Source organism: Ceratotherium simum, chromosome 1 (assembly GCF_057802395.1).
Source record: "Ceratotherium simum simum isolate JZ-2026a chromosome 1, ASM5780239v1, whole genome shotgun sequence".
Classification (NCBI taxonomy): domain Eukaryota; kingdom Metazoa; phylum Chordata; class Mammalia; order Perissodactyla; family Rhinocerotidae; genus Ceratotherium; species Ceratotherium simum.
Genome location: NC_141900.1, coordinates 62,765,518 through 62,908,988, shown reverse-complemented (window position 1 = coordinate 62,908,988; position 143,471 = coordinate 62,765,518). Strand labels below are relative to the sequence as shown.

The 143,471-nt window shown below is 50.4% G+C and overlaps 1 protein-coding gene across 3 annotated transcripts; it reads right to left on the bottom strand.

The window, feature by feature from the left end:
* Positions 1 to 34,537: 34,537 nt before the first annotated feature.
* On the bottom strand, positions 34,538 to 93,371 carry ADCYAP1R1 (ADCYAP receptor type I). Of its 3 annotated transcripts, XM_087429300.1 has the most exons (18): positions 93,097 to 93,371; positions 81,513 to 81,652; positions 79,847 to 79,952; positions 65,996 to 66,106; positions 64,546 to 64,566; positions 63,463 to 63,504; positions 60,950 to 61,059; positions 60,221 to 60,318; positions 59,607 to 59,739; positions 58,552 to 58,705; positions 58,078 to 58,138; positions 57,419 to 57,488; positions 53,618 to 53,709; positions 50,597 to 50,680; positions 46,215 to 46,298; positions 42,857 to 42,986; positions 41,499 to 41,540; positions 34,538 to 39,358 (listed from the first exon to the last, which is right to left on the bottom strand). In XM_087429300.1, exons 2-18 carry the CDS (start codon positions 81,561 to 81,563, stop codon positions 39,170 to 39,172), a joined length of 1,578 nt encoding a protein of 525 aa, XP_087285426.1. In that variant the 5' UTR covers positions 81,564 to 81,652; positions 93,097 to 93,371; the 3' UTR covers positions 34,538 to 39,169. The 3 variants fall into 3 exon arrangements, with proteins under 3 accessions (XP_087285426.1, XP_014641453.1, XP_004418915.1); XM_014785967.2 differs by lacking the exon at positions 46,215 to 46,298 and having other exon boundaries at positions 93,097 to 93,370; XM_004418858.3 differs by lacking the exons at positions 46,215 to 46,298; positions 50,597 to 50,680 and having other exon boundaries at positions 93,097 to 93,369.
* Between the last annotated feature and the right edge of the window lie 50,100 nt (positions 93,372 to 143,471).

Below are 143,471 nucleotides of genomic sequence, written 5' to 3'. Positions count from 1 at the left end.
CCTTTCTGTTTTATGTATTTCTGTATTATTTGTATTTTTACAGTAAATAAGCATTATGATAATAATCAGAAAAAAGGAGGGAAAAGGGCCCTACCAAAATACAGGAAGTATGCAAATTAACCCCGGAGATGAAGGGGAGGCCTGTGCCACAGAGAGAGGAATGGAGCTTCAGAAGACAGTCCTTCAACTCAACCAGCACAGACTGGTCCGTGTGAATCATTCAGAGCTTTAGATGTTTTATACATGCCGTGTATTTGAGTTTTCCAAATACTCTGTATCCTGTAGTGGAAAGAGTAGGGCTTGGATTCAGACAGACCTACTTCCAATCCTCTCTATCACGTATTAATGTGTGGTCATCTGTAGTTTATTTCACTATCTGCCTCTCTGTACTTGACCATAGAGGCAGGGGTAATACTACTTGCTTTGCAAACATCTTGTGATAAATAATCTTTCAGTCTGTGAAATGTCCTAACCATATGTCATTGAAATAGTAAATGCTTAATAAAATGTGGCTATTAATACCTGGCTTTCTGGATTATGATTACTTCATAAATCAAGTATATTGAAAATTTGCCCAATCTTTACTTAAATTTGATTGTGTGAATTGAATCAGAGATAGTGGTATGGACAAAATATTGGATGTGGTCTTTTATGGCCCCAGAATAATAACCACTGATTATTAAGAACTGCTGGCCTGACTTCTTTACACCTCTTTATACAGACTTTATTCATATTTCTTTTTTCACAAATGCAGATGATTAAATAGTAGTAGCTCCCAAATAGTTTTTGTACATGGACCACTTTAGCAAAAGTGATGAAATTAGAATGCTCTAATTGCTTCCATCTCTTGTCACCAGAAAATTCACTTCCTTACAAAGGTCATTGTATAGACATAAGCTATCTCCCGTGGGTGAAGATGAAAGAGGAAAAAGGGGTCTTTTCAACTTAACAGAAATCTTTCTATGTGCCCAGCATTATCCAGAATCACAAGAATTACAAGCATAAGCGAGATGTAATTCATGCTTTTGCACACCTTATTATAATGCAGTGGTAGAAGCATATATGCTCACAACTAATAATTTAAGACAAAAATGAGGTCTGATAAGAGTATCTTGGTGGAGCACCACCGTGTTTACTAATAGCACTCAAATTTTTAGGAGTATATTTCCTAGGTTTGTCCATTGAAAGGGTCTAGAAGCAATGACATCTCAATGACAGTGAGTATACCCAATTAGTTACCCAGATCTTGGATTCTAATATCAGGGCTCCTTGAAGAATAGCTTTTCTCACATCTGGGGCAAGGAACGTAGAAAGTGAGAATGGAATAACTTGTGCTATAAGGTAAGGAAAATGCACAAAAAGAGTGGGGACATATCAGCAGGACAGAGGAGCCAGCTTCAAGGGGCTTCCACAGGTCAAAACTGGGACAATTTGAACATCACAAAGGATGATACTGATGACTTATAATGCATTTAATTTTAAAAATAATAATAACTCCAATAAATTCATGATGACACTCAAAAGACAGGGGAAGGTGGAAGAAGAGAAAAGAGAAAGCTTGTCTTTACAAAGGAATTCAAACTATTAAATGTAGAAAGAATGGCAGACTTATAAAACGATTTTGCTTCCATCTTATAATAACTGATTCACATAAGGATCATCAATGGATGAGAAATCCCTTAGGCGAAAGCGTAGTGGGGAACCGGATATTCACGCAGACTCTAAGTATCATCTTTCAGTTTTAATTCACCACAAAGAGGAAAGAAGTAATTTTACAATGAAGAAATCTGCCGAACACCACTCTAGCCGAGTGATCACAGTTAACGTTAGCAATAATGGGCAAACTGACATCGCGTGACTCCTGAGACGATGCACTGAGAAAGTTATCTATGTAACATTCTTGCCAAAAATGTTTAACACTGAATTATATGACGAGAAACAATTTAGCAAATCCAAATCGAGGTGAAAACAAGTGGCCTGGACTCTTTAAAAACGTCGATGTCATGAAAGAAAAGATAAAGTTAGGGAACAGCATCAGTACAGGGTACATCTCATTGGTCTATTGTACCTCCGTGCTTGTCTCCAGGGATGGCTGGAGCAATGGTTCTATGACAGATTCCAAGATAGACCAGGGGACAACCTGTATCAGCTTGGCACCATTGTTTTTAGAAAATGTGAAGAGTACCCGTTTACAACTGGTTTTATTATGTTCTCTTGGCTTCTGCTGTTGGGCCTGGTCATGCAGACTGGTTTTGGCTGTATGATCACAGAGCTATAAAAGACCCCCGTCAGATAGACTGTGGCACATGAGACCAGGTGTCTCGCACGTAACTGGTGATTTATGATTGGAACATGAAGCACGCACTATGACTACGAAGGGGGCCTGGGAGCTATGCCTGCAAGTCTTGCACCCCTTTGATGTTCACCTGTGCTTTCTCTCTCGTGCTGCACTATATCCTCTACTTTATTAAAGTCTTACGAGAGCATACCCTATGGAGTTTTGTAAGTCCTTTCAATGATTCAACCTTGCGTAATTGATGCAGGAACTGTTCTAAAGAAAATTTAAGAAATGCAACAACTAAATGCAATGTGTAATCTTTTGCTGGAACCCAGATTGAAAAAAAAACTATTAAGAACATTATTGGACAATTGAGGAAATTTGAATATGATGACTATGTTAGAATACAGTATTTTATCAATGTGTAGCATAATCATTGTTTTGTGCTAATGTATGAGAAGGTCCTCATTCTTAGGTGATACATGGTGAAATATTCGAGGATGAGATATCACCATATCAGCAACTTGCAAAAGTTTGGGCAAATATAAATAAATAATATATACACACTTATAGACAGAGATACAGAGCAAATGTAGAAACATGTTAACAATTGGTAAATATAGATGAAGTGTACATGCACATTCACGTTAATATTCTTTCAATTTCTCTGGACATTTGAATTGTCTTAAAATAAAAAGTTGGGGAAAACTTTACTGAAACAGTAAATTAAAAAATGTAAAATTCCAGGGGCTGTCCCAGTGGTGTAGTTGTTAAGTTTGCGCACCCCACTTCAGCAGCCTGGGGTTCGAGGGTTCGGATCCCTGGCACGGACCTACACACCACTCATCAAGCCATGCTGTGGCAGAATCCCACATACAAAAAATGGAGGAAGGTTGGCACAGTTGTTAGCTCAGGGCCAATCTTCCTCACTAAAAAAATTTTTTAAAAATTCCATAATGAAAGGACACACTAAATATTGGGAAAATTTATCCAGAATGGCCAACACCAAGACATAGTCTAGTAATTTTACCAAATTTTTAACAAAAATGAATTATCTTTTGGATATCTAGACAAAAAGACTAAGTCACTGGTAGGGGAAAGAAAACCAGTTTGTCATTTTATTTTTGACAGTAATGTGATATGCCAGAAGATAATAGAGAAACAATTTACATACTTCAGAAAATAAAATACGAGCAACAACAAACAAACACATGGAGACAGAGATTAGATTGGTGGTTACCAGAGGGGAAGGAGGGAGCGGGGAGGGTGAAAGGGATAATTAAGCACATGTGTGCAGTGGTGGATTGTAATTAGTATTTGGGTAGTGAGCATGAGAACGTGATGTAATCCATGCAGAAATAGAAGTATAATGATGTACACTTGAAATTTATACAATGTTGTAAACCAATGTGACCACAATAAAAATTAAAAAAGAAAATAATGCAATGTGGGATCCTGGATTCAATCTCAGAATATAGAAAGGACATTTGTAGAAGAACTGGTGAAGTCTGAATAAGGGCTATAGCTTGGTTTATAGTATTGTATCAATGTTAACTTGCTGTTTTGATAATTGCACTGTGGCTGTGGAAAATGAGAACATTAGGGAGACCTGGGTGCCAGATATACAGAAACTCTATTATTTTTTTTGCAAGTGTTATGTAACTGTAAAATTGTTTCCAAACAAAAGTTAAAATTTCTGTGCACTAGAAAGATAACAGCATCACTTCTCCGTATTCTTGCCAAAAATGCATAACCTCAATGTAATCATGAGAAAGCATCAGACTAACCCAAACTAGGAGACTTTGTATGAAACAACTGACCAGTACTTTTCAAGAGTGCCAGAGTCATGGAAAAAAAGAAAAGATTGAGGAATTGTCACAAATTGGGGGACACAAGGGGTACATAACAACTAAAGGCAATGTGGGATCTAGTGGTCTCTACTGGGTTTCTCCACTATGAAGTTATTCTTTTTCCCTTTGTAATTAATAAACATCTTGGGGAAAATACTTTGAAACTAAGCAAATATCCTGTGTTTCCTCGAAGTTTTGTTCACTGATTTTAGCATCCATTGGAGGATCTTGCCTACAACAAATAGTAGTGGAGTGTTTGCCTATTGGTGACTTTGTATTTCCTCATATCTTCTATACTTTTAACTTAATATTCTTCTATAAGCAAGAGCTATCCCTCCTTCTACCTTTTTAATTTGCTCAATGATTTATTTATATATGTATAGGTTCATAGATATTTATTTTTTCCTGTGGGTTATAATCCCAATATTTTCATTATTTATTTTGTTGCTCAAATTGTTTTAGTTGTGGATATTGGGAACACCTTCTGATTGCCTCATGTGTCCTAGAAAAAGACTTCTTAAAAGAGATATAAACATCACTATTAAAGAAAAGATTTAAACACTTACCATTACAATAAGAAACAAAAACCCTGATGGCCTAGCGGTTCAAGCTCGGCACACTCTGCTTCGGCAGCCTGGGTTCAGTTCCCAGGCGCAGAACCACATCACTCCTCTGTCAGTAGCCATGCTGTGGCGGTGACCCACATAGAAGAACTAGAAGGACTTACAACTAGAATATACAACTATGTACTGAGGCTTTAGGGAGGGAAAAAAAAGAAAAAAAATGCTTAATGTTATCAAAAGAAATCATTAAGAGAATGAAAGGTAAGCTACAGAGTAGAATATTTTTGCAATATGTATAATATCCAAAATAAGTAAAGTACTCCTAAGTCAATAAGAAAATGTCAGCTGACCAAGACTAAAAGACTTGAAGAGACATTTCATGAAGGAGGAAATTTCAATGACTAATAAACATATGAAAAGGAGCTCATCCTCATTAGTAATCAGGGCAGGGCAAATTAAAAACACAATGAGATGTCGCTATGCACCTGCTGGATTGCTTTCAAGTGGAGTATAACCATTTTGGAAAACAGGTTGAATTTTTCCAGTATAGTTGAAGATATCTGTAAACTGTTATCTATCGATTTTATTCCTAGGTATTTACCTCATGCAAATGCATGCTTATGCATACCCATATACATATATAATAACATTCATAGAAGCATTATTCATAATAGCCACAATAATTGGAAATAACCCAAATGTTATCCATGTAGAATAGATAAATTATGGTATTTTTATTTAATGGAATATTGCATAGTAATGAAAATGGATAAACTATTACTATACACAACAACACAGGTGAATTTTAAAAACAAAGCATTAAGCAAAAGAAACACAAATAAATATATATCAGTGGTGATAAGTGCTATGAAGAAAAAAATGAGATAAATCACAAAACAAACTTTAGAAAATAATAAAGATGTAGAAAAAATAGATCAGCAGTGAGCCCTGAAATCAGTTAAAATTAAAATGTTTAGTGAATTATACATTATAAATATGGTAGAAAAGAGAATATAAATTCAAATGATGTTCTTAAAAGAGAAGATATATATTGCAAAAAATTAATAATTGTATACTGAGTGTAACATACCCTACAGTAATAACAGACCCAGTAATTCCCATATAAGTGTATTTTACTTACTATGATTTTATATTTTAATAACAAGTTGAGAAAGCCATTCCCCTCTATTTCTCTTTTTTTTTATTTTTTAAATTTTTTTGTGAGGATGATCAGCCCTTAGCTAACATCCGTGCTAATCCTCCTCTTTTTTTGCTGAGGGAGACCCGCTCTGAGCTAACATCTATTGTCAATCCTCCTCCTTTTTTCTCCCCAAAGCCCCAGTAGATAGTTGTATGTCATAGTTGTACATCCTTCTAGTTGCTGTATGTGGGACGCCGCCTCATCGTGGCCAGAGAAGGGGTGTGTCGGTGCGTGCCCCGGATCCGAAGCCGGGCCGCCAGCAGCGGAGTGCACGCACTTCACTGCTAAGCCACGGGGCCGGCCTCCTATTTCTCTTTATCAAAACTTTCTCAGTAATTTCCTTCCATTTATTATTATAAATGACTTTCAGGATCATTTTGTCACATCTAAAAATGGCATACATTTCATAAAGTTTTCCAAATATATTGGCATAAATCTGCTCCTTAAATCTGGTGGCCAATATCCTTTTTCTTATTTGTAATTCTGTGTCTGTGTTTTCTTTTTTTCTTGACAAAATCAGCCAGAGACTCATCTACTTTATTTTCTCTTTCAATGAAAGAATTATTGGGCTTATTTCTTGGTTTTCCTTATTTTCACTAAAAAATACTAGACACACAAATACGTATCACAAGATTTAAGTGATATGAAAAAAGATAATAAAGCTAGGTAATAAAGAAAAGAAATTAACAGTGAGCTCTATTTTATGTGATGATCAGATAAGACTCATTGGCAAGGAGCTCTTTGGACAGAGACCTTACAGCTGTGGCTCTGTGATGGCAAGGTGCCCCAGAGACAGAGAATAGCCACTGCAAAGGCCCTGACATGGAGTATGCTTGATGCCGGAGATCCAGTAAGAAGGCCAGCGTGGCTGGAGTGCAATACACAAAGGTGAAGATTGTTAGGAGAAAATGTTGGAGAGACAGTATTGAACCAGTTATATGGGGCCTTGTAGGCCCTTTTAAGGACTTTGGAGAGTTTTAAGGAGAGAAGTATTACGGACTGAATTGTGTTCCCCCCAAATTCATATGTTGAAGCACTAAATGTGATTGTATTTGGAGATAGGGCCTTTAAAGAGGTAATTACAGTCAAACAAGATCATAAGGGTGGGACCCTAATCCAATATGACTGGTGTCCTTATAAGAAGAGGAAGAGACACCAGAGATGCACACACACAGAGAGAATGCCACGTGAGGATATAGCGAGAAGCAGCCATCTGCAAGCCAAGGAGGTATCAGGAGAAACCAATCCTCCTGGTGCTTTAATCTTGAAATTCCATCCTGTAGAACTCTGAGAAAATAAATTAATTTGAGCCACCCAGTCTGTGGTATTTTGATATGGCAGCCCTAGCAACTAATACAAAGAGCGACATGATCTGCTTTCCATTTTTCCTTCAGGCAGTCCTTTCTTCCCAGCCTCTCTCCTTCAACTTAGGTTGTCTTACTATAACTCTGCCAGAATCTTCATCTCTTGCACCCAAGGATTTTGTGTTCCTTGGAATGGTCCAAATATGGACTGATTCTTTGTTATCTTCTTTCAATCTGGCATTTTAAATCTTGCATAAAATTCCTTCACGTTTCTGGCATGGGGAGGCATCTTCTCTAGTTTCCAGTTCTGTCGTATTTTTGCCCTATTCTATGTTCAAATAGCCATTTCACTGAGAATCCGCAACTATGGTATTATATACACATACTTCTTCAGCTCTCTAGGAAGTCTGGTGAACAGCCTTCTTAAATGAACATTGGCTATAGTAACAGATTCGTTAAAGATTTCTTGATGTAGCAAGGTTATGCATTTAATAGTCTTTCTAGTTTATGAAAATCTTTTAACCGACCTGGTAATGAAGCAGCAGACAAACAACATCTGGGCAGATATTTATCTTGTTAAGTTAAACATGCACCTGGCCCCCTAATTATCAACTGTAATTGACAACTTCATCATTGCAGAGCACTTTTCCGTCCATGCCACAGTGGTGCAAGTAATTAGGTAATAATTAATGATTCTTTAAGTGCGTTATTTCCTATGAGTTCAGTTTTCACTGTATGTATATTTAAAGAGCAACAACTCTGTTTGTTTTACCCATATAGACAAATGTTAGAATGAATGAAAATCACTGTACTTATCATGGGTATCTCAAAGGATCATCTATAATCATTTCTGACCTTTCTTCTACTCCATGCTTATTTTATTTTCATTCAGCCTTACCAAAGAACCATAAAGTTTTAGAGCTAATTATAGAGACCAAATGAATATACATTCACAAAGATACTCATCATCATGTTACACATAATAAGGAGATATATAAATGTATGTGATCAACATTAGGGAAAGGATAAGTAGATTATGGTACATGAACTAAACAAAATATTATGCAAAATCTTAAAATAACTTTGAAGATTATGAAAATATTAAAAAGTTATATTAAGAAAAATAACACAAAATTCTCTGATTATAAGTATATAAAATATGTATATTGATAGACAAATAATAGAAGGAAATAGGTAGTTGAGTAATGCCTACAAATGAAAATTATTTCATTAGCGTACAGTAAAATGTATGTTTTCTTTTTAAAAATATTTCCTTTACATTTTTGAATAGGTAACTCATGCCCACAGTACAACATCCAAAAGAAGGATATGCATTGACAAGTTCATACCATCTTGGACCTGTCTCCCAGCGACCTTGTTCCACTCCCTAGGAATAACTTCTTTAGAAAGTAGTAACTTTCCCTAGTTTTTATACATTATTCCAAAGGCAGTTCGCACATTTATAAAACTATGTATACATAATTTTCTTCCCATAAATGGTAGCAGTAACAGCACACACATTGTTCCACACCTTGTTTTTCTCACTCAATACGTCTTGGAATAGTTCCATGTCATTACATAGAAAGCTACCTAATTATTTTTAATGGTTATGATGTTTTATTATATGAATTTATCATAATTTATTTAACCATCCTGTATTCCTCTACATTTAGGGTCATTCCAACCTTTTGCTCTTTGAAGTAACGTCCCAGACAATAGCCAGAGTGATATATTTAAAATGAAAATGAGATCAGACATCCAATATGAAGACGGCATTATAAAGTTAGAATTTTTCCCTTTATTTCCCTGAAAGTCTTTGTAAGGTAAAAAGAAGAATGGGAAATATAAACACAGAAATGATAAACATTTTCTTTGAAGCAGCAAGGAAGAAGAAAAATTCCACTGGATATGTCTATGCAGTTCATAGAAGAGAAAAAAAGTTAAATGAACTTACATTGGGAATATGTTTTTAAAATATGTATTTGAAGATATTGGAGAACTACAAAGGCAGTGAGAATTTGAGGCAACAAGAGCCTGAAGAGAAGGAATTTACAAACAGGTGAGCTTGGCATGAATTTCATACTGCTTTTCTCATTAAGGTATTTGATGATTCACAAGTGGTAGCTAAGCGACAGAGAGGCTGAGCAAAGATTTCCTACACTCTTACAAGACTTCAGGGAAGTAGTTGGAGGAGGGACCCTAGTAAACACCCCAGGATTTCAGTTGAGAGCCCTAAAGGACCTATACTGTAGGAAGAGGGATGAATCAGAAATAGATCATCCCTTACAAAGACTGAAGCCCAACTTTAAATTAACTCAATATCTTATTAGATTAAAACGACTGTATCCTACCCTAACTGCCTACCACAGGCATAATAAACCCTCTCTAGGAGTAGATAACACCATTCATAGCATCTCTAAAATGTTTTATATTCGATATAGAGATTTAGTCAAAAATTACTGTCACATCAGGAAATAAAACCAAGTGGTTTAAATCAGGAGGAAAAAAAAACAGATAACAGACATAGAGCCAGAGGTAATTCAATACTGGTTTTATCAGACATGGTCATTAAAATACAGTTGGCCCTCCGTATCTGCATTCCATATCCAAGGATTCAACCAACCATGGATCAAAAGGCCTGTGATGGTTGCATCTGTACTGAACATATACAGACATTTTTCTTGTTATTATTCCCTAAACAATACAGTATAACAACTATCTACATAGCATTTATATTGTATTGGGTACTATAAGTAATCTAGAGATGATTTAAAGTATATGGGAGGATGCGCATAAGTTATATGCAAATATGATGTCATTTTATATAAGGGACTTGAGCATCCTAGGATTGTGGTATCTGTGGGGGGTCCTGGAACAATCCCCCAAAGATACCGAGTGATGGCAGTGACTGATTATTATTCAAGAAATTAAATTACAAGATGGTAGATTTCATTAGAGAATTGTAAACTGTACCATAGAAAAAATAGAATTTAAATTGCAAAACTGAGTTAAAAAACTCAACAGATGTGTCTAACAGCAATATACGTATATATTATGTATATATGTATATGTAGACATTTCTATCTCTCTCTATCTATTGATATCTATTGATAGATAGAGATAGAAAGAGAGAAAATTAGTTAACTGGGAATAGATCAGAAGAAAATATCAAAAGTGAGGCATAAAAAAGAAGGAAGGATGGAGTAAAAGACATATAAGACATAGCAAAAAAAGTCAAATATATATAATTGTATTCCAGGAGAGAATGTAGAGAATGAATGGAATGAAGCAATATTTTAAGTGATATTAGATAGAAATTCTCTAAAACTGATGAAAGACATAAAGCCACAAGTTTAAGAAACACTATGAACCCCAAGCAGGAAAATACAAAGAAAAAACACACCTGGATTTATCACAGGAAAACTACTGAAAATATAAACAAGGAAAATGTGTTAAAAGTAACTAGAGATAAAAGGAGACATTTCCTTCAAAGCAGCAAGATAAGAATTACAGCTTACTTCTCAATTAAAATAATGGAATCCGGAAGACAATGGAATAACATCTTAAAAGTACTGAAAGAAAGTAACTGCTAAACTCGAATTCTTCCCCAGCAAAAATGTCCTTCAACAACAACAAAAAGGACATTTCAAATCATGAAAGACTGAGAGAATTCATCAGCAGCCAATCTATAGTAAATGGAGTAACAAAGGCATAAGGAAAATAATCCCAGATCAATCATGGAAATGCAGAAAAGAATAAAGAGTAAAAGAAAGACCAATACGAGAGTAAATCTAAATAAATATTAATTGTATGAAAATAATAATTATTTATAGGGATTAATAGGTGTGTAAAATTAAAATACATGATAACAATTTTAGGGTCTTTGCATTAACAGAGAAGTGGTTAAAGTACTAATTTATGTTCCACTTTAATAAGTCAGCATTTGCAGATGACATGATTGTGTATAGAAAATTTAAAAATTTACAGATAACTTATAGTGCTTAATACATAAACTTAACAAGGTTGTTTAATGCAAAAATTAACTGTATTTCTTTAGACAAGCAACAAAAAATTAGAAAACAAAATTTTAAAATATTATTCCATTTTCAAATAGATCAAAAAGTTAAATATCAGAAATAAATATAAGAAAAGATGTTATCTCTTCACAGAAAACTATAAAATATTACTGAAAAATATTTTTTAAAAAAATAAATGGATGAATATTACCATGTTTATAGATTGGAAGACCCAATATTGTTGAAGATGTCAGTTACCCCAAAATGGATTCATAGATGCAAAAGAATTTAAGTCAAAATCTTAGCTTGTGTTTTTGAGGAAACTGACAAGCTGATTCCAGAATTTATAAAGAAATGTAAAAGGGGGTAAAAAGCCAAGACAAACTTGGGGGAAAAAAACATTATTGGGAGAATTACACTACCCAATATCAAGATATATAATAAAATCACTACATAAAATCACAATAATGTGACAATGGCACAAAGAGAGACAAATAGACCAACGGAATTAGATAGAAAATCCAGACTCATATATATGGACATTTAATCTATGATAGTTGGTGACGATGGTAGGCTGAAAAATGCCTCCCCAGAGATATCAAGGCTTAATCCCTAGAACCTGTGAATGTTACCTCATGTGTTGAAGGCTTTGCAGATGTGATTAAGAACACTGAGATGAGGAGATTATCCTGGATTATCCAGGTGGGCCCTGAATGCCGTCACAAGTGTCTTTTTAAGAGAGAGGCAGAGGGAGATACACACACACAGGAGAAGGTGACACGAAGATGGAGGCAGAGATTAGAGTGATGTGGCTGCAAGCAGGAATGCTGGCAACCGCCTGAAGCTGCAAGAGGCAAGGAATGGATTCTCCCTTAGAACCTCTGGAGGGAGTGCAGCCCTGCCAACACCTTGATTTCAGCACAGTGATACCGATTTTGGATTTCTGGCTTCCAGAACTGTGAGAGAATAACTTTGTCTCTTGGTGCCTTAAGTCACCAAGTTTGTGGAAATTTGTTACAGTAGCCACAGGAAACTAATACAGGGGCACTGTGGAACACTGAGGAAAGGATGGTTTTGTCAATAAATGGCACGGGGTCAACAGAATAGCCGTAGGGAAAACAATGAATGTTGATCTTGACTTCACATTATACACAAGTATAAACTTGAGATGAATCAAAAATGTAAATGTAAATGATTTTTAAAAGAACATCAAAAAGATAACATAGGGGAACATATTCACGAACTTGAGGTAGGCTAAGACTTCTTAAGTAGAACCCCAATAGTACTAACCACAAGGGAAAAGATTGATAAGTTGGACTACATTAACATTAAAAACTTATATTCATCAGAAGATTACACTAAGAGAGTGAAATTGGAAGCCAGATAGTGGGAGAAGATATTAACAAATATATGACTCTCAAGAGATTTGTATTCAGAAAATATTTTTAAACACCTCCAAATCAATACAAGAATGACTGTCAACTCAATAGAAGAATAGACAAGAGACTTGAGCAGACATTTGACGAAAGAGAATATCCAAGTGTTCAAGTAAATATATGAAAAGATGCTCAATGTCATTATTTAACAGAGGAATGAATATTAAAACCATAATGAAATAAACTATTACATACACAGGAATAACTAAAACTTAAAAGGTTAATAATATTAAGTGTTGGTGAGTAAATAAAGCAATTTTAAATTTCATATACTGCTGATGGGAGTGTAAAGCTGTACAGCCAACCACTTTGGAAAAGTATCTGGCAGTGTCTCCTAAAGCTTAACATATACATGCCTTATGACCAACTGTCTGGGCCCTGTGGTCCAGCCAAGTTGACACATAAATTAATCACACTTTCTAATAGTGAAAAATCCTAACATTATTAGAATAAACACACATTAGTTGTGGAATATTATTTGCATTAATCTGCTACTGAATTGTGTCCACTATTTTTTACACCAATATTCAAAATAAAGATCAGTTTACAATTTTCTATTTTCTCTTTGACAGGCATGATATTAACATGTTTTTCACATCATAAAATAAATGTGGAAGATTTCCTTTTTTTCCTATTCTATGCTCTAGAAGATTAAACAGCACTGGAGTTGTAAGTTCATCAAAGATATGGAAAATATTTCCATGAAACCATCTGGGTCTGGTGCCTTTTGTAGGAACTGACGGTAGCTCTTTGGCAATTTCTCTATTTCTTCTCTTATATTTGGTTTATGTATTTTCTAACTCTTCTAGGATTGGTTTTGTTGCTTCATATTTTCCTAGAATATCAACCAATTTCATATAACTGCTCAAATGTATTTGCATAATGTTGAGAAAAATAGTGTTTTTCTGATTCTTTTAATTTCCTCTGATTTTTGCAATTACTTCTACCTTATTCCTAATATGTGATTTTCTGTTTCCTTTTTAAAAATTAGATTATGTAACAGTTTATCTACTTCTCTAATTTTTCAAACAACAAACTGATGGATTCATTTAGACTTTCTAAATTTTTGTTTTCCAATTTATTAATTTCTTCTTTTAATTCTTTTTATTCTGCTTTTCTTGGGTTCATTTTATTCTTTTCTTCTAACTTTTGAAACAATGCTTAGGTCATTTGTTTTCATTATTTATTTTTTATGACCATAAGTATCTGGGGGGTAGGAAGTTTTTTCAATTTCTCTCAAAATATTATTGGATTATACTATTTAAAAATAAACACACATGGCAAAGTTTTCCAAGAAAGTACATGAAATCCATGGTCTATTTTCAAGGATACTGCAAATAGAGAAAAGGTGGATGATTATGACTTCCCATTACTCTTTGAAAATATGGCAAAATAGTATAATGACAGTATAGCTGATGGTTAAGAACTTGGGCTCTGCGTCTTGCAGCTCTGGGTAAAATCTTGACCTGACTACTTACCTTCCGTGTGATATTTGGGAGGTGACTTATCCTCTCTCAGCTTCTGTGTCATTTTCTGAGAAAAAACAAGGATTTAAAAACAAAAACCAAAAGGTCCCTATTACATACGGTTGGTAAGTGGATGAAAGGCAAAAATCTTTATGAAAAGCTGAGAACAGTGCTTTGGTATGTAAATGCAATTAATCTGTTTATTTTTATAATCAAATAAATGAGTATGATTACTTTTAGTTTACTTCAGAAGGATCATAGCATACCAATATTTCTTCTACAGAGATCTGGACAAGAAGGCCTGGCTGAAACCAGTGACTGAAATTGTGCCTGTTCATTCACTAAATATTTCCAAGCCTCCACAGCTCTCAGCAGTGACTCTCAGTGACCCTTAGAATAAAGTCTCCAGTGGCTCCCAGGGCCTCAAGAACTCTCCATCGGCCTTAGGAGACAGTCTGAACTCCTGAGCACAACTCTGCAAACTCGGGTCTGCAGCCTCATCCCCCCATCACTTCTTCCCACCATAATAAAACTCTTCTAGTTCCTCAAAAAACCCATGTTCTCTCACCCTCTGCTGCTTCCTCGATCACAGGGTTTCTCAACCTTAGCACTGTTGACAATTTTGGCTGAATAATTCTTGGTTGTGGGGGCTGTTCTGTGTGTTGTGGGAAGTTTAGCAGCATCCCCAGCCCGTACCCACTAGATGCCAGTACCACCTCTCCCTCTCTCCAAGTTGTGACAACCGAAAATATCTGCAAACCTTGCCAAAAGTCCTCTGTGGGGCAAATCACCCCTAGCTGGGAAGCACTGCTCTGTCGAGAATGCTTTTACCCCCATTTGCCTGGCTAACTTCAACTCATTCTTGAGACTTCAGGTTAGATGTCACTGTTGCATCCCAGTGTCAATACCAATGCTGTATCCAAACACAGAGGCAATCATCAAACAGCAGCAGCATCCAGTGCAAATGGTGCGGAATGGAAGGATGGAGGAGGTAGACATGAAGTGGAGCAACACTAACTGGTAGCAGGTTGGCTAGGAGGGTGAGAGTCGTGTAAGAAAGTAGGCTGGCTTTTAGGTGCCTGAAATGATTGGGTCACAAGAGTGTGATAAATGAGGAAGGAACTATACAAAGAAGAGTAGATTGAGGTGGGAGAGGATGGAGAGAAGGGATTCATGAGTTCCGTCTTTGAAGTGGTAGTTTGAGGTGCCTGCGGAACAGCCCAGAGGGGATGCTCAAGAGAGGAGAGGGCTCTAGATATGAGAATAGGAAGCAGTTGCTGTTCCTATTTTCTCACCCAGAGTTAAATCTGCGCCTTTCGAAGGGCCATCCAAAGCTGCTTTGGAACCTTCAAATTCCCTCTCCCTCCGCCGTCACCACCACCATTCCATACCACACCCCACCCCCCAACACACACACAGGCACACACACACACATCTCCTCTGCCTTCAAAATTCTGCAAAAACTGCTGCTAGAAGAAAGCACATTTTTAAATGGGGTGGGGATGGGGCGAGAAGATGGAAAGAGAAGTGGGAGAAAGAGAAGGACAGCGGCAGAGCAGAGAAGCAATCTTCAGACCGTGCCTTCGCTCACCAGGGAAGGACCTACGGAGCTAGCTCAGTGAAGCGCTTATAGCTGAACAGCCGGTGCCATCTAGTGGCTGATCCCTACCACTAGTGGAAGTGTTACCTACCGTGAGGACCAAAGCCCGCAGAGGCAGCCAGAGGGGAGGGACGGGGGAGTTAGGGAGGCAGGGAAGGAGACAGGTAATGATTGGAAAGGCAGATATGGGCTGTTCTTCTGGGACCCGGGATTCATACATCCAGCTTGGACCAGAGCGCCCGAACTACATTCAGGCGGCCTGTTGGCGGCCCTCCATCTGCAGGGGCCCCTCTCCTGGGAGGCGGGCGTCTCAGAGCCGTTATCACTGCGCCTCAATCCCTCCCAGACCCCTGGTCTCTCTCCGTTGCTTGATCAGAACATCCCTCGTGCCTGGTTGATGTTGTCCCTTGCTGATGTTTTTTTCCTGGTTATTAGCAGGCTTTATTACTTGTCCTGGATATAGTATTTCTTATTTGGAAATCCAACAAGCTTTTAATTAGAGAAACAACAGGAAGAGATATTAAGCTATATTAATGCATCTGAAAACCCAGCACAGCTAAAAGAAAAATAATCTCATAGATAACAGCACTGTTGAAAATTACAGAAACAGCTTCCAGTAAATAACAAAATGGAAAATCCCAGAGAGAGTCAATTGTTGTTAGTTAATATTTGTAGCAAAGTACAGCACTTAATAATGTGGCTGTTTCTTATCTTGGTGGGAGGCAAATAACAAGAGTTGGGATTTCCACTTTAGATCATAATTCTGCTTCATTTTTAAGGGCCCCAGATGCTACAATAATGAATCTAATGAAAGTTTGTCTCAGAAATAATTCCTTCACCATCAACTCCCAGAAGAAGGGTCTCTAGGATGCTTCTCTTTCCAAGAAATGTCACAAAATGACTTTATATCAGGTCATAAGATAGACCTTGAAATAGATTGTAAAAATGGCCACAATTATTCCCTTCCCTGTATTTACTCCTTGAGTCTGGGCTGGCTCTGCCTTGTTTTGTCCAATAAAATACAGTGGAAAACATTTGCAAGTTCTGAGTCTGGGCCTCAAGAGGCCTTGCAAACTTCAGCTCAATCTCTTGGAACCCTGCCAGCTGCCAAGCAAACAATTCCAGGCCTGCGTGATGGAGCAGGCAGGACACACAGAGCAGAGACAGGTCATCCTAGCTAGGCACAGAGACATGCGGGAGAGCCCGGCCAAGATGCGCAAAGCCATCCACAGATGCATGAGATGGCCCAGCAGAAACCAGAAGAACCACCCAGCTGATCCCAGCCCACATTGCCGGTCTTCAGAATCATGAGCTAAATAACCGGTGATTGTTGTAAAGCTCTAAGTTTTGGGGTGATTTGTAACACAGCAATAGCTAACTGACATAAGCATTATGGCCAGATTACATCTTAGAAAATTTAAATTTCCTGACTGAATAGGAAATCATGATACAAAAAGAGGGGGCACATTTAAGGGACAGACCAGATGCAATTAAAGAGGTTGGGCCTTCTCATGTTGCAGGTCAGAGGACTCCTGATCTGCCTTTGAAGTCATCTCAGCCTGGCCTTAAGTAACTCTAGTCAATCCTTAGTATGTTCTAGTTAAGCAGAGATGAAATTTTAACAAACTGCAATTCCTGTTGTTACCACACTTACCTAAATCCTCAATTATTTCACACCTAATTTATCGTTACAGTTGATTTTTCTTACTCTAGATTTATTTCTCCTTCCATTGATATTGTTGTCTACAATCGGACCAAGTTTTTTTTTTTAATGTCTCTTTCAATATGTTGCTCCCCTGCTCAAAATTCTTTAAAATCTCTCAATTTCCTATTGCATAAAAATCCTCTGAAAATAAAAGTAGCAAACTAAATTTTAGAATTGATAAATTGGACTTTATAAAAATTTTAAAAGTCTGTTCTTCTAAAGATATTAAGAAATGGAAGACAAGCCATAGACTGGAGGAAAATATTTGTAAATCACACATCCGATGGGTTGATATGAAGAATTTTTTTAACTCTCACTACTCAATAATAAGAAAACAAATAACCCAATTTTTTGAGAAATAGGTAAAAGTTGTGACAGACATTTAACCAAAGGAAAGCTCTGAGCAACAAATACACATGAAAATATATTCATCAGTATAATTCATTAGGGAAATACAGATTAAAGCTACAATGGATATCATTACACATCTATTAGAAAGGCTTAAAAAAAAAAACTAACACCAAGTGTGGGTAAGGACGCAGAGCAACGGGAACTGTCATACGGTGCTGGTGGATATGCAAAATGGCATAGCTACTTTGGAAAACAGTTTGACAATTTCTTACAGAGAGTAGGGAGAATTATTACCTAAACTTTAGTGCGTTCAGACCTTAAAATTGTATACTGCCTTTTAAAGTAGCTAATTACAAAAGCTAAATTGAAATATTAAAAAAATACTGAAGACAGATTAAATATAAAAGATAGAATCTATTCTATGATAGTGTTCCTTTGCATAAAAACAAGTGCAATTTAAGTTGAATAAAGATAAGGAAAACTAAACTTTTAATGTTTACATTTATTGTTGTTATTACTATTATTATTAGTTAAGCCTGAATTTACAGATCCTCCCAAATATGTCTGTCTCAAATGTCTTCAAAGCTACTCATAACAATGTTTTTCTTTTTCAGTGGTGTTTCATTTTTTAACTTTTTAAAAAACAACTTTATTGAGATATAATCCACATACCAAACAATTCATCTATTTAAAGTATACAATTCAATGGTTTTTAGTATATTCACAGACATTTTCAACCATCACCACAGTCAATTTTAGAACATTTTCATCATCTCAAAAAGAAATCCCACACCTTTTAGCTATCATCCCTCTATGCCTCACAAATCTCCCCCAGCCTTAAGTAACCACTAATCTACTTTCTGTTTCCGTAGATTCCCCTGTCCTGGACATTTGGTATGAATGGAACCATATAATATGTGGACTTTTGTGACTGGATTCCTTCACTTAGCATACTGTTTTCAAGTTCATCCATGTTGTAGCAAGTATCAGTACTTCATTCCTTTTTATGGCTGAATAGTATTCTATTGTATGGATATACCACATTTGTTTATCTATTCATCAATTGATGGACATTGGGTTGTTTCCACCTTTGGCTCTTATGAATAATGCTGCTAGAAACATTCAAGTACAAGTTTTTGATCATTATTCTATCTTAATATAGACATTTACAGCTATAAATTCTCCTCTAAGGACTGCTTTAGCCACATCCTATAAGTTTGTGATATGTTGTATCTTCTTTTTCATTCATCTCAAACTAGTTTCTGACTTCTCTTTTGATTTCTTTTTTGACCCAAAGGTTATATAGGAGTATGTTGTTGAATTTCCACAAATTTCCCCATCTTTTTCCTGCTATTGGTTTCTAATTTCATTCCGTTGTGACTGGAGAGCATACTTTATCTTATTTCTGTCCTTTTAAATTTATTGAGGTTTATTTTGTAACCTAGCATATGGTCTATCCTGAAGAGCATTCCATGTGCACTTGAGAAGAATGTATATTCTGTTGTTTTGTTCTATAGATGTTGTTAGGTCTAGTTTGGTTTATAGTGTTGTCCAAGTCTTCCATTTCCTTATTGATCTTCTGTCTAGTTGTTCTATCCATTATTGAAAGTGGGGTATTGAAATCTCCCACTAATACTGAATTGTCTCTTTCTCCCTGCATTTCCATCAGTTTTGCTTCATGTACTTTGGTGCTCTGTTATTAGGTGCATATGTGTTTATAATTGTTATATCTTCCTGATTGATTGACCCATTTATCATTATTTATCATCATTATCTTTATGTCTATTTTGTCTGATATCTGTATAGGGACTCCAGCTGTCCTGTGGTTGCTATTTGCAGGATATATCTTCCTTCACCCTTTTACTTTCAATCTACTTGTTTCTTAGAATCTAAAGTGTGTCTCCTATAGGGAGAATATAGTTGGATCATGTTTTTTAATCCAGTCTGACAATCTCTGCCTTCTGATGAAATTGTTTGATCTAACTTTTTATTGTAAGATACAGATGTAGACTATACAAAAAATGTACAGCTTTAATAAATTATGATAAGGTAAATACCCTCATAGCCAGAACCCAAATCAATGGAACTTTCCCAAGCCACTTCAGAAGCCCCTCTATGTGGCATCCCAATCACAGCCCTGTCCCTGTCCCCAAATTAACAATCATCTTCACTTATAGTCATCACTTCCTAGGTTTCTTTAAAGTTGTATTACACCAGTATATATCCCGAGATACTTAGTTTATATATATCCCTTATAGTTTATACATCCCTAGATAGTTTAGCCTCTCCCATTTCTTTTTATTGTATAAGTTTCTTTATGAAAGTGATATGGTTGGGCTCAAGCTGGCCTATCTGAGATGAGAATGGAAACAGGAATTGTTAAGACCTTGTTAAGAAAGTCTATAAAGTCTAGAATCAGAGAATCAAACATTGTACAGAACTGCAAAAGCTAAATTTCTGCCGAGTACTAAAGCCTGTACGAACAGAGGCAGAAAGTGGAAACAGGGCAGGAAATAAGATTCAGGCTAGAGAGGAGTCAAAGAAATTAGAGAAATGAGATCCCCGGTCTCCTCCCACCCTCTGCTGTCTGCCAGAGATAATGCCTGTTGCCATCATGGAGTGCTAGCCAGAAATGGAGTCCGGAGGCAGGGAACAGATGAGTTCTACCCTCCACCACCAAACACAAGTCTGTTGTTTAACTTTGGGAAGCAGAGGTCAGGAAAGCAGCCACCCAGCTGAGACGCAGGATAGATCAAGAGCCTGCTGCTAAGAGACAGGTACTGTAAGGGCAGGATGCCAATTCAAAGGCCACAATCCAACACAATTTCTGAAGTTGGAGAGCAGAGCACAGAGTTTTTAAGTATCAGATCATCAATCAGCCTTTCAGAGAATCCCAAAACTGGCAAATGGGGGTCAGGGATTACTTATCCCCAACGGCATCCTCTGGTTCCCAAAACAATGCCAACAGGAAGTGAGCTGCTGAAGCATAGCAGCACCTGGTGGAGGAGAATCCTCCTGAATCTCGCTCTCAAATGTAGCCATGGAAAACAAGGCGTGAGGGAAATCCCTCCAAGGTAAAGCTGGAGGTCAGCCAGGTATGGTGAATGATGGGTTGGGGGAGGAGGAGAGCACAGAAGGCCACAAGAATCCGGCAACACCGTCCTTTCCAGAAGCAGCTAAGAACACGTGCTGCCTGCAATGTGCTCCTGTTCCCCATGGACAGCTAGCCTCAGCTTAGCCAGCCCAGCCCAGGTATCACTATCTCTTGAACCAAGTTCTGGCCATCTAAAACTGGGGGTAACGGGGGCTGGCCCCATGGTGTAGCGGTTAAGTGCACGCGCTCCACTGCTGGTGGTCCAGGTTTGGATCCCAGGCGCGCACCAACACACCGCTTGTCAGGCCATGCTGTGGCGGCATCCCACATAAAGTGGAGGAAGATGGGCACAGATTTTAGCTCAGGGCCAGTCTTCCTCAGCAAAAAGAGGAGGATTGGCACGGATGTTAGCTCAGGGCTGATCTTCCTCACAAAAAAAAAATTATAATAAAAAAAATAAAACTGGGAATAGCGAGAAGACACTGAGATGGGGTGGAAACCCCAGAGATCATCATGGGGGTGGGAAAAGGAATTGTGTGATGAGTTCCAACAACCAAATGAGGAAAAGTTAGGGATGATTGGGAAATATCTATGGCGTTTGAGAGTGCTGGCCTAGAGGGTATCTGCCTATCCAGCCCTCTGGGCACCACTGTGCTGCCCTGTATCACACGTCCTGGTGCCACCATCAGAGATAGAGTCTTGGAGGATCAGACCATAGGAGCAATCGTTCAGCATGTGCTAATGAAGAAAAATCAGCTTAACAGAATCAAGTTTAAAAAATCAGCTCAAGAGAGTTAGGAAGCTACTTTTAACCAACTTAGTGCTGGGTGGTGTTAGGCAGCCTGAAGAAGAGTAGAGCAGCATCCTTCTTCAGAAAGACTTCAGTGCCTCTCAAGGAGGGAAAAAACAGCCTCTGAGGACCACTTTGGAAATTTTGAGGTGGCCTGTTTGATCATCACAGCAATTGGAGCTGGAGTGCAGCTAGCATTTACTAGCAGGGGCCAGGGATGGTAGCCAGCCTGCAGTCTACAGGGCAGGTCCACACTATAAAGAATTGTCCCACCTCCTGCACGACTTCCCAATATCCTAACAGATCTTCATGTAGGTAAAAACATGTAGGATTTTACTTAAAACCTGGGCCAAGTGTAGGTTACATTTAAACCTGGACCACGAACACAACTCCTGTTTATAGTTAAATGCAAAGTATTTGGGGCATAGTTTCAAAATACATTGCATTTTCCCAGGAATGCAAATCTTTGTTAATCAAGGGAGGATTAAACTCTCATCAAAAACTTTATGGAGATTTGTTCCTATTTTTAGACAATTGTGTCAGTGATAACAGCACTGTTAGTGGTGTCTGGGTTCCTAGCACGTCTCTAAGGGTCTTCACTTGCAGCTGCTGTATTTATGTGATCAGATGTATAGGAATAAGCACCTACTTCTTTATATCTGCTCATGTTGTCAGCTGAGAGCATTTACTTACTGAATATATATCATTACAATTTAATGCCCCTTTCTTTCCCCTTTATATTTTAGTTAGACCATTATGTCGCTTTTAAAACAAAATTAAGTAAATATATATGCATGTGCATATAGACACATACACACACATACATACTATAAATTTCATTTTAAGAGACTAAAATGGGTGCATCAGTCATAATGAGCTACATTATGTTGCAGAAATTAACAACTCTGTGATTTAAAATAACCAAAGTTTATTTCTGGCACAAATTACATGTCCACATTGTTCTTTGCTCCAGCAGAGGGAACGAGAACATGACAGATCTTACATGGCTCTTTAAGGCTTCAACACAAAGTGGCCTGGCTCACTTCTGTTCACAGTTCATTGGCCAGTGCGTGTCACACGGCCACACCTGACTTCAAGGACCTTGGGTGAATGCCATCCAAGTCTGTTCCCAGAAAGAGATGGATCAGAATATTTAGAAAAGCCCTAATGACAACCAAAAGTGTGATGTAAAGGGAATGTTGAATCTCATAGGATTATTAACTGCTGCATTAGGAAGATCCTATCCCACCCAAATCAGAGAAAAATAACGTTGGCTATAAGGTCAGTCTGTATCACAGTGATCATGGGATACTTTGTGAAGGAGGCGAGATTTAAAAGGTGGATGCTGTTTGGTTATGGAAATAGAGGAAGACATTTCAAATGTGGACTGACTGGGTGGAAGATGGGAGAGCTGGAGAATGAACTACGTTGAGCACCTACTGCGTACAGGCAGGAGCTGTGCACTGTATGCAAGATTTTTATGTAGAAGCCATTTGCCCTAAGTCACACATTTTGGGATTCCAATGCAGGGCTGGCTATCCCGAAAGCCCAGGGGTTTCTTTCAGTGACCCAAGCAGCCACTGAGCAGGAGAACAGGCTGAGCAAAAGCACGGCAGCTGGAAAGAGCCTGAGGCTTGTTGATGGAGAGAGGACTGTGGACTGGCTGCAGGGCATCACGAAGAGTAAGGCAGGCAAGGAGGGATTAAAAAGGGCCCTGAGATTCTCTTATTTCCACAAGTGTCACTGGCTAACTCCTGTGCCATAAGATTTGTTTTGTGTCCATGGGGCATAGGAAGATGCATAAAACACACCCCTCCCTGGGAGAGCTTGCAGGCCAGTGAGAGGAGGTTTTAGCTCCCAAGGCGACAGGCCTTGGGAAGGCGTATTGCACCAAAGGACACTGTGGTTCTGGGACATCGGCATGGAGAACGGGATTGATAGCCATGCAGAGCCAGTGGAGCCTGGGATCCCAGAAAGGCCCACTTACCCTTGTCCCCAGGGCCATCTGTCAGGTGGCCACAGGTATTCACCGCCAGCAATGGAGGGGCTTTCCTCCTACCCATTTACAGCATCCCTGGTCCTCTAGAGGGACTCTCTGCTCTGAATACAGAGACTAAATGAAATACTTCAGTGCTTTAAATATTATTTGGAAAATTTAGAGAATGTTTCAAGATCCCAAACACAGACTTTGCAAGTGTTTGAAAAATGTTTGGTGATCAATGCCATGGTTTAAAATGACCATCCACAACAGGAAATGAATAGGAGTTAACACTGACTGAAATCTGAATCCTTTGATGTAAAGAATTAGAACTATTGGGAGAAAGATTGAACTGAATCCCCTGTCCCCATGGGTAAGTTTTTGGAGACTTGTAGGAAAGAAAACTGGTGACATTAACTAGTCACCATGTTTTATTTTCATTATAGAACTTACCTGAATTCATCTCATTTCCATCATTTGTTTTCTTGTTTCTTTCCCTCCCCACTAGAATGTAAGTGCCAATGATAACAAGACTGTCATATTCTGTGCTGTGCCCCCAAGGCCTGGAAGAGTGCCCGGATCATAGGAGGCCCTTGTCAATGTGTGTTTGTGGAATGAATGAATAGCTCTAATGTGCTCAAATGCAACCTAACCTTCAAAGCCAGCTTTCCCTGATCCAGAAACTAGACGTCATCTTTCCTGGGCCTCTTCGATGGCTCGTGTTTTTGTCTGGATTCCCTAGAAGCAGATCTCAAATGGACAATCTTGAGCAAGTAACTCATCGAGGAGATGCCCTTGGGAGAAACTGTAGGGGGGGTGAGGAAAGCAGGGAGGGGCAGAGGAAGCAGCTGGGCAAACATGTCCTTTCAGCAGAATCAGCCTCCTCCTGACCCTGCCGGGGGCTCTGGAGTGTATGCTCACCACAGAGGTTGTCCCACCCAGACGCAAGGGGGCTGGGCTGTCGTACCCCTGCATCCGTCAGGCACTGGCCACGCACCACTCGGGAGGGGAAGTGTGGAGGGAGCGGGGGTGTTAGTTACCCCTCAGGCATCCATCAGCAATCTTCTGGAGAAGGGGGCAGGTGGACGCCATTAGCAGCTCACCCCTGCAGCAGCTGGGCTGGTGAAGGAGCCCCGCGCAGGCACCAACAGCATCTGCTAGAACACAACTCCCTGTTTGCCTTCTTTTAGCATATTTATTAACTTCCCTACAAACAACAAGCTCCTTGAGTCAGGATCCTCATCTCTCTCACCTTCATGTCCCCCAAAGCATGGGAAGGAGGACATCGCAAACATCTCAATGAAAATCTGAGGAATGAATGAATGGACAAATGAGTATACTCTTGTTTACAATTAAGTGCAAAAGTTCTTAGACACATATTCACTTCCTAAGTGATGCCAAACATATGCTTCTTATATTTATGTGGTCTTCAGAAATAAATTTTCTGTGTGATCAGAAAAAATTGTCAGTGTGTGCTCCATCAACAGGAGACGCGAAGGGTCATACTCACTGCAAAACCCTCTCTAGGCCACAGTCTTCCCACAGCGATTTAAGATGTTAAGTTTTTCCTCCCCATGTTAATTATAGTAAATATTTCAACTTGCTCTTGCCCAGCGTTATCTCACGTATGAGTCACTGTGTGGAAACAAGCCTGGCTGGCAGAAAACGCCGTGCTAGAAGAGCTATGATTTCCAGGAGGGAGTACAGGACTGTTGATAATTGAGTGACCAACAGAGGGCGGTGCAGACCCACACACTGATTTTCCTCCAAAAGAAATCAACAGCAGGGAACTTGCCCAGAGACGTTTTGGCTGGGGAAGAATTGGCTATCAGTTCCCGGGCTTTTTATATTTGCTGCTGCCTCACTTGCTGCCTTTCAGGTTAAATGACCGGTTGTGTCACGACCTGTTTTAAGCACGTCTCTGCTTGTGGTGCAAATGAATGACAGGCAGGGCCACTCACAGGCCATTGCAGAGCCCACGCGGCCTCTCTTCTGCACTCTATCTTTGTGCTTCCATGCTGCCTGCCCTGTAGGCCAGGGCCCAACCTCAGGCTGTGGTGTCGCTGGAGGCTCAGTGCAGCCTGGGTCTCCCGCAGGCCCACAAAGCATTGAGACATCTCTCCTCAGAACTCCATGTGTGGCTCCATTCAGGGATGAGGCTCTAGTGGATCGTGGAGGTCAAGTCAAAGCCAAGGATGTGGACATTCGGGGGCCAGGGCTGGGTCCAACATTTTGATTGCTTGAGTGGGCCATGTAAGGCAGTGTTTCCTTAAATGTGACTAAAGATAAAATTCACACCGTCTTTGGCCTCGCCCCTTCCACTGCACCATTTTCACTCCAGCAAAGTTCTTTCCTGGGGGCAAATGAGGACTGAAACATAGTGGGTCCCTTTCTCAGGCAAAGCCCTCTCTACCACCACCCCATTGCCTCCAGGGCCTTATTCTCATGCCTGGTATTCACCCCTTCTGCCTCCAAGAGGTAGGGGTGTGGATTGGGCTCTCAAAGGAGAAGTCTTCGTGGTTTCTGCCATCACAAGGGCCCACCGCAACCGATCCTGGAGGCAAGAGAAGACTCTCAGCTGAGCCACCCTGCCCAGGCCAGCTGCCACTTCTCCCCCACCCAGTCCCTTCTGTAGCCTGGTGTCAGCTCTGGAACCACGGGCAGCCTGGGGTGAAGCCAGGATTTTGGCAAGAGAGGCCTGTGGTTCCTAAAGGTGCTGGGGCCTGCCCCTAATAACCAGGGTCAATAAGGACAGCAAAGTGACCAATCCCCTTTCATGCCAGCTGCCTGTCCTGCCACCATCAGGTGACTTCTAGGTCTCGAATCCCTGGGGAGGCGGGGATGAGTCCTGGGCTGTCATGGGGGTAAGCACTCTGGTTCCTACAAGCACTGGGGCCTGCCCCTATGGAGCCTGGGGGTGACTCCTAACAGACCCATTCTCCCCCAAGCCGGCTGCTGGTTTCCATCCTCAACTTTATACGTCGGGAATAGCACTTGATACAGACAACCATTCCTTCCCTCTTGGAAGCCTTTTTTGGCTTCCATGTCACTACATCCCCTGGTCTTCCTCCTATGTCAATGTCCTGGGTTTTCCTATGTCAACCAGAATCATCATCGCCTCCTCCGTGGTCTCCACCACATCACAGAGAAGCCCTGAACTGCTTTCTCAGGCTGTGTTTCCCCATAAGGCAGGAGTTAGACATGCCAACAAGAGGCTCGTGCATGAAATCTGGGGGCTAGAGACGGGGAGAGGCCTTCTTTCCCCAGAGGCCCTGCAGGAACGTGAGTGGTGGGGGCAGAGCATGAGCAGGACCTGAGAGTCTCCCGGGCAGCTCCTGGGAAAAGCCTACTTCTGCACTACGGACCACTGAAGAGAGCCAGGGGCCACTTTTCGGGACCCCCACTTTACTGCTGCAGCCTGAGATAGTCCGTGGCACTTCCCAGAGTCCCATGAAATTCGAACGTGCTTCCAGGTGAGCTCTTGGAAACCACCCACGCTGGCGCTAAGGGCTGAGGGTGTCAGGAATGTTTCCTTCATCTTTTCCAGTAGTTCTGTGAGCCTCTAACGCCCCCTATTAAAATCCCTCGTATTTGGAATACCCAGAATGGGTTCTCTTTTCCTGACTCCTGACTGACAGAATCAGTGACAATAAAAGTTGACCTTCATATAACAGAACTCTTTGAGTTTCCTCTGCAGTCTGCTCACCTATCCTCTGCATCTTCATTAATGTCACCACCATCCCCCGTTGCTCAAGCCAAGAACCTGAGCATCATCTTCTCTCCCTCACCATCCCCAACCCAAGAGCAACTCCTGTTGGCTTGAGCTCCAAATACCCCAAATCCAGTCATTTCTCACCATCTCCCTGCTACAGCTCCACTCTAATCTAAGAGATCATCCTTCTCATCTGGACGATGGCAGCAGCCTCTGGACCAGCCTACACTCTACAAGGCAGCCAGAGTGATTTGAACATATAAACTTCACTACTTCACTCTCCAGCTTAAAACTCTCCCAAGACTCGCCATTGCACTTGAGAAATATTCCAGATTTCTTATCATGGCCTATAAGACACTACATGATCTGCTCTCTGCCTACTTCTCAAACATTATGATCCTCTCCTTGACTTGCTACACTCATTGCTTTATCTTTGAGATCTCTCCTTATTTCCATCACCTGGAGATTTCCCTTTCTTGTGTTAGTTCAGCTATATTTCTAAATATATACATATGTATATACGTCATAATTCACCCAGCATTTGTGCGTGTTGGGAGTTGAAGGTTGCTTACCAGCCTTGTCCACCAAACATTCCATCCACACTGGTCTTTTTTTCTGTTTCTAGAAACACCAAGTTTGTTCCTACCTCAGGATCTTTGCACTTTCCAGATCCTTGCTCTTTTGGTCCTCGCATGCCCATCTCCTTGTCTTTCAGGTATCAATTCAAATGTCACCTTGAGAGGCCTATCCTGAGCACCCTGTTAAAATCTGCTCTATTCCCCTACTCTCTACCCCATTATCCTGTTTCGTTTTATACATAGCACTACCTGAAATCATCTTATTATTTGTTTGCCTGTGTATCTTCTGCATTCCTGATCAGAACATATTCCCTATAAAAAGACAAAATCTTACCGTTAACTCATGATTTTAGTCCCAGGCACCTAAAGCACATAGAACTTAATAGATGTGCCATTACTATTTCTTGGATGAGTGCTCAAAACTCAGTGTGGCTTTGGTACAGAATTTTATGAGAAAACATCAGAAGCATTTAACCAGATTTGGACTCATGGAAAGCATTTCAGAAGAAAGTGAAGAAGTCCTTGCTACCACTACTTTCTCTGCCTCTAATGTTGTTTCTTTCCTTTCTTCTTATCATTAATACTCAGGCTCAAGAGCAATTCTCTTGGAAAAGTTTACTTACCAAACCCCTCCCCCAGGTATATCCGATGCCTCTAATAGTCAAGACCCTGTAGGTTGCAAGAGACTGAACACCAAATACTGTCTCACGTGTTGGGTCACGTTGAACTATGAGCATTTTGGGGATCTGGCTAAGGGGGAGTTAAGCTAGAGATGTGTTCACTTTGGGTTACAGTTGAGTAGTGCACTGCTGCCTCGTTATATAGTCAGACTGTTACTATCCATCCAGGAATACTCCTCTATTCCACTCAGCATTACAGACAAAGGCAGAGGGCCAGAGATCATATCATAGCATGAAAATGTCATACAGTGTCTGCACTGTGAGAAATGATGGAGAAACAAAGTTTGACATGTATGGAGCCAGGCACTAGTCTGTGAAAAAAATCTTCCAATAATCAGATATATAAAATATTAAGTGGAAGATTCTGTTCTCATTGGTGCTGAGTCCAAACTATCAATAATAAAACACCTATTTTGATTAATTATGTAACTGAGTTATGTTTCAATTATGTGTGTAGAAAATGATATAAAAATTGTTGTCCAATAAAAATATTATCAAAGAATACACAGCCAAAAAAGTGGGCAAAAAGTATCATAGAGTAATTAATACAAATATTGTTATTTTTCTGGATTTTGTAATATTTATGACGGTTGTCAACTTTTCTCATTCTAAACACAAAAACTCATTTTTATACTTAACTTTAAATTTAAATATTTGCATTTTTTTAATTAAAGAGGACCCCCTCCCCCCTGCCTCCCGCCAGCTTATATGAGTTTCAAGCCCCATACAACATAGATCTGCCCTTGTTCATGTCAGATAAATTGGCCACTCAGAGATTCGACTCTCAAGTAGGTGCAGAATCACGGAACTGTCTGTGGTGCTGGATCTGAAGTTCTCTCGGCTCTCTCCATGGTACTTACTGCACAAGCCCCTGCCTGTACCAGTAGGTTGTGCTCGGAGATGAAGAGTTGGGAGTACCAACGGAGGTCATGGTTAATGCATAGGAATGGATGCTTTTGCCCATGGAGAGAGTGTCTAAAGAGAAGAGGATTGAGGAGAAAACCACAGATGACTCCCAAGTGTCAGGGAAACCCAAAAGACAGGGGCACCAAGAGTGCATTACCTCAAGCAAAACATTGACCACCAAGCTGTTTCTGAGTCTACATCAAGGTCAGAGAGGATGGGCCAGAGGTGAAGGAGGGGAGGTAGCAAGAATAGAATAGACTGAGGTAGGGGCTGTCTGGAAGGGGAAGAGAGAGGAGAGTGACTGAGATAGGTGGGCTGAGAGAGAGCCCTGAGGGCCAGAACAAAGACTCTTCCCAGTAAGTTCATGGGGGATAAGCTGACTAACATGGAGGCTTCACTCCCAAATCCCCATGTGACAGTCTATACGAGTTGAAATAGATGTGAATGATGGTTTTTATGAGTCTTCCAGCATCCATGAGTAAGTGTGGCTGACTATCACAATATTGTTTTGGTTTGCTTTTGTTGCTGCTTTGAAATGGGCGCTCAGTTTCTTTGAACATACCAGGGCCAGGGTGGGTCAGAGCTGATACATATTTTTTACTGAAACACATTGGTGGTGCCAAGATGCAACGGTGGGTGAGAGGAGGCTGTAAGCCCCTCTTGCCCTACAATTCCATTATCAACCCCCACCTCTTCCAAATAATCTAAGTCAAAGCAATGTGCCAGCTCAGACCAGGGAAGCTTCAAACTTTCTTGCCCTTTGATGTGTATTGAATTGTGTGCCCTAAAAGACAAGTTGAAGTCCTGACTCCAGTACCTGTCAGTGTGACTTTATTTGGAAATAAGGTCTTTGCAGATGTAATTAGTTAATATGAGGTCATCCCGGATTAGGGTGGGTCCTAAGTCCAATATGACTGGTGTTCTTATAGGAAAAGTAGAAGACAGAGAGACACGGACATACATATAGGGAGAAAGCCATGTGGTGACTGAGGAAAAGACTGGAGTGATGCGTCTACAGGCCAAGGAATGCCAAAAAGTGCCAGCAACACTAGAAGCAAAGAGAAAGGCATGGAACAGATTCTCCTCTAGTGCCTCTGGAGAGCATTGCCCTGCCAACACCTTAATTTTAGACTTCTGGCCATCAGAACTGTGAGAGAATTAACTTCTGTTGTTTTAAGGCACCCAGTTTATGGTAATTGTTAGGCAGCCCTAGGAAAGCAGTACACCCTTCCTTGAACATGTTCGTTTATTTCATACCTCAGCACATTTATTCTTGCTGGGCCCTCTACGTGGAATGCTCTTCTCCTGGGTGTTTGCAGGGATCCACAGGACATGGGCTAATGAGGCTGGGAGGAGCAGAGTGTTCAGGCGCTCGAATGTCTGCATCTTAGACAGGCCTTCCCTGGCTTCCCTATCGAAAATAACCACACCCCCAGTACTCCCTACTTATCAATGGCTTTATTTTCTTCATAACACTTTCCTCTTTCTGAAGTCATCTCACTTCTTTCCTTCTTTCCTTAGAATGTAAGCTCTGGAGAGCAGGGCCCTTATCTGTGATGCTCACCAGTGACAGAACAGATCCTGGCACATAGTAGGCACTCCAGAAATATTTGTTAAATGAAGAGTTAGATGCTCAACAAGTATTCGTTGAATAAATGAAAGGCATATACCATCCTCCTTCTAAAAAGACTGACACCTTTAAGCCTCTCCTTTATAGAAATTTAAGAAAGAATTATTTCAGAGGCCTGGACAATTATTTCTACCTGAGCATTTACAAGACCACATCCTAAAAGTTAGAAGAGCTCTTGGTGACTGAGTTTCATACGTCAAATTCATAATCGTGCATCCAGGACAGGGGAAGAAGCCATCTCTATGTTCAGACTAGAAGAACAGCTGCAATGGGCATCCACCAGGGGGCAGTCTAACAAAGTCGGGAGGCTCAGAAGCACTTAAACTGAGTCCACTTGAGGGCAACTGGCAGAAATTAAAAGACCAAAAAAACAAGTGAACTACATAACTACATCACTGCTCTGATGATCCCTCAAGTTAAAAAGAGATTAAATACATTAGAAGCCATGAGGAGACAGAATCCACTCAGGAAATGCAGTCATGAGAAAGCAAGAAGGATGGAGGAAACCAGAATTGATGCAGACATGTCCTCACACCTCACACCAGAGTAGGTTCCTATGGGTGGGCATAAGCAGTTCCTTCGATCTTGACCGGAGACCCTCTAGAGTCATTGTACGGTCCAGGTTGGAGAATGCATACCCTAGTTTGTCCCCAGTGTAGCAGAGTGGGACGTCAATGGAATCTCTCAGCCTCTGGTTTTTCATAGGTGTGGATGAGCTCAGTGACCACACTACCTGAACTCCTGAAGATTTGGGGGTTTGAGACTATGGCTCAAACTACTATTTGCAGGCCAGTATCCATTCTCTCCTTCCAATTTTATTAGGGGTGCATACATTGCCTGCCTTGCAGTGAAGTGTGGCCTTGTGATTAACTGTTGGCCGGTGAGATGTAAGCAGATATAAGGCATCGTAAAAGAAAATGACAAAACTAGGAGGAGGGCTCTTTTGTCTTCTCTCACTTCTTCCTGAGCCTGGGGACATCTAGACCTCCAGGAGCCATCTTGGACCATGAGGTGACTTGAGACTGAAAGTCATATGCTAAGGACGGAGGAGCAGAAAGGGAGAAGCTTGAGTCCTTAGGGAGACCATACAGCCACCATACCAATTCCAGAGTGCCTAGCTCTGGACCTCTTTCATGTGAGAAAAATAAATTTCTATCTTCTTTAAGCCACTTTTTATAGGAGTTTTTCTTTTCTAGTCCACTGAACTCAATCCTAGTTGATTTAGAGATGGTCAGATACCTCCTTTGATTGAGACTAAATGGACATCTATGGGCTGATTTCCTCTTGGACCTTTCTGCCTCCTGTCCCTAAGACAGTGGCCTGGGAAGAAAAGTCAATTAAAGCTCATGCTGCTGTGTCCGTGCTTGTCGTCCCCCTCCTGGGAAATTAATCACTGTCCAGCCCCAAGTTTCACAAAAAGGGACTGTGGTGCCCAGCAGGTGTCCTCAGGTAGAATGTCTAGAGCAGTGGTTCCTAAAGTATTGTCTCCACACCAGCAGCAGCAGCAGCACTGGGAACTTTTTAGAAATGCACAGTATCAGGCCCCACCTCAGACCTACTGGATCAGAGAATCTTGGGGTGGATCCAGCAATCCGTGTTTTAACAACCCCTTGGGTGATTCTGATGCATGCTAAAGCTTGAGAACCACTGCGCACCCAAGAGAAATTGCTCACACTCGCAGGTGCAAAGAGCATCATCAGGAATATCCAGGGTCGAAGACATTCTTTTAAGGAGCTTGGGAGAAAAGAGGGCTAGAATAGTTGACTGATTTGGGGGAATAAATAGAGAAAACAGAATTTAATAAGTGCTGATAAGGACTAAGTAGTTTGATGACCTTCACAGTTGCCAAGAAATTCAAGTCTAATGTGGAATTCAAGACTTTCTATTTATTTTTGGCTCTTTATATTTGCTTCTTGAATGTGACCTCTCTCTTAAGAATGAAACATATAGAACCTCAATTTATCATGTCACACTGGTGAGAATATTTTTCTAAACACTAGGGAAGTCTTCTTCCCACAGTGTGAGCAGTCAGCATAGTCAGACACACAAGAAGATTAATTTTCACCCTTTGAGGGTAGGTTCCATTTTGGAAGCAGCTCAAGATATCTGCTAAATGGGTCATATGACAAAGCCTGGTAATTTCCTTTAGGATTGAAAGAAGAGGTGAACCTGGAAAGGAAAGAGCAGGGGCAATCTCAGGAAGCAGAACTAGCTAGCCTCCCAGCTGGGTAACACCCCCACAAGACACCTGGGTGCATTTGGTGAGTGTCCTATCTTCGTAGGGCTCACATGTTATATTGGGTTGGTATTCATCTTTTTATTGGCTTGACTTCTTCAGAGTGGCCCACCTGATCACTGGAAGGAGCTGGCCTGCAACTGCTGTAGACCTTAGGTCTGCTATGGTGGGCATTTATTATTTCAGGACTTTTTAATACTATTGTCAAATTGAGAAAATTTCCAGACTTATGAGCCCAACCTCCCAAAGGTAGAATCCAGAAAAGTCAAATTTCCAGCCTCCCTTTCAGCTAGAACACAGCCATCCCAAGAGACTCTTGAGAGACTTTGATTCAGAAGTGAGCAACTTGAGGAAAGAGACTGCGTGTGGGATCTGATTTTCTGGCGAGAATGGCAGGCAAGTCATCTGCTTTCAAAAATGGTAATTGTAAAGTTGGCCCAGAAAAGACATCAGTGGACTGGGAGCAGCAGTAATCCAAAGCTTCCTCATCAGTTCCACAGCATAATATGGCTTGAGACAGCTTTTCTGGTTTCTCCAGCCTCACAATAATTCTACGAGCTACACAATATCTTTTTCCTAAATTCCTTTTCTGATTTATCAACCAAATTATCTTCTGTTGCTAGCAACTAAAAAATCCGACTAATGTAAAAATGGGCACCGGAGGGTATGACAATCAACAGAACCTCAAGGAAATGGGGATTACCTGGAATTGGTTATCTGGTCTGGCAGGGGCTGATGGCTCTGAATATCCAGAAGCCTTAGGGGTGGGGCTCTGGCAGCCAATGATGTACCTGTCGTTACCTGGAATGAAATGCTTACCGTAGGCAAGCTTTGGGGATATCTAGTGGCCACTCTCATAAAATAATATGAAGGCGATGAGACATCAAAGACTGTGGGGTGAGTTGCTTCCATTTCTAGGAACCCAAAACATCCAAATGACCTTGGTTCCACTCAAGTTGCATGACCCTTGCAGGTCCTTTTGAGGTCAGGACTTGGAATACTTTTGCAAGTCTATTCTAAGCTCATTCAGGCCCATTCTCAAACCTCTCCCTTGGAATCTAAAAGGCCACATGACCTTGTAGACTGGATTCCTCTGGGTGATCAGATTTCCTCCCCTTCCACCTCCTTTCCTCCCTCTATTTATGACAAGTTACAGTCACCAGGAAAAATGATAAGACATTTATTGAGTCATCTACAGCAGTTTGACATCCTTAAAATCCCGGACAGGTTGTGAGCACAGCATTGATGGCGGCAGCAGTAGCAGTGAGGTCTGTGGAGCTTATCTTTACGGTGGGAGATGAAGCCCAGGCAGGCCTGGCTCCCACAAGCGAGCCTGGGGCTTCCCCACTCCAGCCCTCACGGAGGCAAAGCTACAGAAAACAGGCATAAGACAAGACACACGTGGCCAAGCAGACATGTCCCAGGACCTCAAGTTCAGGGAAAAGAGAAGGAATGGGCACATGGCCCACTTGAAGGATGTCCCAGATCCTTGAAGGATTCCCATGGGGGTGGCATGGAAACGCTGACATCACCCACGTGGAAGCCTCCCCATCTTAACTGCAAGAACTAACTAATCAGCTGACGGAGATAAACCTGGAATTCTGCATCCATCAGAGCCCCCTGGCCTCCCTCGTGCCCCCAGTGCTGGTGGTTTTACAAATGGGGCAAAGGTTAACCCAGGAAGGCTCAAAGCAGTTGACAAACAGCACAGAGTCCCTTTCAGAGGCCTTCACCCCAGTAACCAGCCGACACTCGTATAGTTTCCAAAGCCCTTTCACACACAAAGGCATCTCCCTTCAACCTCATCTCTGTGGGGCAGGCCACCAATCGTGTCTTCTCATTTCTCTAGATTAGGAAGCAGAGGCGCAGAGAGGTTCAGCCTTGTAGCACAGAGCAGGTGGCGAGGCCCAGGCTAGAACGCAGGTCACCCCGCGCCACACTGACTCCACTGCTCCTCTGCAGGCAGGAGTCCTAACGACTTCTGTAGCCAGAACCCCTCTCCTGCGCAAGGCTGAATGTTTTCCGTATGGAAGCTTTATTGCGAGTCTCCTTCTGGCTCATGTGCAGGGCTGGGCACACAGTGGTGGGCTCACTTCCTCATTCAGGTGTGTAAAGCACACTGGATTGCCCATCTCCAAGTAGTTTTTCATCAGCCCAATGAGGAGGTTTGACCTGCAGATCTCCAAATCTCCTCCCAGCTCTAGTACTTTGACAGTCTCCCCAAGGATACACGGGGAAGGAGTCAAGGCCAAGCAGACCAAGGCAAAGCTGGGAGAAGCCCAGGTCCCCCGCTCCCTGCTCAGGGTCTTCCAGTGGGCTTCCAGTCTCTGGGCTCAGGTAGGAATTAATGACGACAAAGCACTCACTGCTTTCACTTGGGAGTGGCCTTGAAGGGGTCAAGGGTATTCACAGAATTACAAAGAAAGCCTCTTCTGGCTTTCCTTCTGGGAAGGGAAAAGGTCAGATGAACGAGGAGAGCCAGCGCCCTTGGTGGGTGATGATGGACTCGGGTATATTTCCAGCTCCCTGGCCCCACTCCCCAGAGAAGTCGAGTTGGGAAGTGGTAGGGGTTAGAGAAGGAATCACTGCAGACAACTGCATGTGTCAAGGAGGGTCATGGAGCTGCCCACTGAGACAGAATGTGGCCTGGCCTGACGCACAGTGGGGAGTCATGAAGCCCATCATGCTGGGTGCCACCAAACCCTCGAATCCCACACTCTGACCCCTCACAGGCTCCCTCACAGCCTCAGCATCCCTGATTTGGAGGCTCATTTCCCCGGGATGGAGACTCTCTTGTCACTGCCTGTTCCATGGCGGGGCAGTCATGATAGAAGATGAGAGATTTCTTCATTCCAAGGAGAACTCAGCCTCCCCTGGGTGAGTTCTGTCCTTTAGGATTGCATAGAACAAGAAGAACCCCCTTCCTGGTAGTCATCTCCTAGAGACATGGAGCCTAACCAATCCCAAGGTCTTCGACCCTTCCCTCCTCCCTCTACAAGATTTATCCTTTCCTGGTCCAGACAACCCTTGCCTGAGGCCCATTCCCAGGAGATGGCTGGTGTTTAGACAGATAATTCCAGAGATGCAATGGGCTATACAAATCACCTAGTCTTATTGCCCATTTCACAGATTTGAAAACAAAGGGTCAGGGAGGGAAGGGTTTTGCCAGGACCTCCTGCTGTCCCTCCACTGCCTGTGGTCCTGAAGGCCGGCTGCCTAACCTCTTGGAACCTTCAGAACACATCGGGTACATCAGCTCACAAAACTGCCAATAATTTGTTCAGAGAGAAAAACAAACCCACAAACCACCAGGAACCTGGAACCTCTACGAGGCAGCAAGCCCAGGGCTCAGACGGCAACACAGTACATGGAGCTTGGAGGTGATTTTGTTTTTGCTGTTTTGCAACGATATATGTATAAAGTCAAAGCCTCTTCTTCCACAGTGAAGCAGACTTGCTGGTGGGGGTGAGGACGAGGAAACGGGGCCCGTAATACTCAGAGGATGGCTCCTAGGATCTGGAGGTGGCCACTGCCCACTCAGTCGTGGCACCCTGTCCCGGCCAGTGACACGGCTGGCTCTGCACATCATGCCCAAGGCACCTGTCCAGTTGTCCCCGGCCTGATCCTTCCCTCCAGCCCAGCAACTTCCACCGTGGTGTCCAAATGGAAGAGACAGACGTTCCACTTCTAAGAAAGGGATAATAAACAGCATTCCCTCTCCCTCGACACATACACAAACATACACACTTCCATACCTTCGGTGATACATATAACAAGAATGCATGTCCTTTCCCTGCCTGTCTTGAACTGGAGAATTGCTGCAGTACAGAGCCTACAGAAGCATTAGCAGTCGCCTCATCTCACGAATGGGGAAACTGAGGCCCAGAACTGGGAGACCTGTGTCCACAGCCTCAGCAGTCTGAGCCCGACTGGGGCAGATTTCATGTCTCTGAATCCCAGCCTGTGGCTCCTTCCAAGCGGTTCAGGCCCCCCAAGGGTGTCTAAAACGCAAGGTGGCCAGTGGACACCTGCTTGGGTAACACACATGGATCCCAGACAAGGGGTGGGGGATCACACGGCCAGGTGCAGGATGGAGGGGCCATAGCCAGCCTGAGTCACCAAACATGCCGGGAAAGGGCCGATAGCTCCCTTCCTCTCTCTGGCTTTGCCAAAGACACGGGGTCCACAGTCCTTCACTGGCCAAGGACACAGGGCTCTAAACTAAGCAGCTAAGCCCTTCTCCAGTCACTTCAAAGGCCTCTCCAGAAACAGTTCCCCAAGTGCCCCAGGCCCTTCCTCTTTATAAAACCAAGCAAAGCAATATCCCCCTTGACCCAAACTCCCCAAGGATTCCAGAAGATGATCACGAGTCTGCAAACACACTTGGACAGAACGCAGAAAGCTGACATGGAATGAAGTGGGCCCCACACATGGGCCATGGCACTCTAGAACTTTCCTCCACCTTCTCCGAACTTGGTTCTGCCCCATTTTAAATTCTTAGGCTGTGGTCTTGCAACTTGTGCCGTGGAGCCAGGACAGGCGTTGGGGTGCGGCCACTACTCCCACCAGCGGCTTCTGCTAACGGGCATGGTGGGCGTGGCTCCCCTCCCGACACCCCAGGACACCCTAGCATCTGTGGTGATTCAACATCAAGAGCACACAGAGGTGAGTCTTCACAGAGGTCTCAGAGAGATTTCAGGAGCTGGTGGCTGGGGCTCCTCATCGTCCATGGGGGTTGGGGGTGAGGGGGAGCCCTGGGCCCTGGACTTGGGCACATGGAGGTGTAAGGTGCTTCAGGATTCACTGACGTTGGTTCATCCTAGTCATGGCTTTGACTTGAGGGGAGATGGGGAGGGGAGGGTTAGGGGCTCCATGTGGTAGGCATGGTTGGGGAGCAGTCTTTGTGGAGCATCCATCTCTCACCTTCTGCAGCTGATGCCTGAGGGTGGGAGGGGCAGAAGGGAGGCTCCCAGATGAACCCCATCCACCTTGAGTCAGGGGTAAAATAATGTGGATGATGAAGGTCTTCTTCCATAAGTCACCCTAAACTCTTCCCATCTCCTTTCCAAGCACATCCACATTTCTGGCTCTCAGTAATTTTTCTTGGGCCAAATGAAAAGCACCGGAACTTTCCCTGACCCTTAGCCCCACACTCAAACTGAAGTCTCTGATTGGAAGAGCCCTAGAGCTGCCCCACTGCCCTGATACCCAGGAGCTGGGCACCTGGACACCAAGATGTTGGGTGAGCATGAGGGAGCCTCAGATCTGGCCTGTGCTGAAGGACACTGGCCATCCAGGCTGGACCTCTGGCGGGCCTCAGGGACTGGGTCAGGCCTGAGAAGGACCCCAGGGTGGTGAGCAGATTCAAGGAGTCCACATGGAGAGTCAGACACTGTGGGGGGCTGTCAGGCAGGCCCCACCCCAAGCCCTCCAAAGCAAGGTCATCAGCTCAGCTCACAAGGCCTCACACACAGGGTCAGGCGATCACTGAGGCTGGTGGAGACGGCGTGGGGTGGAGCTGGGGAGCTGCATCAGGTGAACAGGGACACTGGGTGAAGGGGTAGAGATGGGATGACTTTTCCAAATTTGAGGAGTATTTACATGTGTGGGGTCAGAGCCCAAGGGCCCAGGGTGGGTAGGGATGGGGCCAGCGCCCTGCACCCTTCTCCCCCCTCGGGGAGCCCAGCTTCTAGCCCAGGGCCTGTCCGAAGGGAGAGAAAAGGCGCAGCATGTGTGGGCCGGCGTCCACCTGCAGCCCCAACCTGTGTATGGAGGAGAGGAGGCGGGAGGTGGGCTCAGGTGACCAGGTTGTCGGCCGGGAGGCCAGACATGCGGATCTGGGAGCTGCTCTTGCTCAGGATGGAGAGCTGCGTGCCGCCGTTCACCCCGCTGCTGGCCAGGGACGGGTGTCGGTGCTTGAAGTCCATGGTGAAGTAGCGGTTCACCTTCCAGCTCCGCCACTTGCGCTTGATCTCCGCCTGCACCTGCGGGGAGCAACTGGGGCCGTTACTCGGGACAGACATCCTCTCCAACCTCATCCACCCACCTGCCCTGTCCAGGGGCCCTTCCCAGGCTGGCACTGCCCCCTCCAGCAGCACCTGGCTGACTCCCAAATTGCAGCTTGCAGCCCTGGAGGTCACCAATGGGAAAGGAATGCCTGGAGGAGCTGCCCTTGGCCCTTTTCCCAGGTCACTGTCTGAGCAAGGCCCTCAATGGCTTCTAGTGGTCTGTGGGCCTCTGCTCCTGGCCGTTAGTGTTCCACAGTCAAAGACCAGCCCAGAGGGTCTTCTTTAAAAAGCAGCCCTTAGAGACAGATCAGGGCAAGGATCTCCACTGTCACTGACTATTAACAGTGGGCTGCACATTAGAATCACCTGGAGAGCTTTAAAAATCCAGACGCCCGGGAGGGAGGGGGAAAGGGGTGAAGGGACACGTGTAAGGTGACAGATAGCAACTAGACTTTTGATGGTGAACACGATGCAATCTACACAGAAGTCAAGATATGATGTACATCTGAAATTTATACAATGTTATAAAAGAATGTGACCTCAATAAAAAATAGATAAATGGAAAAACAATGCGGTATATACATATAATGGAATATTATTCAGCCTTAAAAAGGAATGGAATTCTGATACATGCTACAACATGGATGAACCTTGAAGACATTATGCTAAGTGAAATAAGTCAGATACAAAAGTCCACATATTGCATGATTCCACTTATATGAGATACCTAGAGTAGGCAAATCCATAGAGACATAATATAAAACAGTGGTTCCCAGGGGATGGGGGAAGGGAGAATGCGGAGTGATTGTTTACTGGGCACAGAGTTTCAGTTTGACGTGATGAAAAAGTTCTGGTCATGTACAGTGGTGATGGTTGCTCAACAATGTGAATGTACTTAAGGCCACTGCATCGCACACATAAAAGTGGTTAAAATGGCAAATTTTATGTTATGTATATTTTATCACAATAAAAAAATCATTTGGAAAAAATCATGGAAAAAAAATCGAGATGCCCAGACCATACCCCAGAACAATTACATGAAAATCTCTGGGGCAAGGCATCCATGTTTTAAAGCTTCCCCAGGATTCCAATATGCAATCAGGGCTGAGATGCACCCCTCTGGGAAAACACACCCCCATGCTGCTCTTAGCACAGCGTGTGCGGGGCATGCCCAGTTTCAGCCCCCACACGCCCCTGCAGTCCAGCACTTTGTGCAGTGCACAATTGTACGACTGGAGGCAGTAGGGGTACCCACCCCCTCCAGTTCTAGCTCCCACATCCACCGCAGGCCCTTGATGAACTCCATGTACTCCCACTTCTTGTCTCTCCCAGCCATTCCCTGTAGGGCCCCGTCTGTCTCTCCTTATCTGTCCTTATGGGACCCTCTATAGGTTGTCATGGTGATCACTGACCCCATCTTTTCGTTTCTCACAGCCAAGACCCAAACACTGGTGCAAGGACCCCTGCCCACCCTCTAAACCCATCCACCCATCCAGCTCCCTTCTTAGCGCCTCTATTCTGGGCTCTGCTCAAAAGCATCACGCTAACAGGCTAGAGCAGGAGACCCCAAGACCATGGCTCTGGAGATGGAGCATTACTAGAAGGTTCCAGGCCTCACCCCAGGGTCTCTCCAAATCCCCATAATCCCCACTCTACAGGGGATGGGTTTGGGCAGGCAGGCTGGACTACTGGGGCAGTGCTGAACTTTGGCAGCTCCCCACTCAGCACCCCTGCCCATCACAGCCTCATGATCTGTAGGTACCACTCCCTGCGCCCTGCTCTTCCTCACTTTCTGTTCATGTTTACTAAGGTGTGTCTTATGGTGAGAGCCCTCCCAGGTGGGTCTGCACTCAGCAGTTGATGCCTTCATGGGTGGAGCTCTACTCCAGAGGCTGCGCCTCAGCTGCACAGCCGGCAAAATGGGAGAAATTCTGGCACAGGGAAGAGGCCGTCAGGAGACCCTGACACCACTGCTGTCCCCCACATACAGGTGCTGGGGGCCTGGCAGGGCCCTGGTCTGGAGGCTAAGTCCTGTGCGGCCAGCAGGCTGCACCCCTGTCTGCTCCCCAGCATGCCCCACCTCCATCACTAAGAAGCCAGAGGGCCAGGGTCTTACCTCTCCATTCAGAAAACAGTAGAGCACAGCCACCACAAAGCCCTAGGGAGAGAGAGCAAACAACATGAGGATGCCAGCAAGGGACCTTCCACGCAGGGGCTGGGAGGGGACAGGAGTGAGGAGGGATACCAAGAAGCAGAAAAATAGGATGACCTGGATGGGGGCCACCTGCCCAGGAATCCGGGGTAAGACGGGACAAGTTCTGCTCCACCAAGGTGCCATACCCATGAAGCCAAGCAGCTGGTGGGAGAGTCCCCTCCCACTGACACACCTGGCTTTGCATCTCACGTTCTCTTGGTCCTTCCCATTCCCAAGGGCCAGCTCTATCCCACTTTCTACAAAAAGCCTTCCCTGAATGCCCGTGTCTTTATCCCCACCACCTCCCCACACTGCCCTCCCTCAGCCCAACACTCTCGTACACAGCACACATAAAACACCGTGTGAGTAAGTACTTGGCACAGAGTAGGTGTTTGGCTACTCTACACATATTCTTTATATGCATTCTTTGCATTTAGAATTCTTGTGCTGAGACAGGAACCCAGGCTCTGACTCCCAGGCTGGAGGTTTGTCTATAAAACTCCCAGCCTCACCAGGGTAAGAACCACAATAGATAAAATGACCTTGAGTTCAATCGAGAGGAGGGAGAGACTGAAGTCAGATACACAGAGTAACTTTCTGACCACCAAGGTCAAATACCTGTTCAAACAGTTAGGTTAGAAAGGCGCTCTACCCTGGGGACGCTCAAGGGAGCCACCGCCTTCACTGACCCATTCGTGCTCCCCTCTGTTCACTTACTCACCACGCACCAAGTCACTCGCTCCTTCACTCACTCGTCCACAACCCCATCTGCTTATTCCTTCACGCACGGAGTCACCAGTCCACCCACTCTCTCATTCCCCGGATCACTTATTTATTATCCCTTCGCTCATCCAGCTGTTCAGCTCATTCAGCTCTCTGCAGCCAGGTTCTGAGCTAGGGACCTCGACTTGGGTAAGACAGAGCTCCAGCACTCATGCGGTGCATGATCTACAGGCTGAAGTCAGGAAGTAGACACAGGTCTCTTGGGGACACTCCGCTCACACCCAGGCCAATAGTGAGGGATGCAGAGCTGCCGTCTTAGATCACCCAAGGGGGGCCTGGCTCAGGATGTCAGATGCCGCGACAAGAAGACAGCAGTGTCTCCTCATAGGAGCCGGCAGAGGGGCTCTCCCAGCTCCCTTCTATTTTAGTACTCTTATTTCAGAGACAGAAACCTGGAGGCTGAGTCTGGGTTAAAGAAGTTTCTAGAACCACCAGCAAGTTAGGGGCCAGGGCCCTAGCTCCCTGTGCGTTCTGCCCTCCACACGTGCCACACCTACCTGGAAGGAGCCCAGCCCCAGCTCAAACACGAGTCTCTCCCTCTTGCTGACGTTCTCCGGGGAGAAGGCGAATACCGTGTAGTGGATGCCAAACAGCGGGATGAGCAGCAGAGTGGACCGGGCCAGCCGTCTGTCGGGAGAAAGACTTCTGCTCCAGGGGCTGTGGGGGCTTCATGCCACAGCCATGGAGGGCAGAGAACCCCAGTCCCAGCCCCCTGCTCTCTCCCAGAGCTGGAGCCCCTATTCACGGACCCCCCTCAGGATTCTCTTCCAGTGCATGGGGCCTGGGAAAGATGGTGGCTGACAGAGCCCGGACTTTCAGAACTCCCTGGGAGGTTCCGGGGGCACATCTCCCAGTCTGCAGGGTGCCTACCCCTCTAGGCCATGACAGTACCACCTGGAACCACTAAACATGTACATGTGAGTATGTGATATACAGAGTCCCCTTGTGGGAGATGCAAAACCCTTGGGAAAAATGAAGTCAGGGCAAAAAACGGGGATGGGATTTGGAAGGCTTGAGCGATGTGAGGGTCCTCAAGCAGAGCAAAAATTCTCTTGCTCTGGAGGGAAGCTCCATGTGCCTGAAAAGAACAGCCCCTAAGAGGCCACAGAGACAATGGAGGTGATGATGACAGGGAGGCGGGGTGGCAGGCACAGTGGGTGGACCACAGGAGAGACTTGGGAGGGATCCTGGGAAGGACTTATTGACCCTGGGCATAAACAATCACCATCCAAGCAGGAGGAACCTGCCACCCGAGAAATTGAGTCAAAGAAAGAGAAGACTGTCTGCTCAGTGGTGCGGCGGGCAGGGGAGAAAGGGCCAAAGAGACCTCTGCATCTCCTGAGGCCAGCTCTTCTGGGGTTCTTCCGCCTGCAACTGGCTCCTAGGCCCAGTGGGGTGGGGTTCTGTTCTCAGGGGGTGGGGGCACAGATGGTAAGACACCAAGAGTAGGCACGGCGTGTGTACTTGCAGGTCCTGCTCTGTCTGGAGGGTTGCTCCCAGAGGGTCTCCATGAGTGGGACCCCATCTCTGCCCACCCCAGCACAACAGCTCCCTCTGGATCTCCTTGAAGAGCCAGCCCTGCTCTGCAGGTGCGGTCTGTCCCCCGGGCCCTCTGAGTGGGGGAGCGGGCGAGAGATGCAGCTTCACCCTCTCCTGGCAGAGCTCAGTCCACGGGGGTGGACAGCTCGGTGTGGGGGAGACCATATGATTTGGGGCAGTTACACCACGTGCCCCTCCCTCTTCCCCATCCTAGCCCTTCTGGGAGAGAATGTTCTGTTGAATGTGGGGGCTCCAGATTTCACGAGAAGCCAAATCCATAGAATCTAAGTGAGGCCCTTGGCTTCCCAGAGTCTACTGAGGGGGCAGGAACGAGGGAGGGGGAAGGGGAAGAAAGAGAAGCAGGGAAGGAGACAGAGAGGAAGGCAGAGGAGTAGCGTGGGGACACCTTCAGGTGAACCAAGACTCAGCTGGACCAAGAAAGAAGCTGGGTGCCCACCCATTCTCCCCCTGCTCACAGGCAGCCCATTCTGCAGGACCCAGGGTCCCTGGATCAGAGCTGGTGCCCACTGGATCTGAGCAGGCCCCCACTCCAAGCCCAGGTGCGGTCCTGGCGTGGCCTGTCCTCCCATCCTTCCCTCATCTGTCTGTCCTCCCTCAGACCGTGGCTCCCTGAGGGCGGGCGTGGTGCCTTGTTGAGCTCTGTTATCTCCCGTGGCCAGCATGTGCTAGACACGGGGCTCACACTCAGAACACACCTGTCCATGAAGGAATAAATGGGCCACGCAGGCCAAGTGTGAAAGCTTCGGAGTCCTGAAAACTGAACACGACCTGGGAGCTTGGGTCCCGCTCATCTCTGGGCACCCAGGGCCCAGCACCAGAGGACAGCAGGGAGTGTTGACTGAAGAATGAAAGCCCAAAAAGAAGACAGAAGTGGCCTGGAAATGTAGGCATGTGGACATCTTGGGGGCCCCTCGGTGACCACGCCTAAAGGGGTTACTTCGCAAGAGCAGCATAACTGAAGGGGTTCAGGAGAGAAGGCGGCCCTGGGACATGCCTGTGGTCCCTGCCCTCCTCCCTCCCTGCCTCCTCTCCACAAATGGCCCGTTTCCAGGGACTTGTCCCTGCAGTTTGAAAAGTGCCCTGGAGACCAAAAGGTCAAATCTCCCAGCTTTCGTGGTGCCAGTGGATGGGATGGGTTCAGTGTGTGAGAAACAGCGACCTTTCAGGTGTGGGCTCAGGCCCTTGCTGCCCCCAGGAGGATGTGGCGATGGCAGCAGGGGAATACCTGCTGTAGTCCCAGGGCAACACCTTCCCTCCCCGGCAGCCCTGTGGCAGCCCGGACAGTCAGGACTTCTGCTGAGGACCCAGGGCATCCAATGACCCCTTTAGTAGACAAGGCAGTGGAGGCAGATGAGGAGGTCACTAGAGCCCAGAGCTCTGGGACCTCTGTACTTCAGAGCTGACCAGAGGCCTTGGAACAGGGACATGTGAGTCTTGGGACCCCTCTTTGAGGACAATAACAAAATCACCCTGTTATCTGATTAACCCAGAGAGACAATGACACAGGGCCTTGGCCTCTGTCCTCCTGCCCCGAGAAAGCATCAACGGGCAGAAGAGTTCTCAAAAATACCAAGAAGAGCTTCCAACAGTCAGAGCTGCCCAATGACGGAGGCTCCCCCGCTTAAAGGGATGTCCAAATTGAGGCAGATGCTCCAGTCAGAGACACCCTGGGACCTAGTGACAGGACTCCTGGGTTCAAATCCTCACCCTGCCAATTGTGTGACCTTGAGTGAGTCACTTCACCAATCTGCGCTTCAGTTTTCTCATCTGTAAAATGGGGATAACACAAGTACCCACCTCATAGGGTCATTGTGGGGATTAAGCCACATGACACGTGAAGTGTGAGTGAAGTTCAGTGGGCTGAGGGTCCTGTCCCGTGCAGGGGGACAGTGTACATGAACTCAAGCTCCAAGGCTCTTAGAAATAATCTGGCAGTTGCAGAGACAGAAGCCCAGAGAAGTGAGAGATTTGGGGAAGACCACACACGGCGGCAGCAGTGGCACGGGCTTCAGAACAACTTCCTCCTCAGCACCTGCCAAGCCTCAGCTGCTCCCGCAATGGCCGCAGCTCCATTCCTGCAACCTCCCCGCCCGCCCCATGACCCCAAGGTTGCAGAGAACTCACAAGACACACAGACGTCAACATGCAACAGCCAGGAAAGGGCTCGGGGCTGGAGGCACAGGCCTGCTCTCGCTGTCCTCCAGCCCGGCGGGACGCAAGCTCCAGGTGGCAGCGGCAGCATGCGTAGCCCTCCCCTCCAGGACACCCAGCCACAGCCACGCCACGCACACTTACAGAGTAATGGTGGACAGTTCTGACATCTTGCAAGAGTGCTGCTGAGCCCGCTGTGGCTTGCAGTAGCATTTCTGCACGCAGCTGCTGGGTGTGACAAGATCAGCACTTCTGTCAGCCGGGGGCATCGGGCAACGAAGAAACTGAGGTGGGACTTAGAGCAAGATGGCTTACGGGAGGGGCACGGGCAGAGGGGCCGAGGGTGTGGAGAGGGCAGGCGGTGACATGGAGGAGAATGAGGAAGCCAAGGGCCAAGACGCGGTCAGCTCTGGACATAGAACTGCACGCCCATACGAGCGCACGTGTGTGCACGGACACAGACGCACACGAGCGCTCACACTGGGACCACCGACAGGTGGGGGGGTTCGAGGAGACTTATGTGTGTGGAAGGTGGGGCCAGGGCTGGATCTCACGCAGGGGGCCAGAAGCGTCTCCAGAGTCAGCTCCAGGCTCAGAGCATGGCCTGGCTGGAGGTCACTCAGCGAGATGGGCCGCTAGAAACTCACGCCATGGACCTCATGCTGCCTAGCCCGGGTGGACCAAGCCTGGACTCAGACCACTTCTGGGCTTGGCTGTGAAGACCAACTTGAGTCCACTGGTCTTCCTCATCTACATTTCTCACTCTCCTGCCCGTACCTTCCTCTCTCTGACTCCCGGCCACCTCAGTGTAGGCACACAGGGGGAGCAGAGGTAGGACGGATGGAGCAGACTGTTAATTAGTCTAAATCTGTGCTATCCAATATGATAGCCACTACCCATCTACAGCTATATGAATTAAAATTAAGTCAAATTAAAAATCCACTTCCTAGGGGCTGGCCCCGTGGCGTAGTGGTTAAGTCTGGTGTGCTCTGCTTCAGTGGCACAGGTTCACGAGTTCAGAACCCAGGGTGGGGACCTACACCACTCATCAAGCCATGCTGTGGCAGCAACCCACATACAAAATAGAGGAAGATGGGCACAGATGTTAGCTCAGGGCCAATCTTCCTCACCAAAAAAAAAAAAAATCCACTTCCTCAGTTGCCCGTAGCCACACTGCATGGGCTTGACAGCCACATGTAGCTAGTAGTTCCCATACCGGACAGCACAGATCTAGGGCACTCCCATCACTGCTGAGAGCTCTATTGCATAGCACTGGCCTAGACTTCTTCAAAGAAGTTCAATGGGCAGGGGTTGAAGGCTGAGAGGGGCACCTTTCGGGCGCTTCCCCAAGGCCTGCAGAAACAGGGCATCTGAAGCAGGCATCCACAGGTGGACCCAGGGTGCCAGCCTAGCCCTACATTCCACTAGGTGGCACACAGAGCTTCCACCTCCTCAGAGAGGTCTCAGGCTGAATTTCCACCTCTTCTAGCCCCGCATGGTCCTGCTTATGCTTGGGTTGGCACAAGCCAAGAACACTTCCTTCTCTGACAAACATGAAAGAGATGGATTAAGAGCTGTGTCATCTCGTCAGACTGCAGATGAATTGCCTACTTCACAAACCCTCCTCAGGCACCGCATGGTGCTGAGCTCCTGGCATCTGCAGGTGAACTGACTGATCTGAGAGGGATCTGATGCAAATGAGAACAGAGACGCACAAAGAGACCAGACCTTTGGCATTCACAGATTTGTTACTTGTGATTCCAGCCCTTTGTGAGCAAGTCTGAAGGTTCCTGACATGTGGTGATGTGTCATTTTGCTGAGCTACCAGTTGAATCACACACTTCAAAGACGGGACCAGCCAAGGTCGGCCCAGCATCTGTGCCTCGTCAGGTCTGCGGTTCTCATGTAATAAATAGCCTCCTTCAATTCATACTGCACTGTGAGGCGGGTGCTACTGGCCCATTTTACAGACGAGGGACGTGAGATAAGTTATGACGCTCTGCTGCCCAGAGTGGGCTCCCCAGACCAGCAGCATCAGCACCACCTGAGAGCTTCTTAGAAATGCAGAATCTCAGGGGCCACTCCAGACCTGCTGGCTCAGACCTGCATTTTAACAAGATCCCTAAGTGACATGCATGCAAATCAAGTTCGAGAAGCAACGCGGCGAGGAAGTCATGTACTTGAGAAGTTTCCTCACGTGTCCTCAATGAGTGTCAAAGGTCTGCTTCATGTACATACAAAGAGACAAATGGACACATATAAGTATGTTTGTCTCAGCAATTAAAAGAGCTTAATTGGATATTCAGAAATGGAAGCTGTTCTAATCTTCAAATTTCTTCTCCACCTTGCCCAGATTGAAAGGGCGGCTATTCTCCCTATAGCCAACAGGCTGATAACTCAACCTTGACCTGAGTGAACCACAGGAATCAGGGTCCAGGAGCCCGAGAGCCCGAACCTCAGATGTCACCTCCGACACACCAGGCTTAACCCCTCACCCCAAATTCTAAAGCTTCAGCTGTTTTCCTCTGAGACCTCTCCTCCTTGAGCTCCCAAATTGTCCCTGCCCTTCCTGGGCCCTGGATATAGTACATACAGACCCTCTGATTTCTTTCAAAGTACACTAAAGGCCATTTAGTGTAAAGTTATCTGGGAAATCAGGCCCCTGGTAAAGATGTGTGCCTCTGACAGGGGTGGGGAGGGACAAAGGGGGACACCTGACACCTGGGAAGGCTTCCCTGCCCCCAAACCTTCAATGACTCTGTGCAAAAGGAACACAGAAAGAGGGGTGCAGAAAAGCAAGAGACGAGGGTGAGAAAGAAAGAGATGTCAGAATCTCTGAAAAGTCACTACTATTAATGAAAAACAGAAAAGGAATTTAATCAAGAGGAAGAGATATACCAGGCTGGCCCATGAGCTCAGTTCAGATTTGGATCCAAGGGAGGATTAGAAACTCAAAGAAGGGTGCTGGGTGGGCACTGCTTGGAGAGCAGTGTCAGCCTGAATCAGAAGACTGGAGACCCCCACAGCAGGTGCAGGGCCCACGCCCACACCTGGAAGTCAGGGAGGCCTGGCTCCCAGGCACGGTTCTGCCAAGGCTTTGCTGTGTCTGCAGGAAGGTCAAAGCCACTTCCAGGTCTTGGCACTCCCATCTATAACCCAGGGATGCAGCATGCAGTTTGTTGGGCCCCTGCTTTGGTCTCAGGCCAAACTCCATGAATGCTTCTGTGTATAGCACTGCCTGGTCTGCTGCCCCAGGAAACACCTGACAGGATGCCAGACGCAGACCCCTGGGGGGCAGCCTTGTGGTAGCAGCCCTATTTCACTCTGATCCTAGTGAGCAGCATAGCCTCGGACAGTCTGCAGGCCCACAGAATGTCGTGGACTAAGCTGAACATTGTCCATAGGGTCCCTCTGGTGCTAAAAGGCTATGCATCCCCAGAACCCCAGCCCAGTCCCCAGGGAAGCACTCCACATCACACTGGTACCCCAGCCAGAAGCCCAGCTCAGCAGACCTTGGAGTTTCCCTGCCCACCCCTACCTCCTCGCCTACCACTGAGGATGAGCAGCCCTCTGCCCCCTGCCCAGCCTGGGGGTCAGGGCACCTGAGCTCAAGGCATTGTTTGGCCACTGGCTTGCTGGGTGATCTTAGGCGGTGACCATTCCTTCTCTGGGCCTGTGTCTCCATCTGCAAAATGGAGGTAACCATTCCCTGCTGCCAATCCCTAACAGGAGTTGTGAGGATGGGGTGCTCCTAGACAGGGGAGAGAGTGCTCTGGAAGTGGAAGATGGAGCCCCATGTGAACTGGAAGCCTTAGGCTGTGGGCTGAGTTCCTAGACTGAAAGCTTCCTGGCTGCATCCCTGCCTCACCAAGGAAGAGCGTGTCTTTGGAGGTGAATGTCGTCCTTCCGACACTGGGTATGTCACAGCCCTGCTGTGTGCCTATGGCATCATGGCGTCTGTTCTCTTCTCCTTCCTTTACCCCACGGGGCCATGGAGACCTACTCTGTGGGGTCCCTGAGGGGGATACAGGTTGGGTTTCCCTCCCCCACCCCAGACCCAAGAGGCAGCTTCTAATGCCATTGCAGTGAGGAGACCTGGGAATAAAGCCAGCTCCCCGCAGGGCTGGGCCTGGGATGCTCTCAGCACAAGGGGTGTTTTCCCTGAAAACTCACCATCCCCTTTCGGAGCCAGCTGGCTTTGCAGAGGCAAACTCTGGCCCCCAGGAAAAGGCACGCTAACCCTGACCCCAGACTCAAGCTGAGCCCTAACCCCTGCCCCAGAAAAGTCGAGCCTGAGCAAAGCTGAGCCCTGACCCAGGCCCACGCTCCATGCCTGGCCACTGCTCAAGTCCTGACCCCAGCCACTCATTCCCCAGAAGCACCAGGTGAGAGAGTGTGGGTGCTCAGTGCCACCATTCCCTGCAGGGGCCCAGCCCCCGATAGGTCCTTCTGAGGCTGGGTCAGGAGCGCCGTCTCGGTCTACGGAGGACAAACCCTTATCATCTGAGCAGCTGGAACCAACCTACAGGAAAGGGAGTGAATGCTGGTCTGAGGGCACAGGCAGGGGGTCCTCTCGGGCTTTCTTGGGGACTCTCAGGCTTAAATTTGTTCTGGAAATAGAGGAAAAAACCGGAAAGCTGTTGTGGGCAGATCTGAAGGGTCTTCTCAGCCCAACATATAACTCTGGTGGCCCCAGGGGACTCAGGCACAGCCCTGAAATCTCCCTCTCCCACCATGTCCTGCCCTTTCCAATCCCCCCATAGCCTCCCCTCCCTCATAGTAGACACCTCCCAGCTCAAAGCACTCCAGGTGGGGCTGGAACCCACCAGGGCCTCTTCTCCCAGGAAGCTTTGTTTATATACTTGTTTAACACCATCTTCTCGCCTGTAAATTCCTCGTGGACAGAAATGGTGGGTAGTCAAGCCTGGAGTCAAGGGCCTGACTGCATTGTAGCTACAGCTTCACTCTCTTCCACTGGATTCATCTCACTTCACTAGTTAGATAGCTGGTTCCCTCAGCTGTGAAATGGGGATTATATGTAACAGTTGGTTACCTATCGCCCTGGATTTGCTGGGTGTCTGAAGCATTAACTATGCCTGGACTGAGTCGTGAGTGTTTTTTCAATGCTCTGTAGTTCTCGGCAGCACTGCCACTTTGATTTTCCCTCACTTCTGCCAATAGGGTCTCCTTGACCCTGGAAACACCCAAACACATTGCTGAATTTAATGGGATCAAGTGGATTCCTTGTCCTGCATCAGCCCTTCCACCTGGCTTGCAGACCACATCCATCTAAGTTGTTAATCTTTAGGGCTTAAGACTAGCAGAGATTTAGCTTTCTCTGATAAAAAAAGATCTGCTGATATTACAAGGGGATTTTTACACAGTAGAAGCAAACCAACTAGCTGGTTCTTTAAAGGTTTGTACTTAAATGTATAAACCATGTGCTAATTACAAATGGTTCTTATCTATGCATTACGAAGGCCTGACAGGACCCTACAGCTCTCAGTCTTCAAGTGATAACTTGAAAACCCTGGCCCCGCACTTCTCTGCCACCAGACCCTGGGGGTCCTCGCTGCCCGGGGCAGGATGTCTGAGCTGGTAAAGTGTGTTCCAGGGTCAGTAGAGTGTCCTTATTTAGGGTGCCGCTGAGCCCACGTGTGTCCCTGCACAGGGAGAGTGAGGGGAAGCTGGGAGAGCCCCCCAGAGAAGAGGTCCCGGGAACCTCAGAAGAAGAAACAGATCCTACCGGGAAGCAGGGGGTGGGACCAACGCTGCTAGAGCTCAAAGGAGAGATGAGGCTGACTTAGCTACCTGCTGGCTTCAGACGTCCCACACAGCTGAGAGTGTGGCAGCCAATCCACCCTCGAGCAGGAGAAACTGGGGCCAAACACAGGGACACGGTTTCTGACACTGGATAGGGAGGCGAGGGGAACAGCAGGGTCCTGTCTTGTGGGTCCCTGAGACGAAGGCAGGGATGATGTCTCTAGGGCAGTTAGCTAGTTGCAGAGAGCGGGAACCACTGGCTCCCCAGCGCAGGGCCTCGGAGACTACGTGACTTACATGGATGAACAATTTTCAACCACATGACATACACACGTAAGCAGAGGTTGGTAAAAACTTGCAAAAACATGAAAAAACTAAGACAGTAAATGGACAAAAAAAAAAGGAGAGGAGTCTTTTCCAACATAATGTCATCATCCTACATGTAGGGAAAACAAGGCTGACCACGTCAGGCCCTGGGCCGACCCCCCACCCCTGGGGAAGGGCGTCCAAAAGGGAGGTGCCCAGCCTGGAGAGACAGATGAAGAGCAAGCTCCCCCTCCCTGCGGAAGCCCCAAGGAGCCCGAGGGAAGGATCTGGGACTGGTCTCTGAGCAGTTGCTGCCTCTCCCTCTCCCTCTCCAGGAGAACGGCCGGGTGGAAGGAGCCCTCTGCTGGGGTCTCTGCTGTCCCACCTGTCCGCTGGGCAGATGATCAAGGTTCTGAGCCCTAGATGGGGGTCTCTGATGAAGGAAGGACCAAGCCCCCACTGAAGCCATGAGAACAGCTCAGCTCCTTCTAACCTGCTCTCCTCTCACTCCAAGGAAGCAACACATATGGTTTCTACCTTGCCCACGGATGGACCCCAGAGACTGCCCTCAGATTCTCTGTGCCCATCTGACCCCTCCAGCCAACCACAGACACCAACCTTCCTCCTCAGCATCAGAAGTGTCCCTACACCCTACACACCCAGCTGGTGATGCTCCTGATCACGGGGCAAGAAGGGTGGGATGGAAGGTGCTTGGTCTCATTCGGTACGGGTCGAGGCCTGGGAGAGGGGTGGGACAGAGCAAGCAGGGACGAGCTGTTAGGGATTTGACTGCCAAAACTCTCGTAGGAAACAAACCAAATGGCCATGGAAGTGGACAAAACCCTACACTTAATGGTGAAAGGCTGCCCACAAACCTGATCAATCCCAAACATAGCAGATGTTCCTCTGCCCAGGGAGGAGGGAGTTTCACAAGGAGGACCAGACCCAGAAGTAGAGCTGCCTTGAGGGAAGGCGGAGAAAAGAAAGAATCCTCCCTTCCAATACCCTGACCAACGAGAATGTCCACCCACTTGCTAGTGGGGGCTGAGCAACCTGCACACACTGGGCTGAGGGTGGGGATATCAGGCAACAGTGTATCCAGTGGTGATCAAGAGCTTCCCACAGAACCAAGATCCCCAAGGGAAATCCAACTTCTAAACAAGCGAGACCCTAACTACCCTAGGGAATTTGGCGTTTTCCATCTTGATTTTCCTAGTATGACACGGGATCTGTCAGTCTCTTCCTCTCTCCTTCTTTTCCCTTCCATGTAATGACCATAAAGATTAGGAGCTCCTGGGTTGGCTGAAGGATGGGAGGGCAACTATATTTTAAAGGCACTTTAATCAGAAAGTAATCTTGCAAATGCCCACGCTAGGTTACCCTGTCAGCAAAGCCCAGGCCTTCTCCTGCCCGTGACCTGAGTGCAGGGCCCACACAGCTGTCAGGTGTGCCTGTGGCACTCACACAGAGGTACTTACAAGTAGATGCTGGACTCACTGCCTCCCATGTCTGGAGACTGAAGCTTCTGCACAAGGATGACGATGATGCCAATGAAGAGCACAAAGTTAACCTGAGGAGCAAAGGAAAAGCAGATGGAAATGATTCTGGGCAAAGACTTTCCACACCCCTGCCTCTGTTATTCCCCCGACAGGGCCCTCCCCGCCTGCTCAAGATCCATCTAGACTCATAATCCAAGATGGCGGCATGAGAACACTCGTTTATCTCCCAGCCTCCTACAACATCACTGAAATGACAGGAGAGATAGAGGAAGAAGAATTCCATAGGAGTACTGAGAAACAGGAAAGACTGTTATGAGTGAGCCAGAAAAGCAAGCAATTTCTGGAAGAGAAAGGGCAAAGAGGATCAGGGTGATGGAAACACTACAGTGCCAAACACAGAAAAGGCTACTGCAGAGGGGAGAGCTGTCCTCTGGAGAAACTCCAAGTTCACAGTCACTGAGTGTGGGGAACCGGAATGGACAACACAAGCATTATTAATTAAAGGACGCCTGGGACTAGCAAGAGCAGCATTTACCTCCAGATGAAGATAGGGACAAAAGCTCTCTAAACCAAGTGGGAAGCTGTGTGTGTGGTGAGAAAGGAGGCGGGAGGGGAGCAGATACACAGAAACGAGGCAGAATCAGAGGACCACGCAGCAACATCTTCCCGATGGAGCCAGAGCAGCGCTCGGGGAAAAAATAATAAATATCAAAAATAAAATAATCAAGCATTCAAATCAAAAGCCAGGGAAAGAGTACCACAAATTTAACTTATACAAGAAGGAAATTAATAAAGACAAAAATTCATTACAAAAAAATAGGAAAAGAAAGTAGACTTGATCAATAAAAATAAATTTTATTTTTTGGTTTTGTTTGTTTTCACAGATCAATAAGAATGATGCAGTGTGCTCCATAAGGGCAGGGGTCTGCCGATCGTGTCCTCTACTACCTGCCCGGTGTCTAATCAGTTCCTGGACCCGAGCACAGGCAATACTGCTAACTGCATGTGTTAGTCCGTCCAAAAGGAGAAAATGCAATTAAGCAAATTTAGGGATGAGGAAGAAGACAAGATAACAGATATATAGGATATTTTAAATGTTAAGAGAAAATCAAACAAAATGGGAAAATATAAATTAACAAAATCAAATCAAGAAGATGTAGACCATCTGAGTACAGCAATGACCTCAGAAGAAATTTAAGAAGTAACCAAAGATATAGGCAGTAAAAGGCACTAGGCCCACACAATTTTTCAGACTGGTTTCATAATACCCATAAGGAAGACGTAACTTACATACTATAGTCATGCGTCGCTTATCAACAGAGATGCGTTCTGAGAAATACATCATTAGGTGATTTCGTTGTTGTTGTGCAAACATCACAGAGTGTACTCACACAAACCTAGATGGTATAGCCTACTATACACCTAGGCTATACGGTACTAACTTCATGGTATGAAGTGTGCAGTCCATCACTGACTGAAACGTTATGCAGCACATGACTGCACTTAACTGTTCAAAAGCGAATAAGAAGAAAAGCTCCCAGGTTACCTATGAGGCTAACAAAACTCTGCTACAAAACCCAGACGAGGACAGAAAGCACACACATAGACACACACACAGGCACACACCTAAAACCAGGGAACTTACAAAGAACAATGCAAAAACTATAAACAAAATATTAACAAATAGAATTTAGCAATGTATTAAAAGAATGAACAGATCATGGCCATAAAGGTCTTATGCCAGGATTGCAAAAAAAAAAAAAATCTACTATTATTTGTTACATTAATAGATTACTATTATCCCCCATAAGATTGGTGAATAGTTCAGTAATCAAAATACCAACAAAGACATGAGAAAGGAGCACTCTTGTACACTGCTCATGGAGGGCAATTTGATATCCATGAAAAAGTTAAATGTACACACACTTTGTCCCGGAAATTCCACTCCCAGAGATTTGTTCTCAAGACATATTCACACATGCTCAAAGATATGTACAAACACATCCATTTTGGCATTGTTCATAATGAAGGAATATTGGAATACTATTATTGTCCATCATCAAGGGAATGATTGCTTCAATAACTGTCTCCAAACACATTTGATAAAATTCTACACCTATTCCTGACTTTAAAAAAACACAGACTGAAACCAGCCAAGAATAGAAACTTTCCTAATTCATTGAAGGGGAACTTCCTAAAACTATAGCAAACATGATCCTAACAAAACCAAGAAATTAATGGTAGAAATACTGGAAAGGAAGAGTAAAAACTGTTTTCATTCACAGATTGTGTAATTTTCTACCTAGAAAACCCACGATAAACAATCGAAAAAGGATGAAACTAACAAGAAAGTTTAGAAAAGTAGCCAAGAAAAGAAAAAATAGAAACTAATAGCTTCCCTCTGCACCAGTCGTAACCCACTAGAAAATATATGAAAGCATGATTCCAGACATGATAAAAGCACAGACTGGAAAACACCTTCGAGGTAAATTCAACAAGACAACCAAAAAACTGTACCAAATGACACAATGAGAAAGACTATTCAAATGGACAATCATGCCATGTTCTTGAAGAGGAAGACTCAATATTTTAAGAAAATCAATTACCTTCCAAATTAGTTTATAAATTCAATGCAATTCCTACGAAAATCTCAACCAGACTTTTTTTTGCAACTTGACAAGGGTATTTGAAAGTCTACCTGAAAAAGTACACGTGCAAGAAAATTTTGAAGAAAAAAAGAATAAAAAAGGCGAAATTAGCATACCAGATAGCAAAACATGCTACCAGGTTACAGTAACTAGCACAATGGGGTGTTCGCCATGGGAACAGCCAACAGATTAGTAACATAGGATAGAGCCTGGAACCAAACACAAGTAGAGGACATTGAGTGTTTATGATAAAACGACATTTCAACATAATGAAGAAAGGATGATCTATTCGACAACAAAAAAAAAAACTCACATGGTGGAATGTCTATCCACTGAAAAAATAAAATTAGATAGAATTAAGTATCATTTCAGATCAAAGAAATAAAATTTCAGCTGGATTAAACACGTACACGTAATAACCCAATCCACAAAAATGTTACAATACAAGTAAGAATATTTTTAGATCTTAGGTTGGGAAAGGCCTCCATAAACAGAAAATAAGTCTCAGAATTCGTAAAGAGAAAGCCCAATGGTTTGACTGTGTAAGAGCTATGTCACCTTGGAAAAACACTTACGACATGGATATCAGATGAAGCCTTACTAGCCTTCAAATGGTAAGAAAGACAAGAACTGGGCTAGAAAAATGAGCAAAAGAAATAAATGGGTAATAACCAGAATAAAAACAAATTGTCAATAACTGTTTGAAAAAAAATGCTCTGCTACACTAGCAATACAGAGAAATGCACATTAAGACACGGAGCTACCACTAGTCCCCACAAGACTGTGCAAAGTTTAAATGATTGACATCATAAGTGCAGACAATCATACGGGGTACCCCTTTTGACCCAGCAATTCCACTTCGAGGGATTTATTCTAAAGAAGTATTCACATGTGCTCAAAATTATGCACAGAGTTGTTCCTAATAGCATCTTTCATAATGAGGAAAAATGGGATGATATAAATGTCCAACACTAGCAGGACAGCTAAATGACATGTACACCATGTTGCAGAATATAATGCAGCCATGAAAAAAGGAGGTTGGTTTGCATGGTGACCTCTTTATTTCCCCTCTGTCATGCTTTTCTGCCCAGGCCCCTGTCTCCTCTGCATTCCTTGTCCCAAGGACACTCACCATTATGGAGCCAACCACAGGGCCTTTGATTACCCACCACAGAGCTGTGTTGTCATTCATGTCCCAGCAGCTGAAAGACAGAGAAAGAAGAGAGATTATGCTCAGGGCCCTAGCTCCATGGGTGGCACTCTCCCCTACTGCAGCTCTCTGAGGAGGGGCTGGTTGGGAGAACGCCCTGGCAGGCTGCAGACCCGAGCCCAGCCTGGTTCTTCAAATGCCTTGGTCCTTCCCTCTGCTCCCCTGTCAAAGCACGGATTGGAACCCAAGAGTCAGGGTTGCCAACGGGCTCCTGAGCAAGGGCCACGTTCCCCCCTTCACTTCTAGGGCTCTTGGGGGTGCCACTTCATCCTCGACATTCTTCCTCCCCTCCCTAAAAGGAAAACAGACACTCAGAGCCGGGCTCTGGAGCGGAGCCAGGCTCCGAAATGTTGCACATTCCCTCGCCGGGTTCCAGCTGAGATGTGGCTGTGTGGGCCCACCTGCAGTGGGGTCAGGGCTCAGTTGGTGCCCAGGGCTAGAGATGCAATCCAGGCCCGGCGTTGAATGGTCTCTCTGGGGCAGTTAACACGAAGTCAGGGCCGCCACTGAGAACCCATCCGTAAGAACCTACTAACCTACTAGTACGGGACTCCGGCCCTGGCTCTCAGGGATGTACTCACCCAGTGTCATCGAAGTAGAGCCTGAGCACAGCCCACACCGACACACACACAGTTGGGGTTCCTGAGAGAGTGAGAAAAGGAGCCCCGTGATAACAGTAAAACCAACAGGCCAGTGCCCCCCCTCAGATTTGGGGTTCCCAGGAGCCATCGTTCCCACTCAGACGTGGAGGTTCTGACCCATGGGGCATGTCTCCTCTCAGACTCTAACTGTCCCTCGCACCCAGGCCTCCTGGGGGTCCATGTCTCCTCCAGACCCAAGCTATCTCACCTCTAACGACTCCTGAGCACATCCTCCCTCAGTCTGTGGGCTTCCCACAAGCAGGAAGAGCAAGAAAGGGCCCAAGAAACAGGGGTGCGCCACCAGCTGGGGCAGGGAACGCCTCCCTCCTCTGACCCGGCACTCTCTGATGGCGGAACCAAGGACATACCTGGCCACAAGGCCTGAGCCTGCCCAGGCCACAGCCAGCGACCTACCCCAGCCAATAATGGTGTACCAGTAGAAGTATCTCCTCTCGGGGAAGAAGGTCTCCACCAGCAGGGTGAAGAGGTACAGGCCCTCAATGAACAGCCAGAAGTAGTTGGACACGACGCAGTAGTGGAAGAAAACCATTACGGCCTTGCATTCCACCTGCAGGGAGAGCCACGAGGGTGGAAACGTGAGCACCCCTTCCCAGGCCCGACTGAGACCTTAAAATCCAGCCAAGGAGGACCAGGGAGAATCCTGAGGGCCCTTCAGCTCCGGCGTGCTCGGGCTCAAACACCCCGTGGGTCTTAAAGACTCAACATTCCTGGATTCGAAGAGTTTAAAACTGCAGCATCCTACAGTTCTGAGTCGAAGCTGCCCGTGGAGGCAACTCTGCACATGTTGGAAGAGGACGGGGTGGGGGTGTGAGCATACAGCCCCCACCCAGGCTCACGCTCCCCCACTTTCCTGCCCTTTCCCCAGCCCCCACAGGTGAGCTGAGGAGGGAGGTCCCTGCTGGAGGCTCCTCGGTAAAATGAGGGTTTTAACATCACAAGGGTGGGGGGATACCCATGGCCCCCCAGAAATCTCATAGAGACCCCCACTAAGTGTGCCCCTCCCAGGTCAAGGCCCTGTGCTCTGCACTGTTCTTTCCATCCTACCCCATCAATTCCTATCTTCTCTGCTTACCTCCAAAGGTATGAGAATTGGGGATGGTCTGGGAAGAACACCAGCCAATCAGCCCCTCGGCTCTGTCGCAGGAGAGTTAAATGACCAGGGCCAGGCATGCCCTCGCTCTGACCCTAGTTTCCCCCTCAGTCAAGTGGACTCGACATTTCCACCTGACCTTCTGCTACTGCTCTGCCAGGTACACGTGCCGGCCAAGGGACGGAAGTGACATCATACAGGGGTCTCACTGGCTACTAGTAACCTGGTGGTCACTCCTGGATTTCCGTGTTCACTGGGGACAATGCCTTAACCTGCAGGAAAACACCCGGGTGGCGGGGTGTCGCAGGGAGGGCGAGTCCTGGCAGGGGGGGCTTTCAGCGGGGCCCGGCTCACTCACGGTGGAGACGAAGCAGTGGTTGCTGTCCTGCTCCGCATAGAGGATCCAGTCTTTGATGAAGACAGAGATGGCCCTCAGCATGAACGACACGAACAGGTTCATGTGGATGAAGTTGCGGGTGCAGTGCAGCTTCCTACACCAGGGGGCCGGCGCAGGGAGAGGCCTTAAGGCAATGAGCCCCACGGCACTCCAACCCTCCACTCCAGGCTCTGCTCTGGGCCAACCCCACGGCGTCTCCACGGGGTCTCCCATCTAGACCACCCTCCTCTTCCCACCTCTCTAAGTCCTCACTCACTTCCAGGCCCTGTTGCCTGGCCCCACTATCCACGTGGCCAGACTTCTCCCTCCTGTGACCTTTCTTCTATCTAGACCAGGAAGATAAAAGCGAAGAATGTAGGTCTCCTGCCCAGGGCCTGCCTTGCTGTGCGGCCCTGGACAAGCCCGTTGCCCTCTCTGGGGTCAAGTTTCCCATCTGCTATCCTAGGATTAGGGTAAATGCCGTCCTAGGGAGCTCCGGGGCTGGCATCCAGGGGAAGGAGTGGGATGGGAGGGACAGAGCAAGGGCTCTGAGCTGGGATGGGCTGCGCTCATTTGAACACTGCTGGGGTTCTCACCGGAAGCGACACAGGATGACCATGGCAGTGGTGAGGGTGACGAGGGATGTGCTGTAGCCAACTGTGTACAGGGCCTTCACCGACAGGTAGTAATAATCCTGGAGCAGAGCACAGACATGTGGGCTCCACATGGGGCCTGCACCCAGCCCCACTCGAAAGTGTCCCGGGCCAGGGCCTGCCCACGTCTGGGGCCACCACCCAACTCCTCCTTCCTCTCTTCTCCTCCTACTGATCTCACCTCCTCCACTCCCCCATCAATGTCTCCACCATCCAGACCCCCCAAACTGAACTGCTTACTCCCCTCTGCACACCTGCAGATGCTCAATGAATGCTTGCTAAAGGCAGGAGCACTGACCAATCATAGCAGGCACCTGCCTTGGCCTGGAGAAGGGTCCAGGAGGCCCCCCACCGGGCCCAGTATTCACCCTTCAGTTGCTGGGCCACAGGAAGGCTGGGGGTCCTGGAAAAGCAGCCAGGGAGGTGGGGGACATGTGGTGGGGGCTGGAGGAGCTCAGGCAGCAAACCCCTGCTTCTCAGCCCAGAATGAGTGAATGAAAGTCTTGCCCTCCGTGCATCTGGCTTGGGTACACAGCAGGTGCCCATGAATGCTGCCTAGGGACCTGAGTGTCCTGTAGTCCCATCAGGAGTCAAAGCCCCTGGTGGGAACACCCTTCCACCCACACCCTCAGCCCCACCCTCACCGCCTCCAGGTAGGGGGCAGACACTCACCTGGTCCCCAGTCTCAGATTCATATTCATCAAACCCACAAGCATCAAAATAATGAGGGAAGGGCTCCGACCAGCCATCCTCCGTGCAGTTCCGGCTCACCACCCTCATGTCTGCAGCAGAATGAAAACTTGGTGAGACACGGAAATGATTAAAGAAGGCTCTGAAATTCTTACTCGAAAATTACTTCTTAAGTGGGGTTTCCTGAAAACCCATATGCCCATCTGGGAAGCGTGGCGACCGAAGGTTCATGAAATCCTTCACTGTCTGAGGGAAAATAGTGACTGTTGGTGACCTCAAGCTGGGCCTTTACAAAGGACGCGGTGGGGGTAGGGGAGAAGGAGCAAGCTGATCTCTTAACAAGGGGTGAGGGGATGAACCAGGCTGAATGCAGCCTCCTTCCTTCTGGAACTGGCAAACACTCACCAGAGAAAGGCCCCCGCCCCAACCCGAGGCCCTAGGTTAGCACTTGTCAAACTTCAGTGAGCAGAATGACGACCTAGGATCACAAATGCAGATCCCAGCCCCCATCCCCACCCAGGGATACTGGTCCTCAGGTGACTGTGGGGCAGGAGGCCCCATCACACCTTGAGAAGCTCAGCTCCAGGTAATGCTTTCCTGGGAGCTCTCCCAGCAGCTGTAACATCCAGCACCAAGGGGCCACACGGCTTGCTTAATTAACAAGGACCAGATCTCCACTAACCCAGCACCAGATCTCATTAAGATATATATTTAGGTTTTGTTAAAATAACTTTTGCCTTTCCAGGTTTAGAGGGCCGTTTCCTGTCACTAATGTACTTTAATTTTCCTTTGATCAACTTTAAAGGCCATTTTGTGGGGCACTGGAGGGGGTGGGAATCATTTGCCGGCTGCAGAGCGGAGTCCAGGCTGGTCTTCACCCCGCCTAGGGCTGTTTTAGTCTTTAATGATTGCTCATTTCATCCTCCCCTCTCCTGATTGTCTGTAAGGGTGCGGATGTCCAGGGGTAGGAAGAAGGCAAGAAGCCCCCTCTGCCTCCAGGGCAGCATCTGAGTGTGGCCCCAGACTGACCTCTGTTCCAAGACTGGCTTCCTGGGAGTTTACCTGGTGTATTAGGACACATGGGGATGGTTCTTCCTCTCACAGGATTCAGGGGTCAGGAAACTGTACAAGAGGCATCTGCAGAAAAGGGGCTCCAGCATCTGTGTTGCTAGAAGAATGCCCCCTGGGACCAGGCCACCTCTGGGGAGCTCAGGAAGGAGGCAAAGGCAGAGGCCAAGACAGGGAACCCCTCCACTTTTCCAATCTCATGTCCTTGCCAGTTGAGTTGGAAGATCTAAGGCCAGTTCTTTTTAGCCAAGAGAGTCAAAAACCTCTTCCTGGGGCTTTGGAAGCAGCAGGGGTGAGTGATCCTGCCATAAAGAGAGCTCTGCCCAGGGCGGGGACACCGGTCTCCATCACTTCTCGGATTCTGAGTCCTGTGACACAGGACAAGCAGGACGTCTGGCAGGCCCAGGGAGAGAAGGAGTCACTTCTGTCCCACAGTTTGATGCCAAACTGCTCCTTCCAGCAAACCCATCTCAGGCTGCTACTGGCAACCTCCTTCTAAGTCCCTCTGAACACTTCTTTCAGAAAGTCTGCACGTCCCAGGGGATCACGGCCTCGGCCAAGCCTCATCCCTCCCTGGGCCTCATCTCCTCTCAGCTTTGCCCACATCACGGTGGTGAAAAGAGGAAAGGAAGCTGCTTTGAAAGACAATTTTTAAAAAAGTGTTCTAGAGGTAGAAGCCATTTCCTTTCTTTTATTTTCCTTCCTTCTCTTTTCCTTTATCTAACACAGTGTGGGCTCAGAGAAGTATAAACCTTTTTGTTCAGAACTATTCCATGAATTTGCCACTCTATTGTTCAGGTAGAAACCTCCGGAAGATGGAGTGCTCTCCAGATTGTCAAAACCCTGCAGTGACTGCGCCTACTTCACTAGGCTGTTCCTGCCCCAACGGCTTCCCGGGAGCACAGAATCTTAGGGCAGTGGTTCTCAGCGTGGGTGCCCTCCCTAGACCAGCCCATCAGCATCACCTGGGAGGCTGGCTAGAAATGCACATTCTCAGGCCCTACCCCAGTGCTACAAAACCAGAGGCTGTGGAGGTGGGGCCCAGAAACCTAAGTTTTTACAAGCCCCCTAGGTGACTGTCATCACAATTAAAGTTTGAGAACCACTACTCTACAACATGGGAGTTCAAATCTATCACGGCCACCTAACCCAGGAGTTCTTTACTTGGAGTCCACTTCAGGTAAAGATGGGGCTTCAAGAGATCTGCACTCCCCTAAAATTGTATGCACAATGTGCTGTTTGTGCCCTTGAGTGAGATTTTCTGTAGAGAAAATCTGCCGCTTTATCAGAGAAGGAGAGCGACCTGCCAGAGCTCACACAGCCGCAGAGAGGCATAGCCCATCCTGGAAGTGGGGTCTCCAACCCCACCCGTCAGCTGATGCCCTCCCTCCAGCCAACCCATGGCCAACCTCAGCTTGGCCCCTTACCTGAGAGATCCAAAGAGTTACTGTCAGTGAAATCAAACTCTCCTGCAAAACACAGACGTGGGCATGAGTCAGAACGCTCGCTCGTACATCGGCTGGCATCCATCCACTGTTTACTTCTCACCCCGGAAAGCCAAGGCTGCCCCTGGTCTGGAGGACAGCCAAGAGGCAGCACTGCCCACAGCAGCCGCACATCTTTCTGACACATGCCCCTTCTGGCGCCAGTGTCATTTGAATTTCTGTGATACCAATGATGGCCCATGACTCAGTTCTCCCCCTGGACCACAGGAAGTAGAAATGGGGCATCGTCAGGAGGATGGGAGGGCCTCGGGAGAGGGAGAGGAAGGGAAAAGGGTGATTGGGCCTTTTCAAGAAAAGGGCAAGGAACAGCAACATGCGTCCTGGGCTTGGGTTTCTTCTTTGGTATTCAACCCTCCATCTCAGCCCCCGAACTGCTCTCATCAAAGAGAACCCAGAACTCCAAAGACTTGATCTTCAGACATTTTTCTTTCTCTCCTGACTCTTTATTCTCATCTCCACCCTTTTCTTAAGCCAAATACCCTGCTAGCAATGAACCCCCATTTCCCCTCTACTTCTCAAAATCCTGTTTCCAAGGTCCAGCTGACATGTCACCTCCTCCAGGAAGTCTCCCTTAACCTCTTCACTATTCTGCCTGCATGCTGCACAGTTTGGTCTCCTCTGCTCCTGAGCTTCCTGTACATTCCAACTTCACGGCCACCGGGACGTCAGTATCTGTCTGGGCTCACATACACGTTCAGGCCTGCACGTTTGCACGTGCGTGTGCCTGTGCACACGGGTGGGCTTGTTTTCTAACCCTCATGGGTGAGTCTCGTCCTCCCAAACAAGCCCAGGAGCACCCTGAGGCCAAGGGCTGTGTCCTCCAACTTCCTGTGTCCCCCAACCTCCAGGATGGCCACGGTGGGGAGGCGGGAAGAGGGAAGAACCTGGTCCCTGATGAGCCTCTCATGCCACCCCCACCCATTCCCAGCAGTTAGAGATGGGCTCCCGCTGGACGGACAGAAGGACAGGCGAGCAGCAGTGTGTCCTCTCCAAGGTTCCTCTTACCAATGGTTTCTGTCTCCCAGGCTGAAACAGAGAAAGAGAGAGAAAGAAGGAAGAAGTGAGCAAGGGGGCTGAAGTTGGGTCTGCTCACACTGGGCCCTGCTGATTTCCTTCCTCTCCCCCTCCCCACTCCCAAACTCTGGAGAGGCTCTGCTGGGGGCCCAGAGGCATGAGGACTGCAAGGGGGGGACCCGCCAGACAGTGGAGGCTTCTACCTCTTCCTCCAGCACTGGACACAGTTAAAGAGAAACGAGCAGGGGCATCTGAGAGGAAGAGAGAGATCAGGGCTCCTGTATCTCCAATAACCTGCAAAGCATCAACTTTTACAATGGACGCCAGCTTCAGCCCTGGGAACCAAGAGACGAAAGGAGAAATGCCATTCTCAACTTTCTAAGTATTTAAGGCAAGTCTCACTAACCCAGCTTTGTGAACAGAGATGCTAAAAGGCCCTGCCTTAATGAGCCATTAAGAATCAGGTGAAAATAACACGTTCATTGTGCAATTGCCAGAGGAGGGATGGAGTCTGAAGGCAAGTTAATCTTAAGAAAACCTCATTTTACTGCTGATTCATTTCGCCTTTTTTTGTTGTTGAAAAGAAGCAGTCTTGCCATGGTGCTGACCTAGAGGAGATGCTCAATAAACTTTAAACATGTGACTGAATGAAAGGAGCACATGCATGGAGGAAGTGATTAAGCTGGTTTCTACAGGAGTGAATTCGAGATCGGGCTGAATCACTGGGCGCCGCCGTGCCTGACGCCCCACCGTTCACACTGTACCTCTTGCTGCAGCACTTGGCTCGTAGGTCTCCTCTTTCAAAATTCACTTCCTGTCCTCCTCTGGGTCCCACCCAGTCCCCAAGTTGTCAGATGGGAGAGTTTAACTGCCACCCTCCTCCTGGGCTGGCAGGAGGTCTGGAGGTGGGCGGTGCAGCTAACAGACCCCAGAAGGAGAAGAGGGGAGGTGAGGTGGGCTGCATCGTAGCTAAACCCTGCCTTCTCTGGTCTCAGGATGGGAGCCGGAGACAGGGGCCTGGCACCCCAACATCCTGCCACCATCTCCCTCTGCCACCTCCTGCAAGCACCTTCCCCCCCAGGCAGAGCCAAGGTTGACGGAGTTCCAGGTGAAAGAGAATTTGCCTTCGGCCTCTCACAGTGGAGTGAAACGTGGAAATTCTCCACTTCTAGAAGGACATGGGCCGAAGCCTTAGGCAAGTGAAGGAGGAAGCTGAGACCCGGGTCTCCACGGATCTGTGTATGGCCATACATGCGACTCAGGTCCCTCAGGAGTCCGCCCTCCATCCTCCTCGAATCAAGGCCCCAACCCAGCAGGGGGGAACCTCTGCCTGCAGGGTGCCCCGTGTCCTTAGTGCTTGTCTCCAGCAAGGCCTGGGGCCCGAGTGTGGGGAGCAGGCTGGACCTAAGCATGGCCTGAAGAGGCTCCAGGGGAAACCCACCTTGGTCCGGGTTGAAGATTCGGAAGAGTTCGGCGGGGCAGCTGACAAGGACCATCTCACCCACGTGGGCGGGCTTCCAACACGTGATGTTGTCCCACATCCCGGGGCAGCCTGTGGGGAAGAGAACCATGCTGAGAGGGGCCCCAGCCCTTACACACTCACACACACACACATGCAGGCATGCACACGTGCACACATACACATACATGAGCATGCGCGAACACACTCATGAGCCAGGCCCTTGCAGGAGGAGGGAGCAGTTTAAGGGGAGAGAAGGTGTTTGAGGCAGGGCTCAGCCCTGCCCCTGGAAGATCCTCAAAGAGGAGACATTTCAGGAGCTCCTGGGGTGGGAAGGGGGCCCTCATCTGATTTTACGTCAGCCCTACAGTCCCGGCAGGATTGTGGGGAAGGAAGAAGCAGGCCCAGCCCCCAGGCCAGGGCAGGATTCCTAAGAATGAGATACTGGGGGTCTTTGTGGCACTCCCCCCACATCACCACACACCAGCTCCTCGGCATCTCCAGGCTGCACCATCACTGTGGGGTCCAGCATCAGATCCACCTCTTCTGTGGGCCCTCCTTCCCCCTAGGTGGAGGGGCAGGAACTGGCTGGCCTGACGGAGCTGCCCATGGCCCCACCCACCTCTCAGGGCAGGCCTGGGACGGGGATGGCGTGGAGCTAGGACTTCAAGGAATAGCACAAATTGGCCAGTTGGGGAAAAGGGGAAAGCCATCCAGGCAGATGCCTGCAGGGCCAAGGCCCGGAACTGTGGAAGGACTCGGAGCACGAAGAGACAGGAGGCAAGGACCACTTGGGAGCCCAGTGCAGTGGGGAGGCACAGGCCCCAGTCAGGTGAATGCCAAGGGAGGCGGAGGGAGCAAGGACAAACTGAGAGGTATTCAGGGGGTATCAAGACTGGAGCCTCATTGGATGCAAGCCATGAGGAGGAGGAAGATGCTGAGCTTGACGACCAGATTTTCAGACGTGGGGGCTCCATGGACCCTCCGACCGCCATGCACTCTCTCTCCTTCAGGCCCATTCCAGCCTCTCTGTGGAGCTCTGCATCCCTCGTCGCCACCTCCTCACCTCCCCTTCATGCTTCACTCCTTCCTCTGACTCTATCCCTCCTCTCCACTGAAACGCTTCTCTCCTGGGCCACCAGTGACCTTGCTCTTCACCCTCACTGACGGGGCCCCGCCCTGCCCACCCTGACTGAACGCAGGTGCTGGGGGCTGCCCTGCCCTCGGACCCTTGCCGCACTCACCTTGAACGAAATCACTCAGCCCACGGACGTAAGGACAGAATGACACACAGACAACTCCAACCCCATGGCCAGCTGCCTGCCAGATATCCGTGCCTTTAAGGGCCAAAGACAGTCCCAACACAGCGTGTCCAAGACTCGACTCGGCATCTCCTACTAAAACCCAATTTCCTGTCTCAGCCCAGCTAGAAACCTGGAGTCACCCTTGCTTTGTCTCCACCTCCTCCACGCTCCATATCCAATCAGCCACGAAGTCCTGCTGGTGTGACCTCCAAGTATTTGTGAAACCCATGCACTGCTGTCCATCCCACACCCCCACCTAGCTCAAGGCTAACCATCTTTCACCGGGAACATGGTTGCAGCCTCCCCAGTGGTCTCCTCACCCGACCCCACACAGCTGTGACCATGATCTCTTCAAAAGGAAGACCTGGCCAGGTTGTACAGCCCACCACCCCCAGTGAACACCTTGCAGTGGTCCTGTCACCTCAATTTCTTAAAATGGTCCCCAGGGCCCGGCCCTCACCTTAAACTCAGGCACATGGGGAGCGGGTAAGGCCACAGGATGAGAGTTCACCCAGGGAAAGGAAACGAAGTGAGAAGAGGATGGAGGAGGGAACCCCGGGGACCCCCATATTTATGGGGTGGGCAGAGGAAGTGCATGTCGTGATGGAATCGAGAGAAAGGGGCCAAGGGGTATGAGGGGGGCAGCAGTGTGAATGTCCGACAGCAGAGTGCAGTTTCAGGAAAGCCACCGCACCCTGCTGAGCCGTCTACAAAGACGAGCTTCAGAGAGGGCCTCTCTGCCAGAGAAGAGACAGCCAGCGGGTGACCGACAGCCTCCCACCACACGGGGCTGCGGTGAGGATTAATGAGTTCATACATGTAAAGCTCTCAGAAGAACGCTGGGCTCCCTCAACGCATGTTCGCTGTTGTATTAAAATTAATTTCATCATTTCAATTAGGTGTCCCTGGGAATCATTCCCCTGAGAGAAGCCCAGGCGGGAGACGAAACAGAGCCCCGCAAGGTGAGAAGGAAGGCCAGTGGGGGCCGCCGACGGGTCACGGGGGGAAGCCTGGGCAGGTGCCAGGGAAGGGGACCTGGGGCAGCCTCATGAGCTCACAGCCTCTCTGCTGGGGTCCATGACCCACTTGTGGGTGCTGTCTGGACCAGAAGGCACCCACGGCTTCTGGGTGCAGAAAACCTTGTCTCTCAGAATTCAGACCTGGCTATTCTGGAATTCACACCCAGTTACATTGGCCTTTAGCATCCTGCTCCCAAGATGACCGAGTTTGGGAGCTGGAAGCACCATAGAAAGCTCTGAAGACAACAAATCAAGAAGGTGAAGACCCTGGGGGCCACAAGGGGGGAGCCAAGTCCCAGGTCTCACAGCAACAGGCCTGTTATTGATGATCCCTGTCCATCCATCACAGCAGGATATCCAGCCAGCACACGACTCGTTATGACATCACGGACTTGAAAGAGACCCAGCCACACATCTTTAGCTGCCGTGGCCGCGTTGGCTGTGGAACGGTGTGCAGTGTGGCCGTGCCTGGCCCATGCCCTGGGAGCCCCAGCCAACAGCTGTTCCCTTAATGTGGAACATTAGGCCCTGGCACAGCCAGCTGCTACCACCAGCTGATGTTCCTGAGGTCCCAGGGCACGTCAGATAGAGGGAGCACAGTCACGAGGGCTGAGGGACGGGAGGGACACAGGGCTCAGGTGGGATGGCACGAAGGGAGAAGGGGCTCCCAGGTGTGAGGCCAGAGGCACAGAGGCAGGGCAGGGGCTTCATCCTCTTAACAACTGTTTACTGAGCGTCAACCCACCAGGCCCAGGGCTACAGTGGTGGAGAAAACACACTGAGAAGGGCAGAGGGAGGGAAAGGCAGGGTGTCCCCTCAGCACCTGCATGGCAGCCACAGGACTTGAGTTTTGTTGACTTCTGCACGTCTCTGCCAAGTCTCTACTCCTCCGCCCTGACTCAGTTTCCCTATGTGCACAGTGAGGGTTGGGTGTCTCCAGGGTTACTCCCGACTCCGAGTGACCAGAGCTCCAATCTGGAACAGAGATTCACTCAGGACCTGCTGGTGCCCAGGAGGATGGCTGGGGAGGCTGGAACTGCCTTCCCTGTCCCCACTGCCAAGACCAACATCTCTCCAGGGGCATCTGCCAAGGTCCCACCACCCCACCCCCATGGCCTGCCACACTCTGGAAACTCTCCTGGTGCCTCCTTAGGTTCCCAGCTGGGGTCCCTTCCAGAGACTAAGGGTCCTGGGGCAATTCTTGCAGCACCAGGGCAGGTGGAAAGCCAAGAACTAGAAGCCCCAACTCCAGGGCCCAATCCCAGTGTCTGGGTTTAGGAACTGGGACACTGTAATATAATAAGAATTATATATTTGGTCTTCGTCCCATGTTCCAGACGCAGAGATCCTAAAAGCCTTGAAATTTCCTGAGTGATGGAGTGAGAGCAGCATCTTCTGTTATTCATAAGCCCCTTTCGGCCTACGTGCGTTTACGCCAATGAAGTGACTCTGGAGGATGGGACTGGTTCCCAGAGGAACCAATCATGTGATTAGAGGGTGGGAACTTTCAGCCCCACCCCTCAACCTATGGTATGGGAGGCAGGCTGGAAATCGAGTTAATCTTTAACGGCCAATAACTTAATCAATCACGCCTACATAACGGAACCTCCAAAATAAACCTAAACAATGGGGTTCAGAGAGCTTCTTGGTTGGTGAACACATGCACGTGCCAGGAGGGTGGTGCACCCCACTCCACGGAGACAGAAGCTCCTGCACTTGGGATCCGTCTGGACCTCACCTTATGTACCTCTTCATCTGGCTGTTCATTTATATCATTTATGATATCCTTTATTGTAAACTGGTAAATGTGTTTCCCTGAGTTCTGTGAGCCATTATAGCAAATTATTAAAGATGAGGAGGAGGTCATGGGAACCTCTGATTTGTAGCCAAGTCAGACAGAAGTGTGGGTAACCTGGGGACCCATGACTTGCGACTGGCATCTGAAGTAGGAGGGCAGTCTTGTGAGACTGTGCTCCTAATCTGTAGGGTCTGTGCTAACTCCAGGTAGTGTCAGAATTGAATTAAATTGTAGGGACATCCAGTTGGTGTCCGCAGAAAATTGGACTATTGTTTGGTGTTGTGAGTAAAGAAGCAGTTTGCCTTTAGGGAACAATGTACCTGACTCTGTGGGGAGCTCACACCCTCCACCCACCCCTCTGGCCTGCATCACGGGGGTCACAGGAGACTCAGGCCACCTCCTCAAGGCTTCCCAGAATGCCCCTCGCACATCTCTCCTGCAGTTATCACCTCCCAGCCTGACCCGCACAGGAAGAGCCACGCGCTCTCTCCTTTCTCATTCTTGATGGGACCTGCTCTGGCCTCAGGGGCCTGGGAGCCGAATCCTCCCAGGGACCCTTTCCAGAGAGACGAGGACAGGATTTGGGCTCCTGAGAGAGCCTGCAGTTTGTCTAACTAAGGACAGCAACTCATTTTCCTTCCACACCCACGGAATACGTCCAGCTTCTCTGTCCCCACCTGTTCCAGACTCCAGGCCCAACAAAGCTGAGTTTCGTTGGGACTAAAGATTTCAAGACGCCTTTTCTCCCTCTCCTCCCTGTCCTCCTTTACCCTTCTTTTCTTCTCACTTTCCCCTTCCATCCCTCTTATTCACTCATTTATTCTAGAAATATTAAGTGCCTATTTGAGTCAGACGCTGCAGAGCAATACTGGAGTGAATACAACAGCCCAGTCTCTGCCTGCACAGAGCTTATCGTCCCAGGGTCGCGTGACAGATTTTGGATTTTCTGCTAAATGCTGAGAAGCCCTGGGATGGTGTATTACTTTCCTATTGCTGCTGTAACAAAGCAAACTTAGCGGCTTAAAATGACACAATTTCTTATCTTACAGTCCTGGAGGTCAGAAGTCGGAAACGGGTCCCGCTGGCTAAAATCAAGACGTCAACAGGGCTGCGTTTCTTCTGGAGGCTCTAGGGAAGAATCTGTTTCCTTGTCGTTTCCAGATTCAAGAGGCTGCCCACATTCCTTGCCTTGTGGCCCCTTTCTCCATCTTCAAAGCCAGTAGCATAGCATCCTCAAACCCCTCTCCTTCTCTGACTCTCCTGTCTCTTCTTTCACTTCTAAGGGCCCTCGTGTTTAGCAGGATCCACCTGAATCATCCAGGATACTCTCTTCATCTTAAAATCCTTAATTATACCTGCCAAGTCCCTTTTGCCATGTAAGTCAACACATTCCCAGGCTTTGAGGATTAGGATGTGGGTATCTTCGGTGGGGGCATTATTCTGCCTCCCACAGATGGATTTAAGACAAGGAGTCACATGATCTGAGTCAGCTGTGTGGGAAGGTAATATATTTCAAGAGCAGAAAAGCAAACACAGGACATGTGTGTTAGGACATGGCAGCAGTCCAGGGGAGGGGGGAGGGGCCTGAGTGGAGCCATGGCAGCCGAGATGGAAAGAAGTTCTGTGTAGGAGAGTCTGGAAGCAGGACTGACAGGGCTTGGTGACAGACTGGCTGGACACGGCCGGTACGTGTGCCAGGGACTGCTGGCGCTCACCCATCTCATGTGACTGAGTTCTCACCAATTGTAAGTGGGTAGGAGTGACTGGTCTCAATTCATCCCTCACAGGCTCCACAGCCCTTGTCTCTCCCCTCTGTGCTGCACCCTTGGAGGCCACGTGTTGAGGGTGGCAGTGTTCCTAGATGGAAGGAGCCTGGATCCCTGAAGGACCACACGGAGTCGAGCTCCAGCCCCACCTCTACTGACCACACTGGCCTGTGCCACGTGCAAATAATAAATGTTACCATGCTAAGTCGCTGAGATTTTAAGATTTATTTGTTACTGCAATGTAGTCTAGGCTGCTCTAATGTAGTGAAGGGGAGAGAGGTACCAAGGATGGCACCTGGGTTTCTGGCTTGAGTGTCTGGATGGATGAGCCATTTGCCACAATGGGACAGAGGACTGGACGAGAAGCAAATGGTGGAGGGAATCAGGCAAGCTGGAACTCAAGGGTTTAGTCTGCGACAGGTTTAGTTTGAGATGGTGCGAAGAGCCACGTGCAGCTAGATTTCAAATAGGCAGTTAGATAAAGTCTGGAATCCAGAGGGGAGGTCAGAACCAGAGAAAGAGAATGGGAAGTGGTCAGCACAGGGATGCCACGTAGGGCCATGGACCTGGATGATATGTCTAGTGAGAGAGTGTAGATCCGAGAAGAAAAGAGAAGAGAACAGGGCCTGGCCCCAACAGAAGAAGGAATGTCAACATTCAGAAGAGGAGCTGACAAAGGAGACTGAGGAGGAGTAGCCAGAAACACAAGGAAAACCAGCAGAGGTTAGTGACACAGCCAGGAAAGCACACTTCAAGGAGGAGATGGTCAAGTGCATCAGACACTCTTGAGAGGTCGAGAAAGTTCTCCTCCTCTTCTTCCCCCTGCAGAGGAGGTCAAGAATCAGAACCGGTCCTAGTCCTGGGAGAACTCTCCACTTTGATACCCCCAAGCCTCCCACTTGTGCCCCAACTCTACATTGAGTCCTCCCGTGCCCTCCTGGCTCAGTCTGTCCCACCGGAAGCCTCTAGGGAATTGGTCAGAGAATTCAGGCACCGGGGGATTCCTGCGCCGTGGGAGAACGCTGTGCACACCCTCCGGGGCTGCTCCCATTCAGACACTACACACAAAGCAGCCAAGGAGAGGCAGTGCCTTCTGACGGCAGGAGGGAAAAAGACCACTTGGGCAAGTTGAACAGAGAGAGAACGCAAGAGCCATTGGCCTCGACTGGAACAAAACAAGGAGCTAATCTCGGGTTGTCACGGCGATGATTTTGTCCAGTTCAAAACCCGTGAGACCAGGGCACCAAAGGGACTCAGACAAGGGCACGGTCCTCCCTTTCTGAAGCCACCCCAGGATGCCTGAGTATTGTTAGAACAAAGCCCTCATTTTAGCATACAATTCTAGGGTAAAAAATGATTCCATTTACTGGAATTCCCTTTATAGCCAATGTTTCTGATCCCTAAAATGAGGACCAGCTGCGAGCTCAGAGCTGGGGGCGGGGGAGGACTAAAGATGCAGCCTACCCAACCAGAAGTCAGTGGTTCTCAAAGTGTGGACCCCAGACCAGGAACACAATGGGAACTGCCAGAGATGCAGATGCTCAGGCCCCACCCAGACCCACTGAGTCAGAAACTCTGGTGCTGGCCCAGCAATCCGTGTTTTAACAAGCCTTCCAGAAAAGTTCTAACACAGGCCTAAATCTGAGAACTATGGGACTAAAGGAAAACAGGTTTGGACAGAAATGGAACCCTCTGTCAGATCTGGAAAGTGAGCTCCTCAGAGCTAGGGTCCCAGCAGACCCCACCCTTCTCCACTCTGGGTGCCTGTTCAGTCTCAGAGCAGCTGGGAGAGAGCAGAGCAGCTGAGAGAAGCTGATCTGGCTCCAAGGATGGGGAGCCCGGGCCCAGCCCTGCAGTGGCTCCCCCTCCTCCAGGCCTCTCCCCTTCTGGTGAGGCTGGGACGAGGCACTCTGCACCTCAGACAGGCCTCAGAGGCCGGATCAGATTAGCAACGAGCAGGCTTTCTAGTCTCCCTCCAAGCCGTCTCCCTCCTGTCCCTGCCAAGGCCACTGCAGGCCTGCCTGCTCCATCCTCTCCAGAGTATGCGGAGCCCCTAAGGAGGACTACACCCCACCAGCCCTGCTTAAATGCAGGCAAGGCCTCCAGGCTGACGGAAGCCCGCAGCCTGGCAAAGAGAAGTGCCGGCTGGGCTCACCCTGGGCAGGCAGGCGGCCCGGGCTGCACAGAGAACAAAGCAGCCGGCCCAGCAGGCGGTGCCTGTGACCCGCATGGGCCTGGGATGCTCAAGAGCAAGACGCTGGTTCCCACGCACAGGAGTCCTCTCTCCTGCTCTCTGGGCACAAGAGCCCCACAGCACAAAGGGCGCTCCCTGCTGGGACGGCAGATCTGGGTCCTGTCCCAGAGCTGGCTCCAGCCCTCGGTATGACTCAGCCAGTGACTGCCACCTCTGGCCTCAGCCTCTCTGCGTGTCACGTGACAGAGCTGGACTTGGTGTTGTCTCAAGTTCCATTTAGCATTCAGGGGTTTGGAATGAGGGACAAAACCACTTAATTTATCTCCTCAATAACCGCCCCAATAAACATCTTTAAAACACGCCAAGGATGTTGTGGACCAAACCACCCAGTCAGAAGACTGGCTTTGACTCTCCACTACCTTACCTACCCTACCCTTCGGCTGCCTGCGGAGTGTTGGTGCCTCTGAAGGCCACTATATGCATTACCATCCCATGTTCTTTTTGGAATGGAAGACCCAGGACCAGTGAGGGACAAGAATTTGAGGGGATGTGGGTACCTTCCTGGGAGCCCCCCACCATCCCCTCGACCACACACACAGTGCCACAGACACACCTCACCTCTAACAGATCAGGGTCCTCATTCCAATGCACTCACTTTATTGGATTTAAAAGATTATGGGGAGACACACAAAATATATATAAATACACACAAAAAAATAAAAACATTGCTGTGAGTTCACACAGTCTCTGAAACAAGCTGACAGTTTTTCTTTTTGCATTTTGAAGTGCATTTCAGGGACATCGGCTGACCTCTGGCCAGCGTTCTGTGTACTGTGTGTGTGCTTAGGGACAGAAGGGGCAGGGGAGGTGCAGAGAAGGGGTGTAGTGGAAGGGTCTCTCAATTCCCCCCACGCACAGGTTGACAGCATAACACACAACTGCCGATTTTCCATTACACTCAAATTTGACTCCTGGCTCCTAGGAGTGAGGTCCCAGTCTGCTCTACCTGTGCCCTGGGGGTTGCTCTCTGGCTCCAGATGGCATGAGCAGCCTTGTGGATGCTATTCTTTGGCCACATCAGTGGTTGTCAAACTTGGATACACTTCAGAATCATCTGGAAGCTATTAACACATACCCTCCACAAGGCCCCCACCCAAATGCTGATCACACCGGTTGGGGAGGGCCTGGACATCTGCATCTGTAAGTGCTCCCGGGGGTTCTAATGCACCGCACAGTGCAATGAGATGGATTGCTGCCTGTATTTCACAAGCAGGTTTAATCGGAAGCCAAGAAGCCTAGCTCAGCTGCAATGACAAGGATGCCCCAAGGATCTGGCCTGAGGCTCGTATGGAGCACACGGGAAAATTAAAGGCCCTAGCAAACCCTCCCCTGGTTGCTGACTGCAGGGTCAATGCTCTCCCAGAACTTCAGCATTGGAAAGGTGCCAGGGGCCACCTGCTCTCAAGTCCCTTAAGGAGGGGCAACTCCAACGTCAGCTTGCAGAGAAAGGCCCCTGCCAACCACAGCCTGAAGAGAGCCAGGCTGGACACTCCTCGGCCTCCCCTCGCTGGAGCTGGGGCCTGCGCGACCGAGCCAAGCAGGTCACTAGAGGCTGAGGCCTCATGCTGTCCTGGTCCTTAGAAATGCAAATGCCCTTTGGCCTTTTCAGAGCCAAGAAAAGTGCAGATCTCCGGGGGCACACTTAAGGCCCTCCCCTCCCAGCTCCTCTCTCCAGACTCATTTCAACTTCCTCTGCCCTATGACCTTTCACTGCAGCCAGGCGGAAAGCTGGGGGTGAGGGTGTCTCCTCACTCCTCTTCTGAGCCGAAAAGCAGTGTGGTGGTTAAGAGGAAGAACTCTGAAACCATCGAACGCACATCCTGGCCCCAGCCTTCCTGGCTGCCTGACTTACTGGGTACCAGGCTAATAACCTAACTGTGAGTCTGCAGAGCCTCATCTGAAAAATGGGAAGGAAACTCTACCCAGCCCATAGCCTGGTGAGGTTTAAATGAGCTATATTGTGCGACTGTACGTGTGCAAAGATTTAGAACCTGGTCCCTGGTACTTAAGTGTTGGCTGTTACAATTCCTGCCCATAATACTCACTGCTCCTTTACCCTGACTCAGGTCATCCCCACCTGGAGCTTTCTCTCCTGTCTTCCCATGCCTCTCCATCTGCCCTCTGAAGCCCAGATCTGGCCCCCAACCCTTCCTCTGCTCTTCCAGAAAGTCTTTCCAGATTGTTCCAAACTGCACTGACCTTTTCCTAGAGATGCCTCCACCCTTCCCCAGAAGAACTCGGATCCAGCAGAAGAGAGGAGACCCTGGAGGCAGTCCACACTATGAGACGACAACTCTAAATAACGGCAATGTCTTAGCTGAGCACTTAGCAAATGCCACACACCCTCCTTAGCACTTCTCACAACTGTCATTTAATGCAGTGATCCTGTGTGGTAGATACTATTTTTTCCTCCATTTTGCATCAAGAAAATGAAGGTGTTAAGTGCTCTTCATACAGTTGCATGGCTGGTGACAGGGGGCTCAGAGAGTATCATATCATTCCTCTGAGGCAGTGTATCCCAGTGGCTGAGGGCACAGGCTGCCCCAATACAAGTTCCACCTCTGTCTCATACTGGACTGGCTTTAGCAAGGTACATAAGCTCCTTGTGCTTCAGTTTCCTTGTCTATAAACAGGGGTAATAATAGACCCGACCCCCTAGGTTGCTGCAGTGGGAGTAAAAAGCACTAGTAGAGTGCTGGCACATGGTAAGTCCATATAAAAAGTGGCTGTTAACATGATCCATGGCACCCCCTCATTTTAATTGAGGAGGTTCTGAGGCACAGAGCAGGAAAGAACCATGGAGGTAGTGGTCCAGCTGGGCCCACAGTCTCATCTTCTTTTCCACCTGATGGCTGCCTTTTGACTCTACTTAATTAGGTCTCAGCTCTGTCCTATGGAGCCCCACCCCATGACTCAAAGTAGGGGATAGGGAGAGGTAGCAGAACCTCTCTTTAGGCCACGGGAGGGTGCAGCCTCCTGTCTCCTCTGAGTACTTGGGGTTAGAGAAGGGCCATTCCCTTGCCACCAGGAGACTCCCTCACACCCTGCCCTCTTCCATGCCCAGCCTGAATGCCCCTTCCTCCTTGAAGGCCTCCCTGATCCCACCACCTACACTCAGCCTGCCCAGCAGGAAGTGCTTTCTCTCTCCACTGAATTCGCACAGCACCAGCTCCACCTCTCCCCACTGGCACGACCTCTCTGAACTGCAATCCAGGCTATCAGAGTGCACATCTCTCTCTCTGCAGTCCCCTACCCCTGGCCCTGCCCTCACTCCACCCAGGCCAGACACCTAAGACTCCAGCTCATCATGTGAGTTGAATAAGTAAGTGAGAGGGTGAGAGAATGAATGAGTGAGGGAATGAATGAATGAGTGAATGAATGAGTGGGTGGGTGGGTGAGTGAATCTCTCCCACAGGCTTGGGGTCCCTCAGACAAGTTCAGGTTTGGGGGGTGATCTGTGGTTGGCTCTGACTCACAGGACCCCCAAGGCAGGGCCAGAGGAGGGCCAGGTGGGGTCCTGGGGGAAGTTGGAGGGGTGCCACCTCGGTGGAAGCCACCTACTGCTGTCCCCTCCTACCTCCAACTCCAGTGGAGACGGACATGGAACATACAGATACCTGCTCGCGGGGCCCTCAGCCATACCCTCTCTCTAGCCTACCCCACCCACTCCAATTCAGGGCTCCAGACACAGACAGTCACTCACTCCCCTCCTCCCCCACCCCTGCCTCTTGCTGCCGTGGCTCCCTCAGCCTAGAATGTTCTCTCCATTCATCCATCCCTCAGCTCTCACCTGACGTCAAGTGTCTACTAGTCCCTAGGGCCTAGCTCAGGGGTTCTCAGCCTAGCTTCTCAGCAGAATCGCCTGGGGAGCCTTTAAAAATCATGGTGACTATGACTAACTCAGGTACTGATTTAATTGGTTGGGATGGTGGCTTTTCTAAAAGCTCCTTGGTGATTCTGATGTGCAGCCAGGTTTGAGAACCAAGAACCTAGTTTGAATACCACCTTCTCCGTGAATCCTTGCCCACTTTCCCCACAGGGAACGTCTTTCTTCCTCTCCTGAGCATGCCTGGGGGTGAGACCCCCTCCCCAGCACTGGCCTGCCCCCTCCTGAGAGGGTGTCCACCCTTACATCTGTCCGGCTCACCCTCCTGCCAGGATGCCCCTGTGGGCAAGCCTTCTTGTCCTCCCCCAGCCCAGGGCTTCACAGGTGGCGGTGCAATTAACCTGCGTGCAGCTCACCTGCACACCAGGTCCCCACCCCACCTCCCTCCTCTGCTCTTCCCTCCCGGATGCTTCTCACTGCTCAGCCTCAAAAGCCTCTGAGACCTACGATACAGGAACAGCAGCCGTGGACTAGGAGGCAGGACACCTGGGTCCAGGGCCACCTCAGCCTGGGACCCCTCTCCCTCCACGTGGTCTGAAGAGTCACTGCCCTCAGGGCTCCATCTTCCCATCCCCTAGTCTAGAGGCATGGACCTGATATTCTTTGGGTTTCCTGAAACTGTGCGCCCATCTGGGCCGCCTGCCTTGGTTTCCTTGGCTGGTGGGGCCTAAAATCCACTTTCGGCCTCTGTTAGGGCTGAGCAAGAGCTCGGCTGAGGGAAGGCCAGCATGGCCGGGAGCGGCGCCATTAACAGTTCATGTTCACGGACTGGCCAGAGAGCTCGGCCCAGGGGGACCGTTACATTGAACCGGGCTGCCAACTAATCAAGTATTTAAACAGACGGTGCTCAGAGGAGCTCCTGTAAGAGAGAGGATCCAGAAGAAAAGTGGATCCTCGAGTCTGGGCAGAGAGCCCCACCCTCCAGCAACTGAAGCATAAGTGAGGCTGGCGAGCCTCCAAGGAGGCCCCCAGCCCCAAATCCCCAACCGCCCATGCAGAGCCTCTCTCTGGCCCCGCCAGGCATCAGGAAGCTGACGGTGCCTTTGCCTTGTGGGCCTCGGCGTCCTGTCTGCACAGCGGGGAAGTCAGGAGGGGGGGCGTTACACAGGGCCACTGGTTCTCAGCCAGGGGCCATGCCACTCCCTTGGGACATTGGGAATGTTGCGAGGCATTTGTGGCTGTCAGTGGGATCAGAGGAGTTATGGGCATCTACTGGGGAGAGCTAAGGCCGCTACGTGTCCTGCGGTGCATGGCCCCCTCCAGCACGAGGAAGCAGGATCCCTCCCCAGTGCTAACAGCAGCCCCGGGAAGCGCTGCTCCAGATGGGCTCAGGACTGGGGCTCCTGCTGCTGCCTGCTCTCTGGCTTCTGATGAGTGAGCAAAGCAGGTGGGAAATGACCCCACCCCTCCTGCCTTGGGCTGACCAGGTGCTCTCCAGCTCGGCTACAGGCAACAGCTGTGTCCCTGCTGCCACCAGGCCCAGGCTGCCTGCTAACGAGCTCTCTGACAGCCGCTGCCCAGCCCAGACACCAGCTCTATCCCAGCCCCCATGGGATCGGAGCCAGCCACCCAGGACAACCCCTTCCAGAAGGAGGCATCCAGGGCAGGCCGACCCCAAGGAGGGCAACCCCAGTATCACCGTCCAGAACAAATTCAGGCCTCCATCACCCCAAAGGGCTTTCTCAAGGACCCAGGGACCTATACCTTCCACCGCTCTCTAGAAGGTGGCCGGATGCTGGGACACCAGTTCTCAAGGCTGGCCTGGGTGTGCTGGGGATGCCGTGCCCTCCCTGCCACCCCACTCACCTGGGGAGGAGTCGTTCAAGCCCAACAGGTCATTCGCCCTCTGGATCTTCTCCAGGCACATGGCTTGCTCCTTCTTGAGGATGCAGCTAGAGTGCATGGCGGTGGCCTGCAGGGAACACATGGTGAGAGGGAGCAGGGAGGTTCATCTACAAGCCTGCCACCTAAGCCCCAGGGGCAGTAGGGTGCGGGGTGGGAGGCAGGCTGGGGGGGGGGGGTGCGGGGGTGTGGAGGCAGAAGCAGGAAGGGGATAGTGACAAAGAGATTTCAGGGCCAGCAGGGGCCCTGACATCCACTTTGTCACAGATACCATGAGGGCTCTTCTCCTTCACCAACTCAATGTGCGGCCTTGGGCAGATCGACCCCCTCCCTGGGTCTCAGTTGCCACATCTTTAATAATATTAGCAAACACATATGTAGCACTTTACTATGTGTATGCATTATTCTGTCACACATATATATATATGTACATCTCAAGAGTACTACAAAGTAGGTACTATTTTCACCATTTCATTTTACAGATGTGAAACTTAAGCACAGAGACATTAAGTAACTTGCTCCAAGTTACATGGCTTAGGAGATGTACAGCCTGGATTCAAACCCAGGCGGTCTGGCTCCAGAGACACGAGGCTAGTACTGCCCTTCATGGGAGCAAGCAGAGGGAGGAAGAGAGGAGGGGCTAAAAGAGCTCATTCATCCTCTCTCTCCTCTGGGGCCTCAGGAAGGAGGCACGCCCCCGGGAGCTGCAGGAGAAGGAGCTGCGGTAGCATTCAGTGGGGCCCGCTAGCCCCTCTCATTTACTCCTGTCCCATTTGACCAAAGAGGAAACCAAGGCTCAGAGCCATTAAGAAACTCGTGCCCAAGGTCACACAGCGGGTTAGTGGCAGATACTGGATTAAAGCGCAGGACCAAGTAACTGCAAAGCCCATGCAGTGCTCCCATGACAGCTGCACCCTAACACTGTCACTTTAATCAAAACTCCAGGGCAGGGGTGGTTCCGTAAAGGGATGTGGTAAGGATGGAGGCAGGCACTGGGCATCTGAGCTGCCAAGGGCAGTGTTCACGGATCCAGTCCAGCTCTTGACTGTTCTCAGATATACAGGTGGCCTCCAGGGAGAGGGACGGGTTTGTCTGCGGTCAGACAGTAAGGCAGGACTGGCATCCAGGGCTCTCAAGACAGCTGCATCCATTGAAGGTCAGAATTCCAAGGTTGAGGGGAAGGGGTCAGCGCCTGGGAACACCCCCATCCCCCTTGCTGGGGGAAAGACATGAGCAGAGAGCAGGCTTCTGAGCTCTCACCTAGCAAGACTTGTGGGCAGGGGACTGGAATCAAAAGAGCCTTCTGCAGCCCTGACCAGGGCTCCTGTATACAGTTGAGCAGGTTGTGTACTGCACAACTCGAAAGGTTGCCACACATGTCACCATCATAATAGGTTTGTAAACTATGTAACAATTTCTGGTCAAATCAGTACAGGGTCTTGAGGAAGGGGCACCCTTTCTAATTCACACAAAGGCACTGTGAATGGTCCAGTGGGGGTGCTGGCAGAGAAACCAGCCAGGTGAATTGAGCTTGGCTGAGGGCACACAAAAGATACATGTTCTCTGGGGTGGGGGCTCAGGTGAGTCTGGGGCTCCGCTGGTCACGGAGGGGAGGGTCCTGGGCCCTTACCATAGGCAGCAGGAGGAGAGCAGCCAGGGAGGCCTGCACGATCCTGGCCATGACACTTCTCAGCCTGGAAGGAGGCTCAGGCCAGCACCGCTCGCCTCCCACTCAGAGCAGCCACTGGTCAGCCCCAAGGTGTCTGCAGGCTAGAGAGAAAGGCAAGGCATGAATCCTGTGGGTCCAGGAGCAGAGGAGGGGCAGGGACCCCTCCCCTCCTGCAGGAAGGCTCTCAGCCTCTGAGGGTAACCTCCTCCATGCCTTCTTCCGTGCTGTTCTTTATTCTTCTATCCTGCAAACAGCAGCTGAGCACCTACTGAGTGCTGGGCGCTGGGGGTGCAGTGGGGAACACACCGGCTCAGCCCCCATCGGACTCCTGGAATGGTCCGGATGGCTTTCTCCTCTGCAGCAGATGACTATCTCCCCAACTCTCCCCCACAGTGATGGTTTTAGCTGGCCCCTGCACGCCCGCCTGGAGAGGACAGATCCCGGTCCCTCAGGTGTAGGCATAGGATGAAGGTCTCCCAATGAACACGGCTGGAGTGACATGTGCCACTTCCGCACCACCTGTGCCTGAGGCATCGCATGCCCTCCACTTCTACTCTTTCACCCTTCCCAAATGCTGGACCAGCTCTGACGGCACAGCGAGGACAACACGAGGGGCAGGGAGCGGCACTCGGAAAGAAACTCGGATGGCTGAGCGAGCTGGTGGAGCCGAGCCAGCCCACCAGCCCCAGAAGGCCTACCCAGCCCCAGACTGCTAGGTGAGAAAGAACGGTGCTGCTGTCCAACTCGCTCACTCATAGGGCCGCTGTGTTCCACTGCTGAGCCTGCTCCCCTAACCAACATAACCTCCTGTCACTCTGCCTCAGCCCACCCGGCCTTCAGGATAAAGCCTTTACCATCATGACACACAAAACAGTGACTGCTGAAGACTGTGCTCAGGCCTCAGAGCTGCAGGAGCTCCAAGACGGAACGTCTTGGAGGATGAGGGCCACCAGTGGGGACCAGACAGGGTACGAGGAGCTGAGGGAGGAGGCTGTGGGAGCCCCAGCACATTCCCAGGGGAAGAGTCTGCTCTGCTTCTAAAATTGATCTTTAACGCATATTCCCTACAACCCCGCAATTCTGCATCTGGGTATCTTTCCTAGAGAAACGTGCACCATACAAAAAGAAGCATATGCAAGATGTTTACCGCAGCATCATTTAAAATAGCATCAACAGCAAAACCTGGGGCAACAAAGCATCCATCAGGGAGGCAGTGTTAATGGGCCCCAGCATAGCTATACAATGGAATACTACATAGTAATTTTAAAATTATTACTTTTATTATTATTAAATTCTTATTAAAGAGATTGAGTAGGCCCGGCTCAGGGCCACCATAACCCATAGGTGTCTGGTTCAGGAGGCCCATGGGCGGCTGCATCCCGACCATTGGTCCTTGCACACCTCCTACCAGCGGGCAGAGGGGCCATTACCCCGGGACCGCTGTGCCCCCGGCCCTCTGCCTACCCACGCCTCCCTCCCCCCTCCTTGGGGAGCTCCCCTTGGCCTCTTCAAGCTCAATCTGGTGACAAGCAAGCACCTAAAAAGGACAAAGGAAACCAGCCACAGGAAGGCTCAATGAAAGGGGGCCCCCTCCCACCCACCCACTGCTCTGCCTGCTCAGGGACCACTCAGAGATGCTGAGAGAGGCCTTGAGTATCCCCAAGAGATGCTCTGAGACGCCCAGGGGCCCATGGGGATGCTGGCCCAGCCTCTCCCCTGCAGGTCAGAAAGGACTGGGCAGGCGCGGGAAGCAAAGGCCCCAGCATCCCTGGGCACCTCAAGATACCAGCTGTGCTGGACACTCAGGCTTTAGTCTCTGTACCCCCTCCCCGGGCCCTCCACACCCCTGATGGGCACAGCCTGCCTCTGGCATGACCTGGCGCTGGTGGCCCCCAGGGGGCTTGGTCACCTCCACTATCCCTGGGGAGCCCAAGGCCCAGTCTGCAGCGAACTGACACTCCTGACCGGCCTGGCTGGAAGAGAGCAGTGCCCGGCCCACTAACCCTCAGCAAATGCTGGAGGCCGTCTCTCCGGGCCAGCAGAGGGCTTAGAGAAGCTCCCACAAGGCAGAAGGCCTCTGATATCTGGAGCCCATTCGCCCACACCTACGACAACTTCAGGCCAAAGGCTGGTGAGGGGGGAGGGCTCCACACAGCCCCTTCTGGCAGGGTGCCAGCGCCTCAGCCTGCAGCGTGGGCCTGGCTTCTGGCCCCAGCACTGGGCCCCAATCTAGACCCTTTGCTTCTGCGGGTCTCAGCTTTCTTAGCCAAGAGAAAGGTGGCTGCTCATCTCAGCTCCCTCCTTGGCCTGCCACACAGCCAGCAGGGCCCAGACAAGAGCCACGGGAGGGAAATGGATGCACAGCCTGTGTTACCAAGGGGACACACAGTGCTCCTTCCGGAGGGGCTGTCTCCCTTGGACTCCCAGCAAGATGCCACCAGAAACATCAAGCCAGCCACTGTTTCTGTCTCTTGGGAGAGACCTCGGCCCTGGGGCACAGAGCAAGCTTCCTGGAGGAGGAGGCCTGGGAAGAGCGAGGAGCACCGGAGACGAAATCAGAGCTCCCTGCTCCCAGCGACACCCTGAGACGGCAATAGCACTACTCCCTTCCTTCAAGACCGGGCTCCCACAAATGAAGACTCGTGCCTCCTCCCCAAGCCCTGACCCTGGTCCCGAGATGCGCTCTGACCTCTCAGCCCAGCGCTCCACCCAGGCTGCCCGTCAGAACCACTGAGGAGCGTTTAAAAATACCCTTGCCAACTGAGTCGGCCTCTCTGGGGCCGGGCCCGGGCATGGGTGTTATTTAAAGCACTCCAGGTGACTCTCACCTGGATTGGATTCGGATTATAAAGCCTGTTTTTTTTTATTATTATTATTTTTTTTTTGTGAGGGAGATCAGCCCTGAGCTAACATCCATGCTAATCCTCCTCTTTTTGCTGAGGAAGACAGGCTCTGAGCTAACATCTATTGCCAATCCTCCTCCCTTTTTTCTTCTCCAAAGCACCAGTAGATAGTTGTATGTCATGGCTGCACATCCTTCTAGTTGCTGTATGTGGGACGCGGCCTCAGCATGGCCGGAGAAGCAGTGCGTCGGTGCGTCCCCGGGATCTGAACCCGGGCCGCCAGTAGCAGAGCGCATACACTTAACCGCTAAGCCACCGGGCTGGCCCATAAAGCCTCTGTTTTAACCTTTATTAGAACCAGGAGAGCCGGCCCAGAAGAGCTGGTGGCTTCCCTGGCTCTGCCTACTCAGGAGGGCAGGTGGGCAGCGGGCAAGCCAAGAACGAGTTTGTGTTTTGAGAGCTGGCTGATTTCTGATTTTCTCTCTCTCTGTCTGTCCCACTCTCTCTCTCTCTCTCACACACACACACACGCACACACTACACAGAAACAAGTCCAAAGAGAAGAGCAACCCCACAGAGACAAACACAGACATTTATCCCCAGGGCACCCACCTGATGGCATCATACAAACGCCATGTGTGGAACACACGAGGGTGGAGAATCCTTCAGGGACCGGCAGATGACTCCACACACACACAGATACACACAGACACACTCTCCTCCCCAGAAATGCAGAAGCACACAGAACAAAGATACATGCAGGTGCAATCACACAGCTTTTAGATATTCACGTACGTTTACCAGATTACTGATATATATAACAATACGGACACACTTATTCTGCAAAGGCATTCAGATATACAGAGGCAGTTATATATACATGGATTCGGAGGCAGGTGCAGGTACACACACAAACACATGCACTCAAATGGGGATGCCAGTCTTGCAGGATGCTCGTCCCTGCTCCAGGCAGGGCAGCTCCTCGGCCACCGCTGCACTGGATTAAAAACAAGCTGGAGCAGAGGCCCCCAGCCCCATCAGCCCCCAGCTCCCCGCTCTGGCCTGCTTAGGCAACGATGTGAACCAGGGGAGAGGTGCGCCCCCCGCCCGGTGACGCGGGGTGGAGGGGCTGGGGAACTCTCAACATGGCACCTCCTCTGGAACTAGACCCGGGGTCTTGATTCCCCCTGTTGCCCTCTCTTTTATTTATTGAGATATAATTGACATGTAACATTATGTTAGTTTCAAGTGTAGAACATAGTGATTCGATATTTGTATGTACTGTGAAATGATCACCCCAGTAAGTGTAGCTAACATCTACCACCACACAGTTACAACTTTTTTTTCTTGTGATGAGAACTTGTGAGATCTACTCTCTTAGCCCGCTGTTGTCCTGTCTTGTTAACCTCCCCCCACTTCAGTCCACCCCTGCCCAACTAGACACAGACACTCACCAGCGAGAGAGCACCTGAGAGCTGCCCGGGCTTGACCTTCCCACTCCCCCGCCTCAGCTGGGGATCACCTGCTCTGGCCTCTCTCAGAGCAATAATCTCCTCAGCCCCTCCTGGCACTTCTGCCCCCCTCCCAGCCCTGCCCTGGGGCCACCCTGCACCACCCTTGATGGACAGCACTCAGAGTTCACAGTCTTAGGCCACCTGCCCCAAACCTGGTACCCCTCAGGACCACATGCTGGCTCCTCTGCCCTCTGAGATGCATGCCCTGAGCCTGCCACCTGCAGCCCTGTCAGCGGCTCCTCCTCCTCATCCTCATCCTAGCTGCCTCCCTCCTCTGGACTTCCCCAAGCTGCCGATGTCCCCTCACAGGACAGGGCCAGGCCTGGCCACTGCAGCCTGGGGTTGGACTCTCCTCTCCCTGGGGATGACACTGGGCTCTGCCGGCCCAGCCACACAAGTGGCTCAGGATGACCTGGTCACTGATACTCTGAGGATGTCTCTCTTGGGTCCAGGCTCTACTGGGGCAATTCGCTTTTGCAACTGATCTGAGGACAACTAACCTCTATCTCCTGGCATTTATTGTGGTAAAGTTGGGGACAATTTTGCCAGAGTTTTTAGCCTTAGGGACTCAGGAAAGCCACTTGGCTCTTCTGGGCCTCAATATGATTACCTGTAAAATGAGAATAATAGTAAAACCTATCTCATAGATATTACCGTGAGGCATCAACAAATTATATAAGTAAACTATAGAGCATAGCCGGGCCCCCAGTAAGGGCTACACATATGGTAACTATTATTATCATCTTACCACTGATTTTCAGGTTTTTGCACCCTCTTGCTGTCACGTCTACCCCGATAGCCTGTGTCACATTCAAAATGGGAATAGCAGGCCTGCTGTGACTTTCTTTGCTAATGACTAACATTTATTAAACACTCAGTACGTGCCAGGCACTCTTCCAATCAATAAATATGCATTAACTATAAAACCTATAAAGTAGTTACTAGCATTATTCTCATTCTATAGCTGAGATAACTGAGGCACAGAGAGGCTAAGCAACTTCCCCAAGGTCACATAGCAAATACATGGTAGAGCTGGGAAGTGATCCCAGGCAGCCTGGCTCCAAAGCTTGTGTGCTCCATCCCTATGCTCCTGCCAATCTCTGTCACTGGTACAAGGAAGATCAGCTCAGAAGCTGATTTGTACCCCTTTGCATTGGTACCCCATTAATGATCCCTCTCACACCCTGGGGACTGGTCAGGCCTCTGCTACTCCCTGTCCGTATTCCTATATCTGACGCACCCTCCTTAGGAAGAGTTAATTACAGACACGGCATTTCAGACCTTAAATGGACTTTAAAAGCCACTTCCCTGTGGTACTGAGTTACCTGTGGGGAAACTGAGGCCAGAGAGGGGAGACACTTCCCAAGGTCACACCGTGGAGAGTCCTGGAGCCCTGCCTGGCAGAAATGGATGTGACAGATACCTGAACTGGAGGGGAGCCTGCTCCCCCTTCCAGACTCGAGGGGGCCTGCCCTCCTCATCGGCCCAGTGAGCAACCAAGAGTAGGAACTGACAAGAGCAGCTGCACGGCCTGTCCTCCGGTGAGCCACTGCGCCAGGCACACAGGAAGACGGCGTCATCACCCAGCACACGGGAGCCAGCGGTGAGTCACCGGGCTCGTAACTTTCCGCACGGAGTGAGAGGGGACTCAGAGACCCTCAAGCCATGCCCCTACTGCCCCACACCCTGCAGGACCCTCTCTGCAGCACCGCGGCTGAGGATGGCCCGGCGCCTGGGATGGGGCGCTCGCCCCCTCCAGCGCTGGTCCAGGGCCCTCAGGGGCAAGCTCTGATGTCTTTCCACCATGTCCTTCCAGGCCATCCTTTGCCTCATGAAGCCCCCACAGTGGGCGGGCAGCACCTCGCCCTCCCTCTCCATTGGACCGCACAGCCTGGGGTCCCTCTCCTGCCCTCATAGAGCTGGAGCCATCTGCCATCTCCTATTGGACTCCTCTGGCCGCTCAGCATCCCTCCCCGTCACAGGGCAGTGCCAAGCCTGGACACCAGACAGAAGATGACCCAGGAGAAGTAGATCACTGGCCTCCCTTGCTGGCCACATGCTCCCTTTAATGAAACCTGAGCAGGACTGCCCCCCATTCCTCCTCTCCCTCCCGGTGCAGGGACCCAGGGAGGGCGGCTGAACGATGGAACAGTGCTCCCCCTCAGCTCACCTCTCAAAGGGAGGGAACTGCACTTGCTTCTGGGAAGGAAGGGGAAACCTCCAAAACCTCTTTCCTCCTCAGTGAGGTCAGAGCTGATAAAAGCAGAGCCGGGCTCCTGGGCGAGGAGCATCCTGGAAATTGCAGGATTAATCACTAATGTGATGCTCCTCTTGGTGTTCAAACCTTCCCCTTTCAGAGCCTGGCCCCCGGAGGCCTGTGCACAGCTGGTGACAGAAGCCAGGTCCCTGGAAGGGCCCCCAGGGATGATTCCCCCCAAGCCCTGCATTTTACACTCAGGGAACCCGGGATCAGGGCAGGGGAGGGCCAGGCCGGAGCACACACGTGCACACTGGTGTGTTATCCCATTTCACTCGTGAGGGTGTGAGGCCCCAAGAGACAGGGAGACTTTCCCAGGGTCATGCTGCACAGCCCTTCCACACTGGACAGGGCAGGCACATCCCCCGTCCTCAAGGGGTTCTGGGAGTTCTCTGCCAGGGAGAGTGCCCGCCCCCCACCAGGCAAGAGGAAGAGGGGAGAAGAGGGGGAAGGAAGAAGCAGAAGATAAAAGGAGGAAGAGGAAGGTGGGAAGAGGCAGTAGGAGGTGGGGAGGGAGAGGGAGCAGGAAGCCAGGAGCAGGCACTGTTTCTGGATAGTTCACTGAGCACCTCCCAGCAAGGGTGTGGCTCAGGGGAGGTGGGACTGCCCCCTGTTAACCAGCAGTCGCTCCTGAGTGGGTGTGAGGCCCTGGGAGAGAGGGCCAGCTCTGCCTCACATGTGCCCCGGGCACACAGCACGGCACAGGCACGGGCAGGGCAGGTGGGGGGGGGGGCAGGAAACTCTGCTGAGTGGCGGGGTGGGTCTGGGAAGGTGACTCGGGGTGTCGAGGGACACAGCAAGATATCAGGCGGTGGAGGTGGACGAGAGGGCGAAGGCTGGTGCCAGTCTGCGGACGCCAGGGACACTGCCTTGATCCACGGGACAGGGCTGGGGGCACTGAAGAGTGTGAAGCGGGGAAGAGATGAATTCTCGGTTAGGGAATCTTCCTCAGAAGGCTGGTGTGCTGAGTAGAAGGGAAAGTGCAGGCAGAAAACCCACCCTGAGGCCGTTTTCTGCGTTGAGGTTAGAGGTGATGGGGGCCTGCAGCTGGAACGGAAAGAGGGGGACACAATCCAGAGACTTGGGAAAACGGGAGAGGGGAGTCTCCCAGGCCTACCTCCAGGGAAACAGCGGGAAGGAAATGTCAGAAGGTGACAGAAGGGATAGGAAGAAACTGAAGGCAGGACCCGGTTCACCACACAGCCTTAAATCAGAAGCTGGGAAGTTCCGAGGCGTCTACAAAGGAGCTGCATATTTTTTTTCTCAGCCAACCCTCTGTGGTGCCCACTTGTCAGGGGGGAACGATGAGGACAGCTAAGGCAATGCATGGAGCTAAGATGAGAGCGTCCAGGTATTCCTCAAGGCCAACCTGACCTCCTATCACCACCTCCAGGAAGCCCATCCTGGATGCACCCACCTCCACTGACCTCACCCTCCTCCTAGACGAGGAGCCCCTCACTCCTGCCTGGGCTGTTTCAGGACTCAGGCTGCTCATTGTCAGTTGCAAGTCTTGTCTGGAAACAAGGGGCATGTCCAGATTTCCCTACAGTCTCCCTCCTGGTGGAGGTGGGCATGGATGTGGGCACAGAGGGTGAATGGGAAAGGGGACTCAGGACCTGTTTGGTGAGCTCAAGTGCTGTAATGTCATTTCATGAATGTTGTCTCCAGGTGTCCTTAGAGTGGGAGATTCATCATACGGACACAGGGGAGGCTATCTGGGGTGGGGTGCAGAGGCCAGGCAGGGAGCCTCTCCTGGCACTGACCCATGTAGCAGATGGGCACTCCATGCTCAAGCAGAGTGGAGGGAAGCATCCGAAGCCCCCTGGGGCAGCTCAGGCTCTCAGCACTGAGCTCCTCCCTCCTTCAACCTCTTAAACCACTTCTCTGCTCTAACCTTACAGCCCAGGAGTTGGCAAACCATTCCCGCAGGTCAGATCCAGCCTGTCACCTATTTTTGTACAGCCGGTGAGCCAAGAACGGTTTTTACATTTTTAAATGGTCGGGAAAAAATGAAAAGACTCATATCTCAGGACACATGAAAATTGTATGAACATCAATTTCAGTGTCCATTAATAAAGTTTATTAGAACAGAGCCATGCTCATTTGTTTGTGTGTCATCTATGGCTGCTTTTACACTACAACAGCAGAATGAAGTACAAGAGTGTACCGCCAGCAAAGCCTAAAATATTTCCTCTCTGGCCCTTTACAGAAAGTTTGCCACACTTGTTCTGGTCTCAGGCAACACACACACATTTTCCTCATTCAATTCAACGCGTATCTGGCCTTTCATTAACGCAGACTTTGGTGATCGTCCTTGTGCAAATGTCCAAGTCCCCAGGTGTGACCAGATCTGTGTGACAGGGTGTGTCCCCATGTCCGTTTGTCTTCCTGCTGCTGCACGTTTTGCCCCAGCTCTCTGGCAGTTGTCACGGGAAGTCTATATGCCTCCCCAGCAGTGTGTCACTCCCTTTCTGTGTGTCACTATGGGAGTGGCTGTCACCGTGTGCCTCTGACGGCATCCAGGGCTCGGTACAAACACGTCGCAGCCGAGGAGTTTCCAGCCTGCATGTTGCCAGGCAGCTAGACCACTAGGCCCAGCCTGTTCAGACCCTGGACTTTAGATTCCTCTGGCCAGAGGCAGTCGGAGCTTCCAGGACCTCTAATCCAGTGCAGAAAAACCCCCAGGCAGCCCCTGTCCGGGGCATCAGACCTCTGCTCACATACTCCCCACACAAAAAACTACTGTTACTCCAGGTGTCAGCTCCATGCTGAGTGGCTCTCAGGGAAGCAAGGCCTTCCTGGCAGGGAGCCGAGCTCAAGCTCTGTGCCTGGCACACTTTGGTTCTGCCCTCAGCCAGACAGCACAAGGTGTCCTGCACTTAATCAGTGCCAGCCCTCGGTCAAGGAAGTCTTCATCCCTGGGAGGCCAGAGACCTGGGACACTCAACCTGAGGTCATATCCCCAGGAAGAAAGCCACCATGCAGGCTTAGCCCCTGTCTTTCCTAGCCTCTCAGTTGCGTATACTGATCTGTAAACACCCACTTCGTGTGTTTGTTTATTCAACACAAATTGAGCGAGAGTTCCAAAGCAGGAGCAACACAGAGAGGAGTGGCTGCATGAAAAAGGATGGGTCCCCCAATGTTTCTCCAATCAACTGCCTGTCAGCCTGAACCTTTCACAAAAGAGGACCTTAATGGATCCTTTAGTCTGATCAATCTTTAGAATGCAGGAAAGGGTCCCTGGAGAGGCTCCCCATGGACACCTCCCCTCACTGCACACAGGGGCAAACAGACTCACCAGGTCTTGTCCCAGACAGGGAATCACCTACCATTGACCTGCAGCACAGGGAGGGAAGGGACCCATCGGCCTTCCTGGTCACCCCACACACACTTGATGGATTGGATGGAAGATCTGGCCCAGGGCCTGCCCCAGTATGTTCTGTCTCTAATTTCTATGGACAAATTTCAGCTTGTGTCCGGCTGACAGCCCTGCTTGCCCTCCCCAAGGTCAGTGGGGAGCAGGAGCCCCAGATTCAGCCTGGGACCAGGGGCTCCGCCAACCCACCTGCACCCAGCACCAAACACAGATTAGGGCCTCCTGAGAAAATCTGGGTGCTGCTGCTGCCTGCCCCTCCCCCCACACCCTGCTCAGACAGTTCTTGATCCCCTTCCGAAGCCCACAGCCACAAAAGCCTCTAGCCTGACCTTCAGGATGCTTGTGTGCTCTGCCCAACAGCAGTCCCCAGGCAAGTTGCCCTTCTTAACCGGTGTGTAGCCCCCTCCCATCCCGCAGCCTCCCCCGACGCTGGGCTGCTCACACGAAAAGCCAAATGCTGTGTCTCGGTTTTGAGATTTTTTGTTTTGGTTTTGTTTTTTATGGGGCACTGTGAGGAGCACTGTGAGGCTGGGGGAGATAAAGAAAGTGGAACTGACGCACCTGCCCTCAAAGCTTAGAAATGGTCTGGAGAATCAGCAGGGGTATACCACCTCTCCTCCAGCATCTTCCAAAGGGGGCCTGAGCTTCCAGGGGTGAGGCTCTACTTCCCAGCTCCGCGTGAAATACAAGCGGCTTCTGGCTGGGCTCCCCCTCGAGCACCTAGATCCATCCATCAGCACCCTGGCCCCTTCTGATTCCCCAATCATCCAAGGTCCCGCCAGGATGTGGCCCCCGCCTCCCGCCGCTGCCGCAGGAGCCTGTGCCTTTAAGGTGGCCCGGCAGGGGTCTCGGGCAGGCCCACTTCAGCCCGAGAGACAGGCGCCTCCCTTGCACAGGCCCCCATGGGGCGTCTCCTCGCGGGACCGCTGAAGCCCAGGCATCCCGACCCCAGCCCTTCCGCGCCGCGGGAAACCGAGAAACGACGCTCTTTTGAACAATCTCGAATGTGTCACCATAGGGGGACATTCTACGCTGGCCCCTATCCCCCCTCCCCCCGAGCACATCGCTTGCCCACCCCTCAAACCCGCTGAGGACTGCGGTACCCAGACTCCAGGGACCCTCCAGCGTCGCCTTCCCAATTCGCGTAGGCGCGTCCGTGTGCCTCGGGAGTAGAGGCAGGTCCCTCTGGGTCGCTCCGGCCGCAGCGCCTTCCCAGCCCCTCGTCCTCCCTTCTCAGCACCGGGAGGGGCGAGAGGTAGCTAGGCCGACCCCACCCCCTGGGCTGCAGGGATCTGTCGCCCCAAGCACGGCCCCCAGACATCTGGCGGGGGGCTCAGACTGTCACGCAGGAAGGGGGCAGCGGCGGGAAGGCGCGTCATTTCGGATTCGGGAGATTGGCCCCGCGCTGGCCCTGGCCCGATCTCCGTCGGTGGAGGACGCGGTGGAGACCGCCGGGCTGGAGGAGAGGGTCCGCGGCCAACGAGGGGCGAAGGTTCTAGAGTCGGGGGAGGGCGGCCGAGGCGTGGAGGGGCAAGGGCGGCGGGGCGGCCCTTACCTGCTCGCAGCGGGGCCTCGCCGCGGGGCTGCAGGCTGCCGGCCGGCCCGGGGCACACTCCGCGGCGAGGGCGCGCGGCGACAGTCCGCGCCCCGCGCCGCCCGGGGAAGGGGAGCGTGTGCGACGAGGAGCGCGCGCCGGGCCCGGGGCTCCGCGTCCGTGTGTCCGCTGGCGCCGGTGTCCGCGGGTCCCTGCGCGGCGGCGTGTGCGTGTGCGCACGCGGGGCCCGCGCTCGCCGAGAGCCGCCGCCGCCGTCAGTCACCGCCCGGAGCCCGAGCGCGGCGCCCCCCGCCTGCCCGCGCCGCGCGCCCGCCCGGCCGGGTCTGCCCTGCGGGAGAGGCGCCGCCTCCGCCGCGAAGCCAGGCCTGGGGCTGGAGGGAGGCGACCGACCACCGCCTCCCCCGCGCACTTCGCAGGCTGGGGGGTGGGGTGCAGGCCAATGGGCGCCCGGGGGAGGGGTTAGGCCGGGGGTGGGAGGGTGAGAGCGGGGTAGAGAGGCCTCGCGGCAGACAAGAGCAGCAACTGAGGCACGGAGACCCTGGGGGCGAGGATGCGGAGGCGACCACCCCCCTCTGTCGCCGGGCTTCCGGGGCTCAGAGTCGGGCCTTCTCCGGGGCTCACTGCCCTCCTTTGCACCTTCCCCAAGATACCCAGAGCGAGAAAGCCCTCTTCCTTCTCCCTCCCACGTCCTCTTGATTCCCTCTCTGTAGAGCCTGTTCTTCCTCCTCCCAGAAGCCTTCCTTACCGGGCAAGTCCTAGACTCTCTTCGGGTTCTCCTTTGCCCCCACAGCCTGGTCCTGGGAAGGTCAGCTAGCTTTGGGGTGCTGCCTGGATGTCCTCGGTCGTGATCTCCTGGAGAACGCCTCTATGGCCAGAAAAGGGTTGTGGGGGGAGGCTTACAGCAACTTAAAATGATGCTGCTCTGGAGTCAGGCTGTCTGGGCTCCAGTCCTGGCTGTGCCAGGGCGAACTCTGTGAACTCAGGCAGGTGGCTTGACCTCTCTGAACCTCGGCTTCTTCTCCCTACACCCACCCCTCCCTCTTGACAGCAGCATTAAATAAGAATGGACCACACACCCCGTGGTAGGTTTTCACTGATGAATAAATTACTATTGCTTCTGTTATTGTGGTCCTGCTGAACCTCCTAGTACAGATGGGTAAATTGAGGCTTAATGAGGGAAACAGGTCACCGTCAGTAGCCCGTCAGCGGCGGAGCCAAAGCCTAGCTGAGAACAGTTAGTTACCCTCTGCCCACCCCCACCCGCCATCCCACTGCTCCTGCCTGCCCCTGCTCTCACTGTCTGGTCACTACCCGGAGCATCAGTATCCCAAGAGCTCCCTCCGTGTCCCCATCCACAGGTCTACAACCAGGTTCTGTCCTTCCCCACTCAAGTAAATTATTGTCCAGCCTCCCTGTGGGCCCAAGTCTTGGGTGTGGCCACCTTGTTGGGGAAGCCTCAAGGAGGAAGGGGAGGAGGAGGGAGGAGAAAGAGACTTGAGCCTTTCCTTGGCGATTCCAGGCCAACTGAGGAGAGAGGACTGGAGGGTGGAGCGGGAGTCCATAATGGAAACTTGAAGGAAGTATCTGAGGCCCCATAAAGAAGCAAGGAGTCCCCGAGGTCTGCATAGCGAGTTGATGATTTCTCTTTACCGCACAGCAAACGCTGGTCCCCGCTGGTACACCACACTGTTGGTCTACATGACTCACATTCCTTTCAGTCCAGGAAAGCTTCCTGAAGGAGGAGAATGTTAGTCCTTCTCTGTATCAGTAAGGAGTGGGACCGCTTTGGAGAGAAGAGGGCCAGGTGCTGTGCTAGAGTCAGACAGACAGACAGACAGACAGGACCTCTCTCTGGACCTGGCCACACTCCTTCCTAGCTTATTGCCCTAACCCCTGGAAGCCTGCTTCCTTGGTCTGCCTCCAACCCAGGTGTTGTGAAGATCAAATGAGATGCTGTGTGTGAAAGTGCTCTGTAAACTGTGAAATGTCATGAGAGGGAAGGAAGGGCTGCCAGGAGTCTCAGAGTCGGGAGGGAAGCACAGAGTGCGGGATGTTGGGGGCCCGGGCGTGTGATGAAGAGTGGAAACCGGAGTCACCCAGGGCAGGCCAGTCACTCTGGAAACGTCAATGGTCAGGCCCCAGGTGAGGTTCCCTTGGCCCTGAGGTTCTGCATTCAGTTCCAGGTTTATTCCCTTTTCCATACTCTTCATTCTTAAGGTCCCACCCTGGGTTCTGGATCCCCTGCTCTCTGTTCTGTGTCACCAGATATATGTCTTGGTGTGGGCAGTGGGCAGGTAGCACAGTGCATGCAACTTGGACACACCTTCCTCTGCCTGGGCAGCCAGCCGGACACAGGAGGAACCCACCCATCCTCTGCTCACACTCATTCCCTTCACCTGCTCTCCCTTTGCTTCAAGGCCCCTGGGCCAGAGGGTACTCCTAGCTGACCACAGCCAGGGGTCAGTCAGGGCTCCGGGTATCACTGTGCAATTCATGCTCTGCACAAAGGGACCTGGCCAAGGGGCGAGTGGGGGCAGAAATCCAGCTCCTGCTCTGACCACTGCCCACTAAGCCACGCACACAGGGTCTGCCCAAAAGGGTCTACCTTTTTTCTAGTTGGTCCTGGAGGGAGCGCCTCTAATTTTCACCAAGGTGCATATGGGCTAGCAGTCCTCGTAGATAGATTCTAATCCCAGCCCTACCTAGTAGCATCAGCCTGGGGGAGACGGGAAATGGACAACAGAGCTGGGATCCAGGAGGGCTGCCTAGTGCCCTTCTCTACGAATAAAGTGCCTGAGCCCAGAGGGCTAGCCTGAGGACACACAGGTAACTTACTTGTCAGACTGGGGCCTAAAGCCCATGCCCTGGTGCCCAACTTAGTGTTGCTCTACCTGGTGGGCTGCCCACATCATGCTGGAGGCCCAGGCTGGGCTTTCGTGTCCTAGACTGTTCTCTGCCCCTCTAGGCATATGGCTCTGGTCTCTCCAAATGCTCTTGGTTCTCCTCAAGCAAGAGCTACGCCAATTCTGTTCCCCCAGACTAGGCCTCCTCAAGGACAAAGCCAGGCCTCCCTCTTCTTCCAAGCCGACTGGCCCATTCTCACCCTGCCTGCCTGGCTTCGGGAAGACTGGAGGCCCAGGAACCACCCTTGGGAATGGTCTTCTCCCAGAGGACCCCTTGCGTTGGCGTCTCTCCCTCAGGAGGGAGGCTGGGGGTCTCCTCAACAGCTTTTCCCTCCCCTGAGGTGCTCATTGCCTCAGCTCCCTTCCATAAGCCAGCCAGCCAGGCGGGCAGCAGCTGAAAAATATGGGTTTTAATTCAATTTTCTGAGACGTGGCTGAGGGAGATGGATGCCAGGCTGCCCTACCCAGCATTCATCTCTCCTGAACAGCAGTTCCCTCCCTGACTCCTGGCCCCCCACCCCACCCCACCCTACCCCACCCTGGCCTTACGCTGCTCAGGCAGGGAGAACAGCACGTTCGGGGACACCGAGCAGTTTATATTGTAGATAGCTGACATGTGCTGAATGCTCACCTTATCTTGGACCAGTGCTCCTCAGCCCTCCTGGTGCTACAGAATCCCTGGGGAGCAGTAAAAATAAACCTGTGCCCGGGCCTCATCACCCGAGATCATTGGACAATTGGTCTGTGGTGAGGCCTGGACAAAAGTTTTTTTTTTTTAAAGCTCTCCAGGGGATTTTAATGTGCAGCCAAGGTTCAGAACCACTGTCCTAGGCCCTCTGCTAAAGGCTTTTCATGTGAGTGTCCCAGGGTGGCATGCTCACATGTCCAGAACCGGTTAGAGATGTGCTGAGATACCGTCCCTCAGCTCCCTGGGCAACCATAAGCAGCCTGTTCTGTTTTCCCCAGGAGCTAGATAAATGTTTTTGTTTTCTACATGCTCCGGGACATGAAATCAATGGGAAGTAACTGCCTTACCTGCGTTAGCCCATTGAATTCGTATTTGGGGAATGTCATGGGCCTTGAATGCCAGGCTGTGGAGTATGTGTTTCTTTCTGTGGAGGAACAAAGTGCTGATCCTGGGTCACTTCTCACTCCAGCCAGTGGAGCTAGAGGCCTAGGCTGTGCAGCTCTGGGGAAAGTCTGATCCAGAAGGCCCTCTGATCATCTCCTGCATCTGTGCTGGAGTCAGATGGCCATGGAGACTCTGAGAAGCCCCAGGTCCCTCAGGGAGTACCTGCTAGAAGGCCTGGAGACACAATAGAGCAAGCAGCAGGCAGGCTGCAGAGTGCTCAGCCCCGTGAAGCTGTGTAAGCCATGCCCATTGCCCCATAAAAATCCCCTCTCCCCCGGATACACAGGCTGCAGGGACGATACAGGTGACAGGGCCTGGGCTCCCCTGGAGAGCACGCATTGCAGAAGCAGGCCCCCGTAGGTCAGGTGCACTCTTACCCGTTGCCCTCTCATCCAGGAGGCAACATCCTCATCAGATGATCAGTGCCGTCTAGAGCCTTTTCAGTTACCCCAGGGACACTGGTCCTCAGGACCCTTGGGATTCTCTGAGAAACCAAGGCAATGAATGTTAGGCTGCTTAGATCCTTGGTATTCAAACCATGCTCCAGGAGCTCTAGAAATCCTTGAAGCTGCCTCACCAGAAGCCTAGAGTACAGGATGAAGGGAGACTCATCTTCAGAGCTGCCTGGGAAATCCTCAGAGCTGAGGAGTCCTGAGTCCTCTCTGTCCCACCCCTGCAGGGCATGGCGATGGATCAGGATGAGCAAGGGGAGACTGTCCAGAGCAGGGGGAGGCGGGACCAGGGGACCAGGGGACCAGGGATTTGGAACCCTAAATTGTAAGTGCAGACTTGACGGGTTAGCACCCGATTTCACAGGTGAAGCAAATGAGGATCAGAGAACAGAAATGATTCGCTCAAAGCTACAAAGCTAACTAGCGGCAGAGCTGGGGCCACATACTCTGGACTTTCAGTCCTGTACTCTCTCCCCTGAGCCATGATAACTCTTAGAAGGGAGGACACACTTCTAGGGAGTTGGAAAGCATGGGTGTACTGAGAGTAGGGTAGCAAAAGAAATAATCCTTTGAAGACTGGAGTAACAGTGAGAGATTCATGTGAAGAGCCCTCAGTCTCCTTCCCCCATGTACATAAATACTCAAATGCAGCCTCATGCCCAGATAAGCAAAAGCCCAAATATACATACTTACCGCTGCACCGGAATATACTCTGCATACATACACATGTGCATTTCCATCCAATACGTACGCGCAGAGGTACGTTCACATAGGATCCAAGCACACACACACCAGGCGCTATCCACAAATCAGCAGTGTGAAAGTACCTCTTCTCTACCAAGATAGGGATGTTTTCTTTGCTGCAGAATTGCATGCGGGCAGTAGGCCTCTCTGCGGAGGCATAGCTTCATCACTGTCAGACAATTCTCATCAGACAGTGACATTTCCCATTCACCTTCCGTAGTCCCCTCCCCAGGGACTCAGGTGTTTACCCATAGGAGCTAACTACCCTGCAGGGGACCCTGTGTGCAGGAGAATGCAGTATTTCCATTCTCATCTCCAACTCGTCTCTATCCACAGGGCTTTTTTTCTTATCTCTACGCCCATCCCTTCCTCCATCTTCAGCACACTGTGGAGTTGCTGTGTAGTATTCTTTTGCTGCAGAAAGGACCCCTCCTGGTCCTTTCATGTGAGTTCAAGAGCCACATTGCACGTGCCCTGCCCTCTGATTGCTAGGGGCCTGTTCACCGCCCTGGATCTGGCTCCAGCTCCTGTTGGGGTGGAAGCCCGTGCCCCCCGCCCCCCAGCACAGTCAAGGCCAGGTCCCACTTGCTGTTGCTCCAGTTTCATCAGAGCCTGACTTGGCTGCCTTGAAAATAACAGTGCGCCCAGCCCAACCGAAGTCCTGGCTTTAACACAGGGCCTCGGCAAGCACGGAGGTGTGGAAATTACAGATAATTCATGTGGGAGGAGGCAGCAAGCATGAGGCATGGAGACAGCTGTTCCCAGACAAGCAGCTCAGGATAACAGCGGGCCTGTGACAGGCTGAGCCCTGACTCGGTGTCATGCAAACGATGCTGATAATTATATTAAAAGTGGGGCAAATAGAACGTTCTTTGACTACCAACTTTGGGAGCAGGTTGGCAGCTGCTGAAACAATCCTTTGCCGTGGCTGATGGGAGCATCGTCTGCTTGGAATTCACTAGGACATTGGGGCCTCTAGGCCCTGAGCAGGGGCTGGGGGAATAGTTGGAGCTGGCAGGACGGGGCTGACCCAAGGCCTTGCGTGTGCTCGGGGGCAGATTTATATAATCAGGTTTCTATTGCTGTGTCGGGAGTTGCCACAAACTTAGCTGCTTAAAACGACACACAGTGATTATCTCGTAGTCTGCCTGGGGCAAGAGTGCAGGCCGGGTCCCCCATTCAGGGTGTCCCAAGACTGCAATCAAAGCGTCAGCTGGGCCTTGGGTCTCATCTGAGGCTTGGGATCTTCTTCCAAGGTTGTTGGCAGAGTCTGTTCCTCAGAGTTGTAGGACCGGGGCCCTCAGCTTCTAGACGGTTCCCACCGTGCCCCCCTCCCCCCGCCCCTTATGTAGCCCTCTTCACAACATGGCAGTTTGCTTCTTCAAGGCCAACAGGAGAGAAACTGCTGCCTCTCTGTCTTTGACTTCTAGACCTTCTTTTAAAGGGCTTATCTGATTAGTTCAAGCAGTCTCAGAATAATCTCCTTTTGACAAATTTAAAATCAACTCATTAGGAACTTTAACAAAGGCTGCAAAATCCCTTCCCCTTGGAAGAGGATGGAATGGAAATAGTGCATTCTCCTGCACACAGGGTCCCCTTGGCCACATAACTAACCTAACCAGGAAAGGAAAATCCCATTATATTTATAGGTCCGTCCACCTTCAAGAGGAGGGACTCGTATGGGCTGGTACACCAGGGGGCAGGCATCTTGGGACTTGACAGTTCTGTCCACCACCATCCCGATCACCTCACCTAGAGGCTGGAATGTGAGGGATGGGGTGGGGACACCCTTTGACCAAAGCTCCCTGAGGTCAGAGCCTGTGTTGTCCTGTTCCGTACTTCAGTGCTCAGGAAATATTTGTTGATTGAATCAGCAAGTCGCCAACTCCTATCTCCTTTGTACTGGTGGGGAAACCATGGCCCAGAGCAAAAGAACTGTTTCAAGTCACCCGAGGCCACAGATGACAAAGTGGAAACAGTGATAAGCAATATGATTTATGGAGCACTTAGTCTATGCTGGGCACCATGTTCAATTATTTCACCAGCTCCTTGAACATCACCAGGCTGCATGATGAGCGTTATGATTACCCCAGGTTTACAGATGAAGAGACCAAGTCTCAGGGGGGTGAAGTCACTGGTCCAAAGATGCTGCTAGCACAATGGCAAAGCCATGTCTCAAGGTCACTCAGCTTGATTCCGACGTCCCTGGCGCTTCCTTTCCTACGCTGCATTGCCTGTGTCTGCAGCCAGGACGGCCTGAGAGCAGCATCAGGAGGCCAGGTGCCCCTGGACAGTCAAGGAGGCTTGGCCACCTTCCCCCATGCCTCTGCCCGCTGCTCCCCCTTCCTTCCCAGGGGGATTAAGTCATCACTCTGTTTCACACCAGGCCACCTAAAGCCTGACAAGGGGGTTGGTGTTTCTAATTACTCATAATTAGCCAGCCTGATTAGTCCCATCACAAGGGAATTGTCTCTTTTAGCTCTTTCCTTTGTGTTCTGAGGACACTTCTCTGAAAAGGAGGGGACCCATCTGCATGGCCAAGGAGGAGAGGACACAGAGGAATTTGCTTGGAGTGGGCCAAGGGGTCTCTTATGACCACAGAGCAAGCATCTCTCTGAGCCTTCCCCCTCCCTCCAGATCCCCACGGGAAGCCTTCTTCCAGCCCCGGAGCACAGAGAATACAGGTCCCCCATATCGGATGCCAGGACCTGGTTCACTCCCCAGATGTGCACATGCATTACCCCCTCGCCTTCTGTGAGTCTCTGGTCAATCTCCCTGCCCTCCACATTTGATGGCACCATCACTCCATCACTCTCCACTCCCTTACCCTGAATTATAACACAGTAGTTAAGCATAGATTTTGGAGACAGACTGCTGGGTTCAAATCCTGGCTCTGCCACTTGGACAAGTTATTTAAACTTCTGTGCCTCAGTTCCCTCATCTATAAAGTGGAACTAAACGATAGCAGCTACTTTTTAACATTATTATAAAATTTAAATAAGTTAATTTATGTAAAGCATTAGAACAGTGTCTAGCACAAAGTAAGTACAATAAAGTATTAATTGTGCCTTTTTTATTCTTTTTCTTTACGACACTTTTGCTGTCTGACATGTTGCACATTATTTGTCTATTTGTTTAATGGTCATCTCCCTAAGAGAATAGAAGCTTGTTGAGGGCAGGAGCTGTCTTTGCTCATTGCTCTATTCCGGCATCAAGAGGAGTAGGATGGTATTTGTTGAATCAGTGAGTGAATCCCACTTCCCTCTTCCCAGGCAGCACTTCCGTTTCTCTCTGTACTCTTCAGAAGTTCTAATTTAAAGAGAATAAAAATGCAGCTTCCGTGCCCTCATCTTCTTCTAACCTCTGTCACCCTGATTCATGACCACAGACTCCATTTCTGGAACCACAGACCCCTATGTAATACAATCACCAAATTCTAGAATACAGTCAAATGGTCTGAGATCCGTGTCCTAAAATCTTGGAATTCTAGAATTCATGGATTCCTAGAATGGATTCCAAGACTTGGAGAATTCCAGTATGGAACTCTGGAATCTCAGACTGTAATCTGAGAATTGCTGATAGAACCTAGGAATCTTGGAAAGGAGGCCCAGAATTTCAGAAAAGACTCCTGGAATCAGGTCGTTGGGACAGTCTGGTGAGACCAGCTGGCTCTGTTTCGCCGGCTTTTTTGCAGCGATAAAAACACAAGCGGTGCCGGTGCTCAGACGGAGAGGCAGGGAGAGGGGCCCGGATGGCGGTGGGAAAGGGCTCCCCTGTGAGGGTTGCTAGGCGCTGGCACTGCCCAGACAATGAGGCCGGCCGGCCGGGTAGGTAGAGCCTAGGGCTGCATCCTAATCAGCATGCGGGGGGAGGAAAGGAGGGAGGGGTCTGGGGCAGCGTGCAGGGGGGTGGGCATGGCCAGCCCTAATCCTATTACAGCTGGTCATCCAGCTGCCAGGGCTGGCTGGGCACCAGGCCTGGCTGTGCCCTCTCCTCCAATTGCAGGCTCAGGCTGCAGAGGGCTTTGCATTCAGAAGGTTCTCCATCTTGATCCAAAGTCCATACCCCAGAGCGGGAGTGTGGCTGTGTCTTGAGCCCCAGGGGACTAAAGATAAAAGGAGGATGGTGGCCAGGGGGTTCTAGGGTGGAGGAATCCCTCAAGAAAATGGATTGACTCGGGGTAAAATGATGGCACTTTGTAAGAAATTTTGGAAATAAGACAGAGGTACAATAAATAGACACTTGACTCTATTTCCACCCTGAGAACTGACTCAGCCGCAGCCAGTACTTTGACCCAGGCTGGACACTGAACCCTGACCTTGTCTCAAATTAGCCTCTGATCCCAGTCTCAGAGGAAGCCCCTACCCCGGCCACAGACTGACCTCTAACCTCTAGCCCTAACCCAAGACCAAGCCTTGATCCCAGCTACAGATTCCTCCAAACAGTGCTTGATGAGCCCACAGATCTCTGGAAATAGCGTTCACCTCAAGGAATCTGAAAGACCAGTAATTCCTTAAAATGGTAAAATAGAGCCCTCTGAGGTATGCTAGCTTCTGGAAACTCACGGCTACAAAGACCTGGGCTGAACTCCCTCTCAAAGCCCAGAGCAGGCTGACTGCCCCCCTCACTGTGTGGAAGGGTCTTGTGTCCAGAAGTCTCTGCCCCACCCTGAGCTCCTTTCAGTATGGCAAAGAGAATCTGGAAGGAGGTCATTGGACCAGGGGTTAACCTGACCTAGAATTGAGACACTGTTGGTGGTAAACTGTGGCTTGACTTGACATTTAGAGATGCTGACTGTGGTGAGAGGGTTGGGTGAGTGACCGTGGAGGGGGGCCTAGTGGTGCCGGAGGCGGAGATGGGCGAGGGGACACTGACCTTGATGATTTTGACAGATGGAGATGGCGATGCAGATGAATATCCATAAGCCTGGCGGTAGCCACAAACCCCATGTGGATCTCCCAACTTTCCTTCTCCTCCCTCAACTGTCCTCCTTTCCTCCTTTCTGCCACCCACTGTCTTTGCTTCGGCTTGGCTGGTTTTAGTGTCTTGGAATAGGTCACTGTTTTTCCTTAATGAGCGTGGAGCTTTTTGAGGAGGAACTCTGTAACAATCCAGATAACAAATAAATCTGAGAGTTTCTGTGCTCCCTGCTTCTCCATTTAGCATCTCCAAGGTGGAGGGACAGCTGCCTTCTTCCCATCAATATGGCTGCACAGCAGAACTGAAGACTTCCCCCATAAGCGCTTAACACGTCTGCCACACATGCTGCTCACTCCCAGGAGGGTGAAGGGAGCCCTGTCTGGAAAGGGTGGATGGACCCACAGACCCCCCAGCTGCAACCACCTGGACAGAGAAGTGAGAAACTGGAGCCCATATCCAGGTGCTGTGCCAACTGTTACTACCAAGGGGCAGTGTGGCCAGCCTCACTTGGCCCCTATGACCACAGGATGTGAGGGTCACAGGGAAAGACCCTCGGCCCCTCAGCCGTCCTCCTTGTTCAGAGCCTCACCAAAATCTCTCCACTGTGGCTCATTTTCTTTTGGTGAGAAGGGGGAATATGCAGTGTGGGGAGCTCTTGTCTGATGGGGAGAGGACCTGCATTCTAATCTGGGTCATTCTAATCTGAATGCTGCTTGTAACCACTACTCCTACCACATAACCCCACCTTCATTTCTCAAGGAGGGCAGCACTGTGGGCATTTTGGTTAAGATGCTTCTTCTTTATTGCCAGGCTGTCCTTTGCAATGCAAACCATTTAGCATCCCTAGTCCTGTCTCCAGTTCTGAATGCTAGTGGCATTGTCCGGCCACATGGTGACATTAATAACCCTCCTACGTGTTTCCAATACTGCCCACTCTCTACCCTCTTGAGAACTATTTGGAGTCATGCCCTATGTGAGACTTGCAGAGAGAATGGCCTCAAAACTGTTGAGCCAACATCATCCCACCACTCACCTCCAGGCTGTGTGAGAGAAGGTAAGGAGTCGAAATGAAAACCACTGAGGATACATTTGTGGGAGGCTCCCAAGGGAAGGCAGGTAGGAAAGGGGCTTCCCCTCACCTCAATCAAGTGAGAGGAGCTTGGAGAGACTCCCTTGGAGAGCTCATCAATCTTCCCTGATGTTGGGTACCACAGAGACTGACAGCTGACTGCACAGAGACTTGTCCCAGCATGACATGTGGGAAGAACTATATCAGGAGATTGGAGTTATTCGTGGAGGATGCAGAGTCAGGAAAGGGTTTAAAGCAAGCAATGTTAAATAGAATCATTTAGGCAGCAGGACGGAGGATGTATTGGAGGCAGGGAGACCAGTTAGGAACCTATTGCAACAGTCCTGAGGACAGATGATGAAGGGCTGATCTGAACTAAGGCAGTGGCAATAGAGAGGAAAGAGTGGCACTAGATTTGAGAAGAAAATAAGATAAATAAATGGGGACAGTTTTTGAAAACTCCAAGAGGCAGGACCTAGAAGAGGAGTTTTTGTTATTGTTATTATTCAATTAAAAAAATGTAAAACCCTGTGAAGACGGAATATATTGAGCACCATTATCAGTCATTAACACTTTAGTGTGAATTAGCTGATTCATCCATGGATCAGTTGAAATTTAGCAAAAGCAGAGTTTTAAAGAATGAAGACTGGATGGGGAGAGGGAAAAAGAAAATATACCACCAGGAAAAAGAAAGACCTACATGGGAACAAATCTGGACAACTTCCAGGAGGAGGTGATGCAGATAGAAGAGATAAGAAGGGATGTCAGGCAGACTGTTTTGCACTGGAAATCTGGAGATCTGAGTTTAAGTCTCTACCCCATCCATAACCTACCAGCCCTAGGATCCTAGCAAGTCCCTTAACTTCTCAGTCTCTGGCTCCTCATTTGTGACTCGTGGGTGATACTGTTTCTCTTATAGGGTCAAGTTCTATAAAGGACCTTTTAAACTGCCAAGATCTGTGAAGGGCTACTATTCCATCAGGTTGCTGAGACTTAATCTTGGAAATGGTCACGCATCACCTTTCACCAAAATACAGCCAGCCCATCAGCCCATCAGCTGCCTGTCTTCTTGAAATTAGTTTAGTCAGCTTCCAAGGACAACTTGATTAGTCATAATGGGTACAAAAGGGGAAGGGCAAGAGAAAGGTGGGGAGAATTAGTGCTACTAGGAAGTGTGCTATTCACCCTTTAGGGACATTGGTTTCCCCATCTATCCAATGAAAGTGGCAGTAGCTAGCCTTACTATTACAAGGAGAAAATCCCACACTTTTAAGTTTGTTTAAGCAAAGGGCCTATAGTCTTTCTTCTTTTTGCCATTCGGTGGCTGTGATCTCGTTTTTAATTTTTTTGTTGCCTCAGCTTCCCCAGCTGTGAAATGAGAAGAATAATGGCATATTATTATGCCATAGGGTTGCTGTGAAGATTAAATGTGTTTAAATATATAGTGCCTAGGGTAGTGTCTGGTATGAGTGAGTACTCTATAAGCAGTAGCTATTACTACGTCTACTTCTCTGCTACCAACACCACCATCATTATTGATACGCACAGTGCCTGGCATCAGTAGACATTCCATATGTGTTTGCTGAACTAGACTGCCGGTGGGTGTGGAGCGTGGTGAGAAGCGGGCCCTGTCACACAGGTTGGTGAGCACAGATTCCAGCCCTCCCATGCTCACTGTGCTTACCACTCAACCTCAGCTCCCCCGACAGTCTAAAGGGCTCCAAACAGGCCCTTCCAAGAATAAAACTCAGTAGGGAGAATTGGAGCAGGAAGTTCTTCTGGTATTTCCTTGCCAGTTCCTCCCTTCTACAGCTGGACACAAGGCCAGGACCCCTCCCCCCCAAATGGCTGCCTTTCTGGTGGCCTTGACCCATGAAAACCTTGGGCCAGATGGAGAATCCAATGTCAGTTGATTCAAGTGGGACATCTCCCCAGAGGTCCAGAGCCATATATCCAACAGCCTCCTTGATATCCCCAGTCTAGCGTTTCTGACGCTGAATGCAGGAGCCTGCCCCAATCTGCATTACCTCCCAGTGCCCCATCTCCACAAATGGTACCATACTCATCTTGGTGAGCCAGAAACCTGGGAGTCGTTCTTCACACTTCTCCATCCCTCATGATTCACCCGGGCAACCAGCATGTAGTGAGGGCCTCCTGTGGGCCAGGCACCAGGCCAGGCACTGGGATATAATGGTCCCTGGCCTCCTGGAGTTTGCAGGCAGATGGGGTGCACAGAAGTTAAGCAACGATCACACACATAACATAATCCACTCTGTGATATTGAAATAAAAGAATAGAGTGCTGTAAGCCTATAAACAGGTGGCCTGATCTCATCCACGGGTTCAGGGAGGCCTCCCAGAGAAACAGTCTGTTTATCTTTGATCTGAAGGACAAGTGAAGGCGACTGGGAGTAGGGTGGGGGGTGATGGTGGAATACTGCAGCAGAGAAAGCAACAAGAGCAAAGACCATGAACAGAGATGGAGCCCCTTGCACCCAACCCACTGGACCCAGACCAGCGTGGCTGGAGGACAGACAGCAGCGGGGAAAGGCTTGATTTGAGGCCAGAGGACCAGGTCACATCCTGAAGGCCTCTGGGACTTTATCCCAAGAGCAGTGGGAAGTTGCTGAACAGATGATCAGGTCTCATTTGCATTTAAACAGTATCCCCAGGATGCAAAGGAAAAACCAGGTTGGATGATGTGGGGAGACCCACTAGGAAGCTGTTGCAGTGGATGAGGCAGGAGATCACGGTGTGGACTAAGGGAGTGGTGGAAGAGGAAGAGAGAAGTGGGGGAATGGAGACCATCTGGCAGAGGAAATCAATAGGACTACATTTCCCAGTTTCCCTTGCAGCCAGGTGTGCCTGTGACTACATTCAGGTCAATGAGATGTGAGCAGAAGTGATGTGAATGACATCCAATTTGTGCCCTAAAGGGAGGGGCATGAACTCCCCTTCCTCTTTGCCCTTTCCTACTGTCTGGAATGGGGACATGATGGTGGGAACTAGAGCTAACATCTTGGACAAGGAGAAGAAAAACCTGGTCCCCCATGGTTACCGAGCTGCCATACCAGCCCTGAACTGCCTACCCAAACTTTTATGTGAAAAAGAGGTAAACTTCTATTTTGTTTGGGCACTCCTATTTGGGATCTCTCTGTTACAGCTGCTGAATCAAATCTTCACAGAGTGACAGATTACATGTGAAGCATACAGACAAGGGAGGCGGGGCTGCCCTCAGGTCTCTAACGTATGCCACTGAACGGTGCTGGTCAAGTTCACTAAGACAGGAAAGCCTGGAGGGGGAACAGCCTTCAAGGTGCAGTAAGGTGGGGGTGTACAGATTGTGAACTTGACTTGGGCAAGCTGCGTTTGAGGCACTATGAGAGGAAACAAGAAGAGATACCCAGGGAGCAAGTGGGGAGCCTAGAAGAGGTGGGAGTTGGAAGACAGTGTGATCAGAGAATGAATCGGTAGTTCGCAACCCTGACTGTACAAGAGCATTTAAAATTTCTCGTACCCGGGCCCAACCCCAGAGAGTCTGATTTATTAGGTCAGGGACAGGGCCTGGCACTGGCATTTTTTAAAGCTCCCTAGGTGATGCTAACATGCAGCAGGGATGAGAACCACCAGTGTGAATGGTTATTGAATCCATGGGAGTGGACGAGACGGTCTAGGGGAGGAGTATAGAGTGAGAAGAGAATCGATCTTCAGGTCCTGTCGATTTCAGTTCCTCTCACACCTCCAGGGCCCCGCTGGGAGATGAGAGAGAGTGGATGACACTCCCCTCCAATAGCAACTGCCCAGCCATCGCCATTCGTCCTCCTATGGAACGTGGGCAGGAGAGCCAAATAGGAAGCACAATAGTCCTCTCAGATGTGGCAGGGCTTTGGGGTGACAAAACTGTTCTCCTCCCTCCTGGGGCTGCCTGCCCTCCACTCAGGAAGCTGCTCTGGCCTTCAAGCTGACCTGGCCAGAGGCCACTGGGGAGGGGGTTCCACCTTCCCTCCTGCCCAGGGCAACTCCACGGGGCTGTCACAGCAGCCGGTGGCCCTGTCTGCACGTGCCAGGCCAGCCTGCACTGTGAGCACACACACCGTGTACCCTCGGGGCATCTGCCACTTCCTTTCTTTTTGGCCGTTTTGTTTTTCTGGGCCTCAGATTGCTCATCTGTAAAATAGAATAGCTATACTCAACCCTACCAAGATGGTGAGTTTTTTGGTGAGCATCAGAGTGGTCATTAACGACACTGTGGGAATGTGTGAAGCTCTGTTATCTGCCCTACTTCTGCTGTTCTCCTGGTCGGGTGGAAGGAAGAGCCAGGGAGGGAGGCAGAACGATGAAGGGGACCCACAGCATCCCTGCTGCTTTTGGGGTGCTTACAGAAGAACATGCCTAACATGAGTGAAAGCCTAGAAGGGAAAAACCCCATAGCATTTGGGTCAGAAGGAACCCACAGTTTATGAGGGCAGAGGGCAGGGGGAATGGAAGGGAGCAGGAAGCCACACTAGAAAGTTGCCCCAGCCCCAGCATTTCCTTGAGAACAAACATTTTCTTTGCTCAGTTGGGCCTCCACAGCACGTGGCCAGTGTCTGTTCTGGGAGCCAAGATGGCACGTGGCAATGGTCAACCAGACCCAGCTTGAATGTCGGTGTTGCCACGTTCTGATTATGTGACACCAGGCAAGTTACGAAGTGTGGTCCTTTCTGAGCCTGTTTCTTCAGCTGCAAATTACTTAGCATGAAGCCTGGAACATAGCAGAAGTCAATCATAAATATTAGCTACTTTTGCTGTTAACAGGATTATACCAAATTCAGAAGGTTATGAGCTAATATGGAAAGGGCCTGATTTCCCCTTCTTCCTTGAAGTTGAATCAAGTGAACCTTCAGGGCAGCACAAGGGTAAAGTCCGACTGCCAATTCTTGGTAATGGAGAGGTTTCTGGCAGTGTTACGGGCTGGCAGGGGAGAGGGCTTTGTGAACCAGTGCCTGTAGTGGCCATCTACAAGGTGAGAAGTCAGGTGCCAGGAGTGATGTGAAAGGTCAGACACAGGGCCAGGAAGAATTGCCTAAACCAGGGATGGTCCACAGGGAATAATATCCACAGCCTCTGGGGTGAGGAAGGGGACCCCTGGGCAAGAGGTCACTGGGAATAGTGGGGGAGGGGATGAAGGAAAGCCTACTAGGAAATGTTTCTTGAATGGGTGGGTAGATGAATTGCTGGAATCCTGTAGCCTTGTGCCCCTGGCTGGACTAGAAGACCAGGTAGACTTGGGTAATTGGGTGCTGAGTCCCTATCCTGATGCTAACAGGTTCTTCAGCCCCCATCTTTGACTGTTGCTGCATCCCTGGGGCCAGGATGGCCGCTTCTGCCTTGTGGGAGTTGCTCTCCCAATGCCTGGACTGTGGCCACCTCCCAGAGCCTTGAGTTGCAGAGTTTTCCCAGGGCCGGCTGCAACCTCAGCGCACAGTCGCCTCACTGGGGCATGCTGGCAGGGCCTGAGTAACTTGAAAGAGTCCTCCATGTATCCTACACCAAAGCCCGGCTCTTCCCACCTTCTCCTCTTGTTCCTCCTCTTTCTGCTCCCCTAGATGATAAGTTAGGGCCACAAAAGGAGGCCATGTCTCCTTGTACTCTGCTGCCTCCCTCAAGGGCCTTCCCTGCCTTCCTTCCCCCATCACCTGGCCTGCCTCCTCGGTGGCCCCATCTCCACCTCTGTGTGCAGAGTCCGGCCATGGTGTTGAAGGGCCTTTGGCAGAGTCGGGATTCTCAGAGAAGACCACCCCCCAACCCCTGGTGGTGTGGGGGCCTTCAAAGATCTGGGCCAGGGAGCTTGTTTGCTGGGCTGCAGGCTGAGCCTGATCTCAGCAGTGGCCAGCCTCGGGAGGTAAGGGGAGGCGGCTGCTGCTTGGTCGATTTGGGGCTCTGGACACTCTTAGTTGAGGCTCTGCTCAACTGGATGGATGGAGCTCTACTCACATTTGTTGCATAAATTATACCTGGAAGGGACCTTAAACACCATCAATCCAACCCTCTTCATTTTGCAGACCAAGGAATGGAGTCATCAAGAGCAACAGTAACCTACTGGGACTAGAACATATGACAGTGGTTCCCTCTCATCCCTGCAGAAGGCTGTTCCTTTTGCACATAACACTCAGAGTCACAAAGCTCGGCCATCCTTGCCAGCTTCTTCTCCAGCAGGATATGCTCTTTCTCAGCTGACCATCAACAAATCCACCCTAGGTGTTAGCCTCTGACGTTGCCCTAAAGGCTCCCTCCTACCAAGGACACCCTGGTGACCGGGTGGCCAGCCTCACAGCCCCAAAGGCATGAACTGTGGATGGCGGAATCTCAGACAGAGGCCCTCCCTGTCAGCATCACCCCCACTGCCCAGCCCCCGTGGCTGTGAGCAACGGCTAGTAGATCTCAGCTACTCGGGCAGAAGCTGAAGCAATTGGATTGCAGAAATCCATGAAAAAGAATGGATTTTCTTACTGCGCTCAGAGTCTTTAATTTCCTGTGTTTGCCCCCAAAGGGCCTTTTCATTGACAAAGCACTTGGTTCTGTGGGCAGTGCGGTTGTAGAGAAGCAGCTGATGGAGAGATTAGCGATCGGGGACGTGCAGGGGCTGGTGCCCTGGGAGGATGGCTCCGATGAAGCAATAGGAGAGCCCAAACCAGCCTAGGCCAGGAGTGGGAGTGCCCCAGAGGGCCAAGAGTGGGCAGACTCAGAACAGAAGCCAGGTTGGGCTGTGATCAGGAGCCAGGTGGCAGCAAGCAAATTGTCAAACCAGAAACAAGTGCTCCTGAAAACAGATTCCCAGAGACCTTTCAAATCAGCTGAGAGAGAGACAGTGGGAGTTAAGGATGGGGGCCAGCTAGAAGGTTCTAGAGGCAGAGGCAGGACACAAGAAGTTCCGATCAGTCTCTACCCATCCCTCCCCATGTGTCCTGAACTCCAAACTCTGTCAGAGCCCTAAGCTGAATTTGTAAGGAGGAGAGAATTCTCCCCTAGAGGAAGGAACAGGGGCAGCTTGGGGAAGATGGGGCTGATGGGTTTATGAGAGAGCAGGGGGGAAAAAGGAAGATTTTCTGTCTTCAACCATAAGAAGAATGTGTATGAGAGGGTCTCCTCTGCTTAGCTATAGAGAAGCACTGTAGGCTCACTTTGAAGCAGTTAGAATTACAGTAAGACGTAAGGAAGGACTTCCTGACTACAAATGAAATAAGCTGCCTGGGTCGCCCTTCCCATACTCCAGGGGCTTCCTCTCACCTTAGCTGAGGCCACTTGACGTGGCCCTTCCCTGCTCTTTTCAGGAACCAGGGATGCCTAGTTCCAGGGACTCAGCATGAATCTGGCCAGCCTGCCGGGATCCAGCCCAGGCATGAGCCCAGACGTCCTGCCCTGGGCCAGTGAGTTCTGCTGTCTTGCTACAACCAGCCAGAGGCTCTCGGGCTCTCGGGCTCTCGGGGCAGCCTGAAAACTGACCACACCCTCTTTCTTAAGATACCTTCTTTTCTTGCCTAGTTTTCCTCTTGCCTCACTGGCTTCTCCCTCTCGTCCTCTCGTTTGGATCCTTTCCCGTGGCTCACCCTCTAAATGTTGGTGCGCTCCAGGGCTCCAGCCCAAGAGACCTTCTCTCCATGTCTGCGCTCTCTAGGTGATCACATTGCCCCCTGTGGCTTTAAATTCTGTCTATCTGCTGCTGCTGCCAAATATCTATCTCCTCCCCAGACACCTCCCCACAAACCCAGCTGCCTTCTTGCATCTCCAGTTGGATGTCTACAGTCATCCCAAGCTTAGCAGGACCAACACGCAACACTCGAGCTCCTTGTCCGAGCCTGCGTCCTCCTCTGGCTCCCCATCTCAGTGACTGGCATCACTTTCCACCTGCTGTTCAAAGCAGTAAATGTTAGTGAGCATTCTTGATTCCTTCCCTTTCCTTCCCATTTCCCCCTGCCCACTCCGTCAGGGAGTCCTGTGGAGGCCCTGTGGATCCCGAATCATCCCACTTCTGTCCGACTCCATTTTTACCGCCATGACCTGCCTCCTCATGGGATATGGTTAAGCACCCAGATTCTGGAGCCGGCTCTACATTTACTCCTTGTATGGCCTTGGGCAAGTTACTTAACCTCTCTGGGCCACAGCTTCCTCACATGTAAAGTGAGGATAATAACAACATCTCCCTTATGAAGTGGTTGTGAGAATTAAGTCAAATGACGTATGTAAAAAAGAACAGGACTTGGCACGTAGGAAGCAGTTTAATCAATAGTATCCCTGTCTAACTCAGCGCCATCCAATAGAAACATGATGTGAGCCACAAACGGAAGAAATATATGTAATTTAAAATTTTCTAGTAGCCACATTAAAAAAAATAAAAAGAAGCAAGCAGAATTGATTTTAATGATACATTGTATTTAAGCCAGTATATCTAAAATATGATTTTAACATGTCAATATAAAAACATGAATATTTTACATTATTTTTATTGCACCAAGTCTGAAGTCCAGTGCGTATTTTACCCTCGCAGCACATCTCAGTTGGGACTGGTCACATTTCAATGCTCAAAAGCCCCTTGTGGCCACTGGCTACTGCCTTGGCCAGTGCAGGTCTAGGTAGTCTTGATGCTTCCGTTCTTCCTCTACAGCAGAGTTTCTCAACCTCTGCACCACTGACATTTTGGGCAAGTGGTGAAGACAGAAGTTGAGCCCGAGTATATACAGAAAGAGCTAGATGTGAGTACAGTGACCCCAGGGTATCCAAAAAGAACAGCAGCTCTGGGGAACACCAACATTTAGATCAAGGTTTTGCAACCTCAGTACTATTGACGTTTGGGGCCAGATAGTTCTCTGCTGTGGGGGCTGTCCTGCGTACTGTCAGATGTTTAGCAGCATCCCTGGCCTCCACCCACTAGATGAGTAGCACTGCCACCCCTACCCCAGTCAGACATTGCCAAATATCCTGGTGGGGGGGGCGTCCCTCCTGGTTGGGATCATTGATCTTGAGTCTCTTCTGTTTAAATTCCTCTAATGGCTTCTCACTGCACAGAGGATGAAGCCCAAACGCCTCGCTAGTTGGCAGAGTCCCAAGATCTGGCCCCTGCCTACTGAGCACATCTCCTCCCCTCTCCTCAGCGACCACCATATCTCGGTCCTCCCAGGCTCCTGAGGGGGCCAAGTTTGTTCCCTCTGTGGGGTCTCCACCCAACTGTTCCCTCCACTTGCCATGATTTTCCCCTTGACCTTCACTCTGCTGATTCCTCCTTATCATTCAGGTCTCAGCTTAAGGCTCACTGGGGCCTGCCAGACACCTATACCTGCCCCTGATCTCTCCTCACCCTTCGCTCACTGTCCATCCACATAGTGCAAGTCTCTGCACGCCACCTGGTATTTATCTAGGTTACTATTGTCTGTCTCTTCCCTCTGAAGCATAAGCTCTGGGACCACAGGGACCTTGTCTATCTTGATTATCACTGTCCTCGCAGCATCCAGAAGAATGCCATGCACAGAGTGGGTGCTCTCAGTTAGTATTTGTTGAAGGAGCCACTGCCCTTTCTGCTCTGGCCCCCAGGCCTCAGCTCAGAGTCCCCAAAGCCTCCCCAGGTAGCCATGCCAGGAGTCCTCCTTGGTTCTCCAGTGGGCTGGTCGAAGAACTGCTGCCTTCCCAGTTTCTGCTCAGCAGGCTGCAATGGACGGCAGGTCAGGTTGTGCTCCAGGTTTTGCTCCGTGCAGAGGCAGTCTGTGGAGGAGGTGAAGGACTGAAATCCACTCACTGCCAAGGGCCATGTCTGCCCAGAGAGGGCGTCTTTTTCTAATCCACACAACAGGGCCTTGGGGGCTGACAGTATCCTTACCTATCTGGCTGCCTGCTGCTGCGAGCTGCCCAGTCCCAGCGGAACTCCCCATCACAGCAGTGGGCCCTCAGGTGCCCCAGGCCTGGCCAGGCACTCGTGGGACCCAGCCTGGATGGAAAATGCCTGGATCTTTGCTCTGGACCTGGGAATCTGCTGGAGGTGGGACAGTACCTCCTGGCCCTGTCCTTGTCCTGTGAGATATCCCTGCCTCCTCAGCTACTCACAAGCAGAAGGAGCAGGCCCCAGGCCTCTCTGCTGTCTGCACACCCCCTTCAGCCCCACCTCCCGGGGCCAGCTCCAGCTTCCGTGTCTCTCAGGACAGGGCTGGAATGGTGGCCTTGATGCAGGAGTGACTGTAACCTAAGAAAGAACTGCCCAGCCGCCAGAGCCTGCAAATCCTGGGAAGTGGCAGAAGGAGAGGCTAAGGGAGCAAAGCCACCTGGGAAGGAGCCTCGCCAGTGGCATGGAGTGAGGAGCAGAGGGTGGATTCAAGAGCTTCAAGCAAATGGTCCTGGAGACCTTGCCTAATAGATGCTCTTGAGAGATGCATCCTCGAGCGTCCTGTTGGGGCAGCTCCCAAAGACTGTTCAGGGCCCATCCCACAGGCCTCTGACATCCTGGCTAGGCTCTTGTCTCAGGCCATTAGAGTCTGGAGGGCTGGAGATCAGCCCCCATCCCTTTGAAATATGGGGAAACGGAGGCTCAGGGCTCTGAAATTCCAAATGGAGTGTTCTGGAAAGCAGGGGTCACTGAGAGGCCAGTGTTAGGAGGATGAGGTAGGGCGAGGGCAGCCAAGGCCTCTGAGCTACTTTCCCAGGCCCCCGGCTCCCATGTTCCCCCATCCTGACCCCACTCAGTCTTTGTCTGATTTGCTCCCTGCGACAGCTGGGGAGGCTGGGCCTTGAGCTGGCCCTGCCATCAGCCATCTCTGTGTGGCACTAAAGATGAGTGCAGGAGCCAGGCCTCGGCAGCGAGCTTGGCAGGCAGCTCGGCGTTGCCTGGGAGACCAGGGAGGAGGAAAGCTGCTCCACACGGCGACCGAGGGCCGGTTGGCTGGTGGTCCCAGAGATGCCTCTCCCAGGGGCCACAGCCTCATATACACCTCGCTGGGGTCTCCCAGACACCCACAAGGCAGATGGGAAAACTGAGGTGCCGAGGGGTGGAAGGTCTGACTTGTTGACACACTGAGGGTGAGTGGCGAGGAACCAAGGACAGAGGCAGGGGCCCAGCCTGCCAGCCCTGGGCTCTGCCGACCTCCTGGACCTGCAACCCAGGGACACACAGCCAGGGGGCGTACTCGTCTCCGTGGCCAGCTCTCCCACCCCCGCCCCTCTGGAAAGACCTCAGGCTCCATTAAAGGCCACTGCTAAACCTTGTTCTCTGGAGCAGCTGGAATGTGTAGCCACAGAGTCTGAGGAAAATTCCCAGCTCTAGACGCACTGGAAGTGAATAAGCCAAGACAGAGTTGGAAGCTGGGCTCTCTACTGGGACTCGCCTGGGGAGCCAGAAGAGGGGCGCTGAGATGGGGGCGCAGGGCCTTGGAGCTGGGGAAATCCACCATCTCCCTTCCACACAGGAGGAAATCAAAGTGTGAGTTGGATGGGGGGAGAGTGCCAGTCACTCAGAAAGGCTGTCTGGCCTGGTTCTCCCCCTCGAAGCCGGGTGAAGCAAGCCTGGGGCCTCCCTCAGACCTCCAGCGACCCACAGGGTGGGGGGACCCATTATCCTCAAGGTGGGTATGGCTGTTTTGCTGAAGGTGATTCTAAAACAGTTTTGCTGTGTTCAATATGCAAGCCTTCCAGCCAAGTGCTTAGAAATGCCGAGCAGGACAGGCCCTGGGTGCTGACTCTCGAGCAGAAGAGGAGCTCACCTATGGCTTGCCCACGGAGACCCCAAGGCTGGTGGGTGCCTGCCCTGGCCCCACAAGTTCATGAGTTGGTGAAGAGCGCATACCTGGCCTGGGCTGGAGTCTAAGGGTGGACCTCTCAGGGTTATGGGGGCTGGTGGGGGTGGGGCCATCAGCCAGAGATGGGGAAGCGTAGAAGTCTTCCCAAAGAAGGGGAGGAGAGAGGACAGCCAGCCCCCTCCTGTGGAAGGTCGGGAAATACCCAGCACACCTCCAAGCACAGATCTTAATGGGTCTCTTCTCAAGGAGCAGGGGGGATGGCTGGAGGCTTTTCAGCACTGACATTCAGGCATAAATTAAAGGGGGAGACAGCCAGGCGGGCTCTCCAGGTTCACATAACTGAGCTAAATTGCCCCACAGCCCTCTCCTCTGTGGCACAAACGGAAATCCCTACCTGCTGGAGGTTGTCGCTCAGGCAGCAGGAGCAGTGTCTGCTCACAGAGCTGCCTGCAGCCCCGGGGCCTCCCGCCCCCAGCCCCCGCCTGCTGCCTGAGCTGTCAGCCCTACTCCCAAACAGGCTGATTATCCCCATCGAGGGAAAACAAAACATGTCAGCAGCGTGCCTAAGAGGCCTGTCTTCTTAGCGAGAAGTAATCTGAGGAAAACTCCCAGCTCTGATCTGCAGTAGGAAGTGAATGAGAGCACACGGCTTTCTCCTGACACCAGGGCAGCCTCTGCCAACATCACCTCCTCCAGGAAGACTTCCGGGCCTAGGCTAACCCTGCCCAGGCTCACTGCAGACTTCACTGGACCCTCCCAGTGCCTGCGGCGAGTTTTCAGTCACTATTTCCCTGTGTAGCCGTAGAGATTTGGTCTGTATTTCAAAAGCAGACTCTTGGTTGTACTGTTTGTCGCTTTGTGGGAATTTTGGAAATGGTTCTGGGCTAGAAGACTTGCTGACTCCTCCAGGAAGAATTCTGTTCCTGGTTGAAAGGGGTGACCTCCGTAAGAGGTAGGGATACAGAGCAGTGTCAGATCTAGCGGCCTCGGTTTGGGAAGAAAAAAATCACGACTGCAACCTTCGCTGGGTCTACTGGACACCCCTCATGATTTCCTGCCCCTGCACTTGCCCATGGGTTCCCGCCACCTGGGATGCCCTTCAACCCATCCGGTGTGCCTAAATTGCCTCTACCATAGCTAACCTTCAAACCCCAGCGAAACCAGACAAAGAAAAACCCCAACCCTCCCCAGCTTAAAGGGGTCTCAGCCCCCAGACCAGCCTTTGTACCTCCACTTGGCACAGTGTTCATCCGAGCGGACATCTTCACCCTGCTCTCCTCAGCCTGGGATCTCCCGTGGGCGGGGATTATGTCAGCCGTGTCTGTCTGTCCAGGACCCAGCCCAGAGACTGGACACAGTTCATGTTCGGGAAACGTGCTGAGCGAGTGAAAATCAAAGTTTCTTCTGTCCCAGCCGGGCTTCTCCACCTGCCTCCATCCATGTTAGCTGCCCTTGCTGCTGCTTCCAGGTCCTCCCCAAACTCTAAGGAGGATCCTTGTGTGATATTTACCCAGGGCCCTCCTGCCCATCCTCTTTGGGAGGGAACTGACATTCTGTGAATGCCTCCAACCTGCCGGGTAAAGTGATAAGCGTTTTACACATTGATCTGATCTAATGCTCACAGCATCACGGTGTGTTCCCCACCTTACAGATGCAAAAACTGAGGCTCAGAGAAGATACAGACCTGCCCCAGGTCCTGGGTGGCAGAGGGAGGATCTGAGTTCCAAACCTCTTGCTTCCGGGCCAGGGGCTCTTTCCTCTACGACAGGCAGTTACTCCTCTCACCCAGGGTTCCAGTGACCAAACCTCAGGCAAGAAGCACTGCCCCCAGGAGAGCTCACACTGCAGCTCCCCCTCCCAGAGTGGACGCTCCACCTGAGCCCATTTCAACCCAGTGTATCACCATTAGCCTCGGCTATCTGTTAAGGGGCATTTACCATATGCCAGGTGCACTGCTAAGAGTTTTGCACATTGATACCTGATAAATTTCACGACAGCTCTTTGAGGTTTGTCATTTGTAGTCTCTACATTGCAGATGAGGAAACTGAGGCACAGAGAGGTTAGCAAACTCGCCTGAGGTCACAGCTATTAAGTGACAGAGTCCATATTCTTGGTAGCATTCAGGCCGCAGACCTAGGAAATGTGGATCCTGTGCCTCTGCCTTGCAGCTAGCCAGAATGATGCTCTGGGGGCATCTAAAATGCTGCCCCCCGCCACCATGTGGCTCACCACGGGGTGCCAGCTCTCCTCCCCAGCCTGCCTGCAGCTCCGGAGAGTGGGCCCAGAGCCTGCCACCCTCTCTTCTCGACTCCCCCACCCCAACTGTGAGCTCATCAAGGGCAGGGGCCAGATTCATCCTCTTTTATTTCCTCCCACAGGGGAGCAGAGACCAGAGCCCAACAAAAAGGGAGCATAATGATTTTACATACGCATTGACGATGTTTACTCTGCCTGCTTCCAAAGCAGATGTAAGGTGGTTTAGAATATTGAAATGCATAATTAGGACAATATAATTATTCTTTAAAACAGAGCTGTTGGAATCCAATCAGCAGTCAGGAAGATGGAGTTCTGTGGGCAGCTGGGAGGCCCCAGGCTGGAATGTAGGAACCTGGGTTCACGTCCCTGGCTTTGCCACAAACAACCTTATGTAAGTCATTCCTCCTCCTTCGGTCTCGGTGTACCTATCTGTAAAACAGGTAGGTCAAATATGTCACGCAGAGATTGAAGCTGGTCGACAGTTTTTCAGACTGTGCTCCCCAGAGTCCTAGGAGTTAATCAAGGACACTCCAGTGGCTGCTGTGGGGGGGCAGGGAGGCTAGGGGTCGATAGGTGGGCCCCAGCCTGCCAGGCCCCACAATCAGAGGGGCTACTTTCATATATTTTAGTCATTGAGCTTCCGCTAAAAATGTTTGAAAAACCACACCAGACAAGACGTTCTCTGACAGTCTCTCCAGATTTAAAGCCGTCTCTCTCTCTCCATGCTGCTGGCCCACCTACCCACAACAACCCTCCATTCTGGGCATAGCCAGGCGTTCCTGACCTCAAAGGACTTTTGAGCCCAGGGGGTGACGCATGGCTGCCCCTTAGGGAAGGGGCTACAGTTAGGGGCTCACACCTGGCAGGGGTTGCTAAAACAGAAGCTGGGGTCCCTTCTCTCTCTAGACAGGAGCTCAGCCTGTGCCTCTAAGACCCAAAATGTGTGCATTGGTCCAGGAGCCATGGAATTCAGCGTCCCTCCCTCACCGCTCCTCAGCCAAGCTCCGCAGAGCCTCCGTGCTGCAGGCAGGTGCCCAGGACACCGTCTCCTCTGAGGAGATCACATCAGACACAGGCGGGCAGGCGGATGGCCCAGATAAGCTCCTGTCCACCAGCGGGGACTGGATGTTCCAGCCACCGTAGTTTTGGAGATGACTCAGCCACTGCCCAGACCGCCAGGTGCCCCCTGTGTGGACCTCAGAGGCTGTGCTATCAGCTCCCCAGCACCCAGGTGCTGACTGCCTCCCTCTGTCATTGGTGTGGCTGTGGGCGCTGATCTTGGATCACTGAGGTGGGGTGGGTGGCACAGAGCCATCCTCTCTCCCAGCCAGTGTCCCTATGGCCAACTTGCTGGTATACTTTGTTGCCTTAAAGTCTGGTCCCAGCCTGAGCCTCCCCCAGAAGTCTAACCCCCCAAGCCCTGCCATGAGCAATACATGCAATAGGAGATTTGAACTGCAGCATAAAATTCAGGTTCAGTCTCTGTGGTACTCCTGCACCACCGGGAAGGGAGAGTCCTGGGCCCTGGGAGTGGGGTAGGAACAGGTGCACACTCAGGCCTGTGGTGGTCAATCCTCTGGCTGTGTGGTGGGAGGAGGCGAGGAAAGGGGATAGGAGAGCCAGGAGGACAGACGGCCAAGACCCAGGACAAATGGGCCAGGAGAGGGTAGAGATGCTGGGGTAGCAGCTTCCCCATACCATGAGCACAAGATGGAGGGCCTCCCTGGAGCTTGGGGGCCCAGAGTAGTGCACCCCCCACATTCCTCCAGGACAGTTTGCAGACTCCAATTTACCCAGTGGGTGCCAACAACGGCAGGTCTGACTTGGCTTCTGGGATCTGGGCTTTTCCACTAGTGGATGCCATGCTGTGACTCGGAGGCCCCATTACCTCCTGCCAGCCTCACGCCACGACACCACCCCCCAGCCCCTGCAACACTGGACCCCTATGACCACGCCCCTCGGCTTCCTTGACCCAGCCATTGCCACTCCTCCTCTGCCTGCCCTTAAATGATGGTGGTTCTCAGAGCTTGGGTCCGGACCCTCTTCTCACTCTTGGCAGCAACTCTTAGGCAGCACTTAGAGTGGGGTCACAGCACAACATCTGTGGGAAGGAGTAGAGATGTCACCCATGGGCTCTGATACTCCCACCATCCCCCCACACCCAACCAGTTGAGCACCATTCTCTATCCACCAACTGTGGGCCAGTGGTGGGTAGAGAAATCCCTCACTTGAGCCCCACCCCTGTCTATACGACCTTCTACTGGACTTCCCCACGTTGATGCCTCACAGACACTTTGCAGTCAGCCGTCCAAAATCAAGCTCATCACCGTGTTCTCAGTCTTTGTAAAGGGCACCACCATCCCCTCAACTGCCCAAACCAGAAACCTGGGTGAGAATTAGCCTCTTCTGCATAGATCACTCCAGATGATCTAATCCACCCCAGCCTATCCCTTGTCCACACTAGAAAGGTATTTAGCCCCTCCTTTCCAACCACAGGGAAGTGCCCAAGCCAGGGCGTCATTGCCTTTTACCAGTTGCAATATCCTCCCAAACGGTCACCAGACCTCTACTCTCACCCATTGTCCAGCCAGGGGTAGAGTGAATTTTGCCACCTGCTACTCTGACCAAGCCATGCCTTTGCTCTAAAATCCTCACTGGCTCCCTATTTCCCATTGCATTGTCTAACACCCTCAGCCGAACTCTCTGTGGTCAGCTTCCAGGTCTATGTTTTCTCTTTCCTGACTTACTCTCTACTCCAACCTTACTTGATCTACCCAGGCGGAGTTTCCCTTCACCTCCCCCGTCCTGTCTCAGTTCATTTCTGACTCTGCCCCAGCTAGAACAAGACAATACCTCCACCTGAGGGCTCTTCTTCCTCAATCCCCATGTCCAGGTCCTAAGGGACCAGTTCTATCCACCCTCCTACAGGAGCCTCCCCAACTGCCTCGGCCCCCACCAACCCCCCTTTTCTGAGCCCCCCTGCCCCAGCTGGCTGAGCCCTCCGCCCCAGCCTGGCTTTCACCTCAGCCTGGGCTCGTCTCTGGCTGACCTGCGGGTGAGGCTGGTCTCCCCAACAGCCAGGGGCTTTCTGAGGGCAAGACCCTGGTCTCCTATGCCAGTCTTTCCAATAGGTCAAGCAAGTGAAGGCCGGCATACAGGGGAAGAGTGCAGAGTGGGGCTTCCTTCAACATCTGGAGGGACCACTCCTGCCACGCACACTTACCTGGCCTGGACAACTGCTTTCGTATTTCTCAGGGAAAAACTCTTGGACCCTAGTGGTCCTGGGTGAGTTTTGCACTCAATTTTCTTGGGGGGAGGGATTAGGGGCCTGCATCTTGCAGAGGGAGCCCTGGGTCTGGGCCCCCTGACCCCTGGCATTTACCCCCTCCCCAGGCATTGACCTGGGCCTGGGATGCAGCGCAAACATCCTCGCATGCAGAAGCTGCTCTGGTCCTCCCTGCCCATCATGCTGCTCGTCGCCTTCCCTTCTCCTGAACTGTAAGCTGAAAGCTCCAGGCCATTTTAGTCCAATTTTATCCTCAAATAGACAGGTGATTGTGGCATTAAGAGCTGGTCTCCGCTGTTCAGAATCAGCAAAGAGCAGTACATGGGACAAATAACGAGGGTTGTTGGACAGGGACTACGCAGGAGCACTTTCTCCTCCTGTCCCACCCTCTACAGCCCTAACCCCTCCCCTGAGCCTGAATGGAGAGGACCCCTCCCTGGCACGGGGCCTCCCGGCTTCCCCAGCCGGGCATGGGACCCTGGGCAAACCACCCCTCCTCCCAAGCCTCGGTCTCCTCCTCTGTACAATGGGCATTAATATCTTCCTCAGAGGATTAGACGAAGGTTAGAGATACTTTAAAAGCCAAGGAGGAGGCCGGTAACTGGAAACTGATGCTGTTCCCGTCCATTATCCACTTGGACTCTCTCTCCATCCTTGACAGGCTGTCTGAGCCAGGATCATTCTCCCCACTTCAGTGGATAAGAACACAGGTGTGCAGAAGCTGAATGTTTGCCTGTGGTCCCCCATCCATTCAGAGAGGCCCAAATAACAATAGCACATATTTAAGAGACTTTATGATGTCCCAGACCGGGGCTTCACGTGGATCATCTCACTCAAACCTCATAACACACCGTGAAATGATCCCATTATTATGCCCAGTTTACTGATGGGCAAACTGAGGCAGAGACTGTTTAAGCAACTGGCCCATAAAGATGTCTCGTGAGCAGCCGGCAGGGATTTGAACCCAGGCAATCTGGTCCCTCATGTGCACCATGACACACTCCTTCACCAGCAGGTCCCCTGAGCGTAAGGATTGAGGGAGTGAGCCTGGATGGCTTGGGTCGGCCACTCCCCAGGTGTTGTATTGGGCCCCCCTGGGAGCCCACAGACTCAGGACCTCAGTTTGGTGGTCCTCACGCATTTTCAGAGGAGGTGGGCCAGATGGGTGAACCAGGAAGTCAGTCCTAAAGGAGGTATACAAGCAGGTAGATTCTGCTTGTCAGGCCAAGGGATGGGGGGGAACCCCTCCCCACCCTCCATCCCTGCTTCAGTCTCAGTTTCCTCTTCTCCTGCTGTCTTTCTTTTCCTCAGGGCTCCACCCCCACCTTTCTCCCCTCCCATCCTCTTCTACCTGGTCCAGCATCTGGCTGTCCCTCCAAAGCTCCCCGTGTCTCCCCGCCCCTCCCCTCCCAGACAAGGGCAGGATGAGTGTAGGGCACGCTGCTCATTGGAGCTTGCAGACGGCAGCATTCCTCCAAGCCAGTGGGCGGAAGATCTTATCTTGAGCACCTCCACCTCCACCCTCATATTTCCTGCTGAGAGACAGAAATGGACCCAGCTGGCCAGAACTGGCACCCACACCCAGCCTTTCCTCCAATACCCCCACCCCTTCACTCTCACCTCCCCTCTTCCCACCCCCAGTTCCTCCTGGAAACAGTCAGCCATTCACTCAGCAAACATTGGTCGAAGGCGTATTCTGTGCCAGGTATGAGGCCCGGTGCTGGGGTCCAGAGGTGAAAAGGACACGGCCTGGGCTCTGGGCCTCAAAGGAGACGGTGGACACAGTGACCGTTTCCCCACAGTGTGCGAAGGGCTGTACCAGAGGCATTAGCAGGGAGGCCGGGGCAGCCTAGGTAATGGGGCTGTTCTCTGGGAGTCAGGGCAAGGGGTCAAGGAGGATTCCCAGACATTTCCTGGTTAACTTGACCTGCCCCATCTCATCTGAAAATTGGGGTGACTTCCCAGCCTGAATGACACAGGTGCTGAGGGCTGAAGGAGGAGTGGAGACTCCAGGTGTTGAGCCCACCCACCACCCAGTCTCTGTCCCACCCCTACAGCCCTGACCCCAGCCAGCAGGGCTGACCCCAGGGAGGGCAGGGGCCAGACCTGGGGCAGAAAGGAGGCACAGGGTCCCCAGGACCTGATCCCCTTCCCAGCTGGGAGACCTCCACCCACTCCCCTCCCTCCCCGAGGAAATTCTCTGCCACCCAAGACCAGCACCAGGCTCCAGCTGGGCCCCCACCCTGCACCCCTGCACCCCACATCCCAGCACCAACTTGGCCCTCTGGGGTCCTCACCCTCCTCCACGGCTCATTCCCCATCAGCAGGGCCTTGTGCTGGTGACAGGGTGGGGTCAGGAGACGGAGGACAAGGAGGAGGAGAAGGTCCAGAAACCCACCAGGTGTCAACTCCCCTCCACTCCTTGCATCCCCCAGGCCTCCCCCACCCTCACCAGCAGTCAGCTGCTCCTCCTGTCCTGCTGTTGGCGTCAGGGAGGAAGTGCAGGCGAGGGCGGGAGCAAGGACATTCTGACCACCCTCCCTGTGCATGGAGGGCCGGGGAGACCTCAGGGATTGGGAGGGCGTCTCAGGCAGGCAACAGGGGCTCTAAAGGCTCTGAGGAGGGCAGGAACTCAATGTCCTCGAGCAGCTGGAGAGTGGCTCTGCCCTTATGCTTGGGCCCCAGGTGGCAGCCAGGAGAAAAGGTTTTCGCTCTTGCCTGTGCCCCTGAGACGACCTGCCTGCTCCTTGCCAGCAGGAAGGCAGCCTACACAAGGTACGTAACCTCTTCATTTTACAGATGAGGACAACGAAGACCAAGAGGGGTTACCCAAGGTCCTTGACAAGGTCACACAGCAGGTAAGTAGTCCAGGCATCCGGCATCTGACACAGATCAAGTTCCTCGGGATGGTCCAGTCGATGCGGCGCCCTTGTGACTAGGGCTGTGGGGTGAGCGTTACTACCCGTGATGGGTCCCACCTCCTTCCCCAGACCACAGAATAGAAGTGGCCCCCACCCAGATGTTGCAGCAGAGGAGCGGCTTTACCCACCTGCCAGGCTCAGAGAGCGCGAAGCTGGCTCAGGATGGTGGCAGCTCCAGCAAGACTTTTCCTGCCCTTGCCAGCCCTCCCCCCGACCTCCCTCCTGCCCCTCACAGACCCAGGAGGGGTCAGAAACTGGCTAGCAAGCTGGGCAGCGGCTAAAGGAGAGAAGAAGCACAAGAAGAACAAAGAAGTCAGCTATGTCCCTCCTTCCCGCTGCAGACCTGAGGGAGGCAGGGGAAAGTGCTGTTAAATCAATTTCAGGCTTTTAATTAATGTCTTCTCTGTGGCCTAAGAGTGGGCAGAAAAGACATGGGACCTGCCCGAGTTTTCGTCTAATAAAGCACGAGAAGACTTCCCCAATAGTACCTTTCAAAGGGGCTGTGGGATACAAAAATAAAATTGTGTTTTCAATAGACCACCAGCCTGGCTTCTTCAACATATGCATGTCATGCACCAAGACTGTCCCAATAAATGTGAGCTAAAATGGTTGTCATCCCCAAGTCCTCCCAGTCCCATCTGACCTTGATGGCGCAAAGTGCCCATCATGTGGTCCCAGCAGCACATGCATGCTTGGGTTGTCTTTCTGTTTATCTGCCCTGGGTACCTGCAGCTCTGCCTCTAACACATTCAGTGCCTTTGGCCAGGCAGGTCTCTGCCTTATCTGGGACCCAGTTTCTCTATTTGTAGCAGGATGAGACAAATGAGATCATTTCTAAAGGACTGGCTCATTTTAACTATTTAGGTGATGGCAGGGACCCCCTCTTCTGTGATCTTGAGAAGTCCTGGGTCCAGATGGGCACAGGACTATATAATAAGGAAAAAGATAAAATTCAGGAAATTTCACATGATCTGGATTTATGGCTTCTCTTTAGCAATTGAACCAGCATGTCCACATGGCAACGGTCAACTTAAGTGGGTAGGAGCAGTGCCCATCATCCAGAAAAAAATATCTCCATTTGGCCACAGTCCCCACCACTCCCCATTGCACCCCCATTCCAAATGCCAGCTGCCATTTATCACTGGGCATGTGTTGTTGTTTTAGTAGAAAATTATTTCTTTGTCACTGTGTCACATCGAAAGTGGAAAATTGAACTAGAGGGACATATGTTTTAAGAAAAAATAGCAAAAGGAGACTATTTACTTGGAAAGATGTTTAACTATCAAATGCCTCGTCCTTGACTTCCTGGCCTGAGACATGTAGCAGTTGAGTTTGTGTTCTCAGGCCACCCAGAGGACTCCCTGGCCCTGCCCCAACAGGATTAAGGGGTCAGCACAAGTCCCCAGCCCCTAGATATTTCTCTGGCAGGCTCTCCCTCACCTTTCTTCACTCACACTAAGGCATCCTTCTCCAGACCCAAAACCTCACGTGGCAGCAGTAGAGGCCCACATCTCCCCTTGAGTGGAGAAGGCTTGCATGGTGCAGAAGCCTGCTTGGAGCCAGGCTGGGCAGGGAGACATGGGGGCCCACAGGGCCTTGCTGGGCCAGGCCTTTCTCTGGACCCTCATTCTCCATCCTCTGCAGATCCTCACTTGGAGAACCAGCTCACAGTGGAATAAATTCACCCCCCTCAGGCCCTCTCCCTCCTTCCCTCTGCTGGAGTTGCCATGACAACCAGAGTTCATCCTCTATGCCAAAAACACCACAAAAACAACTCCGCCCTGGGCTGGGAGGAAAGGGGCAAAGGCCAGGCTTGGGGGCAATGACAAAGAAGGCATGTGGTCCCATGTCTTACCTTCCCCCACAGCCCCCGAAAGAAGTCCAGAGCTGGGAACTGGGAATTTGCAACCAGTCAGAGGCAGAGTGGGGTGGGGTGGTAATGGTCTGAAGGGATTTTTCATTTTCCTCCGTTCTCCACATACTCACAGCTTACATCTGGCCCAGCAGTTTCTCCACAGTATCCATCTAATCTGCCTCCATTCTTAGGGGGGTGGACAGAGGACAGAAGGGTGTGGTACAGGGGCCCAGAGGACTGTAGCTTTGGAGCGTAGCCTCAGAAGGAGCCCAGGCTCTCTACCTCTGCCTGGCCCACACTGTGTGACCCCAGACCAAGGCATTTCCCTCTCTGGTGCCCTGAATCCTTGGACTCCATTTCCTACATCCCCAACTCCCATCATTAAAGGCCAACTCAGGAAGGAGTCAGGATCTCATTCACACTGAGGTATATGTGACTGAGAAGGACTTAAGTGGGTCTTCCCAGGAAGCGAGCATTTTAGCATGGCTTTACCCGGAGGCGCAGATCTCTGATGGTAGTATTTCAGGTCTTCAAGACCCAGGCTGGGTTGGGGAGCATTTTCTACTCCTTTGAGCTCCCACAAGATGAGGGGGCAGTGGGTGCTGACTCCTCGACCAACTCTGGGCACCGCCCACACCACTCCCTCCAGGGGAGACTCAGGGCAGCCGTGTTAACCCAACAGCTCTCTCCCGCAGCACAACCAGCCACAGGAAGGGTCACCATTGCAGCTTAAGGACATCCTGCCCTCAGTGCCATCCCCTAGAGTTGGCAGGTTGTGATGAGCAGTGGTGGTCCGCAGAAGGGGCCCTGAGGGGAGGAAGGGGAGGAAGGGGGGACCGGTGGACGATGAGAGAAGAGCGGAGGCCGGCGTTGGAGACTTCGTATTTGCACATCTGGTCCGAGCTCTGCCCACAGCTCGTCCTGTGTCTTTTAGCAAATCATTGCCCCACCCTCGGCCTCGGCCTCCTGGTTCTGAGCAGGGGGGGCCCTGGACAGGACAGTCATGGAGGGCACAGTCTGCCTGATGTTCCACCAGCCTGGGAGCTTGATGGGGTGGGATCTCTCCCCTTCACCTCTGACCCCCAGGCCCTCAATTTGGGGGTGTGGAAGGAAGGAAGGGCTAGGAGGATGGTGGGTGTGGAAGTGTTGTGCACAGGCAGGCATGGTCCAGCCTCCCCCTACCCCAACAATGCCGCCAGGGCCTCAGACACCTAGGGCAGGCAAAAGAGGGCCTTCTGTCTGTGGGACCCTATGGTCCCTGCTGCCTGCTCTGGGGTGGGAGGAAGTCACTGTGCCTGGGGGTGTATACACGGCCCTAAAGCCAGAGTGCAGGAGACTCACAGGCAAGCAGACAATTCCAATTCCAGCAGCCTCTGCGAGGATGGAGGGCTCCTCAGGAAGCCCCGGTGGGAGGACCAAGGTAGGTGAGTGTGAAGAGGGGCACCTCTGTTCCTGAGTTTGAGGCAGCTGAGTGGAAAAGCCTTCCCCGAGAGGGTGATATCAGAGCCCAGGCCGGCACGAGGACCTCAGGGGGCAAAAAGCAGGCCCAGCTGCTTGCAGGAGAGAGCCCAGTGAGCAAAAGCCTGGAGAGTGGGCCCAGCCTGGTGCATGGGGGCCATAGGAAGGGCATGTGTGTGCATGTGCACGTGCACATGTGTGGACTTGAGGGGAGCAGAGAAGTAGGCAGGGCCCAGCCTTAGCCATCCTGCAGTACAGAAGGCAGAGGGCAGAGGGCGGGGGTCAGCCAGGAGGCAGGGAGACCAGCAAGGTGGCTATGGTCATCAGAGAGGAGAGGACAGCCCGCTCTCCAGCACCCCTGACACAATTCCGCTCCTCAAACTTTCTCGAGCACCAGCTTAGCGATAATGGCAACACTGTGTAAGGCCTGTGTGCGCCCAGCACTATTCCACGCACTTTACACGAAATGCCCGGTGTAATCTTACAGCAATCCAGTGAGCTAGTGTCACTTTCACACACATTCTGCAGATGAGGAAAGCGAGGCACAGCACGGTGAAGGCCCCTGGTCTGCATCCCCGGGCAGCCCAGCCCAGAGTCTCTGCTCTTAACCATCCCCGCCTCGTGCCCACCAGTGCAGGCAGTGTGCCAGGTGTTGGAGACAAATTAAATACGGTCCCCACAGGTCACTAGGCCAGAGGAGATGAAGCTTGGCCTACGGCAGGCAGTGGTGGTGGGGATAGAGAGAAGGGGGTGTGTTGGGAGATACTGGGAGGTGATGTTTTGTTTAGGGGCTGTGAAGGGAGGAGGAAGGAGTCAGGGAGCGGTGACAGGGGTAGGATGGGAAAGGGGCGAGGGCACTGGGCAGAGACTCTGGTCCCCACTGAAGAGGTCCTGCCTCTCCCCAGCTCCCATTACTTCTCGGAGCTTCTCCCTGAGGTGGAGGTAGAGGAGCTGGCACACACCTGGTGACAGGTCCCCCCAACCACCCAGGCCTGGATCTGCTTCCCACCCCTCCTGGGTCTCAACTAGAGCAGCCTCAACTAGAGGCTGTGAGGCAGAGGAGCAGCCCCAGCCTCCGCTCACTGGGGAGGGAGAGGGCTTAGCGGACCCACCTTTCTCCTTGCCCAAACCCCCGACAGACTGGGTTCCACTCCAGCGAGCACAGAATGATGTACAGGGACTTCTCCGGGGTGCCTCACGAACCACAGGCTCCTGAAAACACCTGAGGGGGGCTCTCCTCCTCAGACAGAAGACTGACCCCTGCCCAGACCATGACAGACCTCACTTACTCACAGATTGATTCATTAATAATTTGGCAAGTATTTATTTAATTCAACATTAAGTGAATTATAACATTAATTTATAACTTACATAATTTATATAAATATATAATTTATATAAATATATACATATATAATTTATATAAATATATAATTTATATAAACATATAATTTATATATACTTATAAGTTAACTATAACATTGGTATATTAATATAACCAATTCAGCACCTGCTTTCTGCCAGGCACCAGGATCGGCTCTGCAGACAGGGCAGATAGTATGTCTCCAAACGAGTCAGCTATGACCCCACTTTCACAGAGCTTACAGCCTAATGAGGAGACAGGACAGGTGAAGAGATAAGGACTTGGCAGCAAAACGAAGAGCATAGAGTAGGCCGCATCTAATCAATTTGGGGGAGGTGGGGTTGGGGCAGAGTCATGGAAGGCTTCTTGGAGGCAGTGACATTGAAGCTGAAACCTGACAAATAAGAGAGATCAGCCAAAGGGGAAGAGGCAGGGAGAAGGCAGAAGACAGAACAGGCAGGGGAAGGAACAAGGGGAACAGACAGGCCTAACTCCAAGGTCTAGAGGAGAGAAGGCATGGGGTGCAATATTTGGAGCATAGAGCGCTCAGGGTAAGAAGCAAGGGCCGGGGCTGAGGAGGTCGGCAGATGTCAGACAGCAAGACTCATGGTCAAGTGACAGAGTCAGGCTTTGTCTCAAGGACAGTGAGAAACCCTTGGACACGATCAGATCGAGCGAGGTCTCTCTGAGCCAGACGAGGGAAGAGGAGAGCGGTGAGGGGCTGTCGCAGTCCAGGTGAGAAACGACGCGTGGAATAGACTGCTCAAGGTGCTGATGGAGAGACGTGAGTGGGCTCAAGAGGTGGTTAGGGAGGAATCCATGGTGATGGTTGACTGTCTTGATGGGAGGCAGAAGGGCCTGTGGACCCGTTCCCTGGACCACAGGGTAGAGGGTAGGCGTATTCACTCCTGCAGGACGCAGGAGGAACAGCAGGTTTGGAGGGAGCAACGATGAGTTCAGCTTGAAGTATACTGAATTTGGGGGGCCTGTGGTCCACACCAGGGGACGTGTCCAGAACGCAGCTGAACCTCTGGGTCTAGGCTCGGGGGAGAGAGCTGGGCTGGAGAGTAGAATCAGGGATCGTCAGCATGTAGATGTGCCAGGAGGTCAATGCAGCCCCGTCAGATGCCTTCAAGGATTGGCCACATCCATTTACACTCCCTTCCCCCACTCCTGCAAAGCCCCACTGAAATGACAGAATAAGACGAAGACGACTAGAGAAGAGACAATAGGACACAACAAAAGTTTGGAAAAGGGAAAATGAATGGAGTAGCAGTAACTGCCTTGGCAGAGTTGAGACAGCAGAAGCCTAAGTGCCCGTGGAGGGGAAGGCAGCAAGAAGCAAGCCAGATTCTGCCTTGACGCCTGGAAAGACTCGGGAAGGAGAGCTGCCAGGCTCCTCTGAAAGCAGCAGCGAGGCTGAAGACAGAGGAGCAGAGTAAAGAGCAGTTAGACCCACGCTCCCCATCCCCCCTGCAAATTCCTTTCCCACCCGGCTGAGGAGGGAAAGTTCACTCTCGAGAGAGGTTAAGTCTTGGTGACACGGGAACTCTGAAGTGGGGGGGTGGGAGACGAGGCACCATACTGAAACGGGCGACTACATACAGAAGGGTGGACCTCCAGCCCCCATCTGCTACTCCACTTGCAGAAGGCTCAAGACTCCAGTAGGAATTAAGAGATCTCCTCCCTGGAGAAACTACCGAGTTCAAGAGGAAAGACCTAGGGACGGTGGAATTTGGGCTCACCACCTGTTTGCCTCCAGGGAAGCCCATCTGAGCATAAGCCCTGTCTGTGCACACAGAGCTTCCAGTCAGATTGGTGGTGCCTCTGTCTGAAATGAGGACTCCTGTCCAGGTCCCCAGACATTTTAGAAATGCCTCCAACATGAAAGACGCCAGACCGGCAGGGGGTAAGCAAGAAAGGGATTTGGCAGGCATAGAAAAAAACTTAGAGGAAAGAGAGTCAAGCAGGGAGGAAAAAACTAAAAATATAGCTAACATCCTTGGACAATTAATAAAATATATTGTATATCTGGGGAAACACAAACAGAATGTTATTTCTTAAAGGAACGTTCGAAGCATAAGCAAAAGAACTTGGAAAGCAAAAAGAAGAATATTATAGCTGAAATTAAAAATTCACTGGAAGGGCTGAAAGATTAAGTTGAAAACTTCTTTTGGAAAATAAAACAAAATGGCAAGTTAGAAAATAAGAGAGAGAAGAGAAGAAAAGGAAGGTTCAAATCATAAGGTCTAACATTCTTACTAATGGGAGTTCTGGAAAGTGCTAACAGAGAGAATAGAGGGGAGAAATTTTTCAAAGAGATGAAACAAGAAGATATTCTAGGATGAAGGACATGACTATCTACTTTGAAAGCACTCATGAGTACCCAGCAGTAATGAATCATAGAACATCCATACCCAGGCACATTATCATGAAATGCAGAGCCTCAGAGACAAAGAAAAAAACTGAAAATTTTAGGGGAAAGGGGGAGGATGGGTCACACATAAAAGATAAAGACTTAGAATGACATCAGACTTCTCAGAAACAAAACTGGAAAATAGAAAACAACTGAGTAATCAAAAATATTTTGAGATTTCAAAATCTTTGAGAGAAATTTATTTGCAACCTAGCATTCCATACCTACCCAAACTATCCGTCATGTAGGCAAAATAAAGGGTAAATAAAAGGTAAAATAAATACATATTCATACATGCAGGAATTCACAAAATTTACCTCCTGTGTACATTTCTTAGGAAATTACTGGAGAATATGCAACACCAAAACAAGGAAGTTAACCAAGAAATAGGAAGGCATTGGGTCCAGCACACAGTGGAGTCAACTAATGAGAGAGAGAAGGAAACCCTCAGGAAGATGGAGAAGGACACTTCCAGAATGACAGCCGGGGAAGAGACGTGGAGAGCAGCCCCTCCAGGTGGGAACAGGAGGCTCTAAGGGATATGTCACCAAAACAGAAAAAAAATTCAAATTTAGAGATTATCTGAGGAGGTTGACAGAATTAAGAGCAGTTGTAGGCTTTGTTGGAGAGTTTGGAAAGAATTCGTGGTAGGTACATGAAAACTAGGCAAGCAACAAACAAACCAAAAATTCATAACTTCAGGAAAAAGCAAGTCCTGTGGATTCCACCTCTGACATCTCTCCGGTGAATCCATGCTATGGGAAACTGTCAACCGAGTGTGAGGCTAGATTAAAGACATTTTCAGAATAAAAGGACTGAAAATTTCACCTCCCATGCCACCTTTCTCAGGAAGCTATTGGAGGATGTACTCCACCAACAGGGGAACAAACCTGGGAAGAGAAAGAAAAGAGGTCCCAGAAATGAAGAGTTGAACATAGAAGTGCAGGTGTGTCTCAGCATGAAGGCGGAGAGGGTCCTCAGAGCACAGGTTGAGTATCAGGCCCAGCAGGGCCAGAATAAAACAAGAGAATCGAGGGGTAAGGGAAACTGATGTGTTTGATTGAATGGAAACACTATTAATAGACGAGTGGCAGAGAAGTTGAACACTTAGAAAAAATTAACAATAGATACTAGACATCAGGCAAATAAAAAAGGCAGTTATTAACTCTAAAAAAAGCAGGGTTATGTAAAAAAGAATGCAGGTACAATGTGCAACGGGGCTCAGTGGTGCTTTTGTTCAACGAAAAATTGGAAAATAACCCTGTTGGGAGGATGGAGGGAAAGGAAGCAGGAAGGAAATGGGAGATTTACGTTTTTATTTACCATGGCAGGAAGTCAAAAACTAATGCCCAAGATTGGTAAATCAAAAATTACTGTGTATGCATATACTCAGAAAAATGGAGCTAAATACATCCAGAAGAATTAAGGGTGATTAGAGCCTAGAGGTGACACTGAACTTGGAGAAAGGTGGACTGGAAATTGCTGCCTTTCATTCTAAACCTTCTAGTACAATTTGACTTTAATTACGTGTTGGTATTATTTTGAGTTCCACCAGTACAATTTTATTCAATCCTTGTATATCCATAATCCGGCTGGGCACATAGTAGGTTCTCAAATGTGTGCTTGTGAAATGAATAAAGGAGAGATCCTGGGACTGCAGGGGTTTCCTGGCAGAGGGAGAAGACGTGAACTGGGCCTAGAAGTGTGGGGCATAGGATCTGGATAAGCAGAGAGAAGGATCCAGGTTATCAGGAGTGAAAATGGTGGAGCAGAGGGTCCTCAAAGACTGAACAAGTTAATGAATTGTATTGCTTAATCATTGTAGGAGTCTCTGAATTCTGAAGGAGAGCCACAGAGAAAGCCCCAAAGGAATGAGGGGGAAAAAGCAGAGTGTCAGTGTCCTTGGCAGATGGGGCTCTATTTGTCCGTTTGCACAAACCCCTAAACAGCTGCAGCCCCTCGTTAAGGGATCACAAAGTAGCCCCTTCCTTCCTCTCTGCAGCCCTCAGACCTGCATTTGTTCCTTCTTTCAGAGCAGGAAGGCTCAACCCTCTACAGCAGAGTTTCCTGCAGAGCTTTCCCCAAATAGCACCTCTGTCTGGACCCCCTTGCCGAGAGTCTGCCTCTCCTGGTCTGGGAAGGGACCCGAGCTGCAGGGCCGGGACTCAGGTGAGGCAAGCTAGGCCCTCACTCTCAGGCACCTGCAGGGACAGATCCTGTCTTTATTTAAAAGTGTGATATTTTGTTCATCATGGATTTTTAAATTAATTTTAATGTTTTAAACTATTACATTAAAATATCTTTTATCTTGATTATTGAACTTGAGCGCCTCAAATTTTGCACCCCAGTCGAGTGCCTTGCTCTCCTCACCCTAGCTCTGGCCCTGGTGAGTATCAGCGTTTTCGCTAATGCCTTGCCAGGGCCTGACCATGGCATAACCATTGCTCTGAAGCCTCCTCGGATGCAGATCAGAGCAGGGGTTCCCCATTGCACTAGCTATCCTGCTCCAGTGGGGGTGAGCTGTAGGGCAGGGCAGCCCTGGGTTTCTGGAGACCTTCCAGAGAAGAGCCAGCAGCGTCCTGACTCCTGACTACCCGAGTCGGGGGCAGCCTCAAGATGAGCAGAATGACTATTGCCTCTGCTCTGGGCTGGGAGATGTCTATGGAGGGAAAAGCGACATCTGTGCAACCTTCTCTTTCAGAAAGCCATCCAAACAGTCCCCTGACACAGAACCCTTCAATTTTCTGAGGTGGTAAATTAAATGCCTGCTCGTTGCTTGAATAGCTAACGCTCATTATGGTTCACAGTGGTTTTAGGCACATTTGCGATCCAGTGGAGCTGAATGTTGCGTGATAGCTAATTAACACTTACAACGCGCCAGATGCTATGCTGCGGCTTTGAGTGGATTATATCAGTGGCTTTTCACGCCACATCATGAGGCAGAAACCATTGCCATCCCCATTGTACAGATGAGGAAACTGATGCCCAGAGAGGTCAGGTAACTTGCTGGAGGTCACACAGCTGACAGAGGGTGAAGCTGGAACTGGCACTCTATCATCCTGACCCCCCTGCTCGGAAGCACCCCATCATTCTAACTCCACCAGCAGAAGTGTCTAGAGTCCAGATTGGAGTCAGGAAGCCAGGGTCTCAGGATGGAGTCACTGTGAGCCTGGGCAAACAGGCCCTCCCTTTCGCTGTCTCTGGGCCTCAATTTCCTTATTTGAACAGAAGGATTGGGCAGTTGTGCTGGCCGTTCTGGCCCTGGCATGCAGGTATCCTGTGACTAGACCATCTGGGCCTGCGTTCCAGCAGGCACATGTCCTGCCAGTGTTGGCTCTGAAAGTGCTGTGGAGGAGAGTGACCTGCAAGGCAGCAGATCAGCAAGTGTGGCCTCAGATTCCGAAGGAAAGGACGGTGGTGTTCCGGGCTGGAGGTGGAAACCACCCTGGTCACCTTCTTCAGGACCTCCTGGTCCGAGGGTTCGGCACCCAAGCCGCAGGGGCTCCCTCCCCTTGCCCGAGGATCTCCTGGCTCCACAGGTAGAGAGGGGTGGGGGCAGAGGGCAGAGGCAGAGCCCAGGCTGGGGGGTGGGGGAGCAAGTCATTGGGAGTGGAGCTGGGGTGGAGTCAGGGAGGCCTGGGGCGGCCTGGCCAGGAGGGGATGGAGCTCCAAGAATCCCCCAGGGTTCAAGAGAGAGGAGCCTCAGGAAATGCTGGATGTGTGCCCTGCTGTGAGGCAGAGAGGAAAAGAGGGGAGGAAAGGGCCATCTGAGGTCCCACCAGCCTGTGACTGGGGGTGGTAGAAGGGAGGGGTTCAGGAGCCGAGGCGCAGCAAAGCCTCACGGGGGGAGCAGGCCAGTCTAGCAAGCTCAGGTCCACCGTGGTCAGATACAAGGAGCGTGGAGGTCCTGGGAGCCAAGCAGGGGGCCAAGAGGAAGCAGCAGCCCTCCCCCAGGAGTGGAGGGGGCGCCACGTCCTCTGGACTGGTCCAGAGCTGTGAGCTCCTGGGAAGCCACGGCTGGGGCTGGGCTGCTACGGAGGTCAGTGTCTGGTGAGCAGTTACTCTTCCTAGGATGCTTCCTGCTTCCTTGTGGCCAGGAGTGAGGTTGGTAACAGGCCAGGACCTGCTCATGACCCACTGCCTGGGCCCCGTGGTCTCTCTGTCTGTCCTGCCTTTCCCTGTGTATATGTGTGTAGGGGAGGGAAGGCAGCAGATGGGCAGGCATGGCTTCAGGTGGCCTTTGCTGGGTGGATGGAAGAAGGACCCTGAGACTGCTAACAATGGCTGCTGGGGTCTCACTGTGATGCCACTGCCCATGGGAACACAGGGTAGCCACCATGTTCCACGCTGAACTGGAATAAAGAGGCCTGCCCTCTGTCACCAACTCTTCATTGCCTTGCTGGCAGACCAGGTGTGGTCGCCAAACAAGGGGCTGTGGTCAGTTGTCTCAAAGGGCCTTGGTGCATCAAAAGCTGTGACTCTGTGGGGCTCCTTGTGACTCTGGACAGAGACTAAAGCAGTCCTCTCTGTGAGGAGAGCAAGGAGGCTTATTCGGACCACCCCTCCCTGCCCTCAACTCTGGGGGGTCCCATGACCACTCATACTCTCTACAGTGGGACAGCGCCCCCCTTGGTCACCCTTGGTTCAGAAACACTGGATTCTCACACAATATCTCAGATGCCAGTCACGTGAGAGATTTGAGAGAGAAGTGACTGGCTCTACAGAAAGGGACATACTGACCAGGACGGGAACACAGGCCCAACTCCCTCGGATCTGTAACCTCCTGACCATGGCAAGGTCCCAGGCCCCCACCTGCCTCCCTTTCCCCTCCTTCCTGCACCCTCCTTCCAGAGCGTCTTGGCCCCCAATTACTCCGAGCTGCGGGAGGCCTGCCAGGAAAGAAATTAGAGCTACACATCAGCTAGTCTATATTTACCACCTGACGGCTGAGGAGGATCTATCTTCTGCACAATTAAATGAAAAGAGTTTTAATATCGGCAGGCAAAGGACTCGAGCATCGATGGAGAATTAGGTTAGAGCCAGCAATTGGATTAGCGCCCAGCTGCAAGTGAAATGAGGGCTTGGACACGGGAGGCTTATTCTTCTCCTGGTGACAGGCCCTTCCGTGGTGGGGGGCGGGGAGACTGGTTTCCTGAGATTGGCCCAACCTCCAGCCCCAAGGACCAGAGACTAAAGGGGCAAACTTTCCAAGAATCATCTGTGAAGAGGAAGCCCTTGGCCAGGTGTGGTAGAGGAGGGGAAACAGGGGTCCCCACAGCCAGTCAGCCACCACATCCCCTACTGAGACTCAGACCTCACCAGGTCCCCTCATTCATCTGCTCCTCTCTCGCGCCATCACCCCCTCCTTGCCTACCTCAAGCCCTCACCTCCTTCCCACAAGCTGCTGCAGCCTCCCCACTGCCTCTTCTCTCCCCTTCCAGCCCAACCTGTAAACACACTGATCAGTCTTCCCTAAGCCAGCCTCCTTCTCTGAAGTGTAGCAAAGGGATGCAGGTAGCAACAAGGATGTGTCCCAGGGTGACAGTTGTTGAGGGCACAGCAAAGACACAAAAAACTACTCAAATAATTGTCCCTTCCCTTTTCTTTTCAATTTCACACTGAATTACTTTCTTTAGATTTATTAAATGTGAAATGCCTGGGTGCACATTAGCTTTGCTAGGTGTTTATCTGGGGGAAAATTCCAGGGCAGCCCAGAGAGAGACAGAACACGTATGTCACACTGTTTCTGGTGGCGATCTACCTTTGCTCAGCCACCACTGCTGCCCTGACGAAGCAAACCCAAATCATTGGCTGGAAATGAAGGCAAGTCCTTCTCATCAGCTCCCTAGAGTGGGGTGTCATGTCCACCATTCCACTGAGAGCCCCAGGAGGCACAGGGTCCAGCCCTGCCTCGTGAGGACGCACAAGCCCGTGTCCTGTTTGTGCAGACCTCCAGAAGGAAAGACTCCATAGCCAACCTCATCCCTTCTGGCTGCGTTCCTCCTTTCTCACTAACAGCAAGTTTTTGCTTCCTCTTTCCTAAGTCTCTCTGGGAGGAGTCCAAGTTTCCTGGCATCAGCTCAAGAGAAGACAGAAATCAGCCGGTGATTACCGGTGAACGCCAGGCAGCTTCCCCTAGACTCCCAAGTCGAACAGCCCTGAGCTGAATTGGGGGTCCCGGATTGTTGTCCCCACTGCAGAGGGTAAAACTGAGGCCCTAGGGAGTAAAATGGCCATCAGAGAACTAGGTATGGAATGAGACAGTCCTGCGACTCCCAGATCCCCAGCCCAGTGAGTGAAAAGTACACATGCTTATTGCGTGTGGGCCCACGACACGCCCAGTGCTGTGCTGAATTGGGGTTGGAGATGCGGAGAACAGTGCAGGGTCTGAGACTTTACCCTAGTTACAAGCTCGCAGGTTAGCCTGCTACTGTTTCATTGCCGCCGGCCAAAGACACAAGACTCCTGGGTCAGACAAAGGACTTTGCTACATGGCAAAAGCAGCAGCCAGAGCTTCATGTTGGTTTGCTCTGATTCTCCCACGCCACTCAAGTCCCACAAAGGCAATGCAAGGGCCCCAAGATGGCGGGCCACTCAGCCGGTTGTGTTACAGGAGAGGACCACTGAGCTTGGGAGGTTCCCCACTTTCTACAAAAGTGGGAGGAAACCTGCTCTTGCCTGGTGGGAGATGTTGCCTCGTCTCTCAAGGTTGCTCATGGCAAACAGGACCCTGAGGAGCGGCCCAGGTGAAGAATGATCTGGATTTTGCATTCTTGGCATACCCAGCAGGAGTGGTCCGGATGCCCATGGCCCATGGTGAACTATCTCTCTCAATGGGAGGAAGATAGAGGAGAAGGGGTGGGCATTGTTCCTGCCCTCAGGGTGCCCCAGGTGACCGCATGCATGGGTGCTGCCTTGCACATGCACAGTGGGCCTCTCCTTGGAGTTGCACATTCTTACCACAGAAGCAGCATCATGAGTAAGGGCTGGTTCCCTGGGTATCCCGCAGTAAAAGCACATAGCTAAAAAGCATTGTTGTGAAATGAGGTCTGAGTGAGACCACGCTAAAATAAATACATCTCAAGCCCCAGACTAAGACTGGACTCATATTACCTCCTGCATGTGGGAGGTAGCAGGAGATAGGCTCGGCCGCAGTAACAAATAACACCCCAAACCTCAGTGGTTTGAAACCAGACAGGTGTTTTTCTTATTCATGCTCCCCGGCCGTCAGGGACTCTGCTTCAGGCCCCAGGCTGATGGTTCAGCCGATATCTGGACCTTTGCCAGGAACAGAGGCTGAAGGAAAAGATCATGTGGTGAAGCATGTGCTGGCTCTTAAAGCCTCTGCCCAGAAGTGACCTCATCACTTCCTACATTCTGCTGGCCCAGGTAAGACATACAGCCATAACTAACTTCAGGGGGGCGTGGAAGGGCCGTCCCACCCTGTGCACAGAAAGAAAGAGAGCCAGAGAATGTGTATCCAGCCCTTAGACACCCCAGCAAGGGTCTCTATGCTCTCACCACTCTATAGAGGAACCAGAACCCAAAGATGAGGCACCATGGGAGTGGTTTACGAAAAAGAAGTAGACGAATTGGAATTTCAGTCAGTGGACTCCTGCTCAAAGAAGAGGCCTTGGCCCTACATCAAGAGTGATTAATGGATATATTTTTTTAAGTTGTCCCCAAATATTTAAGATACATGTACCATTATTTATGATTTTCCACTTTTACTGACATTTTTGGTTATCTCAATAATAGTCTTGTAGGGCTTATTTTCAGAGTAAATACTCCCTGGACCCCAGTGGAGAGTTAAGAGATTCTTTACTGAAGGGTTCCAATAAGTGCCCTAATGTCCTTCCAAAATGGGGGCCAGATTTGGAGGGCAGCCCATGTCGCTGCTCCCTTGTGCCCTAACCTCTCCCTTCTCTTCTCTTCAAGTCTCTTCTCCATCTGATGTTATTACTCTTCCTTTTTACCAGCTGTGTAATCTTTGCCAGGTCATGTAACCTCTCTGCACCTCAGTTTTCTCAGATGTAAAATGGGGGTGCCAATATTGCCTACCTCATAAGGTTTTGGTGAGGATTAATTAAAATGACACATGTAATATGCTTAGAACGTACATTCTGTCACTAACGTCTGAGATAGAAAAGGGTTCGCCATTGTTGTAATTGTTCCACGGACACACACTCTGTCCCCAAGATTAAGAAGTTTCAGCACCCCGCCGCACCCTAGAATTTTGTTCATTGTGCTGTGTCTGACATTTGCTAGATCTTTATGAATTCCTCTTCTTTGTAGACTTCCTGCTGACTCCACTGGGGGACAAGGCCCCTTTATCCCTTGAATGTCCATGAGGAGGACAGCGAGTGCTCTCCTGGTTGGTCTCTCTGTCCTGGTAATGTGGTGTCTGGTTTTCTCCTACATTCCTAGAAGCAAATACAACTCACCACTGAGAACCGATTTCCTGTCTAGTCTCTACAAAGAATATCAACTTCTCCAGTTGTCCAAGTTTTGACTCTAATCCATGGGAAATAATAAACCAGGAGTATGATCCTAAAGGTGTGTCTCTTTCCTGGCAGAGCATCTGGACAACGGGGGTCTCCATGGGAACTGAAAATGTCCCTGCTTGAGACAAAGGCGGGGCCATATTCAAATAGCTTTCCACCTGCATTCTTTTGCTTGGGCCACTGTAACAAGTATCACAGACTGGGTGGCTTCAACAGCAGAAATTTATTTCTTCACGACTCTGGAGGCTAGAAGTCGGAGATTAAGGAGTTGGCAGTGTTGGTTCCTTCTGAGGCCTCTCTCCTTGGCTTGTAGACTGCCATCTTCTCCCTGTCTTCACGTGATCTTCCTTCTGTGTGTGTCTGTGTCCTAATCTCCTCTTCTTATAAGGACACCAGTCAGTTGGCTTAGGGTCCCCTCTAATGACCTCATTTTAACTTAATGACCCCTGTAATGGCCCTATCTCCAGATACAGTCACATTCTGAGATACTCGGGGTTAGGGTTCAACATACAAATTTGGGGAGACACCATTCAGCCCATAACACCTCCCATCCTCAAGTTCCAACCCCAGGAGCAGGGGTGGGGGCAAGTCTCCATGCATCTCAGTCTGTGGTGAGCTGCCCACTCCGTTGTCTCCACGTCCACCGTCTCCTCCACTGCCCTCTACTGTTTTAGCTCCTCCCAGCCCTGACCGCTCCTGCAGGAGGCCTCCTCCTGCTCCAGCCCCACTCAGCTTCCCATCCTCCCAGCCCTGTCCCCCGCCTGTCCCCAGACACAGAGCTAGGCCTGTGCCCCTGCCCCTCAGCCCGGGGTTCCTCCAGGAGAGCCGACATCCCCACTGGGCCCTGCAGAGGGTGTGCACGGGGGGACTCACCCACTCTGAGAGGCCAGAAGCGGCGGGCAGCATGAGAGGGTCTTGTGGGGAAGCTGGGGAGGTGCCAGGCTGCCGGGGCTCTCAAAGTGATACTTAGGACTTGAGAGCAGGAAGAGGCCTATGAGGTCTCCCACTAGATCGGCTTGTCCTCCCCGGCCTCACCTCTGGCCCAAATGAGCCCTGGCCCCCTCTCCCTCAGTGGGAGAGAACGGCTAACAGATGTTTCAGATGTTCCTAAGGGCTCCTTGGCCTCTGAGTCCAGAAGAGGGTCAAAGGGCAGTCTTGTAATTTCCTGGCAGAGGAACCGTAGCTAACCACAAGGGCCAGTGGTTTGTGCAGTTTCCATGTACCTCTTTGCGTTTCCGTTCTGAATGCTTTTTCTGTGTGTCTGTTTGTCTATTGCCTGGATGGTCCACCCTTCTGGCCATCAGTCTCACAGCTGCACGAGGCTCCCTAATGGGGATGGGGGTCTAAGTCAGGGACTGCTCGAGTCTTTTTTGGGTCTGATATTTAAGTATCATTAGTGTATCCCTAGTGCCTGGAACAGTACCTGGTACACAGGAAAACATGCACTCAATAAAAATCTTTGAATAAATGAAGAGCAAGGTTGAGCAAACCTTGTCTCGGGGCCCTAGTATGCTGCTTAGAGTAGAGAAATGGTGCCAAGGGGACAGAAGGCCCCTCTGTAAACACAGATAGACAAGAAGCACGTGAGGGTCCTGAGGAGCACCAGCTGGGAAGGCAGGGAGGGTCAGAAGCAGGGAATTTGAACTCGAAGGCCTGGGTCCAGAGATCAGAAGAACAGAAATGGAGAGAGACCAAGAGAAAGCACAGACTGGTAGTGAGTGCCCTGTCACTGGAGGTATGCAAGGTTAGCTAGACACCAGGAGTCCAGGATGCTGCCCAGAGGCCCTGAAAGAGCAGATATTCTCAGACTCGATAGGGACACAGAACTCTGACTCCAGACCTGGCCCTGCTTTTGGCCCCCTGGGACCTGGGCAGGCTCTGGCCTTCTCTGGGCCTCAGTTTCCCCCTCGATAGTGTGGCAGGAAGAGCTATGACTTTGAATTTCATGGCACCCCTCCAGCCCTGAAGATCAGTACTCTTGACTCTATGGGAGAGTCTCCCCAAAAAGGGTGGACTGCGGTCCCCCTCAGAGCTGCTCTCCAGAGGGAGGAGGGGAGGAGAGAGGGCAGTGGGAGCCCTGCGGTGGTGTGCAAAGGCCTCAGTGGGAACCAGCTTTACCCTGACTCCCACGCCTCCAGCCAACCCCGCAGGTCCTTAGCCCCGAGTTTAGCGGCCCCAGGGGTGCTGGAGGAGTAAATGAAGGCTTAGCAGGGTCAGGGGTCTTGGCCTCCTCTGGGGGAGCCCAGGCTGGAGGCAGGGGCTCCAGAGAACATGTCTGGCCATGGAAGGGCCTCTGGCTGGGAGGCAGGAGGCCTGGGTCCCAGCCCCTGCCCAGACTCTGATTCTCTGTGTGAACAGGGGCAAGTCACTCTCCTTCTCTGTATCCCAGTGACCAAATTTACCAGACGGCGACGTCTGGGCTCCCCTGAGATGGAGGCAGGAAGGAGGCAAGATGAAGCAGAGAGGGTCCCAGCCTTCAGGAACTCTGGATACGACTGAAATTTGAGAAAAGAGGAGGAAGGGACATACAGGAAAGGATAAACATCGAAAATCTGTAAAATGTTTAGTAATCTCTGCTCTGCCTCCTTGCTTCTTGCGAAGAGCGAAAAATAAAAGCCTGTGTCCGCAGGTCGCTTCTCAGTGTCCTCCAGTTCATCATCTCAATGATCTGCAGGTGGACCCAGATGCTCAGCGTCACCACAAGGAAACAGGCTCTAAGGAGGTAAGTGACCCAAGCGAGCTATTCTGTCTCACCTCCTGTGGGAGCCGGCAGCCCCTGGCACTTCCCTGTCCCCCTCTATCATTGCTGCCTGTTCCCTGTCAGCCTCCCTACCAGGCTGTGAGCTCCAGGAGGGCAGGGTGGCGTCTCTGGTTCACATCCGTATTTACAGCGCATAGCATGGGGCCTGGCGCCCAGGAGGGCAGTGAATTAGAGCTGGATCCCACCCAAAGAAAGGCCGAGAGCGAATCAGGAATTTCAAAGAAAGATTCCTTTAGGTGGTTTTCGTTTCAAGGAATTTGATATGGAAGCTTCAGGGAGGTCATGGGAGAAATCAGAATTCTGGACCTCTTTATACATTTTAATTCTATTTCAATTCATCTCCACAAACGTTTTCTTAATGCCTATTCTGTGTTAGGCGCTGTTGAAAAACTAAATAAAAACCCCTCCCTCATGGAGCTTACGTTCCAGTAGAGAGAGAAAAGATGAACAAGATAAATAACTAAGTCATACAGGATTTTAGTAGTAGGTGCCACAGAGAAGAATATAAAACGAGAAGGTGGTATAAGACCTGCCATGGGCTGCGGCTGGGGTGGATAGGTGCCATTTGGTCAGGGGCCCT

Coding starts and splice junctions, on each gene's coding strand:
- ADCYAP1R1 (XM_087429300.1), bottom strand. CDS start 81,563: ATGGCCAGGATCGTGCAGGCCTCCCTGGCTGCTCTCCTCCTGCTGCCT. Junction 79,953..81,512: donor CTCTCCTCCTGCTGCCTATG/GTAAGGGCCCAG, acceptor TGTTCCCTGCAG/GCCACCGCCATGCACTCTAG. Junction 60,319..60,949: donor AATCTGAGACTGGGGACCAG/GTGAGTGTCTGC, acceptor GCTCTGCTCCAG/GATTATTACTACCTGTCGGT.